The sequence below is a fragment of the Sinohyriopsis cumingii genome, chromosome 9 (genome assembly GCF_028554795.1).
Source record: "Sinohyriopsis cumingii isolate HCF-2022 chromosome 9, ASM2855479v2, whole genome shotgun sequence".
NCBI classification, from domain to species: domain Eukaryota; kingdom Metazoa; phylum Mollusca; class Bivalvia; order Unionida; family Unionidae; genus Sinohyriopsis; species Sinohyriopsis cumingii.
The window spans coordinates 48,691,883-48,800,508 of record NC_142969.1 but is presented as its reverse complement, the minus strand read 5'-3'; the positions used below and the strand labels follow the sequence as shown (position 1 = coordinate 48,800,508).

Sequence of the window (108,626 nt, the reverse complement as noted above, 5' to 3'; positions counted from 1 at the left end):
TTAAAGCAAAAAAGGACCTAAGAGTGAAAGAAAGAAAAACTTCGGTTCTCGTCCATGTTAGATAGTCATGATTTCCACTTTACCATGCAAACTTCAAAAATGGAAGGTTACATTTTCGGCGCATAATATTGTCCAACGACCACAGAGAAAAAAAATATGTTGGTAATTCTCCTGGAAAATCTAATAATTCACAGTGTGGCATAAAATAAAAGAGAGATCTTATGTCAAAGGCCTCAAAATCATTATTAATCCTTGTCCCTATATTAAGGGTGGACGTTCGATCGGTTTTTTACCGGACAGTCGGGTCTTCAGCTGGTCTTTTCCTTGCTTAAGATAATCGTTTTTGCGTTGGTGCAATGAAGAGCCCATATTTTTCAGTTCCATCGGTTGCCACCCTGTCTATAGCAGGTGTGTACAACCTTTTCAGACCAAGGGCCATATTGTATTTTCTAAGACCACTCGAGGGCCGCAAACACAAATTTCATTAATATAATTACTGTTCACGGGCCAGATTTATGTGTTGTTTTAATTTGCCATGAGGGCCAGACATAACACGTTCGCGGGCCGATGGTTGTGTACCCCTGATCTGTATAGTTTAGGAAAAGGTAGATGATCACGATGCTGCTTCATTTCTTGAGTTTGATAAGAGAAAGCAAACAGAAACTTCATTTTGTATGCTACGAATCATATTGGGGCACATTTGATTCTCTCAAAAGTATTACCTTCGTCACTGATCCCCTACTTATAGTACGGGATTGGATGTGGTTTTTTTTTAATGTTTCGGCAATTGTTGATGACAGACAAAGCAAGCAACTAGACTTTGGTGTTTTAGTGTCATTGCCGACAATGGGCCATATTTCACCTCCATGACAAGATATTGTAGTAGTAGTTGTTGTTGTTGTTGTATCTATATATCGATCAAGAACTCTGTGTCGACCGATACAGCTTTTAACTTCGACATTTCAACATAATATACAAAGTAGCCTTGTCCAGTCAAATATTGGATACAAATGGTGATCACAGTAAAATGTTCGATACAGAAGGTGGACGCATAGTTACAATACTCAAAACGTCTTAATTTTACTTAATTGCATTTTGAAGAAATATAATTCTAGCATGATGCTATAAAAAATACTAGCGTATGAATAACCCATAAATGACAACTGCACAAAATGAAGTACATTAATTGTCAATACGCCAGGGACACTCGTACATCTACGTTAGAAAAATATATGGACATGTAAGTTTTACGTTATCAGAAACAAGTCACACATTATAGAAGCACAAGTTAGTGTCAGTTGTCAGATTTTTCTTCACTGTACTTCTGCCGGTTTATGCAAAAATAACAAATGTACTATTCCTAAAAGTTTAGTGAATTCCTTGGTAATACAATAAAATTTCCTTAGAATTTTGTTCAAGCAAGCTGAACTGGAAGCAAAATACAGGAATAACTTCTTGAAAACAAATGCATTACAAACCGCGATGGGTAAGTTAAAACACACAAATCAAGATGTTATAGATACGCATTATATATCACTAAAACATAGATCCTCTTATCTATATAACATTAGAAACAACCCCAAGTATTTTGCAAAACTCTATATTGTGAATCAAATGTGTAAAATCCGACTAACATTTGTACTTACAGGTAAGTTGTACGGGTAATGCTTCAAGGTGGATTGTTTTCAAAAACTTCTATCATTACTTTCATTACTATATTTGAAACAGTGTATCGCCAGTAACTATTGTCTTGGTTTAAAGAGTACGAACGTAATAGAAAGCACAAATGTTATTGTTGGAAACTGCTTTTCACATGAATTAAAATTCTCTGTTTGTATGCCACAGAGAGACATTTTAGCCCCTTCTTATTTATAGTATTTTTTAGTGTCTTCATATTTCCAAGATGATATGGACACACTGAAGTACCAAACACTAGCCTTTCGAATGTGTGTGCCTCCTATTCAAGGTATTTACCTTACAGTCTCGACAGTATCAACTGACAGGCTGTTGACATTTGTAGCAATGGTATTGTGCATACTGTAGATAAGTCTCATACATATTGTATGCATACCATTATTATGACCTATGTTCTTGTAGGTTACTCGGTGCAAATTCAACTTCACTAGTTTTTTCCAGCTCAAATTCTTTTTCTCTCTCATTCAGTATATTTCCACATCATTTTTTTCCGTTATGTGGGAGAGTGAAATTTGAAAAGGAAAGCAAATCAGATGAGATTTCGATAAAGTTGTTGTAATCCATGTTTAATTAATCTTGGAGACTGTGATTATTATTTGTTCTCGCTATTTTCTGATTTCAATAATGATAAATAAGTGGAAATTCATAACCGATCTGGAATATATAGAAGCAATAGTCTACTGGTGAAACCATGTTTTTATATGTGTATTCATGCGCCATAGGCGGATCACAATTTTATATGCCAACAGTACTGGTATATCAAGTTGCTTTATGTCAACACTTTAAATGCCGTCCAATTTTTTAATCAATCTAGTGCGTCTATTAGTTAGATGTAAATTGTAAGCACCCATACTAGTTTCTTTGAGTTATGCAATATTATAAAAGGCATTAGCATTATACATGAAGTATTCATTTCAGCCACCGCTCGAAATATCGAGTATATGTCAAAACTTACAACATATGCGATGATCATCATAAACAAAAATATTATGTAATGACAATGTCCCTGGTTCTGTCTTTACTTTGTATTCATCGATATAACGTCTCATATCGTACGCCAAGTCGATCACCATTGTGGGCAACCAGCGAAATTACGCTACGCTTCTTTATCACTAGTAGCTGCCACTGTGGTTATTTCCTCTTTCCTCATGAATATGCACAATTCTGCTTAACCAGTCACTACAAGCGCGAATACATTTGTCACGCCGTTGAGACCCACCATGACCCTCTATGCACTAATTAGCCAGGATTGTGCAGATGTGGCCTTGCCATTAAACATACTTAGAAAATGTCTTATTTCCAAGTCACACGAAAAACGAAACGCAATGATATATATATATATATATATATATATATATATATATATATATATATATATATATATATATATATATATATATATATCTGTGTGTGTGTGTGTGTGTGTGTGAATGGAGAACCTAGTCCTGGAATTCCATGGTGGTGGGCGATACAGTTTCTACTCCATCCTTTCGCAGATGATTGGATCTAAGTGATCAGGGTAATCCTGAAATATATTGCGACGTCATGGACCTTGCTAGCACTCAACAATCCAAATAAAAAAACTAAAGATAGGCGTCTAGAGATAGTGATGTCCACTGCTTTCGTCTGATATTGCACCGGTAGATTTAGTTTAGCTCTGTCCAGTCAAAATCACTAGTAAAACGAACAACGTAGACTTAGATCTCCAGGCACATCATGCAACAACAAACATGTTTACAATATTAGCCGTTTGGTCAGGCGTTTTACGGTAACCAATACAGTATAACATGTATGATTCAATAAAGTGTTTATTTCCTGATTCTCTATGCATAAGGGTTTATACACCTTTGTATTGTCGAAACGTTAAACACGGATTCATGTCACTCATGTCCTATCCCATACAATGAGTAAGAAAGATAATATCGAAACAAAGCCTACATATTTTAATACTTTTATTACATATTGTGTACTTCCGCCACAAAAGTATGTTATTTCAGATTTGATGGTGAACTTTTATAAATGACTGTTCAAAGTATATCAAACTCACTCAAGACACTTCCGTCCGCTTGGTTTAGGTTTACAAATCATCAACTCTAGCTTCAATTTATGATTAAGGTTTTTATACAACTGTTTACGGATTTATTCATTTATACATAAAATTATTAATATTCTGATTTTCGTGTTTTAATATATTAATGGCATAATATTCGTTGCGGAAGTACTTTCACCATCGTTGTCTTGATTGTTGAATGCACTAAAATGCGTTTGTTTTCTTTTCGAATCTCTATTATACATACATACATACATACATACATACATACATACATACATACATACATTCTCCTTCTGGTTATATTTTTGAGCCTTATTTTTCATATCATCTTGTTTACCTGAAACATTTCTCATTATTGTGATAACATTTGGAGCAGAATCGTTTGTGTTGCTGTATTCAGTTTTTTATTTGGATTTATTCAAATTAATATTCGCTGGAATTACAAAGTGCTCAATAGTAATCTTGTCCAGAAACATTAACCTGGAACCATAGGGAACTCAGACAAGAACATTTCGGATTATATTATTTTGTTACATCAAAGGACTGCTTGCACATCATCACACTTCAGGCCACTGGTACATTTATATATTCATTACTATAGACATAGAAACACCTTCAGCGTTGGGTCTTATTTCGAACACAACTAGAATTTAATTAGAACTTTATTCATTAGGACAGGTGATATAACTGTTTGGATTATTTAGGATTTAACTCACAATAATGCGAGGTCTTTTTTTTCATTTTCACTTTGTTTTCTAGAAAACTAAAAAGTTTGTTGACATTAGCATAACTTACTTGTTTTCACTCTTTTATGTTACTTAGTTTAAGGCCATAGAGTAGTAACACTTTTTTAAAAAATAGCCTTGTACAAGTAAATTTCTAAATTGAAATCATTTTATTTTAGGGTCTCTAATGTTTGAAAATCCAGTTTTCTTATCTTCGGTTTAAAATATATAAAAACAAGCATTTGTCTCTCTTTGTGCGGATTTTGCTATTAAGATAGTTTTATTAAGAGTTTTATACATATCTTTTCCCCCTCCCCCATTGTATTTTGACAAAATCCTAATATGGGTTGTTATTCAAGCCTTGAGCTACATTCTAATATGAGTTTGTATAAATGCATTTTGATACAATCCTAATATTGATTGGTATACATGTATCTTGGTACAATCATCATATGGAATGGTATGCATGTATTTTGAAACAATCCTAATATGTGTTGGTATACATGTATTTTGATGCAGTCCTAATACGGGTTGGTTTTTATGCATTTTGATACAATCCTAATATGGGTTGGTGTATATGTATTTGATACAATCTTAATACGGGTTGGTATACATGCTTTTTGATACAATCTTAATATGGGTTGGTTTATATGCTTTTTGATACAATCCTAATATGGCTTGATTTTTATGCATTTTGATACAATCCTAATATGGGTTGGTATACATGTTTTTTGATACATTCTTAATATGGGTTGGTTTTGATGCATTTTGATACAATCCTAATATGGATTGGTACTCATGTATTTCGATACAATCCTAGTATGGGTTGGTATACGTGTGTTTTAATACAATCCAAATATGGGTTGGTATATATGTATTTTGATACAATCTAATATCGATTGGTATTCATGTATTTTGATACAAGCCTAATATGGGTTGGAATACATGTGTTTTGATGTAATCCAAATATGGGTTGGTATATATGCAATTTGATACAATCTAATATCGATTGGTATTCATGTATTTCGATACAATCCTAGTATGGGCTGGTATGCAAGCATTTCGAGACAATCCAAATATGGGTTGGTATATATGTATTTTGATACAATCAAATATCAATTGGTATTCATGTATTTTGATACAAGCCTAATATGAGTTGGTATATATGTATTTTGATACAATCCTAGAATGGGTTGGTATACATGCATTTTATACTTTCCTAATATTGATTGGTATACATGTGTTTTGATGTAATCCAAATATGGGTTGGTATATATGCATTTTGATACAATCTAATATCGATTGGTATTGATGTGTTTCGATACAATCCTAGTATGGGTTGGTATACAGGCATTTCGAGACAATCGTAATATGGGTTCTTATACATGCTTTATGATACAATCATAATATGGGTTGGTTTATATGCATTTTGATACAATCCTAATATGGGTTGGTATACATGTGTATTGATACAGTTTAATATCGATTGGTACTCGTGTATTTCGATACAATCCTAGTATGGGTTGGTATACATGTGTTTTGATACAATCCAAATATGGGTTGGTATATATGCATTTTGATACAATCCTAATATGGGTTGGTATACATGTGTATTGATACAGTTTAATATCGATTGGTACTCGTGTATTTCGATACAATCCTAGTATGGGTTGGTATACATGTGTTTTGATACAATCCAAATATGGGTTGGTATATATGTATTTGGATACAATCTAATATCAAGTGGTATTCATGTATTTTGATACAAGCCTAATATGAGCTGGTATATATGCATTTGGATACAATCATATATCAAGTGGTATTCATGTATTTTGATACAAGCCTAATATGAGTTGGTATATATGTATTTCGATACAATCCTAGTATGGGTTGGTATACATGTGTTTTGATACAATCCAAATATGGGTTGGTATATATGTATTTGGATACAATCCTAGTATGGGTTGGTATACATGTGTTTTGATACAATCCAAATATGGGTTGGTATATATGTATTTGGATACAATCTAATATCATGTGGTATTCATGTATTTTGATACAAGCCTAATATGAGTTGGTATATATGTATTTGGATACAATCTAATATCAAGTGGTATTCATGTATTTTGATACAAGCCTAATATGAGTTGGTATATGTGCATTTGATACAATCTAATATCGATTAGTATTCATGTATTTCGATACAATCCTAGTATGGGTTGGTATACAGGCATTTTTAGACAATCGTAATATGTGTTGTTATACATTCATTTTGATACAATATTAATATGGATTGGTATACATGCATTGTGATACATTACTAATATGAGGTGGTATACATCCATTTTGATACAATCTAATATTTATTGTTATACATGCATTTGATACAATCCTAATATTGGTTGGTATACCTGCATTTTGATACAATCCTAATATGGGTTTTTATATATGTACTGTGATACAATCCTAACTTGGGTTTGTATAGATGTATTTTGATACAATCCTAATATGGGTTGGTTTATATGTATTTTGATACAATCCTAACATTGGTTGGTATATATTTGTGAAGTATATGAACAGGAACGATTTACCTTTTTCTGGATCTCATTATGTTCATAATCCTATTACAAAAGCCATAGAAAAAGAAATGGATTTTGCATTTTAAAATTATATTTTGTTTAAAATATTTTTAATGGTTAACAGCATCAAAGACATCGCTTATAAACCTCAATCGTTTATTATACCAATATGTATAAACACCGTTTTATCTGCACACTTAATACTCTCATTTCCAAAATTGTCGGTTTCACAATTCTTCCTATTTATACAATTTTGTTTTTGCTTTCTTTTGTAGACCTTACTACAAGCATTTAATACGTCTCCCGAAAAAGAGTTAATGCGTTAATTCTTACGTTTATCAGGTGGTAGTCCATCCCAGGATATGCAGTATGTCTAATTTCCTACAGTCTCGTAGACAATTTAACCGGTCAATGTTAGTTCTTTAATTTTTCTTCTAATGAAGTAACATTTCAGTGCTTGAATGAAGTCGTCTTTAAATTCATCATATATCGTCCACCGTTTTCATATTCGATACAACTGTATCCCTAATTTGTCATTTTGCCTTGACAATTAATTTTAAAAATGATTTACTTAAATGTTTTAACGATGCTTATATAAATAATATTATAACTACCTTTACCAGCAATAAGTGGAAAGATAATATCTGAAAACAATATTTTAGTCAAAAGAAAACAAAGACTGCTAAAGAAAACTAATAAATAACCTTCTATAAATCATTGGTATTAGGAAGTTTTGCAACAACTGCTGTGTAATTTGCCAAAACAGTTGTCATTGTATATATTGTATGATTATCTTCAGAGATATACGAAACATAAAATTTATTTCATCCATTGCTCTCTTTTCCTTTGATTGTTTTGATATATATATCTTTCGTTTCCCCGATTTCAAACTTTATTTTTTTTTCTTCTAAGTCTTAAAAATGAAATTTCCTTACGCATTGGTTCATCCAAGTCATATTTTGTGTTATGTCGCACATATACCATTGTAATGTAGTCAGTGCGGTTGTTGCTGGACCCACAGCTACCCTTGTATGGAGAATATTTAACCATACAGTCGACAACTGGGAATTCATCTTCAAAGTAACACTGGGCCAAATTAAGAAACAAATACAATTTATTTTTATATCATAGCTGCTAAACAGGTTACTTTTCATAAAAATGAATTGAAATTAAATTGATAGTTTTTTTGCATAAATTTGCTTTAAACCGTTGCAATTATGTCAGATATGTAATATGAACTGTGCTCAATAATATAAAAGAAAAAAGTATGTGCGATCTGTTTATTCAAAATGATAAACGGTGCGGAACAAATAACAACAAATAGCAATGCTATATATTTTTTTCCAACATTATTCATCTAAAGGTATTTACATCAACTGAAGGAAACAGAATTTGCTGATACAAGCAAAACGCTTTCAAAACAAAGATTAGATCATTAATTATAAATTAACGTTGGATATACATAACAAACTTAATTGTTAAAATATTAGCCAAATCTCTGAAATATCTGCACTATTGTTATCAATTGAAATATGTTTAATAAATATTTAATCATCATTTATTTCTACACATAATACGTTTTATTATTAGACATAAATGTGACAGAAGCTGATGCTTAAAACATTCTAAAATTAATTACATTATAATAAGCAAGAAAAATTTCTTGATCATTTTTAAAATAAAGTATACCTGCAAATAAATAACAAAACAATAAATGAAAGATTTGGTTGATGCCAATATACATTTAATATTAAATGAAGGAACAAATTTATTGATTAAGTGGTAAACCATTCAATGTAGTCGTACCTGTGTTGGGAAATTGCAGAAAGCCACAACATTGCTTTCGATTTGTTAGAAATGAAATCCACAGTATGTTTTGTCATAATTTGATAAATATAGGTTACTGCATTTGTATGGGAAAATATGAACGAGTTTTTTGGGATGGAATACTGCACGACCTTGGGAGTGCAATATATCCATCCGACAAAACGAGTTCATATTTTCCCATACAAATGCAGTAACCTTTTTTTATATGCTCATTTTCTTATTCTACCTAAAACTTAATTATATAAACAAAATACACTACAAGAAACAACGTAAATGAATGTATGCCGTATTCCAAACTAAATACGCAAGCGCAGATTCATCATTACTCAACAACAACTTTATTAATGCGCACATAACTCCATCCAGATAAACTTAAACCTGTCGCACGCTAGACGTAAGTTTCGAAAGAAAATGGCGTTTTCGTCTACTTAAAATTGAACTTTGAAGTCATATTGTGTATGACTGCGCATTGCAACAAGCTTTCCATTTGATCTGGAATGAATAGATTTTGGTATTTTTGTCGATTCTACGAAATTTCGTGATTATGGACTGGATTCATCTGTGCAAATTGTACATGAAATACATCGGATTGAAGCAGCGCGGGATAGGCGTGTTTACATCTGCAAGTGTGTTTGTTCTGTCATTGACTATTTGAAATATGTGGGAAAAATATGAAGTGTTTTAATTGCAATGATAAAATATTTGAATTTAATGTATTTTTTTCATTTTGAGTGCAGTAAGGAGAATGTAATTGCACTTAGAATATACTTATATATTCGAAATTACAGTACAATTTCAAAATGTGTAATCAAGCTTGAGAACTGATGACATGGCTCATGTAATTCGGATTTGCAGAAGTAAGAAACTACGTTTTGAGGAAATTCAGGATGTAAAACTGTAAGTATATATTTTACCATTCTTATTACCAGCCAAAGGACACAGTTTATGCCTTTATAACTGGCATGTTATTTGTAGGTACCAAGCAATTTTATGAAATCTTGCGTCTATCGCCAAAATCCGAAACATTGTATCAAAAAATTTAAGGAACAATGTAGCAAAGCAGCTGGTATGTGGCAGTCCACGAAACATCTGCTTTAGTTCATTCAGAAACAAATTTAATCGACCAAAACGTAAAGCATTTGCTACAGGAGAGTACATGATTTGTTTACAAAGTAGTTCCTAATACACTATTGGGCACACGTGTCCTGCGAGTGGGTACAATATGAAGATGTGCATAGAATAAACATTAAAATATAACAAAGCATATATCACAAAGCTGATATAATAGCATAGAGATAATCAGGTTTAAAGAACCACGTGGTTATCACGAACTAGATTCTAGAAGAATGATGTTATTCGCTCTGCGGAATAACGCTCATATGTAATGTTGTTCCTTTGCTAAGTAAATGCATTCTGACATCGAAACAACGCAAAGCAATTTTGTTAACAGTCATTGAATATGTGTCATGGCTGACTGGTCTTAAAAATGTAATATATTGATAGATTGTATTGTGTTTCATTAGGCAACATTTTAACAATTTACTTGTTAAACTGTTTTCTTTCACTACTAGTGTTCCATTTAGAATCTTTCATTTCATGTTGTTTACATTTTAAATTGACATTACTTTGATCTAAATCAAGTTTATATTTTAAATTGACATTACTTTGATCTAAATCAAGTTTACATTTTAAATTGACATTACTTTGATCTAAATCAAGTCTATATTTTAAATTGACATTGCTTTGATCTGAATCAAGCACGTTCTGGCAGAGGACTTAATTTGTTAATTCATTATTTTATTAATCCTGGAGTCATTTTAAATAGTGTTGGAATTTTTAAAGAAACCTTGATTTGGTGGACAGTCACTAATGTGAAGCTATTGAATGGTATTTATCAGATCCTAATAACAAACATCAGTTTCAATATTTACTTTTGATCAATATGTCTCTCGTCAATAAGAACATTGTACATTCCTGTCATCAACTCCTTGCTATCCTCAGGGAACTTAAATCCAGCCTCGATAGGTTTTGATCATGTTATTGTTTTAAAAAAAGCCCGTCGTCAAGTATTATTTTTCTCTTAAGTGACGGATTCCTTGGCAAAGTATTAGTCGTTCATATATCTCGTAATCTGACAATATTTTTTCATATTTTCCTCATTTTCTTTTTTATTTAGTTACCAAACACAGCATCTTTCGTCCGCGTAAGAACAACAATGAAATATATACCATGTCAGTTCATATCTTTTAATATGCAAATAACAGTAAACATTTTTTAAATACTATTTTAAAACTTTTTCTATAAAATGTTGCATATAATATTTGACAAACCTTGTTCTCAAATTTGTTCTCAATCTTTACATACACTGTTTCCTACTTTATATTTTGGTCTGTGTAGTTGTTCAGCGTTACATAACTATACAAATTATAGCGACCTTTCTTAAATTCCTTGGTGAACCAAAAAGCGCACTAAAATGATGCAAGCTGTATATAATACGGACCAAGTTAAACTTCCCTTTGAACTGCCAATCTTCTTACCATCATCTTTCTGCTGGTAAATAGCCATTCTAGCCTTCAGGTTATCAAGACTCGGCATCATTTCGTGTCTAATGCCTACTGTTTTGGTGGCATCAACGTCGGCTGCAAAGGTGAAAAATTCAAACTGTATTGGGTTGAAGTAACCTATTGCAATAAAAACTCATAACTTGTATTCCCATTTCCTAGTCAGTCAAACGTCACTTATAGCTTTTGCGCTGCTTAACGTTAACCCAACCAGACAACCAGAGCAAAGAAATCATATGTGTGCGTGTTGTTGTATGTTTTTTTCTTTCTTCCTTGAAGCATAGAAAGGTCATTAAATATATGAATAGAGTGATGGTCAACATGATGTTAATACGTTCCTGCTGTCTGCATACCACGGTTGTGAAATTTCACCGCTCTGTTGACTTCCGGACTAGAATTTATCACTTTACATAAATTACACATGAAAAGAAGCTTGAATGCCTCCGTTAGTAGTAATATGAGTCACTTGGGACTCAGACAGGAATTAACATTACGAGATATGGTTAGATGAAAATGCCACTTGGGACTCACACAGGACATCATATGTTAAATCGTCCGTATGATAAACAATGAGGGGGAATGGAAACATAGCGCACACACGCACACACACACACTACAGCACTCGCTTTTTGATTACTATACAAACGTACAGCCTACATTCCACAACATATTTTTAATTACCATCCAAACTAACCACATATGCTATCTAGCAACCGCTCTTTGATAACTGTCCAAATACACATCGTAAACTCCAACCAAAAGAGCATAAAGTGTTTTATACAAATACACTAACAAACCATCATGTACACTCTCTTTTTTTTTCTTCTTCTTCGATCTTGGCTCACAACAGGCATACAAAACAAACAATATTACACATGAACGTATTTAATAGTTGACAAAGTTGTGAAGTTAAACTTGATTTTTGCCATTGATACACACTACGTTACTGAGTTGAAGAAAAGGCATAGTATTCAGACTCATTTTCCATATTGAAAACTTTGATTTTTAGTACAAGTGACACCTGTTCAGATCGATGTAATCTTCGGTTTTTTCCGTTGATTTCAAAATGAATGAGGGCTTTGGTAGTCCAAAGTCACACAGGATAAAATTCAATCCATTGGGATTCTTGTATTTTCATCATTGTGGGTGTTACGGCAAACGGATCAAGATCTGACTTAAAACAGTCAACAAATCCCGGTGATTTTTTGCTACTTTTTAAATTAGCAGTTAAAGACATCCAGTTCTCTCACAACACTTGTTCTTCTTTTCTTCTTATTGTTCTAAACGATGTTATGTGATCTGAAGTGATATCGAAGTCTTTGTATGTCGTGTCCTTGCTGCGGCATAAGGGAAGAGGTAACGCCTAGACAAGAAATAGGAATCAGATTAATAGGGATGTCTCAGTCACATAAAATATCTTTTGCAGAGTGAGAAAACTTCATAGTCTTCACTGCTCTCATGAACGCTTCCTGTGTCAATTATACACAAATTATTTTCCTTGCGTTAAAGCATCATCTCTTAAAGCATGGAACCCTCGAGTCATCGCCGGTTTTAAATTGGATTCTACCTACACAAAGCTGATTTTAACATATTTTCTTAAATAATTCCCCGTTACCTAACAACGCCTCTGTACACATGATATACCTGTTTGTAGAATTCGCTGTATAATAGTTTTAGAAGATGTATTTTCACCGTGACGTTACCTTTCGAGAATATAATGCTTTGCCTAAGATCTTATATGCTAATGTTAAAACTGTCAAAATACAACTTGTCGACAATAAGATAATGACGATGTACAAATTCACGGTGAACGTGATAAGTTTTTCCACTTTCAAGTAGTGATAGTATAATCCATTTTAAAATAAATGTCTCGGAGTAAAATGCTGCTGTGCATTATCCCACCACTTTGTACTCGACTACATCCCAGGACACAACAATAAATTTAGTCGTTCGTTCAATTCAACAGCATACTTGTAGAACTGATCGTTGTCGTAAACGTATTTCATATAAGCCAGAGAATTATATCCACCCAAAATAGAAAACAAGGTGGGATAAAAGAACCTGGGCATTATTATACAGTGAGAAATATTTAATTTAAAACCGTGAGCAATTTTTGCATGATTCCTCATGGACTTTGCCGAAAGGATCGTTGACAGTAGCTGCAATCGTTTTGACCAGATGATGATGATCAAATTAAGACCCAACAAGAACTCTCGTGGCATTGGAAGTCACTTATGAATTGGTGATGGGAGCATCGTCAATGAAAGGATCGTTTTTGTAGAACTGTTCTTAAACTTATTTATTTAGGATATCGACGATGAAAGTGTTTTGACCTTTCTTTGTCTTCGTGGCTTAGATAGGATGAATGATATCTACCAAAGTGACTTCCCAATGACCTTCTTGATCTAGTTGTATGGCTTGAGGTCATTTGACTGTGAAAAGATATAAAGTATATATTGAACTGTCACTGGGTAAGATGAAATAAAATTGGTTATTCATAGATCAATGTTTCTGGTTTCAGAGGAGTCACTATACGTCAAAGGAGAATGATTTCCCCCGAAAGAGGGTTGCTGCTGTTGTAACTAAGACATGCTCACGAGATGACTCGCGTTATCCGTAAGGCTACCGTTGGTATTGTTCATGCTACTGTCGCTTTTATATGTTAAGGATGGGCTGGGAAAAAGATAATCAGTACCAAAATTGTTCACAATTGTTTGTCACATTGTTGAAAATGAAATTGGCAATCACTGCTCCGATGATACAATAAACCACAAAGATCTGATGTGATTTGAGTTTTAAGAAAACCTTCTCCACTCAACACCCACAGGGTTCTTTACACGTCTTGGACAGTACAGTGATGTGATGGGTACTACTATTTCTTTAATGTCGGTGACTAGTGAAGTATCAGTCCAATAAGCTGAACTAGCTGAATATCATTTCTACTATACTTAAACTTCTTTAAGTCGACGTTTACCCACTTTATGTGTTCTTTGATCGAGATCGCTTCTTTATATCTCACTCGTTGTAACTCAGGCAAGTAAAATGTTTCTCTCAAACCTTCTCCGTTCATCTCTTCCAATGTATAGACAGGAGGATAATGTCCACGTACATGTGGCAAGCACTTGTTGTCCAGTTACTAAAATAACCTTTGTCAAAAGCTGATCTGGGTTGTCCGGGGGAAACCCAATCTTCACTCATTTAAAAGCACTTCTTTTTTTCTTTGGGATAGTAAGATACTATCCAAACAATAGATCACACGCTACCATTTTCTTTTTTAAGGTTGCCTTCACGGGTGTATATCAAATATTGTGACGGTATGATTGACTGTAAACGTTCACAAAGAATCATAACAGGTCGGTGTACTTGAGAGCTAGTTGATGTGCAAAATATGTCCACGTAAGTCCTTTTAAGGTTCTTGCAAAACGTTCCACACCACTGGCTTTCCTTTGAGAGTTTTCAGTAGTGAAAACATAAATGTACCATTTTGGTTCACTTTGTAAATAATAATAACAATAATGAGGACTTTGTATAGCGCCTAATCTTTAGAAGCTCTAAGCGCTTTACAACATTAGACAACACATATAACGATATGATTACACAAACAAACACCATGAAATTAGAAAAGGTAAAAAAAACAAGCTGAGAATATTTAAGATAGGAAACATTATTAGGTCTTTAAGTTTGTTCTTGCAGTCGAAATAAGTGAGTTTTGAGAGCACTCTTGAATGGGATCACTGTGTCTTTGTGTCTAAGTTCAGTGGGACATTCATTCCACGTTTCTGGGCCCTGGTATGCAAAAGAACGCTGTCCATATGACTTTGTTTTCATAGTGGGAATAATGAGTATACGATTGTCAGAAGACGAGCGTAAGTATCTTGCTGGTATATACACATGGGTGAGGTCGGATAGGTATGTTGGACTAGAGTCCGACAGTGAAATCTAGCACAGAGAACAAATTTTGTGTTTGATTCTGGATCGAATGGATAGCTAGTGTAGGGTACAGAGCAGCGGGGAGGTGTGCTCTGATCGTGGTACTCTAAGTATGATCCGAGCAGCTGTGTTTTGAACTTTTTGAAGTTTCTGGAGCAGATATTGAGATGAACCAGACAGAATTGAGTTACAATAGTCCAGTCTTGAAAGTACTAATGAACACACAAGTGTTTTAGTGCAATCAACTGAAAGATATTTGCGAATGGAGCTTATGCGTCTTAGCTCAAGATATGCAGCCTTGCATATGTTCATGACATGTTGGTGCAATGTGAGAGTACTGTCCAGAGTAACACCTAGGTTTCGTACTGATTGTGTGAATTTAATGTTGGTGTTGCTGATATTTATTGTTTGAGGTAAAGGATGTGAAAGAGAAAGTCTTTGTGTTGTGATCAGAATTGTCTCAGTTTTGTCATCATTCATCTGCAGCTTGTTACATGTCATCCATGATTTCACATCAGAAATGCACCTCTCTACACCTTGGATGGTAGCATCAACTTCAGTTGGGTGGCTAGATTTGTATATTTGGGTGTAATCAGCGTACAGTGGGTGAGACACTGGATGATGATCTATGACACTTGAGAGCGACTGAGTGTATAGAATGAAGAAAACAGGTCCAAGAACAGACCCCTGTGGAACACCACAACATAGATCAACTGGGCTGGAGTGTATTCCATTTGCAGATACAATTTGTGTCCTGTTGACCGAGTAGGACTTGAACCACCGTAAGGCTGTATCATGAATGCCAAATACATGCTGGAGACAGTGAAGTAATATATCATGATCTATTGTGTCAAATGCTGCAGACAAATCAAGAAGGGTGAGGACTGTAATCTTTCCGCCATCCAACGCAGAGAGAATGTCATTAACTACTTTTAGAAGAGCAGTTTCAGTACTGTGGCAAGGACGATATGCAGGTTGTACATTGCTAAAAAGACTGTTTGAATTCAGATGAGATGCAAGCTGGGATAGAACAACCTTTTCTAAGATTGTTTATATGAATGGGAGATTAGAAACTGGGCGGTAGTTCTTTAAATCGTTATGGTCTAGTGTTGGTTTCTTCCGCAGAGGCTTTACAATGGCAGTTTTGAAAAATGATGGGAATTCCTTGGATGAGAGAGAGGTATTAATAACATCAGTTAGTGAAGGCAATACTGGATCTAAGCACTCAAGCAGCAGTGATGTTGGAATTGGATCAAGTTCACATGACTTTGGTACACTCTTCATCAGGATTGTACGTACGAAATCCATAGAGACAGGTTCAAATGCTGCTAATCTTGGTTCATAAATAGTGTGTCTTTGTTTGTTTTATAATTGGAAAAGGTAGGTAGCGATCACTTTCTTTCAAAACCAGTTTTAAAGCTCTCAACATGCTTATGAAGTTTAAGGTAGTACCCACGCTGATTTTCAAAATAAGTTCATTACACAAACAAATAGTTTTAACCATTATTGTATGCTGCAAAGTTAGATTCATCAGTTAAATCAGCTTGCCATTGATGATCGATGCCGTCAACAGTTTTTGACATCTGGGTGATTTCTGTTGCATGGGTTTGTATAACATGTATGTTTCTTGTTCTTGTGCCTACTGTTGATTATTTCGCAAACGTACATTTTAAAATTTGATTTTAGTATCACGATAAAATGTGTGAAACCCTTAACCAGTGGCATGTAGTAAATGCTGGATAAAATTGTCTTCGTGATTTGGTGAACCATTTTTGTTGCTTTTTAATAAGAGACCCACTGTTCGAAACTATTTTTATATTCGTGTGTACTGTCTGTTTTGGACTAGGCATGATGTGTCCGAAAATATGTAAGAGTAGGTGCCAGATCTGGAGTGGTGACTGACAAATTGATGTCTTTAATCACTTCTATTTTCCATTCTTTCATTTTACTTTCCACAGAGGATGTCGTCATTATCTTTTTGTCACTTGTTTCTATTCATTTCTCGTTTGGGAGTCTAAGAGAAAGCTGCAGTCATACTAATATTGAAGTAGACGAAGTTTGTAAAAAATTTCGTGTGCCTTCTTCTCCTTCTACGATAGTGGCTGAGTTTCTTTTGGTGATTTTCGGTTTATATTTCATTATGGTCTTGAAACTTCTCAGAGCAGGTTTAGCTAATTCGTCTAAAACGTTCTAGTGCAATCGATGAGCATGTTTTAATACTGGACGCATCGTTACATTTTGTTACAACGGTTTTAATTTGCATAGTCAACCACTTATTGTATCGTAGCTTCAAAGTCACATCGTTTACAGTCACGTACATCTTACCAGTCGAAAATCGGTTGCTTTAACCAACTTTCCAAAGACACTTCTTGATAACTACGAAACATGAACAAAATTCGTCAGATGTCTTCTTCACGGAGGTACATAACTCGTCTTCATCCCTTTTCTCAACACTTTTAATACAATTTGTCTTTATCGCACAGATAAAGTTCTGGTGGTCATGTCTTTCCTTCATGTACTGTTCATAAATAATCCAGAATGAATTTGCGGGGAAATGAAATCCGAGAAAAGTATTCACTAACACAAACACACTACAAGTCGGCCAAAAGTCAAATAAATCGTAGGTGGAGACAGTTCTTCTAAAATGGTTTGGTAATCCTCTAAATGCTGAATATAGTCATTGAATTTCTTCCACATAAATTGTTGCAACACTGAGGACAAATGTCGCAGTATGATAAGCTTCCTATCCACGTTGGATTTTGTGGACGTGATAGTCTTTCCAAAGAGTCACTCTTTTAATACTGTGAAACTAGCAAAAGTTTAAAATCCGATAAATGACTCTGATTTTGCGTTTCATTTACATTTTGCCTATCTGAAAATGCATTCACCCAGCACCAATGGTAGATTCGTAGTCTAAACTAGTCATCCAAAGGAATGTCTTTCTACAAATGGTATATACTTGTAAAAAATGGAAGAGAAATGATTAGTCACCAACCCGAACACTACACGCTGTAAGTCTCGTCTTGAGATGGCACTTGTAAACGATTTTTGTTAGAGAATAAAACTACATCCGCTTGAATAAGAGCTTTTTAAATATTGCCACCTCTTAGGTAATCGTCGTAGCATCGTAATTGTTCTGACTCGTCGTTAATTGATGAAAGTCTTGACCATATGAACACTTTCAAAGTAACCATACTTATTATAGCATAGAGGTAACGTTATGTTACAAAGGATGTAGTTGTACTTTGAGTTTCTGTTTAATGAGTACAAGCTCTTTGTAAATGACTTATATTACCTCGGTAAAACAGCTACCAATCTTCCCTTCTATAGTATTTATGGGGATAACATCATGCCCCACCAAATGACGTTAGTTACAGCACGGAGGCCATCTGATATATTACAGGAAAGCTGTTGCTTTTTCCTACCATTCGTGAATGTTCACATCTCAAACGAAACGCGCTATTTGTTCTCTTCATTTTGAGTTGACAAATCCAGCTTTGGCCAACAATTTGGTACTAATTATTAAATCAACTTATTTAGGCCGTTGTGAACGTCCTGTGTATGGTGTCAAAGCCACTGTAAACATGTAATCGTCTTTGATTTGTACAGTTCGGTAAGATAGTGGCATCGAGAGGGGTTTGCGAATGCATGGATGAGATCCGTAGATAGGTACAAGCGCAAAATCACTTTTGTCAATTGAGGCTAAAGGACGTGTTGCATCACTTTCGCAAGAGAGATGTAAGGTACGCGAACGGCATCGCTGGTGATAGAGGAACGGCAAGCTCGTTCTGCATCGCTGATATCGCGGGTTACGGTTTCGTTCTTGGTGCAAAGTAAAGCATCGCACTCGAATTCATTATCGAACTTGAAGTTAGTAGTGGTCCCGTCACTCTGTTGCTTTGTCAAATTCGTCAGGATCGGTAAAAGAGTGCTGGTCTCAGAATTGAACTTGAAGTTCACAGTAGGGCCCTCATTCGATTATTTTGTCGAATTATTCATCATCGTTCTCGTTCAGTGTTAGTAATAGCAATGCAGCGTGTATATGGTAAAGTGTTCTGGCTTTGAAGCCGCACTTGTTTCCGGTACACAATTTGACATACCTTTTCTGAAAGGTCGACTGACGGATTAGGTGATTTTGTAAATTTATAATCTTTTGTGGCACTAATGTTTCCACGCGAAAATATTGATCTTGACTGAACTGTGAATCTTCTTTCAAGGCATCAAAGTTCACAACTTGATGGAAAGATAAGTGTGAATCATTTGACTTTGCACTTGGTATACACTTGTCCTTGTCGGTCTCGGCATTGGTATCTTCGGTCAAAACATTTTGAGGCGGTCGCCGCTTGCAAACTGACAAATAGTGTCTTCCGCATGTTTGTCGGTCCATACGCGTAAACGTTTAAACACGAATTCAATTTTGAACGGACATTGGCTGTTACGTACACTGCAATGATAACATTACCAAACTCGTCGCTTCTAAGTAATTTACAAAGATCAAATATTTACGGACAATCTCAACGTGTATCACAATTTTCCTTTATCGTCCACTGATTGAAAATATATACTTTAATATGCCAAATATTCAGTTTTACGCCAATTTTCCCGCCAACAATTTAACATGACTTATTAAACGATCGTCTTCATTCTTCATCACGTGTTCCAAAATGATGCCTGATAATGATCGTTGCCAGTTTTGAATGAATCTTTTGTCTTCTGGATTCAATAACAACACAGATAGCCGCTAGATTCTTGTGTCAGTTTGAGAAATTCACTGGCATAGCCGATGAAGATCCCTTTATTGGAGTTGTCGTCCTCACAGTGTTGTTCTGTGGTAAGAACGTGCTACATACCTTTAACAAGCGGTGTCTGCGATACAGAGCATGAAACAAGTCGACATTCACCCACGTTCCTGTCAAAGCACGTTCTGCAACCGTGTGCCATCAATGTTTTTCTTGACCACATATTTCATCATATTTACAGAACAAAGGAAACTTAATTTTTCCTTTGCAATGATGTGGTAAAAGAGAATGGTACAAGTCGTTTAGGGGTAAAAATAAAAATACTTGATCAACCCTTATGTTCCACGTCGATGTGTTCTTTCAACATTTCAGGGTAACCTGTAGGAATTTGGATTTATTTCCAGACCCAAGGATACAAAAAACAAAACACAAATCGATGTGTTTGATTTCCTTTTATTGAGATTCGTCCACGTCCTACAGCAATCGTGTCGCTTAGGATTGTCCTCAACTGTCGCGTCGATTCAAATGCTCGATACATACCATATTGTAACTTTCGATAATGCGCTTAAATTCTGTATCCGTTTTGAAGAGTGGATCATACTCGTGCTTTAAACTTTCTATCACTTTGTACCCTTGCCTTTCTAATATAATTAGGCATTCTACTTAAAGATATCGCCAATTATAATTCATGCAGTCGTTAAACTGTACTTCCAACTTTCATGCAGATGAGTTTGGCTCTGTTTATTATGACTATGGGACATACGGTGCAAAGTTCTGAATAACATTTCAAAAGAAATTGTGTCATTTCACGGGAAATTTGTGAGCCATTACTGAAGCATATCAATCCAAAAAATAATGAAATGGTCGTAATGGCATTACGAATGATCTTAATTATGATACACATGAACATATTTTCGGTCAGTAACCACTTGAGGGTATACTCTCAAATTATAATGACGAGAAAAGAAGTCTTGATGTTATTGCATTGTAGGAATGCCATTAACAGTCGCTTAGTGCTTCTTCTTTTCGTTGTTGTGGCATATTCGATTTCTGAATGCTTTTCCATGCTCTTTCCATCTTTCCATTCTGCGATATCATTCTTCTCCATATATGTTCGACCCACGACGATGGCATGGTCTAGCACATGTAATCCTGCTGTGCAAAAATTAGCCTCTCGCCCATTCTCGACATTTAGCATACAAATATAGCACCCAATACATAACCATATTTGCCTCATAATTCTTAATATAAACATAGGGCTTTCAATTCGACCCACTGTCACGTTAAGAGGAAAATTTGCTGATGTTTCATGTATACACATATTTGCTCATGGTTAATTCGTAAATAGAGCATCTGGAATAATGTCAATACGTATTATGTAAGAGTACGACTTTAGACCGATTTTATGCACAAAGAAACTGCTTGTCTGTTGTTTAACTATTACGCAACGACCCAACGAAACAAGAGACGGACAGATAAATACCAGAATCAACATTTAAGGGAACCACCCTCACTTAAGACTTTAATTTCATTTGATGATAGTAGTTGGCAACTATGAATAGGTGACTGTATTTGTTCGAAAGAAGCTGCGGTTCAGAAATTTGTAGACAAAATAGATAAATACATACGATATAAGTTATTAAAGTTTGATACCTTTCACCTTGAGTTATTTATACACCTACACCGTCGGGATCGCTGATTGGGGCTCAGAGCTCTTTCAATTGTAATTGTCCACCTCCTCCGGTGTTAGAAATAATACCATAGGAGGCACGTGTCACCTAAAAAAGCCCTATATAAACTAAAAATCGGTAGCAATGAAGAAAAAACAAATTAGGATGCTGATTCATTAAGTAAGGAACAGCGTAGCGAAACCTCAAATTAAGATAGTACAAATCAAACGACTACATCAAGCCACCCTCTTTGGTTCACGTTCACTAACAAGTACACATACTACACACAAAGAGTGAACTACCTACTAGGAAAATTCACAACTCACAAACATTAGAATCTGGTAAGCGCCAGCACATGTTTGGTGGAAAGATATGAATCGCCGCACACAGATAAGAAGCTTGGTATAGCTTTGAGAAAAAAAACGTAGCACGATGCCTGCTGATAGGCTGAAGCAGTTGGACAGTCCACTGGATGAGGAGAATGCAGACAGAAACGATGCAACCTGGACAGCCGTATATATGTTAAAGCATAGTGGACCATTACCAGAATCACAGACAAAGAAATGTGGAAAAAAATAATTTGTGGGGAGGGGCAAGGGTACGTGAATCGGATCTTATTCTACAGACCATCTGTGTGGCTAAGTCTGAGTAGAAGACTAGTGAATCGATGCCACATGTGTTAACTGGCTTCAATCAACAAACCCCAAAGCACTTTTAAGGGCCACACATATCACCTGAAAAGAGTAATACTAACCATTTTGTTGGATAGTATTTCGTGTGTTGGATTATAATCAAGACAGCGGGTGATGGGTTGTAGAGTTTGTGTATAATCAATATATGTAGAGTTTGTGTATAATCAATAGATCTAAAAGCGAGTGCTGCATAAAATATATGATGTGTCTGGATTGTAATAAAAAAGCGGGTGCTGGATTGTAGAGTGTGTGTTTTGACTGAGAACCAAAAACGGACGCTTGGTAGTATATGGGGTGTATTTAGACAATAATCAAAATGCGAGTGTTGCGTGTTTGATACTAATCAAGAAGCAGGTGCCGGATAGTGGGCCTGGGGGTAGTGGACGGTTTGCGATCCAGAAGTGGGTGCTAAATATTATATTTTGTGTGATGCACACTAATCAAAACGCGAGTGTTGGAATGTAAGCTGTATGTTTGAATAGTGATCCAAAAGTGGGTGCTGGATAATAAACCGAGTATTGGATTATATATAAAATAAATTAACTTTACTAGTCCTATTTGTCCCCATAAACAATTTTGTCCTACAAGTGCCGCAAATTGTTAACAGTACCATTTCCAATGGGGGATATGAAACCGTTTGACACCATAAATGCTTAGACTCGCGATATAGCTTAAACCTACATCGTAACGAGAATTTCCCGTTTGAGGTCACAAATTTTCGATCCTTTGAGGCTATAAGCGTTGGGGTTTGAATACCATTCCCATAATAAACCCATTGACCATTTTAACATCGATTTCGAGTTCGTACCTATAGTGGCGCTTATTGATGTTAATTCTAACAATATAACTTTATAATCCCAACTGAGACCAGCCATGTCAAGCAATAATATTATTAATCCCAATGTTAAACCTATGAACCATTTTAACATATGGTTTCCCAATTGAGCACCAAGTGGCATATCCATGTAAACCTATGGCGTAATGTTAATTCCTGACTGAGCACCAAGTGGCAGATATATGTAAGCATATGGTGTAATGTTAATTCGCGTTTGAGTGCCAGGTGGCACATATAACTACTGCTGTTTATCTATTCAGTCTGAAGTTTCCACTAATGTTTCACCAAATGATATAAAGTAGCAATTTCCTTTTGATGATGAGTATATATTATCAGCTCATGAACGTGCTTAGTGGTTTATGTTTTCTTAGTTACTGTGCCTTGCTGTAAGGTCTTGCACCACGTTAACTTCAGCCATTTCTGACAAATATTGGGTCCAGGTCAGTGGTGCAAGTAGATTTCAACATTTACATGTACGTACCGCCTCCGACCCAGTCTTTCCGGTAGGTCCGTACTGACAATATATTATTAAAGGTACAGCGTAGCCTACATAACCGTACCGAGTTACTTGACCACCGGTCGAGGTTATTATTTCCTGTGGTTTTCATTTCGTTTTCTTCTTCTTCTTCTTCTTCTTCTTATTATTATTATTATTATTATTAGCAGTAGTAGAAGTAGTAGTAGTAGTAGTAGTATGGAACTGAGCTTTTAGAAAATGATAGAAGAAAGTTGAATCATCATTAGAAACCTTACTCGCATCGCATATAACAGTATGATTCTCATCACATGACGTGGTGCCGAACTCAAATTTGTCATGGTCTAGCTTCACTATACCGATACATATTTCTGTCACCATTTGACCAGGACCTGTAAAAGATTCCACAAGAAATATTTCATAGAAATAGTCTTAATATTGCAAACTTTAAATATAGAATTTGCTAATTGAAACAGTAAAATCTGATTTATTTATTCATTTACTCATATACACGTTTCCATATCCGCATGCAGATATTAACATCGTTTTATAATATGAATTTCTGGGTTCCAAATACACGTTAAATAATATATGTATGTATGTATGTATGTATGTATGTATGTATGTATGTACGTGTGGGGGGTGGGTGGGTAGGTAGGTAGGTATCACAAATATTCAACCTAAGAAATGCCGCAAATATTCTGTTTAAATTTGAAACAAGTGTTAGGAACTTAATGCCTACTCAGTCTGTTTACAATGCGGACAGAATCATATTCTCCTATCCAGTATGTTCTGTTGACCGGAAGAAGCATGGGTAACACAAAGTTTTCCACCGTCAGGAGGGAGACTTTAGACAAGGAACATAGCTTCACTGCATCAGCGTATGGCAGCGTTTGATCTCTGGCATTAAACATTTCGGCTGGAAGAAATTAGGATAATATTGAAAGATTTTTGATGATCAAAACAGAGGGCATTTCGTTTCAAGAATTATACTGTCAGCATTACAATTGTGTCATGAGGATTGGATTATAAGGTTTAGAAACTTATCAAGAGTCCAGATGATAGTTCAGATAACATGGATATAAAGTTTAAGTAATTCCTGCCCCGTATTTATTTACAGCTTGTACTGTTCATACAAAGTTTTGTCTGCACTAGCATTTTCATTGTTATGCACACACTCTGCATGTTGACTAGAGGAAGAAGAATTTCAAGAAATACAAGTTAATGTCTTTAGCTTCATGATTTATTTCAATGTGCAAATAATTTGAGACAATCTGACTACTGGTAACATAGTTGCTGCCTCTAATGAAATAACATCGGGTCTTGTTTTCAAAAACAATTCTGAGATATTTTGTTTAGTTGTATACATGAAAGATCACACAGTAGTGTATGTTATGATTTCTTTTTTTTTTTTTACTTACAACCCAACGGGTTGAATCTAACAGACCAACACGATTTGCTTCGCCAGCAACTGAAGTCGTATGCACGGTTCTTACCATTGCCGTATGCACGGTTCTTACATTGCCGTATGCACGGTTCTTACCATTGCCGTATGCACGGTTCTTACATTGCCGTATGCACGGTTCTTACCATTGCCGCAAACGTATGCCAGATTTGTTGTCTTGTCTTCTCTCCTTACCGTAACATATCTACATTCCTTTTTTGTCTTTCTTACGTTTGTTGTATCTGCGGAAGAATGACGAAATAGTCCATTCCCTTCTTGTGCCAAGCGGAAAAGCATTTAAGAACTTTCATGAAATTACTAACAATAGAATATAACATAATGAACAAAGTGTTAGCGAGAATGTAATGTTCGCGAATTTAGCAAAGAAACATAATTTTTTCAAGTATTTACGTTGAAGTATATGACAGGACTTAGTACATGATGAGCTAATAGGGGATATTTCATGCCATCAACACGCATGATTTACTAAATTCATGATGAGCTAATAGGGGATATTTCATGCCATCAACATGCATGATTTACTAAATTCATGAGCTAATAGGGGATATTTCATGTCATCAACACACATGATTTACTAAATTCATGAGCTAATAGTGGAAATTACATGCCATCAACATGCATGATTTACTAAATTCATGAGCTAATAGTGGATATTTCCTGCCATCAGCATGCATGATTTACTAAATTTATGAGCTAATAGGGGATATTTCATGGTATCAACAAGCATGATTTACTAAATTCATGAGCTAATAGGGGATATTTCATGCCATCAACATGCATGATTTACTAAATTCATGATGAGCTAATAGGGGATATTTCATGCCATCAACACGCATGATTTACTAAATTCATGAGCTAATAGTGGATATTTCCTGCCATCAGCATGCATGATTTACTAAATTCATGAGCTAATAGGGGATATTTCATTCCATCAACATGCATGATTTACTAAATTCATGAGCTAATAGGGGGCGTATTAACCATTAAGCAGACTAAGCACGTGCTTAGGGCACCAGGGCCAAAGGGGGCACCACAAAAATGAGAAAAGGGTGAAAAGAAAAAAAAACGAATGAAGATTTGTAAAGAAAATTGATAAAACTAGTGCAAATTGATCATAATGTTGTTTCTTGATCATGGTGCACTCTAGGGTTATCTTCCCAGGTGTACGTGGAAAGGAGGGGGGCACCAACATTTGTCAGTGCTTAGGGCACCAGTGAGCCTTAATCCGCCCCTGACACGCATGATTTACTAAATTCCTGAGCTAAATGGGGATATTTCATGCCATCAACACGCATGATTTACTAAATTCCTGAGCTAATAGGGGATATTTCATGCCATCAACATGCATGATTGACTAAATTCATGATGAGCTAATAGGGGATATTTCATGCCATCAACATGCATGATTGACTAAATTCATGATGAGCTAATAGGGGATATTTCATGCCATCAACATGCATGATTTAATAAATTCATGATGAGCTAATAGGGGATATTGCATGCCATCAACATGCATGATTTACTAAATTCATGATGAGCTAATAGGGGATATTTCATGCCATCAACATGCATGATTTAATAAATTCATGATGAGCTAATAGGGGATATTGCATGCCATCAACATGCATGATTTACTAAATTCATGATGAGCTAAATGGGGATATTCCATGCAATCAACATGCATGATTTACTAAATCCATTAGCTAATAGGGGATATTTCATGCCATCAATATGGATGATTTACTAAATTCATGAGCTAAAAGGGTATATTTCATGCAATCAACATGCATGATTTACTAAATCCATTAGCTAATACGGGATATTTCATGCCATCAACATGCATGATTTACTAAATTCATGAGCTAATAGGGGATATTTCATGCCATCAACACTCATGATTTACTAAATGCAAGTAGATTAGGCGTCATAACTGTAAGCTTTGCAGCTTTTCATGACGTATCAAAGTCATGGGAAAAGGATTTTAAAAAATTCCTTAAAAAATTATTATTGATCACATTACATAACCCAGTTTCATTTGTGTCTTGGAAATATTTCATAGGTAATTAAATTAATTTACCAGTTGTAATAAACAATAAAATTTTGTGAGCGAAATATGTAATAAAATATGAAAGATAGTCTCTCATATCGTTGAAATATATAACAAGACTTAACTATTACAACAAAAAGGTTTAATTCTTCTACCTAGGAAAAGAAGAAACATGTTGTAAATGATGAGCTGATTTGAGTTCATTATAAATGAAAGCATGTAGTTCGGATTTCAAAAAATATAGTTCCAAAAAGAAAAGAAAACCCCCAAGCTAATAGAACAGAGTTGCTCAATACATTCTGCTTACATAGAAGAAGAAGAAGAAGAAAACAAACAAGGAAATGGACTTCAATTTACTCTTTTCTAAGCAGAACGTGTATTCCTTTCCATCAATCCAAGCAACCTCTCCAACATCTAAAGAACTTAGTGCGTGTTTAACTCGAATACCAGAGATAATGGTGTTTGACATGTTGGCACAGGCTGCTCGTGCTTCTCTCCATGACAACCGGTCAAGTCCTCGAACGTACAGTATATTGTTCCCTTTGTATAATAAAGCAACTATGTCATCAATTAAACAATAACAATGATGAAAATAAGGAATCGTAGTCATATTAATACTGCATGCATTCATCTTGACTTATTGTACAGGTAGAAATTTAGTATATATTTTACCTATTTTCGTAATCTATTAGCTTCTAGCCTATATATTTAATTACGATATATAGTTTCTACCGAACTCATTTTAACTCATATGGCCACAATGCAGATTATTAACCGCAGTGCGAACATACGCCTTTATACATAAAATACGGCACCGCTATCTAATACGTTTCAAAAACTAATATAACTGTAACACGATAGTGAATTTATTTTCGATGTTAGCCAAGATATACATTGTGTAGGCAGTGCAGTACAGTTGTTTACATGCTCCATGTAGTTATCTCTATTCTACAGAAACAAACACACCCGTGTGTGTGTGTGTGTATGTGTGTGTGTGTGTGTGCATACAAACAATACATACAATACACATGCATGGAACAGATACATACTGTCACTCAGTCAATCAGTCAGACTTACGCGAACACAAGAGGACCCCATAGCTACAGACAACACGAATACAGTCAACAGCACAGTATAAGCCTGCCATATTTTTAATAGTCGAGAATGGAAATGTTACATATTTATTTACAATCCAACACGCGCTACTGATTACTATATATTCACACACACGTACAATCCAGGGTCCACTTTTAGATTATTATCCAAACACACAGCCCTACAATCCAGCACCGAATTTGTTATTACTTTCCTAAACACACACCTACACTCCAACAAAAAGTGTAGGAAGTGTTCATAGACACAATACTATCCTCTCTCACACATACAAACACATAAGAGAGTAGGGTAAAGGAGTTTTAAGTCTTAGTTGTCAACAACATGCACGTACGCAAACATTTACACGCACAAAACATAAAACAAAGATATTTTTGTCAAATAAGATTAGTATCTCTCTTTTCTACTCATCTGGGTCGTTGGTGTTTGATAACCAAAGGCGGTTAATGTACGTGACATCACTTCTCTGGTATTCTTATTCTCGTACATCGTTACACGGCGGGCGTATAGAGTAAGGCACGCTTTGTTGAGGAACATTTTGAATACCATACACATGACTTCAACAGTGAAGATAATATATCGGGGTCCGCCTACTGTAGACAACCCGTGTACTCGCAGTGATAGTTCTATTATTAAGACTACTAATGCAGCTTTAACCAGTATTCTTACAAAAGAGGACGAATTCAGTTTAATGTGAGCTGAATTCATGTCGTCTCCTCGAGAATGTTTGCATGCGACGTAGTACTGCCTTCGCCTCTTTCTCCATCATTACCGTTGGTAGAAGATTTCAGAAAGAGAAATAAGACCGAATTTTAAAAAAAATCTTCCAGCGAGAAAAATAATTCGAAGTATTTTGTACAACAACAGCAAGAAGAAGAAGAAGAAGAAAACTTTGAATTGTGGTTGACAGAAGGGTTTGAAAACAAAACGATTTGCTACAAGCGAATTTGTCTGAGTTAAAGCATATGCGACAAAAATTTCAGACTTCCTTATCTAAATCCAAGAGAAAGAGACTTTCATGTGCCAAGATTTATAAATCTTTCATCACTGCATCCACTCTCATCGCCAATGAGATGCCAGCAGCAGTTACTACCACCACTATTAAAACAGTAATGGCAACATGAGGATTAATAGGACATAGGATTAGGAAAATGATGATGACGGTTCTTGTGATTCCAAAACAAGCCAACGGTCCTTTTCAGGGCTACCTATATATCTTAGAAAAGAAATACTATTCCGTGATTGCTAAACCAAGTAAAACATAAATACATTTCCTCTTGATTCAATGATGTGCGTGTGTGAACGTGTATAAGTAACTTACCCATAATAAAGAACAAACGAAGACAACGATACACTTAAATTTTCTTATCTTTAGCGTATTTTCTTTAAACGAGAATCAAATGAAATTTCATAGAACATCACAAATTCCAGTTTTTCTCTTTTTACGATATGTCTCTCTTGTGGATTTTCTTCACTGACATAAAAACAATCTTTTATCTAGCGCACAATGACATAAATCTGAAGCAGTTGTTCTCAAGATCGTGGGTTCCTCAATAGTATTTATTGAAAGTAATTAAATAGAAGGAAGTGTCGGAAGTGAAAAAGATAAAAGCAAACAAGTTATGCAAGCTCGTGAACGTAAGAATGAATTGTTCAGGATTCACAAAAATAAAAAATAAACATAAACCTGAACACAGAAGGCAGCTTAGAAAACGTTCGCAATAGTTTAAAAGTGCCAAAAAAAGAACTTTTTAAGAAAAAGAAAATGACAGTGAGTAAGCCAACAAGTTTTAAAATAACCAATAAAATTAAGTAGTACGTATGTGGAGTATTAGCCTTTGTTGTGTGAAGACAAAAAAAGAAAAAGAACACGTTTCTGGTTTTCAAAAGAGAGCAAGTTTTGCCCTAACAAAGTGGCTACAGTTCATGAGAACAGGGAAAATTTATTTGCAGAAATGTTATAGAACTTCTCCTCTTCAACTAAATAAATGGAATGTTGGACAAACAATATAATTTACATAATCTATCATGCTACATTGCATTCTGGATTTAGAGTTACAGCATAATGTTGAAGATGACAGTAAGATTTAAAATAGAATCACCATCGGCCATCAGTTTTGAATATAATTTTAAGTTAAATATTCCCATTTCTTTAATGATTTACCGTTGATTATCTGAATACACAAGGAATATAGCTAAAGAATAAATCGAATAAGTAGAGAGATTTTTGTTCACCTGAGGCCATATAGATTATTGGAATAAAATCACGAGCAAGTGAGACAATAAGGCTAGCAAATTCATAAAACGCAATGAACAAATACGTTGATGCTAACAGAGAAACAAAAACCTAAATCAGGATTTTAGAGTAGACGTTTCGGAAATTCTGGATTGGTAATAGTTTAAAAACAATTCTGTAATAAAATACTTCAGAGAAAACGTTACGTTTTGATTAGCGTTATATTAAAAATATAAATAATGTATGCAAAATATTCTGAAAGAAAATAATGTTGCACCCGAAGTTATGGTGTTAGGGGAACCTTCCTATGGTCGAAAGTAACAATATGGAAGTGTATTTACCTTATCGACTAAACAGCTCTTGTCATCATGTCAAGTGCGAGATTATTAAACGTACGATTGTATGTCTCATAGTGTGTAATTAACTGTATCTCTTGGTAATAAATAATTTCGTTTGACAACGTATATGTACATTTTAAACTTTAAATACACACATTTTTATACCTTTTCATGCTTTCTTTTCTTTGCCATCTGTACTGAACGAATATAGTTTGATTCTAAGTACACAAACTTCTTGCAGCGGTATGCGTCTAAGTATTCTGTAAATAGGTCAGGTATTTATTTTGTTTTAGTTTACCTGCGGGATGCTAAAAATATTTTCTTTTTTGTTCACTTACATGAAAATTTGAATATTTGTCTTTATGTCATCATATACATCATATATTTTATATTATTATATAACAAATCAGTATCCATCATTTTCAGTTTCATTTTATCACCGTATTAGTTTTTAAGCTGGTGGCACGATAAGTCATACATGTGCAACCTACTTGCTTCTAATACTATAAAGCCTGCATATTCTGGTTTTGTTGGTCATATTATTTGGTTTTTAATACTTGATCATACAATACATTTGATCAGTTATGGTTCTTTTTTCACAATAAATATATTTTTGTCTTATAAAGTATTGTTCGTGTTCCATTTGCTTTCCAAATACGCACTATTCATCAGTGTAAAGACATCGTTTTCAAAGTCATTCGATACATTTTGTCTCAAAGATGCATCCAATACAAACTATGATTTTAGCCATTGATATTGATCCAACAAAAGTACTATACGTATCTTTTCTAGTTGCACTACCAACTTAAAATACAAATTCAATTAGGTTATTGTATAATTTCATTATTAACGTAAAATAGAATTCCATTAGGTTAAGTGGATAACATATCTTTATTTTTTTACCGTGCACAATAATTGAGTTGCTGAAGGTTTTGTTTTCTTCAGCTATCATGTTCCTTTGTATTGGAGACAGCTCAGTAAGATCTGGAGCTAATATTTCAGATGCCAGTGGATAATCCTCGCAATGTTCACAAAGATATACTGAAATTTATAAATAAGCTTTCAAACATCAACTGAATTCAGTATCATCTTTCCAATAACGTTTTCTCTATTGGTTTTTATCTGCCATTTATTTGCCCATTTAAAGTTGCCTAGGGCATTAGGAGGCAGGTAGCCCGATAATAATATTATTATTTTAGAAAAGCGTTATAACGTTTGGAAAGAGATGGGTCAGCATCTCCATTCTTGCTCAGGATCCCATTATTATGATACTATTCATGAATTGATTTCCCTACATATGCGCAATATATTTCCATTTCTAACTCCTGATTCAATAAAGATAAACATATCATAATTGATTACTAGCTCTTGTCTGACACCAGTTCTTTTTAAACTAGCATCATAAAATAGTAGGAATCAAGTTATAAAGATTAACACATGCAAGTTTAAACTCTAAAAATATATAAATTACATTAGTCTGGCTTTCGTCGCATACGTAATGTATACGTCTCCTAGGGTTCTTAACCTAAAATATTTCATCATATCCTATTATTTATTAAAATTTCGCTTCGCTAATTGTAGATCCTGAAAGATTTGAACATTTTTTAAAAATATTTGGTTTTGTTTCTTTAAACCTATCAAAGAATCCATCTATTTATATCTCCTTTCTTAAGTATTTTGATTGAATTACTCCAAAATTACCTTTATTTAGGATTTATGCAAGTTGCTTTATATACTGACATATAAACAGAAAATTATCAAAAACTCTTAATAATTATTTTTTTCTTAAATCGTTCTCATCTATTATAGAATATTTTGAAAATGGAATTTAGTTTTCATCATTATTCGAATAATAACGACGTTACATTCACCATCATTCCTTGCAACATCTTAATGAATAAAAGTGGATCATATTCATACAGACAGTGAATAAAGTTATGTATATATTTTGCAATTAAAATTATAATCTTGTGTGTAGGTCCTCTTTATTCAGCTGTTACATCATCTTGATATTTTTCCATATATATTTTTTTACATTCCATGAACCTTTATTTTCCCCCGGTGGAACAATTATTAATTTAATTATGGTGTCTTTTTATTACTGATGTGTTAATATGATTTATTTCGCATTGTAAGTATTCATTCTTCATATATAGTTTTCCATTTTAGTTTTTCTTTTTCTACATTTTTTCTGTGTCTTCTCAGTAGACTAATGCATCTTATTTGCCTATAACTGACTTGGTATGCAGCATTTATGTTTGTTTCAAACTCTGTTCACAATATCAAAAGAAAGAATTTTACGCTTTAATTCTTATTGCTAAATATTCTGCAATACACATGTGATTATTAATAAACGTGTTACTCCTAAGAAACGTTTTTTCCGTTTCCCATATTCCAGCATGTAATTAAAATTAGTCAGAAGCAGACCACATAATTCAATCCAACTGCTTTCACCCTATTTCACTCAAATGTTAGATGAATTATAGATTGTATTTCTTGCCTAAATATGTTTTGTAAGAAGCTGTTTCTAAAACATTCACTGCGATATTTTTAGCAGAAGTTATTAGTTTTGTATCTTTTAATATGAATTTGACTATCTGCAGGAGTTATACTAAGAAAATAAATAGCCCACTCTTGAATATTTAACATTTGATAAGCATCAAAAAAATTTACTTCCGTTTCCATGTACAATTACAGTTGACAAACGTATTGTAATGGAATTGTGTATACTTAAAGGTCACCGGCAACCTATATTATACAAACGTGTGATATTATTATAGTTATAAACAAAACGCATTGGTTATGCATGCACACCATAAAAATCTTTAATTAGACTTAAAACGCAGCTTTATAAAATGAAAAAATTATTCGGCAATCTCCGTAAACAATCGGTAGTTTCCGCGTGCCAAAACCGGATATGACGTACATTTATCCCTTCTATTCAACCTAGCCATTCAAGGGCTTAATTTCCCCACTTAAATGTCTATGTGATAAAGCGTATGATCATGCTTTTGTTCAGCAAATATGGTGCACTGTGTTGCATACGGATGTAACCAAAAGAGTGATGATAGGAAAAAGCGTTATTTTGTTTTCCGAAAAACGTTGTTTACCAGAAAAAAAGTGTATTTAATATGTGGAATCGAATAGGGGAGGGATGGGAAAGTTGTATCATTTATGCTGGACATAGTGAATTTGGCCTAAAGACAATTTGGCCCAACTCGAAATACAATTCGGCCAAACTTAACAATAGTTTGTACGTTCTTTTTCTTCAACAAAAAAATAGATGCTATGTAAGATAGGTTTTAGGGAAGAAAAAAAAAATTTAAACAAACTATTTTGATACTCTTTGAAAGAAAATAATCATACTTCGATACGTACATATTTAGGAGAGAAAACACAAACTGACACATCTTGCTTGTTCTAATTAAAATATTTATATACATTTTTTATGCTAACAAATATATGCATCTGCACAACGACATTCTCAATTTAAGTCTTCCGGTCAAATTATCAATAATCATTTATAAAACAAAAATACGTAAAAGATAATATTCTACATAATACTTATACATTTTGCTAAGGGTAGTGTACATGAGATATTATAACAAATATACTTAATTTTAGGCTTCACATTGTAACACAGCTGCATACAATACATACTAGATTACACATGAGAGAGAGAGAGAGAGAGAGAGAGAGAATAATGTTGAGCATTTTGTCAGTATTTAGTTGCTGCAATCTGAAGCTCTTACCAGTTAATTTTATTGTTTGTTTTTAGTTTTCAGGTTGTCTTAATGTTTGCGCGCGTAAATTGAAAGTTTGTCATTACTGGTCAATATCGTCAATCATATTTTCTCAATTATTCCATAAAAATTCGAAAGGAAATAATTTTGTGTTTAATTTACACACACACACACACACACACACACACACACACACACACACTCACGGTACAAAATAAATTGATAAACATACACTTGCTTGAAAATAAAATGAAAGAAATTAACCTTGCATTGTTATCATATATTCCTTCTTTTTTCATCATGCGAAAATTATTTTTTTTTAAATATATATCCAAGAAATCCGTATATGTAGCGGATGCCGGCTTGCGTAAACATCCTTAGTGTAGTGTGTATCGCTTATGTAAAATAACAAATTCGCAAATGAGACGAAAATATCACCCGATTGCTTGAAGGCACCTGCCACTTACGCATGATAAGTTACTTATTGCAAACTGACCCAGACTGTATTGTATCCAGGTTAACTATAAGTCGGTATCTCGCAAATAAAAAAAAATCATTATTTTAAAATACATTCAATGTGAGTGCAAATGATAATCTTTTTGCTAGCATGGGTTACAAAAGTATTATTAAAGCAAGTTATTATTGTGTATAATATTTGCCCTTCAAACATCAATTATGATTACATATGGCAAACAAATAGAAGCCCGGATGATAAACACAACTGGCATGGAGCAATAAACTCATTGTTTAAACTTACCGACAGGATATCAAATACATAGGTTATTTTATTACAATGCAAACCAACCCCGGAAAATTGACTTTGGTATGTTTTTAGTGTTCCGATTTTTTCTTCTGAAGTCGGCCGACAAAAGGAAGTCAAGTTTGATTCCTTTGGATTCTTTAAGTGTGCCGATTTCTTTCATCATTTTTTTTTAAAAAGTCTGACGACACAGGGAAGCCAGCATTGATTCTTTTTTACCTGTATTAACAGGAATTTTCAAAATAAATTGAAACAATGGAACAGTTTTGAAAGCGACACAATCTAGTGCATCGTGCACGCATACCGATATAAGGCTGAACAGTAAATTAGTTTTCATTAGTTTCATCTAAAATATTCCCTATCCATAGTTTATAGTGTTTTATTTTTCGACAACAAGAAGCATGTACTTCGTCTTGTAGGGATAAATGAACGTCATTTCCGGTTGCATCCTCTATAAGTGGGAAATCGTAACTAAGGGGAAGGAACAGCGTTGTATACTTCTATTTCGAGTAATTGAATTATTATTTCTTCTTCACACTTGATAATTTTTTTGGTTTTTTTTGTGCGAGTATAACTATTTTTAATCATGCAATGCACATCTGATATAAATAGGAAATTGTTGGAGCATGGCCGGTGACCTTTTGATAAGCATCAAAAAAATTTACTTCCGTTTCCATGTACAATTATAGTTGACAAATGTATTGTAATACAATTGTGTATACTTAATGTTTATGCATATATCTGAACAAAAATATAGATAAGAGTTAGGCAGTAACGCCACAAAACAAAATGTTTTGTCAGGAAGCTGTCCACTTTACTAGTGTACAGCTGTCTGAATTTGCTTTGGCTCCCTGAATGTTTGAACTTGTATGTGTCTAGATGTGACCAACTGTCTGAATTTGCAGGGATGTCTGTGTTTGGCTGTCTGCGTTTGGACGTTCGGAGGTGTGACCATGAGAACGGATTTGGAGGTCTGATTTTAGGCATAGCGCTAAGAGCATGGATGCAGATTCCCAGACAAGGTGAGTTTTTTATTAACTGTGATGTTGTCGGTGCTCACGTTGGCTAGGAGGAAGATAGTCGTTGTCTTGTGCTGAAGGCCTTTGGGACCAACGGGTAAGCAACGAAAAATGGGGCTGCTCTTGAGGGTCCTTCGGCAGACTGGAAGAGTAGTCGGGCGATGCGTGGTGGCTCATTGACAATCCGACATAGTGGTGGGACTCGAGATACTTTGTGGTTGTCATTTGGACACCGCAAGTTATATATTCCGGTTTTTAATTTAGAAGTGAAAATCCTTAATGTATCAAGTATCATTATTTTGGGTTAATATCATATATATATATATATATATATATATATATATATATATATATATATATATATATATATATATATATATATATATATATATATATAATGCATTCCTGAGAATGACCCTATCCATATTGCTGTAGTTTTTTCAAGATTCATTTTTGTCCAGACATTTTATAGATCTTATTTAGTGTTTCAGTGCTTTTTTTTATTATTCCGACCCGTTTAAAAATATGTAATCAGAATACTGAATTATTTTAAATTCTTTTTTCTTAATCAATATTCCTTATATAATTTTATTTTTCAAAGCAGTTTTCATAAAATTAATTTCAGCACATAAAAGGAAAAGATGAAATTCGATCGCAGTGCGTGCAATCAAAATTTGAACGGCAAGTTCCTTGTTTCAAATAAAATGAAAATCCTATTGTTTTCGCAAATAAATCTACAATTTATGAAACAATTACGATCGATAAGAATAATGTGAAATATAACTGTCTTCAGTCTATTTGATATACAATGCAACGCCAATAATAGGGTATTCAAAAGAGAGAAAGGCCGCCACTGTTTTAAACATAAACCTATTTGGTCTGGTTTATCGCTGCATGTGCTAAAACCAAGTTTCTGTGTTACAGAACATGAACCCGTGCTGCAATTCATTATCTATGGAACTTAAAATAAAATCTGTCCTAATTATTTTTTTACCAAAGAAAACATGAAGATTCAACAGTAAAAGTACCCAATCCATGTAATGTTTCATACTCTGACCGCTTATGAGAGTTGTTCGTGAGATAGTTCACCTTCTTACCTCTTAGATATATTATCTAACTTGTATCGATTTCTTCCTATCATTATTTCAATCGGAATATCATCCAATTTTGGAATTTTGCTTTGTAATTGAACAACCATTTATTACACAACTTTTTCTCAATACAATTTTTTATAGTACTACATATTTCATAATTTTATTTCTGAATGTTTGGTCAAACAATTTTCTAAATTACGTCACAGCTATGCTACATTTTGCAACTACTTTTTCTCGAATGTCAAACACGAGTTCTACTTTGATGAATTTATGTAACAGCTTGGCTATTTCTCCGATATCTGCTTGTTTCCCATCAAAAGTTTCATTAATTTTCCAGTACAACAATTTTATCAAATTTACATCTTTTGATGGTTACCAACTGTTACAAGAATCGTCAAATTCTTTTCCATTTTAACAAATTAAACCAATAAAAAGGGTGCAAGGTCATGTTTGTTGGATAATTTTTTTCGAAAAATTAAAATGCCCACAACCAATGGTAATCATGCGTGATTCTTGAAAACGTTAAATATGGATTGAGTAGTCCACCTTGTTTTTTAAAAAAAAGTACAAATGGTGAATGGTCATATCTTAAAGGCTTTTTTAATATCAAAAGTAGTAATTCTAAACATTTTTTAAATACTATTTTAAAACTTTTTCTATAAAATGTTGCATATAATATTTGACAAACCTTGTTCTCAAATTTGTTCTCAATCTTTACATACACTGTTTCCTACTTTATATTTTGGTCTGTGTAGTTGTTCAGCGTTACATAACTATACAAATTATAGTGACCTTTCTTAAATTCCTTGGTGAACCAAAAAGCGCACTAAAATGATGCAAGCTGTATATAATACGGACCAAGTTAAACTTCCCTTTGAACTGCCAATCTTCTTACCATCATCTTTCTGCTGGTAAATAGCCATTCTAGCCTTCAGGTTATCAAGACTCGGCATCATTTGGTGTCTAATGCCTACTGTTTTGGCGGCATCAACGCCGGCTGCAAAGGTGAAAAATTCAAACTGTATTGGGTTGAAGTAACCTATTGCAATAAAAACTCATAACTTGTATTCCCATTTCCTAGTCAGTCAAACGTCACTTATAGCTTTTGCGCTGCTTAACGTTAACCCAACCAGACAACCAGAGCAAAGAAATCATATGTGTGCGTGTTGTTGTATGTTTTTTTCTTTCTTCCTTGAAGCATAGAAAGGTCATTAAATATATGAATAGAGTGATGGTCAACATGATGTTAATACGTTCCTGCTGTCTGCATACCACGGTTGTGAAATTTCACCGCTCTGTTGACTTCCGGACTAGAATTTATCACTTTACATAAATTACACACGAAAAGAAGCTTGAATGCCTCCGTTAGTAGTAATATGAGTCACTTGGGACTCAGACAGGAATTAACATTACGAGATATGGTTAGATGAAAATGCCACTTGGGATTCACACAGGACATCATATGTTAAATCGTCCGTATGATAAACAATGAGGGGGAATGGAAACATAGCGCACACACGCACACACACACACTACAGCACTCGCTTTTTGATTACTATCCAAACGTACAGCCTACATTCCACAACATATTTTTAATTACCATCCAAACTAACCACACATGCTATCTAGCAACCGCTCTTTGATAACTGTCCAAATACACATCGTAAACTCCAACCAAAAGAGCATAAAGTGTTTTATACAAATACACTAACAAACCATCATGTACACTCTCTTTTTTTTTCTTCTTCTTCGATCTTGGCTCACAACAGGCATACAAAACAAACAATATTACACATGAACGTATTTAATAGTTGACAAAGTTGTGAAGTCAAACTTGATTTTTGCCATTGATACACACTACGTTACTGAGTTGAAGAAAAGGCATAGTATTCAGACTCATTTTCCACATTGAAAACTTTGATTTTTAGTACAAGTGACACCTGTTCAGATCGATGTAATCTTCGGTTTTTTCCGTTGATTTCAAAATGAATAAGGGCTTAGGTAGTCCAAAGTCACACAGGATAAAATTCAATCCATTGGGTTTCTTGTATTTTCATCATTGTGGGTGGTACGGCAAACGGATCAAGATCTGACTTAAAACAGTCAACAAATCCCGGTGATTTTTTGCTACTTTTTAAATTAGCAGTTAAAGACATCCAGTTCTCTCACAACACTTGTTCTTCTTTTCTTCTTATTGTTCTAAACGATGTTATGTGATCTGAAATGATATCGAAGTCTTTGTATGTCGCGTCCTTGCTGCGGCATAAGGGAAGAGGTAACGCCTAGACAAGAAATAGGAATCAGATTAATAGGGATGTCTCAGTCACATAAAATATCTTTTGCAGAGTGAGAAAACCTCATAGTCTTCACTGCTCTCATGAACGCTTCCTGTGTCAATTATACACAAATTATTTTCCTTGCGTTAAAGCGTCATCTCTTAAAGCATGGAACCCTCGAGTCATCGCCGGTTTTAAATTGGATTCTACCTACACAAAGCTGATTTTAACATATTTTCTTAAATAATTCCCCGTTACCTAACAACGCCTCTGTACACATGATATACCTGTTCGTAGAATTCACTGTATAATAGTTTTAGAAGATGTATTTTCACCGTGACGTTACCTTTCGAGAATATAATGCTTTGCCTAAGATCTTATATGCTAATGTTAAAACTGTCAAAATACAACTTGTCGACAATAAGATAATGACGATGTACAAATTCACGGTGAACGTGATAAGTTTTTCCACTTTCAAGTAGTGATAGTATAATCCATTTTAAAATAAATGTCTCGGAGTAAAATGCTGCTGTGCATTATCCCACCACTTTGTACTCGACTACATCCCAGTACACAACAATAAATTTAGTCGTTCGTTCAATTCAACAGCATACTTGTAGAACTGATCGTTGTCGTAAACGTATTTCATATAAGCCAGAGAATTATATCCACCCAAAATAGAAAACAAGGTGGGATAAAAGAACCTGGGCATTATTATACAGTGAGAAATATTTAATTTAAAACCGTGAGCAATTTTTGCATGATTCCTCATGGACTTTGCCGAAAGGATCGTTGACAGTAGCTGCAATCGTTTTGACCAGATGATGATGATCAAATTAAGACCCAACAAGAACTCTCGTGGCATTGGAAGTCACTTATGAATTGGTGATGGGAGCATCGTCAATGAAAGGATCGTTTTTGTAGAACTGTTCTTAAACTTATTTATTTAGGATATCGACGATAAAAGTGTTTTGACCTTTCTTTGTCTTCGTGGCTTAGATAGGATGAATGATATCTACCAAAGTGACTTCCCAATGACCTTCTTGATCTAGTTGTATGGCTTGAGGTCATTTGACTGTGAAAAGATATAAAGTATATATTGAACTGTCACTCGGTAAGATGAAATAAAATTGGTTATTCATAGATCAATGTTTCTGGTTTCAGAGGAGTCACTATACGTCAAAGGAGAATGATTTCCCCCGAAAGAGGGTTGCTGCTGTTGTAACTAAGACATGCTCACGAGATGACTCGCGTTATCCGTAAGGCTACCGTTGGTATTGTTCATGCTACTGTCGCTTTTATATGTTAAGGATGGGCTGGGAAAAAAGATAATCAGTACCAAAATTGTTCACAATTGTTTGTCACATTGTTGAAAATGAAATTGGCAATCACTGCTCCGATGATACAATAAACCACAAAGATCTGATGTGATTTGAGTTTTAAGAAAACCTTCTCCACTCAACACCCACAGGGTTCTTTACACGTCTTGGACAGTACAGTGATGTGATGGGTACTACTATTTCTTTAATGTCGGTGACTAGTGAAGTATCAGTCCAATAAGCTGAACTAGCTGAATATCATTTCTACTATACTTAAACTTCTTGAAGTCGACGTTTACCCACTTTATGTGTTCTTTGATCGAGATCGCTTCTTTATATCTCACTCGTTGTAACTCAGGCAAGTAAAATGTTTCTCTCAAACCTTCTCCGTTCATCTCTTCCAATGTATAGACAGGAGGATAATGTCCACGTACATGTGGCAAGCACTTGTTGTCCAGTTACTAAAATAACCTTTGTCAAAAGCTGATCTGGGTTGTCCGGGGGAAACCCAATCTTCACTCATTTAAAAGCACTTCTTTTTTTCTTTGGGATAGTAAGATACTATCCAAACAATAGATCACACGCTACCATTTTCTTTTTTAGGGTTGCCTTCACGGGTGTATATCAAATATTGTGACGGTATGATTGACTGTAAACGTTCACAAAGAATCATAACAGGTCGGTGTACTTGAGAGCTAGTTGATGTGCAAAATATGTCCACGTAAGTCCTTTTAAGGTTCTTGCAAAACGTTCCACACCACTGGCTTTCCTTTGAGAGTTTTCAGTAGTGAAAACATAAATGTACCATTTTGGTTCACTTTGTAAATAATAATAACAATAATGAGGACTTTGTATAGCGCCTAATCTTTAGAAGCTCTAAGCGCTTTACAACATTAGACAACACATATAAGATAAAAAAAAAAACATATAACGATATGATTACACAAACAAACACCATGAAATTAGAAAAGGTAAAAAAACAGGCTGAGAATATTTAAGGACTCACGGTACTAATTCCACTCCAATGGTAAACATATGGAAACACTATCATATTCAAAATTCAATAACTTAAAATTTATGGGTGCTGATAATGACACCTATAATTTTTCGTGCACATCTAACCTTGGTGCAAGCTTATGTGTGGAGAACACCATATGACCCGCGGCAATTTGTTTACATACATGTGCATGAAATACGTGTTATTGATTCTGCACCAAATGAATCAGGTGCTACTTTCAGTATTGAGTACTCCTGAGTCAAGCCTGTAAAAATGCTAAAATTGCATCAGTAGAAATTTGTCAATATTTTTTTTACATTACATATAGGATAAGCTCTCAAAAGATATTTTTCCTAAAATTTTAATTTTCATTATTAACCAATTATGGACCACCAAACCTGTAAATACTCTATTATTTCTTCACCCATTTCTAGACTGGTTCACAGTTCTTCCGTATAATTAGTACCGTGTGTCCTATAACCAGATTTAATTTTTTTTGAAAAAGTTGTATTTTACTCCTTGATATTAGAGCATAATTGTAAGAAAGAATTGGCCATGCTTGTGCATGGATAATAGTGCAATAGCATTATATGTGATACCAATATCTATAGTTAAATTGCATCCGCATTACATGTTGCTGTGTTGTATTGTACTTATTAATGGCTTATTCTTGTTATTAAAATAATTGTTTTCTGCCTTTGTATCTTCATGTTATCTTTCTATGGCATGCATGCTACACAAAAGAAACACAAGCATGCTGACATCAGCAAGTATGACATCACAGGGTATCAAATTACATGACGCATTGTATTTTCATCTCTCACTGGCTATAAGACAAGTTTTAAACGTTTTAAATTTCAAAATTGCATTTCTTTTCTTGCTGACTCTCAAAGAAATAAGATACAGTGCATTCCTATTCACATCAATCAAACAAAACAAATAAGTGTGCTACATGACAGGTCAAAATGATAAGAGGCCATTGCCCTTTTGTGACTAAAACAAATACACACACCCATGAAGCATCAAGAGATGCTGATATTCCAAACTTATTTAAACTATCATCACATGTGATTCATGACCCCCAAATGTTAATAAAAAGGTATAAAAGCCAAGGAAGAGTTCCATAAGCTTTATTAAACTGAATAATTAAATAACATAGTGCTACTTTTTAGTATAAAACTATAGGGAAGGGTGAATAAGCAAAGAATAGACAGAGTAACTTCTTCAAGCCTGGTAATGTTCCCCACAACAAGGGGTGGGGTGGGGGAATGTGTATCAACCCAAATAACACATCAACATGAGGTATGTTACATAAGGACATCAAGAGACAAATTTGAAAAAGCTATCCAAAGTTCCTATAATGCTGACATTGATGTTGGAGACAGAAAGTGTATGCACAAACTGTTATGACTCAAGCTATTAAGTATGCTGGAGGTGGAGAAATGTGTGAAAAACTTTGCTATGCCAAGACAAGTTCATGTCTCTATGCAATATGCAGACACTGATAAAAATTGTCACTAAATACACTACATGTTAAATTTAAGTAATAGAATTGATTGCATATTGAAGTTGTCTAATACATAAATATATACCTACATTTACCCAAAGCTCATAAAAAGTTAAGAAAAAGTCTCAAAATCATTACTGTGGCTACTTTCCACTATAAGCAGTGTTAAATTACTTACTTTTTAATATAAAGCTGAAAAAATGCATACATTATTGAACAAAAGAGAAACAAAGCAAACATTGCAATCACTCAATTACAGTCAAAGGGGAGGTAATACACCTTGATTTGGCAAACCAAATAGCAAGCTCTAATTTACAGCTAAATGATTCCTTACTATTACTTGATGGTAAGAACAGAGCAATGTAGGTTTTATAAATAGCTTTTGTTTCAAATATGAAACCATATTTCTGACATGAAGCTTGTTTTCATTTATTCACAACAACATATATGGTGAACAAAACACATATCGCTTAGTGCACGCAGTAATCAAATGTTGAGATTTGGAATAATGTGTTCAGAGACCACAAGTTGCAACACCCTGAGTATGAAGGTTTTCTATCATGGGACTTGGTACATGAAGAAAAAAGAGATCTGGTTTGGTTATACATCAAGAATGTTTCAACTGTATGAAGAGAGGTTGGGGAAGAAAAACTGCCTGTGTAAAGAATGCAATACAGATAGGACTTTTGCAGACTTATATTGCGACTGAAGGGTTGAAAACTATTATTTTAAGTGAAAATATCCCTCCCTGTTCCCTCAACAAAAGGAATGCAGAAAAGTTCCAATACTGTTTGCCCAAAAATGTAATGTACCAATATGAGAAACATGCTGAACATAGAATAGGTGTCAAGGAGTTTAATTCTAGGATAAGAAATAAGACCGGTATAATTGATATTCAATGTGACTCGACATATAATAATTCAATTTACAGGTTGAAGCAATGCAGCATGTGCAGTTTTGTGCACAGTCCTTATTTTTACAATGTTCTCTGCTTTGATCTGCTGAGTGTGTCTCTAAAGTTAAATGATCAGTACTGATACATAAGTGATTGTGAAATAAGTGGCTTACATATAAAATCTCCCCCACCCCCACCCCCTTTTGGGGAATTGTTGCATGTGTTAAATGGTATTTAACCATATAGGCCAATCTATGGGTACCATCATATGAAATTCTGCCATCAGGCCATACTATGCTCTTTTCCCTATGGCCTGAGCTATCTGCTTCCACTCTCCAGTGTATAAAACCATCCCCATCTGTCTTTTGTATAGAATTTTTCTCCAAAATCACATGCAAACCATGATAAAAAGATTCCATTATGATTGTCATATGTAAAAACCACCAAATTGATACCCTGTATGCACGTGGTAACCATGGAAACAACAAACTCCTATTATGGTATAGGTCGCATATAGGACTCACGGTACTAATTCCACTCCAATGGTAAACATATGGAAACACTATCATATTCAAAATTCAATAACTTAAAATTTATGGGTGCTGATAATGACACCTATAATTTTTCGTGCACATCTAACCTTGGTGCAAGCTTATGTGTGGAGAACACCATATGACCCGCGGCAATTTGTTTACATACATGTGCATGAAACACGTGTTATTGATTCTGCACCAAATGAATCAGGTGCTACTTTCAGTATTGAGTACTCCTGAGTCAAGCCTGTAAAAATGCTAAAATTGCATCAGTAGAAATTTGTCAATATTTTTTTTACATTACATATAGGATAAGCTCTCAAAAGATATTTTTCCTAAAATTTTAATTTTCATTATTAACCAATTATGGACCACCAAACCTGTAAATACTCTATTATTTCCTCACCCATTTCTAGACTGGTTCACAGTTCTTCCGTATAATTAGTACCGTGTGTCCTTAAGATAGGAAACATTATTAGGTCTTTAAGTTTGTTCTTGCAGTCGAAATAAGTGAGTTTTGAGAGCACTCTTGAATGGGATGACTGTGTCTTTGTGTCTAAGTTCAGTGGGACATTCATTCCACGTTGCTGGGCCCAGGTATGCAAAAGAACGCTGTCCATATGACTTTGTTTTCATAGTGGGAATAATGAGTATACGATTGTCAGAAGAGGAGCGTAAGTATCTTGCTGGTATATACACATGGGTGAGGTCGGATAGGTATGTTGGACTAGAGTCCGACAGTGAAATCTAGCACAGAGAACAAATTTTGTGTTTGATTCTGGATCGAATGGATAGCTAGTGTAGGGTACAGAGCAGCGGGGAGGTGTGCTCTGATCGTGGTGCTCTAAGTATGATCCGAGCAGCTGTGTTTTGAACTTTTTGAAGTTTCTGGAGCAGATATTGAGATGAACCAGACAGAATTGAGTTACAATAGTCCACTCTTGAAAGTACTAATGAACACACAAGTGTTTTAGTGCAATCAACAGAAAGATATTTGCGAATGGAGCTTATGCGTCTTAGCTCAAGATATGCAGCCTTGCATATGTTCATGACATGTTGGTGCAATGTGAGAGTACTGTCCAGAGTAACACCTAGGTTTCGTACTGATTGTGTGAATTTAATGTTGGTGTTGCTGATATTTATTGTTTGAGGTAAAGGATGTGAAAGAGAAAGTCTTTGTGTTGTGATCAGAATTGTCTCAGTTTTGTCATCATTCATCTGCAGCTTGTTACATGTCATCCATGATTTCACATCAGAAATGCACCTCTCTACACCTTGGATGGTAGCATCAACTTCAGTTGGGTGGCTAGATTTGTATATTTGGGTGTAATCAGCGTACAGTGGGTGAGACACTGGATGATGATCTATGACACTTGAGAGCGACTGAGTGTATAGAATGAAGAAAACAGGTCCAAGAACAGACCCCTGTGGAACACCACAACATAGATCAACTGGGCTGGAGTGTATTCCATTTGCAGATACAATTTGTGTCCTGTTGACCAAGTAGGACTTGAGCCACCGTAAGGCTGTATCATGAATGCCAAATACATGCTGGAGACAGTGAAGTAATATATCATGATCTATTGTGTCAAATGCTGCAGACAAATCAAGAAGGGTGAGGACTGTAATCTTTCCGCTATCCAACGCAGAGAGAATGTCATTAACTACTTTTAGAAGAGCAGTTTCAGTACTGTGGCAAGGACGATATGCAGGTTGTACATTGCTAAAAAGACTGTTTGAATTCAGATGAGATGCAAGCTGGGATAGAACAACCTTTTCTAAGATTGTTTATATGAATGGGAGATTAGAAACTGGGCGGTAGTTCTTTAAATCGTTATGGTCTAGTGTTGGTTTCTTCCGCAGAGGCTTTACAATGGCAGTTTTGAAAAATGATGGGAATTCCTTGGATGAGAGAGAGGTATTAATAACATCAGTTAGTGAAGGCAATACTGGATCTAAGCACTCAAGCAGCAGTGATGTTGGAATTGGATCAAGTTCACATGACTTTGGTACACTCTTCATCAGGATTGTACGTACGAAATCCATAGAGACAGGTTCAAATGCTGCTAATCTTGGTTCATAAATAGTGTGTCTTTGTTTGTTTTATAATTGGAAAAGGTAGGTAGCGATCACTTTCTTTCAAAACCAGTTTTAAAGCTCTCAACATGCTTATGAAGTTTAAGGTAGTACCCAGGCTGATTTTCAAAATAAGTTCATTACACAAACAAATAGTTTTAACCATTATTGTATGCTGCAAAGTTAGATTCATCAGTTAAATCAGCTTGCCATTGATGATCGATGCCGTCAACAGTTTTTGACATCTGGGTGATTTCTGTTGCATGGGTTTGTATAACATGTATGTTTCTTGTTCTTGTGCCTACTGTTGATTATTTCGCAAACGTACATTTTAAAATTTGATTTTAGTATCACGATAAAATGTGTGAAACCCTTAACCAGTGGCATGTAGTAAATGCTGGATAAAATTGTCTTCGTGATTTGGTGAACCATTTTTGTTGCTGTTTAATAAGAGACCCACTGTTCGAAACTATTTTTATATTCGTGTGTACTGTCTGTTTTGGACTAGGCATGATGTGTCCGAAAATATGTAAGAGTAGGTGCCAGATCTGGAGTGGTGACTGACAAATTGATGTCTTTAATCACTTCTATTTTCCATTCTTTCATTTTACTTTCCACAGAGGATGTCGTCATTATCTTTTTGTCACTTGTTTCTATTCATTTCTCGTTTGGGAGTCTAAGAGAAAGCTGCAATCATGCTAATATTGAAGTAGACGAAGTTTGTAAAAAATTTCGTGTGCCTTCTTCTCCTTCTACGATAATGGCTGTGTTTCTTTTTGTGATTTTCGGTTTATATTTCATTATGGTCTTGAAACTTCTCAGAGCAGGTTTAGCTAATTCGTCTAAAACGTTCTAGTGCAATCGATGAGTATGTTTTAATACTGGACGCATCGTTACATTTTGTTACAACGGTTTTAATTTGCATAGTCAACCACTTATTGTATCGTAGCTTCAAAGTCACATCGTTTACAGTCACGTACATCTTACCAGTCGAAAATCGGTTGCTTTAACCAACTTTCCAAAGACACTTCTTGATAACTATGAAACATGAACAAAATTCGTCAGATGTCTTCTTCACGGAGGTACATAACTCGTCTTCATCCCTATTCTCAACACTTTTAATACAATTTGTCTTTATCGCACAGATAAAGTTCTGGTGGTCATGTCTTTCCTTCATGTACTGTTCATAAATAATCCAGAATGAATTTGCGGGGAAATGAAATCCGAGAAAAGTATTCACTAACACAAACACACTACAAGTCGGCCAAAAGTCAAATAAATCGTAGGTGGAGACAGTTCTTCTAAAATGGTTTGGTAATCCTCTAAATGCTGAATATAGTCATTGAATTTCTTCCACATAAATTGTTGCAACACTGAGGACATATGTCGCAGTATGATAAGCTTCCTATCCACGTTGGATTTTGTGGACGTGACAGTCTTTCCAAAGAGTCACTCTTTTAATACTGTGAAACTAGCAAAAGTTTAAAACCCGATAAATGACTCTGATTTTGCGTTTCATTTACATTTTGCCTATCTGAAAATGCATTCACCCAGCACCAGTGGTAGATTCGTAGTCTAAACTAGTCATCCAAAGGAATGTCTTTCTACAAATGGTATATACTTGTAAAAAATGGAAGAGAAATGATTAGTCACCAACCCGAACACTACACGCTGTAAGTCTCGTCTTGAGATGGCACTTGTAAACGATTTTTGTTAGAGAATAAAACTACATCCGCTTGAATAAGAGCTTTTTAAATATTGCCACCTCTTAGGTAATCGTCGTAGCATCGTAATTGTTCTGACTCGTCGTTAATTGATGAAAGTCTTGACCATATGAACACTTTCAAAGTAACCATACTTATTATAGCATAGAGGTAACGTTATGTTACAAAGGATGTAGTTGTACTTTGAGTTTCTGTTTAATGAGTACAAGCTCTTTGTAAATGACTTATATTACCTCGGGAAAACAGCTACCAATCTTCCCTTCTATAGTATTTATGGGGATAACATCATGCCCCACCAAATGACGTTAGTTACAGCACGGAGGCCATCTGATATATTACAGGAAAGCTGTTGCTTTTTCCTACCATTCGTGAATGTTCACATCTCAAACGAAACGCGCTATTTGTTCTCTTCATTTTGAGTTGACAAATCCAGCTTTGGCCAACAATTTGGTACTAGTTATTAAATCAACTTATTTAGGCCGTTGTGAACGTCCTGTGTATGGTGTCAAAGCCACTGTAAACATGTAATCGTCTTTGATTTGTACAGTTCGGTGAGATAGTGGCATCGAGAGGGGTTTGCGAATGCATGGATGAGATCCGTAGATAGGTACAAGCGCAAAATCACTTTTGTCAATTGAGGCTAAAGGACGTGTTGCATCACTTTCGCAAGAGAGATGTAAGGTACGCGAACGGCATCGCTGGTGATAGAGGAACGGCAAGCTCGTTCTGCATCGCTGATATCGCGGGTTACGGTTTCGTTCTTGGTGCAAAGTAAAGCATCGCACTCGAATTCATTATCGAACTTGAAGTTAGTAGTGGTCCCGTCACTCTGTTGCTTTGTCAAATTCGTCAGGATCGGTAAAAGAGTGCTGGTCTCAGAATTGAACTTGAAGTTCACAGTAGGGCCCTCATTCGATTATTTTGTCGAATTATTCATCATCGTTCTCGGTCAGTGTTAGTAATAGCAATGCAGCGTGTATATGGTAAAGTGTTCTGGCTTTGAAGCCGCACTTGTTTCCGGTACACAATTTGACATACCTTTTCTGAAAGGTCGACTGACGGATTAGGTGATTTTGTAAATTTATAATCTTTTGTGGCACTAATGTTTCCACGCGAAAATATTGATCTTGACTGAACTGTGAATCTTCTTTCAAGGCATCAAAGTTCACAACTTGATGGAAAGATAAGTGTGAATCATTTGACTTTGCACTTGGTATACACTTGTCCTTGTCGGTCTCGGCATTGGTATCTTCGGTCAAAACATTTTGAGGCGGTCGCCGCTTGCAAACTGACAAATAGTGTCTTCCGCATGTTTGTCGGTCCATACGCGTAAACGTTTAAACACGAATTCAATTTTGAACGGACATTGGCTGTTACGTACACTGCAATGATAACATTACCAAACTCGTCGCTTCTAAGTAATTTACAAAGATCAAATATTTACGGACAATCTCAACGTGTATCACAATTTTCCTTTATCGTCCACTGATTGAAAATATATACTTTAATATGCCAAATATTCAGTTTTACGCCAATTTTCCCGCCAACAATTTAACATGACTTATTAAACGATCGTCTTCATTCTTCATCACGTGTTCCAAAATGATGCCTGATAATGATCGTTGCCAGTTTTGAATGAATCTTTTGTCTTCTGGAATCAATAACAACACAGATAGCCGCTAGATTCTTGTGTCAGTTTGAGAAATTCACTGGCATAGCCGATGAAGATCCCTTTATTGGAGTTGTCGTCCTCACAGTGTTGTTCTGTGGTAAGAACGTGCTACATACCTTTAACAAGCGGTGTCTGCGATACAGAGCACGAAACAAGTCGACATTCACCCACGTTCCTGTCAAAGCACGTTCTGCAACCGTGTGCCATCAATGTTTTTCTTGACCACATATTTCATCATATTTACAGAACAAAGGAAACTTAATTTTTCCTTTGCAATGATGTGGTAAAAGAGAATGGTATAAGTCGTTTAGGGGTAAAAATAAAAATACTTGATCAACCCTTATGTTCCACGTCGATGTGTTCTTTCAACATTTCAGGGTAACCTGTAGGAATTTGGATCTATTTGCAGACCCAAGGATACAAAAAACAAAACACAAATCGATGTGTTTGATTTCCTTTTATTGAGATTCGTCCACGTCCTACAGCAATCGTGTCGCTTAGGATTGTCCTCAACTGTCGCGTCGATTCAAATGCTCGATACATACCATATTGTAACTTTCGATAATGCGCTTAAATTCTGTATCCGTTTTGAAGATTGGATCATACTCGTGCTTTAAACTTTCTATCACTTTGTACCCTTGCCTTTCTAATATAATTAGGCATTCTACTTAAAGATATCGCCAATTATAATTCATGCAGTCGTTAAACTGTACTTCCAACTTTCATGCAGATGAGTTTGGCTCTGTTTATTATGACTATGGGACATACGGTGCAAAGTTCTGAATAACATTTCAAAAGAAATTGTGTCATTTCACGGGAAATTTGTGAGCCATTACTGAAGCATATCAATCCAAAAAATAATGAAATGGTCGTAATGGCATTACGAATGATCTTAATTATGATACACATGAACATATTTTCGGTCAGTAACCACTTGAGGGTATACTCTCAAATTATAATGACGAGAAAAGAAGTCTTGATGTTATTGCATTGTAGGAATGCCATTAACAGTCGCTTAGTGCTTCTTTTCGTTGTTGTGGCATATTCGATTTCTGAATGCTTTTCCATGCTCTTTCCATCTTTCCATTCTGCGATATCATTCTTCTCCATATATGTTCGACCCACGACGATGGCATGGTCTAGCACATGTAATCCTGCTGTGCAAAAATTAGCCTCTCGCCCATTCTCGACATTTAGCATACAAATATAGCACCCAATACATAACCATATTTGCCTCATAATTCTTAATATAAACATAGGGCTTTCAATTCGACCCACTGTCACGTTAAGAGGAAAATTTGCTGATGCTTCATGTATACACATATTTGCTCATAGTTAATTCGTAAATAGAGCATCTGGAATAATGTCAATACGTATTATGTAAGAGTACGACTTTAGACCGATTTTATGCACAAAGAAACTGCTTGTCTGTTGTTTAACTATTATGCAACGACCCGTTCGTGGTTTACTTCAAAAGGAATTATTCGACCAGGTAGAGACGCCTTCGTTTGTTTTGCACTCAGTCAGTGATGTCACGATCGGCTTGGAGCATGTTCGGGTTTTAGTAAACGGAAACCCGAAAGCCACAGATAAGTTATAAATTGACCCAGGTCAGTTTTCAAAGAAACCAGACCGTATCCAATTAGAACCGAAGGATTCAAATCTAGGGCGGAGTCTCAATAAGCAATTTTTTTTCGGACTAAGTCCATTTTTCCGTTAGCACAAGTTTGAATGCCGCTTGAGGCGGATCACAAAGAAACTGGAAGACATTAGACTGTACTCCGAGTGCTAAATTTGTACACATGTTAAAAGGCTGGATGGAATTCTAGTGAAATTCTAAGTTTGGGATTGCGAAGAAATGCTTCCTGAGGAAACTTTCCGAGTGGGTGTAGGGTCGACACCCAAGGATTGGAGAGAGGGAATACACGTGGAGAGCACGTGGGAGGTCTTTTGTGACGTAAGGAGCTTGTGGGGTGGCGCAGTGTGATGGAGACGTGGAAGAGAGTACCGAAAATGTCGGACGGACAGATCCGGAAGTGCCAAGAGAACACGTAGTCAAGGGTACCGAAAGTACCAAAAAAGAAACAAGAGACGGACAGATAAATACCAGAATCAACATTTAAGGGAACCACCCTCACTTAAGACTTTAATTTCATTTGATGATAGTAGTTGGCAACTATGAATAGGTGACTGAATTTGTTCGAAAGAAACTGCGGTTGAGAAATTTGTAGACAAAATAGATAAATACATACGATATAAGTTATTAAAGTTTGATACCTTTCACCTTGAGTTATTTATACACCTACACCGTCGGGATCGCTGATTGGGGGCTCAGAGCTCTTTCAATTGTAATTGTCCACCTCCTCCGGTGTTAGAAATAATACCATAGGAGGCACGTGTCACCTAAAAAAGCCCTATATAAACTAAAAATCGGTAGCAATGAAGAAAAAACAAATTAGGATGCTGATTCATTAAGTAAGGAACAGCGTAGCGAAACCTCAAATTAAGATAGTACAAATCAAACGACTACATCAAGCCACCCTCTTTGGTTCACGTTCACTAACAAGTACACATACTACACACAAAGAGTGAACTACCTACTAGGAAAATTCACAACTCACAAACATTAGAATCTGGTAAGCGCCAGCACATGTTTGGTGGAAGGATATGAATCTCCGCACACAGATAAGAAGCTTGGTATAGCTTTGAGAAAAAAAACGTAGCACGATGCCTGCTGATAGGCTGAAGCAGTTGGACAGTCCACTGGATGAGGAGAATGCAGACAGAAACGATGCAACCTGGACAGCCGTATATATGTTAAAGCATAGTGGACCATTACCAGAATCACAGACAAAGAAATGTGGAAAAAAATAATTTGTGGGGAGGGGCAAGGGTACGTGAATCGGATCTTATTCTACAGACCATCTGTGTGGCTAAGTCTGAGTAGAAGACTAGTGAATCGATGCCACATGTGTTAACCGGCTTCAGTCAACAAACCCCAAAGCACTTTTAAGGGCCACACATATCACCTGAAAAGAGTAATACTAACCATTTTGTTGGATAGTATTTCGTGTGTTGGATTATAATCAAGACAGCGGGTGTTGGGTTGTAGAGTTTGTGTATAATCAATATATGTAGAGTTTGTGTATAATCAATAGATCCGAAAGCGAGTGCTGCATAAAATATATGATGTGTCTGGATTGTAATAAAAAAGCGGGTGCTGGATTGTAGAGTGTGTGTTTTGACTGAGAACCAAAAACGGACGCTTGGTAGTATATGGGGTGTATTTAGACAATAATCAAAATGCGAGTGTTGCGTGTTTGATACTAATCAAGAAGCAGGTGCCGGATAGTGGGCCTGGGGGTAGTGGACGGTTTGCGATCCAGAAGTGGGTGCTAAATATTATATTTTGTGTGATGCACACTAATCAAAACGCGAGTGTTGGAATGTAAGCTGTATGTTTGAATAGTGATCCAAAAGTTGGTGCTGGATAATAAACCGAGTATTGGATTATATATAAAATAAATTAACTTTACTAGTCCTATTTGTCCCCATAAACAATTTTGTCCTACAAGTGCCGCAAATTGTTAACAGTACCATTTCCAATGGGGGATATGAAACCGTTTGACACCATAAATGCTTAGACTCGCGATATAGCTTAAACCTACATCGTAACGAGAATTTCCCGTTTGAGGCCACAAATTTTCGATCCTTTGAGGCTATAAGCGTTGGGGTTTGAATACCATTCCCATAATAAACCCATTGACCATTTTAACATCGATTTCGAGTTCGTACCTATAGTGGCGCTTATTGATGTTAATTCTAACAATATAACTTTATAATCCCAACTGAGACCAGCCATGTCAAGCAATAATATTATTAATCCCAATGTTAAACCTATGAACCATTTTAACATATGGTTTCCCAATTGAGCACCAAGTGGCATATCCATGTAAACCTATGGCGTAATGTTAATTCCTGACTGAGCACCAAGTGGCAGATATATGTAAGCATATGGTGTAATGTTAATTCGCGTTTGAGTGCCAGGTGGCACATATAACTACTGCTGTTTATCTATTCAGTCTGAAGTTTCCACTAATGTTTCACCAAATGATATAAAGTAGCAATTTCCTTTTGATGATGAGTATATATTATCAGCTCATGAACGTGCTTAGTGGTTTATGTTTTCTTAGTTACTGTGCCTTGCTGTAAGGTCTGGGTAATTCTTGCACCACGTTAGCTTCAGCCATTTCTGACAAATATTGGGTCCAGGTCAGTGGTGCAAGTAGATTTCAACACTTACATGTACGTACCGCCTCCGACCCAGTCTTTCCGGTAGGTCCGTACTGACAACATATTATTAAAGGTACAGCGTAGCCTACATAACCGTACCGAGTTACTTGACCACCAGTCGAGGTTATTATTTCCTGTGGTTTTCATTTCGTTTTCTTCTTCTTCTTCTTCTTCTTCTTCTTATTATTATTATTATTATTATTATTAGCAGTAGTAGAAGTAGTAGTAGTAGTAGTAGTATGGAACTGAGCTTTTAGAAAATGATAGAAGAAAGTTGAATCATCATTAGAAACCTTACTCGCATCGCATATAACAGTATGATTCTCATCACATGACGTGGTGCCGAACTCAAATTTGTCATGGTCTAGCTTCACTATACCGATACATATTTCTGTCACCATTTGACCAGGACCTGTAAAAGATTCCACAAGAAATATTTCATAGAAATAGTCTTAATATTGCAAACTTTAAATATAGAATTTGCTAATTGAAACAGTAAAATCTGATTTATTTATTCATTTACTCATTTCACACGTTTCCATATCCGCATGCAGATATTAACATCGTTTTATAATATGAATTTCTGGGTTCCAAATACACGTTAAATAATATATGTATGTATGTATGTATGTATGTATGTACGTGTGGGGGGTGGGTGGGTAGGTAGGTAGGTATCACAAATATTCAACCTAAGAAATGCCGCAAATATTCTGTTTAAATTTGAAACAAGTGTTAGGAACTTAATGCCTACTCAGTCTGTTTACAATGCGGACAGAATCATATTCTCCTATCCAGTATGTTCTGTTGACCGGAAGAAGCATGGGTAACACAAAGTTTTCCACCGTCAGGAGGGAGACTTTAGACAAGGAACATAGCTTCACTGCATCAGCGTATGGCAGCGTTTGATCTCTGGCATTAAACATTTCGGCTGGAAGAAATTAGGATAATATTGAAAGATTTTTGATGATCAAAACAGAGGGCATTTCGTTTCAAGAATTATACTGTCAGCATTACAATTGTGTCATGAGGATTGGATTATAAGGTTTAGAAACTTATCAAGAGTCCAGATGATAGTTCAGATAACATGGATATAAAGTTTAAGTAATTCCTGCCCCGTATTTATTTACAGCTTGTACTGTTCATACAAAGTTTTGTCTGCACTAGCATTTTCATTGTTATGCACACACTCTGCATGTTGACTAGAGGAAGAAGAATTTCAAGAAATACAAGTTAATGTCTTTAGCTTCATGATTTATTTCAATGTGCAAATAATTTGAGACAATCTGACTACTGGTAACATAGTTGCTGCCTCTAATGAAATAACATCGGGTCTTGTTTTCAAAAACAATTCTGAGATATTTTGTTTAGTTGTATACATGAAAGATCACACAGTAGTGTATGTTATGATTTCTTTTTTTTTTTTTTACTTACAACCCAACGGGTTGAATCTAACAGACCAACACGATTTGCTTCGCCAGCAACTGAAGTCGTATGCACGGTTCTTACCATTGCCGTATGCACGGTTCTTACATTGCCGTATGCACGGTTCTTACCATTGCCGCAAACGTATGCCAGATTTGTTGTCTTGTCTTCTCTCCTTACCGTAACATATCTACATTCCTTTTTTGTCTTTCTTACGTTTGTTGTATCTGCGGAAGAATGACGAAATAGTCCATTCCCTTCTTGTGCCAAGCGGAAAAGCATTTAAGAACTTTCATGAAATTACTAACAATAGAATATAACATAATGAACAAACTGTTAGCGAGAATGTAATGTTCGCGAATTTAGCAAAGAAACATAATTTTTTCAAGTATTTACGTTGAAGTATATGACAGGACTTAGTACATGATGAGCTAATAGGGGATATTTCATGCCATCAACACGCATGATTTACTAAATTCATGATGAGCTAATAGGGGATATTTCATGCCATCAACATGCATGATTTACTAAATTCATGAGCTAATAGGGGATATTTCATGTCATCAACACACATGATTTACTAAATTCATGAGCTAATAGTGGAAATTACATGCCATCAACATGCATGATTTACTAAATTCATGAGCTAATAGTGGATATTTCCTGCCATCAGCATGCATGATTTACTAAATTTATGAGCTAATAGGGGATATTTCATGGTACCAACAAGCATGATTTACTAAATTCATGAGCTAATAGGGGATATGTCATGCCATCAACATGCATGATTTACTAAATTCATGATGAACTAATAGGGGATATTTCATGCCATCAACACGCATGATTTACTAAATTCATGAGCTAATAGTGGATATTTCCTGCCATCAGCATGCATGATTTACTAAATTCATGAGCTAATAGGGGATATTTCATGCCATCAACATGCATGATTTACTAAATTCATGAGCTAATAGGGGGCGTATTAACCATTAAGCAGACTAAGCACGTGCTTAGGGCACCAGGGCCAAAGGGGGCACCACAAAAATGAGAAAAGGGTGAAAAGAAAAAAAACGAATGAAGATTTGTAAAGAAAATTGATAAAACTAGTGCAAATTGATCATAATGTTGTTTCTTGATCATGGTGCACTCTAGGGTTATCTTTCCAGGTGTACGTGGAAAGGAGGGGGGCACCAACATTTGTCAGCGATTAGGGCACCAATGAGCCTTAATCCGCCCCTGACACGCATGATTTACTAAATTCCTGAGCTAAATGGGGATATTTCATGCCATCAACACGCATGATTTACTAAATTCATGAGCTAATAGGGGATATTTCATGCCATCAACATGCATGATTGACTAAATTCATGATGAGCTAATAGGGGATATTTCATGCCATCAACATGCATGATTGACTAAATTCATGATGAGCTAATAGGGGATATTTCATGCCATCAACATGCATGATTGACTAAATTCATGATGAGCTAATAGGGAATATTTCATGCCATCAACATGCATGATTTAATAAATTCATGATGAGCTAATAGGGGATATTGCATGCCATCAACATGCATGATTTACTAAATTCATGATGAGCTAAATGGGGATATTCCATGCAATCAACATGCATGATTTACTAAATCCATTAGCTAATAGGGGATATTTCATGCCATCAATATGGATGATTTACTAAATTCATGAGCTAAAAGGGTATATTTCATGCAATCAACATGCATGATTTACTAAATCCATTAGCTAATGCGGGATATTTCATGCCATCAACATGCATGATTTACTAAATTCATGAGCTAATAGGGGATATTTCATGCCATCAGCACGAATGATTTACTAAATGCATGTAGATTAGGCGTCATAACTGTAAGCTTTGCAGCTTTTCATGACGTATCAAAGTCATGGGAAAAGGATTTTAAAAAATTCCATAAAAAATTATTATTGATCACATTACATAACCCAGTTTCATTTGTGTCTTGGAAATATTTCATAGGTAATTAAATTAATTTACCAGTTGTAATAAACAATAAAATTTTGTGAGCGAAATATGTAATAAAATATGAAAGATAGTCTCTCATATCGTTGAAATATATAACAAGACTTAACTATTACAACAAAAAGGTTTAATTCTTCTACCTAGGAAAAGAAGAAACATGTTGTAAATGATGAGCTGATTTGAGTTCATTATAAATGAAAGCATGTAGTTCGGATTTCAAAAAATATAGTTCCAAAAAGAAAAGAAAAACCCCCAAGCTAATAGAACAGAGTTGCTCAATACATTCTGCTTACATAGAAGAAGAAGAAGAAGAAGAAGAAGAAGAAGAAGAAAACAAACAAGGAAATGGACTTCAATTTACTCTTTTCTAAGCAGAACGTGTATTCCTTTCCATCAATCCAAGCAACCTCTCCAACATCTAAAGAACTTAGTGCGTGTTTAACTCGAATACCAGAGATAATGGTGTTTGACATGTTGGCACAGGCTGCTCGTGCTTCTCTCCATGACAACCGGTCAAGTCCTCGAACGTACAGTATATTGTTCCCTTTGTATAATAAAGCAACTATGTCATCAATTAAACAATAACAATGATGAAAATAAGGAATCGTAGTCATATTAATACTGCATGCATTCATCTTGACTTATTGTACAGGTAGAAATTTAGTATATGTTTTACCTATTTTCGTAATCTATTAGCTTCTAGCCTATATATTTAATTACAATATATAGTTTCTACCGAACTCATTTTAACTCATATGGCCACAATGCAGATTATTAACCGCAGTGCGAACATACGCCTTTATACATAAAATACGGCACCGCTATCTAATACGTTTCAAAAACTAATATAACTGTAACACGATAGTGAATTTATTTTCGATGTTAGCCAAGATATACATTGTGTAGGCAGTGCAGTACAGTTGTTTACATGCTCCATGTAGTTATCTCTATTCTACAGAAACAAACACACCCGTGTGTGTGTGTGTGTGTGTGTGTGTGTGTGTGTGTGTGTGCATACAAACAATACATACAATACACATGCATGGAACAGATACATATTGTCACTCAGTCAATCAGTCAGACTTACGCGAACACAAGAGGACGCCATAGCTACAGACAACACGAATACAGTCAACAGTACAGTATAAGCCTGCCATATTTTTAATAGTCGAGAATGGAAATGTTACATATTTATTTACAATCCAACACGCGCTATTGATTACTGTATATTCACACACACACGTACAATCCAGGGTCCACTTTTAGATTATTATCCAAACACACACCCCTACAATCCAGCACCGAATTTGTTATTACTTTCCTAAACACACACCTACACTCCAACTATAAGTGTAGGAAGTGTTTATAGACACAATACTATACTCTCTCACACATACAAACACATAAGAGAGTAGGGTAAAGGAGTTTTAAGTCTTAGTCGTCAACAACATGCACGTACACAAACATTTACACGCACAAAACATAAAACAAAGATATTTTTGTCAAATAAGATTAGTATCTCTCTTTTCTACTCATCCGGGTCGTTGGTGTTTGATAACCAAAGGCGGTTAATGTACGTGACATCACTTCTCTGGTATTCTTATTCTCGTACATCGTCACACGGCGGGTGTATAGAGTAAGGCACGCTTTGTTGCGGAACATTTTGAATACCATACAATGAAGATAATATATCTGGGTCCGCCTACTGTAGATAACCCGTGTACTCGCAGTGATAGTACTATTATTAAGACTACTAATGCAGCTTTAACCAGTATTCTTACAAAAGAGGACGAATTCAGTGTAATGTGAGCTGAATTCATGTCGTCTCCTTGAGAATGTTTGCATGCGACGTAGTACTGCCTTCGCCTCTTTCTCCATCATTACCATTGGTAGAAGATTTCAGAAAGAGAAATAAGACCGAATTTTAAACAAATCTTCCAGCGAGAAAAATAATCCGAAGTATTTGTACAACAACAGCAAGAAGAAGAAGAAGAAGAAAACTTTGAATTGTGGTTGACAGAAGGGTTTGAAAACAAAACGATTTGCTACAAGCGAATTTGTCTGAGTTAAAGCATATGCGACAAAAATTTCAGACTTCCTTATCTAAATCCAAGAGAAAGAGACTTTCATGTGCCAAGATTTATAAATCTTTCATCACTGCATCCACTCTCATCGCCAATGAGATGCCAGCAGCAGTTACTACCACCACTATTAAAACAGTAATGGCAACATGAGGATTAATAGGACATAGGATTAGGAAAATGATGATGACGGTTTTTGTGATTCCAAAACAAGCCAACGGTCCTTTTCAGGGCTACCTATATATCTTAGAAAAAAAATACTATTCCGTGATTGCTAAACCAAGTAAAACATAAATACATTTCCTCTTGATTCAATGATGTGCGTGTGTGAGCGTGTATAAGTAACTTACCCATAATAAAGAACAAACGAAGACAACGATACACTTAAATTTTCTTATCTTAGCGTATTTTCTTTAAACGAGAATCAAATGAAATTTCATAGAACATCACAAATTCCAGTTTTTCTCTTTTTACGATATGTCTCTCTTGTGGATTTTCTTCACTGACATGAAAGCAATCTTTTATCTAGCGCACAATGACATAAATCTGAAGCAGTTATTCTCAAGATCGTGGGTTCCTCAATAGTATTTATTGAAAGTAATTAAATAGAAGAAAGTGTCGGAAGTGAAAAAGATAAAAGCAAACAAGTTATGCAAGCTCGTGAACGTAAGAATGAATTGTTCAGGATTCACAAAAATAAAAAATAAACATAAACCTGAACACAGAAGGCAGCTTAGAAAACGTTCGCAATAGTTTAAAAGTGCCAAAAAAAGAACAGTTTAAGAAAAAGAAAATGCGGTGAGTAAGCCAACAAGTTTTAAAATAACCAATGAAATTAAGTAGTACGTATGTGGAGTATTAGCCTTTGTTGTGTGAAGACATAAAAAGAAAAAGAACACGTTTCTGGTTTTCAAAAGAGAGCAAGTTTTGCCCTAACAAAGTGGCTACAGTTCATGAAAACAGGGAAAATTCATTTGCAGAAATGTTATAGAACTTCTCCTCTTCAACTAAATAAATGGAATGTTGGACAAACAATATAATTTACATAATCTATCATGCTACATTGCATTCTGGATTTAGAGTTACATCATAATGTTGAAGATGACAGTAAGTTTTAAAATAGAATCACCATCGGCCATCAGTTTTGAATATAATTTTAAGTTAAATATTCCCATTTCTTTAATGATTTACCGTTGATTATCTGATTACACAAGGAATATAGCTAAAGAATAAATCGAATAAGTAGAGAGATTTTTGTTCACCTGAGGCCATATAGATTATTGGAATAAAATCACGAGCAAGTGAGACAATAAGGCTAGCAAATTCATAAAACACAATGAACAAATACGTTGATGCTAACAGAGAAAGAAAAACCTAAATCAGGATTTTAGAGTAGACGTTTCGGAAATTCTGGATTGGTAATAGTTTAAAAACAATTCTGTAATAAAATACTAGTAGTGAAGTGGGATACTTTACGGACAATGGAAATTCCAGTCAAAACACCCCTGGGACACTTTACGGACAATGGAAATTTAACATGGCGAAAAATCGTGGGAACATATACGGACAAGGGGAATTAACATGGGAATAAATCGTGGGACACTTTACGGACAAGGGGAATTTAACATGGGAATAAATCGTGGGACAATCTACGGACAAGGGGAATTTAACATGGGATTTTTTTTTTAAAAAAAATTTTTTAAAAAGGGGTAGGCAATTCAAAGACTATCTCTTTTCGAGAAATATGGCTGGCCCTGAAAAGGGCCTTTGGGTTTTCTTCTTCTAATTTCTTCTTTTCCTCCACCAAGTTCTTATTTTATCTCCTACACTCTTCTTCTCTTTCTTTTTTTTCTTCTCCTCTTCTTTCTTCTCTTCCTCCTCTTCTTTCTTCTTCTTTTCATTTTCTTCTTCTTTTTCAATTTTTTCGTTCCAATTGCGTATTCTTATTCTTTCCTCTTCATCCTCCTTCTCCTCCTTGATCTCTTTCATGACACCACTAATTTTGTCCTTTGCTTTCCTTAAGTTATTAATTTCCATCTTCACACGATGGGGACTATAGGAATAATGGTCTTCAACCAGTCTTAATAGCATCTGTTCCATTATTCCTAAGTTGTCTAAAACGTCTTGCAAGGTTTGTAATTTGTCCATTTGGTTTGACGCCATCTTCTTTGTATTCTTTGCAGAATGGTTTGAACAACTAATACTGTGGGTTCTTATACGAAAAGCGCGAACGTGAAGGAAAACATCCCCCTAAAACATAAAATGGATCTTACCTAGATGATGACCAAACATCGCGCGGACGTGAAGGAAAACATCCCCCTACTTTCTCATTTCATATAATATAACCCTAACTATACTCTCCACATTTGCTAAAAAACCCATAATCTACTATTCACACTAACATACCTGAGCTCTTACAAACACACAAACACATACACTTCCACTATTAATGAAGAGTTAGTGTTTATTTTCACACTACTCTACCTACTCACATTGGCAAATTAATAGTTATTTCTTTTCTAGACTATTGGGTAGCCCTGAAAAGGGCTGTTTTTTTTAAACTCCAGATGCACCTATCTAATGGTTGCACCTTCCTGGCCTGGCGCCGCACACGCATCTTCTTCCCCAGTCTTCTTTCACCTTTCTTCTGGGGAGCGCAGAGGGAGGATGATTCGCTTCAGCACCCCAATCCTCTGTTTCAGGAATATTAAACGACATCATCTCTTCTCTTTTCTTTTCCTCCTCTTCCCTCTGTCTTCTCTCCTCTTCTTCCTTCTTTATTCTTGCTTCTTCTACGATAGCCTCCGCTGATAGTTCGTTTACTATCCGCCTGGCATATTCCAGGTGCATCTGGAGTTCTAACAGTTTCACTATTCTGCTAGTCATTCTTCTGGCTGTGTTGATCAATCAACAAGGGTAGCTGGACTGCCGAACGAGTTTCAATTTATACTGAAAGCGCGTACGTGAAGGAAAACATCCCCCTAAAAACATAAAATTCATCTTACCTAGATCATGACCAAAAAAAACAACAACAACGCGCGGACCTAAAAGAAACACTCGCTCACTTTTTTATGCTACCCATCACTTCAATAGACTATCCACATACTCAAAGCAATCCAATCTAACCCCAAATATACACCTCAAGCAGCCAAAAAAAAACAAACAAACATCATTTTAATCTACTATCCACACCAACCTACTTTATCACTTACAAACACAAACACACCAACACATACCCTCAAAATTTTTAAGAAAGAGTTAGTGTTTATTTTCACACTACTCTACCTACACACATTGGCAAATGGATCATTACTTCTTTTCTAGAGTATTGGGGTAGCCCTGAAAAGGGCTGTTTTTTTGTTGTTTTTTTTTTGCTATGGCATTCTTTTTTAGTTTCTAAGAATGCGATGTCCTCTGAGGATAGACTTTCTGGCGATAGGTCTGCTTCTTCGGAAAGAGAAGAAGAACTCTTTGGTGTCGATACGACAATCGACAAAGCCTCTGTCAGCTTCAGGTTGTTGCTGCTGTTGCTGTTGTTGCTGCTGTTGCTGCTGTCTCTGAAGTCTGTACGTCTCCGTCCATTCTTCTTTTTCCCTGTTCACTTCTTCTCTGAAGAGCTCTTCTATCAGGTCTTCAGTGATTTTTAACATTCTCACATTCTCTATTTCTTCTGGCTTCGGTATCAGACTGTGTCTGACCCTATGCAAATTCACGTAGGCTTCGTTGAGCTTAGCTAGTTTGGAGCACATCTTCTTAGGAGGATGAGTCGACAATGGATGGCTAGACTGGAAACAACCCCGGTTATTATAGTGAAAGCGCGGACGTGAAGGAAAACATCCCCACACGATTTTCGATTCGCAACGTTCAGTGATTGTCATGAGAGGGATAGTAAGAAATGAAAGAGCATCAATTCAACATTCTTATAGCTAAACAAAAGACAAAGGCATTTTTTCAAAACACAACATTTTTTATTCAAAAATCACTTAACACTAAACAACAACTCTAAAATTTTTAACAATAATCCAACACTATAACATCAAATAATTTTTTCAAATCACAAACTTTTTTTCTCAATGGACAATCTACTTTAAACAGGGCTGACAACGTTGTGAATGAAATTGTGATTTCCACTGTTGGAAATCATTAGGCCATTGATGGACACTACGTTTCCTAGCTTGAGACAAAAGATAAGCATAATGGTCACAAAACCATCGATCTACTTTCACATCGTTTCTAGCAGAAGAACGAGGATCAAAATGAGTCACTAAATGTTCTAAGGAATAGCCCAGGCTGCGATGATGCAGAAAATACACACAGTACTGTCCACACACCAAGGAATCTGTGCCTTGTAATTTCACGTTATTGAATCGGGTGGTTTGAGCATTTCTTCTCATAAAGTCGATGATATCGTCTTCCAAAGGGGGCAATCCGTACGAATCGAAATATTCCACACATCCTTCTTGAGGAAAGTAGACGGCTACCCAGTGGGTTCCTGGGAGATGACTTTCGTCCGTGTTGATCACGTAAGCTTGATGGTCTTTAGGTTTGCGATGAGGGAGTTCATCTTTAGCACAGACGACAGGATTCCAAGAAGCCGTATACGAACTATGGTTCAAAAGGTAATAAAGTTCCCAGGTATCCATTGATTTGTGTTTTTTTCTTCTTCACAGGTAATAATAAGTCGTCAATTCGATCCTGACTTTTTGCTTGAAAATGTCTGACGAATAAACGGTTATTCGTTCTGTTTCCTCACTCTGATTCAGGAGAGCTTCGATACGATGGATCTCTTGAGTGGTTAATGGTGGACAAGAATGTTCACGCAAGTCTTTATACCACTGGTGCAACACGTCTTTGTTTGAGATGAGACTCCAAGCTTCGTCCAGATACTCGTCCAATTTTTCTTCTTGACTCAACATCAGGCATTTATCGTGTTGAATTTGACTGGGATGATCGTTTTGACATCCATAACAATTTTTCTTGATCAATTCCGTCATTTTGTCGACCAAGTGTTTGGCAAAACAGGAGACTAAATGGGCTTCTTGTTCTGGCCATCTCGACTTCATCATGACAATTTCTTCGTCTTTGTCTTGGGATTCTCCTTCCACGGTCTCCTCACATTTCATGTCCAAAGTTTCTTCACTAGGTAAAGAGGGATAACAGTCTTCCATGGCTTCTAGTAATCTAGAATGACTTCTCTCAAACTGTTGATTTCTATCGTATTGTCAAATTCTGCATACAGGATCACGTTCAACGTTGGATCAGCAGGGTCTCGATTTGCAAACTGAATTTCCACACGAATCTGGCCAGATTTTATAGGGTGGAAATGTCCCTCGTCGCTGCCTTGGTCTGGAGTGAAATCGAAAGCCCACAAAGCGTAGCCTCCTGCATAATCCTCGTACGTAATACCGTGACTGGTATTGGTTCCTAACTGTCCGGTGGCTTCGTACAGGGACAAGTACGATCTCAAGTAATTGTTCTGGGCAAAGTTAGGCTCAAAGGGTCGTGTACACAAGGTCTTGCCGTCGCGACTGACTTCGATTTTGGACACGCTAGAGTGTCGAAACTCAAAAGGATTTTCGTTGTGAAGTCCATTGAAAGCTGAATTCCTGACGATACCAACGATCAAACGCTTGGGTAACTGTCCTTGGAACAGATGATCTTCGATCATGGATCGCTGTCCAACAGGAATGGTGAACGTTTTCACTTCCACACGTCGTATGGGATACTTGGCGGTCGTTCTGCTCAACGTCTGACTGATGTCGTTTCCCACTTTAGGTAACACTTCCACACGGCGTACGTAAAGTCTGGCTTCTTGGATAACAGTTTTGTATTCGTTGGCATGGGCCATCAAATGGAAAGCGGCAGTGCTACGATTCAGTCTCAGGCGAATATCAACTCCGTTCAGTAAATACTTTTCTTGTAACCACATGTCCAAATGCAAACGATCCATCAGTTCTAAACTACGTCCTTGCAAAATTTTAGTTCTACGTGTGTTAAACCCCACATTGTGAGGATTGTCATCTTCTGTCAGGGCTGTGTCGCTAAACGTGCCTGCACCTGCCGTGTCAGGTTTCCATACCACGCAAGCATCCAGATGAGTATTCTTGGCTTCTTTTCCGTACGTCAAGAGATTTTCCAAGTAGGCACGATATGGGTAAGTATCCATGCTGCTGCTGACCAGTTTGTTATTCAAGTACAAGTCCACTTCGCTGAACAAGGAATGCATGAAATTGTTGACGGGCGCTACCCTATCATTGGCTCCAGGATTGGTGTTGTCAGTTTTGATCACTTTGACTTTCAAATACAGGTAACTGCTATTCAGATCGATGTAATCTTCGGGTTGTCCTTTGATTTCGAACTCGATGGGAGCGGAATCCGTCAAAGAGGAGACGGGATGAAATTCCACCCACTGGGATTCTTGCATCGTCATCATGGTGGGGGGCATGGCAAACATATCCAGTTCCGTCTTGGAACAAGCACATGACTCTCGGTGCATCATTTTTTCTGTGTCTCAATAATCGAAAACGTCTAAGTCTCGAACGGTTCTTCTTTTCTTGGCTTTTCTAGCTTGAAGTCTGGTGAAAGGGTGTTTTCTTCGTCGTCTCTTTCTGCCTTGTCCTTGCTGAATGCCTGACTCGGTAGCGTGCAGGGCATTTATAGGTGTGTCTCGTCGGCCTAAAATGTCTTTACCCGCTTGCAGCAGGACATTTTTGCCTGCCCTCATGAAGGCTTCTTTAGGGTTTTGTTTGTCGATGATGACATTTTGGAGAAATTCTTTGCCTTGCGTCAGTGCCGCATCTTTCAAGGCGTGCAATCCGCGTGTCACCATCGGTTTCAACACCGGGGCCACCGAACGAAAGGCCGATTTTAACATGTCTCCTAAACCGTGTCCTCGCTGTCGTGCAACCCCTTGGTACACTGGATACATGACTTACTTACGAATCGTGAGAGAACCGTTTTCGAAAATGGAGTTTCACCGTGACTTTTCCTTTGGTAAATGGAATATTTTGTCCCAGATCTCCTTTTATAGTAATGTTGACCGTGTCCAAATACGACTTGCTGACTGGCAAATAGTGAGGATGGACAAATTCGCGGTGGACGTGGTAAGTGTTTCCACCTTCCTCGTCAGCGTTCGCGGCAGAATCCACTTTGAAAGGAATGACACGCAGTAACGGTACGGTGGTGTGTCCCACCACGTTATACTCCACCACATCGGAGTACACGAACATCAAATTCAGTCCTTGGTTCAGTTCTACTGGGGTACGAAATAACTTGCTAAAAGACTCGTTGTTGTAAACAATGGGTAATTCGTTGTTCTTGAGTATGCTCATTCTCAGATTCATGTCTCCGCCCAACATGTCAAACAATTCAGGACAAAATAAAATGGACATGATTTTACTCCGCTCAAATTTCATCGAGAAGCGACGAGCTACTTTGTGGTACTCCATGGTGACACCTTTGTTGACATGCTCCAAAGCTTCCCCAAACACGCCATTAAACTTGGCAGCTATGATGTTGACCAAATGTTGACCACTGAAATAATAACCTGGAGGAATGAAAAAGTGGTAGGTCCACTTTTGAGTTTTCTCATTATAGGTTTTATTGTCATATATGACTTTCTTATTCAACTCCTGTTGCAATGACTCGTCATGAACTTCCACATGAAAAAAATTTTGATTGGGAAGGACATTGAGGACTTGGGTCGGGTGAATGATTTCCACTAAAGCCACTTCCCAATGGGCTTCGTGATCTAAGGGGATGGCCTGAGGTAATTTGGCCGTGTAACAGCACAACGTGTTGTGGGGAAACACCTCCATGGAACTGTCACTGGGTAAGGTTAAGTAAAATTGGTTTTGGTGACTCATAATTCCAGAGTTCTGTGGCTGTCCGAGGGGTTACTGGACGTCAGAGGCGTGTCTCCGTCCAAAATGGGGTTCTGGTTGTAGTTGTTGGAGTGGTGACTGACACTGGCACTGGACACAAGGTTCCCGGGGTTCCCGTTCGAGGAGAATTTCAGGGAGGGATTGGGAAGCAGGTAACCGATGCAACTGCTCAATAAAATGGTCCACAATTGTTTGTCTCCTTGTTGCAAACTCAAATTGGCAATGGCTGCCCCGATGACACAATACACCACGAAGATTTGGCAGAAAAAGACGATTTGCGTTTTAGGCACACGTTCTCCACACCACACCCACAAGGGTTGTTTTTGTAAATCTTGCACAGAAGAACTGGCTGAAGAAGGAGTGGTCGACGTAGCTGCGTCTGCTGTGTGAAAGGGCATGATGGTCACTTCTTCTTTTTATAGTCGATGACTTGCGAAGCGTCGATCCAAGAATCGAAACTGGGTGGATATCCTTTCCAACGTACTTTGACTTCTTTGACACGTCGTTTGCCCACTTTACGGGTTCTGCGTTCGAGAATGCTTTCGATGTCGTACACGTCGTCTTCTTTTTTGGTGACACGTTGTAACTCGGGCAAATAAAACGTTCCTTTGAGTACTTCTCCGTTCATGTCTTCCAATTTATAGACGGTAGGATGACGGCCATGCACTCGTCCAGTAACGCGAAACAGTTCGGTCGTCCAGTTAGGTAAGTAACCTTTGTCGAAAGTGCGTTTGGTTTTGCCAATGCGCACCCAATCTCCTACGGCCAACTCTCCACTTTTCTTGGGGACAGCCCTCGTCGGGGACGTACCGAACAGGCGCTCAAACACCAGCACTTCGTTGTCGGGAGTCACGTCTTGCGGAGCACGTCCGATGCTTCGATGGTAAGATTGGTTGTACGCTTGCACCAGGTGCGGTAAGATGTCGATGTACTTCAGAGTGTGGTGATGCGTAAAATATTTCCACATGCGTTCTTTCAAAGTGCGTTGAAAACGTTCCACGATGCTGGCTTTGGTTTCGGGATTCTCGGTGGTAAAAAAATGAATGTCACGTTTCTTTAATTCTTTTTGGAAAGCTTGGTTCAGAAATTCGGTGCCTTTGTCCGTTTGCCATCGAAGAGGGTGACGACCGCTTTGTTTCAGCACCCGTTGCAGGGCTCGCACTAACTCGCTGCTCGATTTGGAAGTCAAGGGCACAACCCAGGCAAATTTGGAAAAGACGTCGATGACACAAAACAAATATTTGTAGCCGCGATTGTAGCTGGCCAAATGAGAGACATCGGCTAAATCGGCTTGCCATTGATGATCGATGCCTTCCACTTGGGTGCGACTTCTGGCAAACTTACGTCGAATGGGTTTGTGTAAAGTGTAGGTAGCTTGTTCTTGTAACCATCGTTGCACTTGAGGTAAACGGAGACTTTTCAGTCGAGTTTTGGCAGCACGATACAATTTTTGAACTCCTGCGTAACCTGCAGGATGGGAGGGATCGTAGTAAATGCTGGCTAAGACTTTTTCCATTTTTTGTGTTTGTGTGTTAATAAGGCACCCACTCTTGGAAGAGGCTACTCTTTTTCTCTTGGGGTATTTTCTTGGATTGCAAGGCTTTGCGTGTGCGACCGGCAATAGGTGTCGAAGAGGAGAAGGATGTCTGAGCGGGGGATATCGGTTCTTGTTTCACTTCTGTCTTCACTTCTGTCTTCACTTTCTTTTTCTCTTGTGAGGAAGAAGGGGTGGCCATCATCTTTTTAATCCATCCAATTCTGGAGGTAGGTGGTGTTGTTAACTTGCGTACTTTTTCTGGTGGAGTTTGAAACCCTTCCTCTTCTTCTCCTATTTCTGTCTTGGTCACGGGTACTGGTGGTACTGGTACTGGTGATGGTGCTGGACTTTTCATCAAGGTCTTAAAATCTTTCAAAGTGGGTAGAGCTGTTTCGTCTAAAGCTTTCTGGTGAAAGAGTTGCAGTCGTTGCAAGAGTTGACCGTACTTTTGCGATTTTTCTGTTTCGGACAAATCTTGGCGATCCATCAAGGACTGCAGTTCGTGTTGTAACTGGGACATCTCGCTCAAATTGGGATTGGGAGGTAAATGCGGGGTGCGTTGTTCTTGCCAACGATGGTATTCCATCCATCGTTTGTAAGGCACTAAAGCTAGTTTTCGTCCTTCCATGGGGTTGTCAGGGGTCGATTCTGAGATTTTGGGACTTCCGAGGGCCTTTTTATCTTGCTCCCATCAGTCCTCCCAACATGGTTCCCAAGACTCCTTTCAGTATGCGGCCTAACAAGAGGGGCAAAATGCCTCCACGTTGCACTAACATCTTCTTTTTTTGACGAATGGGAATTTTCTTTCGAACCATTTGGCGAAGAACGTGACGATGTTTGCTTAAGCATTGTTTCTGGTGTTTGGACAAAGGGATCGTGCCTTTCAAAACGTTCAAACAACATTCGCACACGGTATCGATGACCTCTTTGGAGGCCGTTTGAATGAGTTTTTTTCGTAGGGGTGGAGAAGCTTTGGACAGGACAGATAACAGGTCCCCATGTTTGGCTAAACGTGGTGGCAGTCCTTTCCTTTTCTTTCCTTGGGGTTTTCTGGAGGGTGACATCTTTGAGTCTTTAGGAGCACCTAAAAACACTGATACTCTACTCGGTCACAAGCCTTTTTTATACTGGAACGCGTCGCCACTGATTGTCTTTACGGCGTATCAGTTTGAGGACAGGCATGACACGTCGTGCAGGGGTACGTAACGGACTAAATCGAGCCAGTTCTTGCTTGGACAAATCCAGTAAACTTTGTAACATGCCCGATCTTTCATGGACTTTGATTTTGGGAGAAGGTACTTTGTGAGCAGCAGCCACTACCGCTAAATTGGAAGGTCCTGCCACTGGGGAAGTTCTTTTGGGGGTCATCAACGGAGAAGTTCTTGGTGTAATCAACGTCTCCAAGTACTCTTCAGTTCCTGGTGACATCAACGGAGAAGTGGACAAACGTGAGGCTGCCGGAGACGCAGTCACCGCTGTGGCAGGTCGTGGTTTGCGAGTGTAAGGTTGCGTCCTGGCCGAAGTGCCTCTCTTGCGACTAGTTTTCTTCTGTGGACTTTTCTTTTTCTGGGGACTTTTTCTCTGTTTCTTTTTCTGGGGGCTTCTTTTCTTTTTCCGGGGTGGTGGTGTCTGGTAAGAGGAGGGTCCTGCCACTGGAGAAGTTATTCTTCTTGGGGACCTGGTCTTTTTCTTTTTCTTCTTGGGGCTTCGTTGGACTTTTGTCTTGGGGATAACTTTGGGGGCATTAGGATCCCATCTTAAGAGTGAGCGAATGATGACCCCTCCTAGAGTACCGCTCCCTCCAGGTTTCAAAATGATTTGTTTTTTGGTTTGAGTGTCGATGCGGGGATCGGCCAGTTGGACCAAAGCGACTTTGTTTCGATCGAAAAAGCGTTTGGTTTGATGAGGAATCTGAATGATTCCTTGGAGTAATTGACGTGCCGTCACCGTGAACCATCGTAAGACTTCTTTGAGACTAGCTTCTAAGACACGGGCTCGTGTTTGTGGATCTTTTTCTCGGCTGATGCCATACAAGGCACGAATCAATTTGACGGGAAGATGCGACTGAAGGGACGTCATGTTCACACTGTGTGAGACAGACGAAAAAGGGTCTGAGGTTTTTATAGATTTTTTTCATGGGGAGTGAAATGAAGTCGAGGACGGAGACGTGTACAGGACAGGCCCTCCGTCTTGGCACCAGTGGTGAAACAAGTGGGTACGAAATCGCAAATCCTCGGGGGTCGTAGGTTTCAAATCGACGAGTAAATAGGCGTGTGGAGTTTGAGTGGCATCGTCGTACGCCTGAGTCAGCCAAGGCGTTCCTAACTGTTTGGCTAAGACTTGCACTTGCGATTTATCTCGAGGGCTTTTAAACAAGACCACGTAATGCGCATTGAGACTGATGGTGCGATGGGCTTTACTTTGTTGAAACAAATTTTGGGTGATGTAAACGACACTGACATTACGGTGATGCCCTTTGCGCGTGAACCACAATTTAATTTCTTCTTCGTCTTCTCCTAACATGTCGTCGAAAATGACCAAATGGGTTAGACGGGAGTCAGAGACGATGCCATCGTCTTCTTTAGGAATGCCTTCCACAAACACGATGGAATCGCGTTGACTTTCTCGCAAGAGGTTGTACGCCGATTGCCACTCTTTGTAACACCACACGATCCGTTGAGGGGGCCGATCGATCAAATGATGTTTATGTTCGATCAAACGTTTGACGAATTCGGTTTTGCCTGAACCGCTAGGTCCAGCAATGAGCATGTTAAAGGGATGGCGAAGATACAAAGCCTCCCAACTGGCACGATCTAAGTGTTCGTCGATGACTTTGACAGTAGAGGAAGAGGGAGCAGAGACAGCAGAGGTAGCCATGGTATAAGAAATGTCACTTGTGACACGAAAAAACAAACAAGACAAGAGTTTATATACTTTTTCAGAACACGTTTATTGAATGTTTCAAATATGAACACGAAAGACAAAAATACATACAACCCAAATAGTGATGTACAGGAATATAAAACACAGCAAAGCGATCAAAGTGGAATATAAACAAGTGTCTGTACAACATGTTTTGGTTAACCAAGATGTCCTAGGGACAGTGTGTAATGTTCTTACAGTCTCTACATGAGGTATTGTCACACAAGTGTCCTCCCGGAATGACCTTTCAGGCATGTCCATGACAGTCCTGTCCTGAAGCGAGTGATTATTCTCGGTGACGGGTTCTTCTGGCACCGTCACTAACACGGGTTGAAAAGTAACTTTTTTCCTTGAACAACTCTTGTGCATACTGGGCCACTTCTTGGGTCCAAGCCTCAAAACCCCCCTTTTTCCAATCACGAACATCTGTCCAATGAGGATGTAAGTCACAAGCTACACACACATCGTCATACACGTCTTGGGTCGCTAAAAGTTGACGAATCTTTTTTTCCTGTTGAGGTCGAGAAGTATCCAGATGAAAACGCAAGGCTTTGAACAAAAGGAGTTTTTCGTGACCATTTAAGGCCATGGAGGTGGTAAGTACTGATCGTAAAGAGTCCACAAAGAATCGGCTGGTAAACGAAATCCCAGAAAACAAGTCACTAAGACACACACCACTTGTCGTCCAAAATTGAATGGATACAGTTCTTGTAATAATTGATGGTAATGATCCACGGTTTGAATATGGTCATTGAGTTCCTTCCACGGAATCTGTTGGATGACATGTGACATAAACCGTGGCATGGCAGCCTGTTTTTATATTCTCTTTTTTTCGGATGCAATAGACGTACTTTCTAGCCAGAGATCTTCGTTCTCCAGTAGGGAATCTAAATCTTGCATACTGTAACCGAAACGTCAGAGTTCGTTTAGGTGTTTCCTCTTCCTCTAAGTAGATTCCACGTAAAATATGTTGGTAATCCTTTAACTTGTCTTCCTCAATGCATTGCACTAGGTGAATCTCGAAGTAACCATAATCATGAACATGTCGATCATTAGCGACCTCAAAGTTTTGAACAATGTCTGACCATTGAAAGAATTTCTGACGAATCAGTTCTCTTATACCCTTCAGGTACCAGTGGTTAAAGATCTGGTGACGTATCGGATGCAATTGTTCTTTACGTTTCACTTGTATTTTGACCAGCTCTCGGTAAATGCGTTCTCTCAACTCCACAGGCAAAGCACGAATGTTCTCTTGTAAAGTATCCATGAATAGGTCATACTAAATCCTCTTTGGTCTGACACAAGAAATGTACTCTTTGCACAAACATGGTTTCACTTCAGTGTCGAATTTAAATCGTTGAGTCACTAATCTACACATTACAATTCGTTCAGAAGTTTCCTCTTTCACCAAGTTGACATTGTGTTCAAGATGTTGGTAATTCGTTAACTCTTCCTCTGGAATTCGATGCAGTACGTTTACAATGTAGTAGATAGAATCGTCAATACCAAACCATTCCTTTTTATAACCAGGAGGTCGTTGATCAATGTCTGTCCAATGGAACACTTTCAACTCAATCAGTCCTTGTATAGCCTTCAGGTACCAGTGGTTCAAACACCGGTGACGTAACGGATGCAATTGTTCTTTACGTTTCACTTGTATTTTGACCAGCTCTCGGTAAATGCGTTCTCTCAACTCCACAGGCAAAGCACGAATGTTCTCTTGTAAAGTATCCATGAACAGATTATTATGGTAAGAAATTACTTCAATGTCTCGGTCCCACTAAAGGTAAGTAATGACAATTCGGTGACCATCGAGCATGTTCAACGTAGGCCGAATCTTGCGGTTCCCAGTGGTGAAGTGACACACTGCAACTGAAGCACTTGACTTTATCTCCTTCGCCCAAGTAGAAAAATCCGGCTCTGGCTAATTCTTCGGGGGTCGGTCCTCCCAGATACTTTGGCCATTTTCCTTTGAACGATTGAAGACGATTTTCAAAGTCGCAGTATTCCGACGAACGCACAGGAAACGAATATTCGTCTTTCACAGGTTCGTTTCGATGAGGGTTGAGTGAAATGGGTAGGAGTTTGCTCAGGGCTGGATGACATCCGTAGGGAGGTAAACGTGAAGGTCGACATTCCCCTTTAAAACGAAACCCAGTAAAATGTCCAAGAGGACGAGCAGCATCGCTTTCGCATCCCACAGGTTTGACACGCACAGCATCACTTTCCATGATAGGGGTAGGGGCACTAAAGTTCCCATGATGCTTTACGGCATCGCTCAGGTCACAAGGTACAGCATCGTATCCATCGCAAGGCTCACAATCGCACTCGTCTGCAAACTCCGTTACGCAATTACAATGGTAACCACATGGACAATCGCAGTTTCCTTCCGGACATTTTCCGTCGCAATGTCTGGGTCTTATCCATCCAGTATTAGTCACACTAGAGAAAGATACAGCTTTTTTACAATCCCCAAACTGGAACGATGTCTCTTTCAAAGTATTCATCTTGTTCGCTCGGTCTTGGTAGTCACAATGAACTATCGATCTTGACCATAGCCCCCTTTTTATACTAGTCTCAATGCAGTCTCCAGCTTGTACATCTTTCCTTTTTTACGTTTTTTATGTCTTGTTTCGGAAGGTACCGTCTCTAAGGTACTGTCAACATTGTACCGTAGTGTAATGGGTGGAAAGGCCATAGAAAGGTAAGGGCAGTGAGGAGACCATCGAGTATGTTCCAGAATAGCTGAATCTTTATAGATACATAGATCCATTCGTAACTTCAGTCCGCAAGCGAAACACTGTACCTCGTATCCCAATCCTGACTCAGGTCCCAAGTAGACAAATCCTGTTCTAGCTAAAACATGCGAAGAAGGTAATCCTTCCCTATCCGTAGGCCATTTCTGAAACGTGTCCAATCGACGGGCACAATCACAATAGTCAGGTAAGAAGACTGGAAAATGGTAGGGTTTGAACTTGGAGTTCTCATCGGGTTTCTCACTCGATTCTTGCTGTGGCGAAGTCATCTTTCTGGTGGGTGGCTATCCCCTTACAACCAATGTTTTATACCAACGTGTCCATACGGTAAGGTGAAATGATTGGGAAGTCGAACTCGCTTCTGGTACACGATTTGATAGACTTTTTCCAAAGGTCGACTGACGATGTGGTGAGTGGGTAAACGTACAATCTTGTTCGGTTGGTGAGTGGTCACTTTAAAGTTTCCATCCTCTCCCGATTGCAAGGCTTCTTTCAATACCCCAAAGTTGACCACTCGACTGGTACGATAATTCAGAGTCAGTCCTTTCACTTTGCACGTCGTGTGCACTTCTCCTTGTTTGTCCCGGTATTCGTAGCCGTAATTTTTGGGACCGCCACTGACGAAACTTAGAATCTTGTCGTCGGGATGTTCGTCTGTCCAGGCTCCTAAACGGTCTCCTTCGATGTTAGGGTGATGTTGAATCGGGTGATGGATGTAAATGCAACTGTCCGTGTCAAAGTACAGGACACGTTCTTCTAACAGTTCTAAAGCTTCGTACAATTTTAAGCGAGCATGGGCTGTCACGTAAGCCGCAATGATGACATTTCCAAAAGGGTCGTCTTGCACAAAGTCCAGATCTTCTTCGTAATTGACCAAGATCAAATTCTCTCGAACGACGTCCACGTGTTTCATGTATTTGGTTTTGTCGTGAATCATCTGGAAGTAGCGGGAAGGTTCTGTCAAATATTCCGTCTTGGGTAAACACGGTCGTTGTGCCATTTTACCCCACAAGCAATTTAACATCACTTTGGCAAACGACCGCCTGCCTTCGTTTTTCTCGATGTGGTCTAAAGTGATGCCTTCTTGTTCATAGTATTTCTCTTTGAATTGTATTTGGTCTTCGGGAGTGTGACACCAGGAAGGATAGCCGCTGGCTTCTTGCTTCAGTTTCAAAAAGGCATCCACGTAGTCTGCGAAAATGCCTTTCTGACTGGGATCACCCTTGCGATACTGTTGTGTCTTGGGAAAGTGGCAAATTTCGTACACTTCTAACAGTTGGTATCCCATGTCCAGAGCTTTGAACAATTCTACGCTGACCCAGGTTCCCGTCAAGGCCCGTTCTTCCTGGCTGTGCTTACAAGGCTGATCTTGGTTGCACGTTTCGGCACAAGTACGGCACAAGGGAAACATCAATTTGCCTTGACAATGGTGAGGTAAGACGGGATGGTATAGGTTCGTGGGAGGCAAAACTTTACACTTGATCAAGCCTTCGTATTGTCGAATGTTTTTCAGGTCGATGTGTTCCGTCAGCAATTGCGGGTGCCCTACAGGAAAGCGACAATATTTGCACACGTAGGGATACAGCGAACACACGTCCAAGTATTTGATTTCTTCTCCTTTCTCTTCGTCGGCTTGGTACAGCAAACAGGTGGCATTGGTCCTTCCTCCGTACAAACTATCCCTCGGGTTCAGCGGGTCCATGAACTGGTAACTTTCCACGAGGCGTTTAAACTCGGGATCGGTTTTCATACGGTGATCGTACTCGTGTTCCCACATTTCCACCACTTGGTATCCTTGCTGTTCTAACTTTAGGCGTCGCTGACAAGTGTCCTGGTACAAGTCTTCCATGGTTCGTTGCAAAAACTGATTTTTAGTGCCACGGTCAGGGTAACAAACAGGACATCCGTGAAATAAGCAACCGTTAAACTCGTACACGATCTTGGGGTTTTCTAAGTCCCAGCCATCGACCGAATACGTTCCGATGGTCTTTTCGCCTCCTCCGTTGCGGGCATGCTGAATCCACTTGTCTTCCTTGTCGCACAAGTAATGTAACCAACGTAGGGCTTTGACCGAGTATTGACGTTTGACAAAGTGGGTCGTTTGAGGGCTGATGACAGCCACGGTGTTTTCAGGCATGAATCGTTGTCGATACACTAGGGAACACGCTTTGGCAATGGTGCAAGCTTCTTTCAAAGGATCCACCCCTCCGTGTTCCATGAACAGTTCTCGAAATTTTCCACAGCAACGCCGTAAAATGTCCACGTCGGAACGACAATACTTTAGCATTTCTTCCTGAAAGTCGAAAGGGTCCGAGGCGTGAGCCTGGTACCAAGCGTAGAAAGCTTCTCGTTGTTCGGTACGCATGTTGTCGGGGTCGTAATAGTGAGCCTCAGGCAAATGGGGTAGAACGGCGTGTTGATTGGCTTCCGTATTGAAAAAGTGTGGAAAGTACCCTTTAGCGATTTCTGTCATTCCAAACGTTTTAGGCATTCGACTCAAAGGCATGGCCAAGTAACTCATCGAATCTTTAAACTGTACTTGTCCCACTTGCATGAAAATGATTTTGGCTCCGTTCAAAGTCACTTTAGGACGCTCGGTGCCTTGTTCCGTATAGTATCTGAGAAGAAACTGTCCATCGTATCCGGAAAAATTGTGAGCCATCACCGTGGCATGACGATGACAATCTCCGTAACGTTCGATGTCCTCTTGGCTCCACGTCTTGTCGACGGGGTCTAAGACCCATTGGGCAAAATCGGCTAACGTGTTCGGTCCCCGAAAGATTTTTTCACGTCCTCCGGGAATCTTGCTGCAGTGAGAGCAATGACTGAAGATAGGTTCTTGAATGCACTTCTCGCACGCTCGATGAGCCACGCAGAAATTAGGAATGTGAATGCCAGTTTCTTGCATGCATTCGAAATCGAAAAAGATGAAATTGCCTTTCTTCTTGTGACCGTCCTCTTTCTCTGGTGGGGGTTGGTATTTTTGCACGTAACATTCGTGTTCCAAGTCCACGATGTGGTGACAAATGTGACATTTTTTCTTTCCTCGACATACGTGTGCCTTGGCATTGTTGGTAAGTATGCCTTGTCCACACGTAGAGCACAATCTCAGGAGTTGACAAGCACATTTCTTCTGTGAACCTTGTGTTTTCAAATGTTGTTGGTAACAGGTAGGGCTGACAAACGTGCGCAGACAAGTGGAACAAGGCACTGGTTCTTCGCTCAGACAGGGTGGAGAGGCCAAACATCCTGAGCATTTCCATCCACAATGTTTGTGTTGCTCTCGATTATTATAACCATAGTCACATTTCTCACAGTAATAACCGTATCCCAGGAATCCGGTGATACTGGTAATGGTATCGAAATGGTCATCGTGATGATAGACATGAATGTATTTTCCGTCCTTAAAATCTTGGCCTCGAAACAACAGAGGTCCGCGCATTTCTTGAGGGTGCACTTTCAAGGTGTAGCGTGGAGCTAGGGCATCTTGCAATTTTTGCATCTCAGGAATGCCACAGGGTGTGTCTTTGGGCAATCCGGCTTGTTGTAACAGGAGTTCTGCTTCGTTTCGTTGTTTGGCTCGGTCGGAACGTTGAATAGTGTCCCAGGTTCTTTTCCATTCTACCGTGTCGTTCTTGTTGGCATAGGTTCGTCCCACCACGATGGCACGGGCTAAACACATCTGGTCATGAGGGTTGTTAATTCGGACGAGACTCTTTTTGGTGTTGCGAAGGTCGTCCACCAATAACATCTTTTTGCGTCCTGTCCCTTGAGGAGGAGAAACGTGGGTCATGTCCAGTGTGGCTTTTCCATCGGTGATGTCAAACTGGTCATTAGATTGTTGTACGTGTTGAATCTTGTCCATGACTTTGGAAGCGGTCAATTCTGCCGGGGTGCTAAACTCGATCCAAACAGGGGATTTCAAACCGTCGTGTTGTATGGAAAGTCTCAAGCGATCGTCTTCTTTGGGTTGACATTGTTGCTTGAGTGCAGTGAGCAAAGAATCCCACACCTCGGTGATGAACACTTCTGCTTTCTCTAACGGCACTTCAGCCTTGAAATCTTTAAACTTCACTGTGTATTTGTAAGCCGTGGTTCTAAATTTTCTAGAGGAGCGCTTTTCCGTCTCTCGAATGGAATAGTACTTTTCAGGGTTGACTAAGGGTGGTGAACTTGGTTTAGAGGGTTTGGATTCTGGTTCACTCATGTCCTCTTCAAAATCACTGGCATGAATTTGTGCCAAGATTTCAGCCCTGGTACGAGGCGATAGATCACGTTTCTGCCTCTTACTTTCTTCTTCTTTCTTCTCGAATGAATTAGATCGTTTCATCTTGAAAGCAAAAAGTCAAATGACTTAAGTTCAAACACCATAAACTACTTTATAGTCATAGCAGACCAGCGTATATAAAAGGGTGTGTGTCTTGTCCTTTCACTATTCATTTCACTCTCAAGCCGAGCACAACGATGGAAGAGACTAACCAGATGGAACGTTTCGTCAGAGCTTTGCGAGGGGTCATTAGAAAATTCTCTTCAGACCAGCCTACGGACTACTCTCCTTCCTTTAGAGATAAAAGTCAAGATACTTGCTATATCTGTCAGAAGAAAGGGCATTGGTCTTCAGAGTGTCCAGACCGTCAAAAAAGAAAAAAAACAGGGGATAAAAAAGACAAAAGTCAAGATACCTGTTATTATTGTCAAGAAAAAGGACATTGGTCTCCAGATTGCCCAAAAAAGAAACAAGAGGAGTCAGAAGAAAAGAGGAATTCTTCAGAAGAAGAGAGGGGTTCTTCAGAGGAAGAGAGGGATTCTTCTGAGGAAGAAAGCAGACAGGTGAAGAAAAAGAAACAGGAGAAGAAAAGAAGAAGGGAAGAAAGTGAGGAGGAAGAAGAGGAAAAGAGTGTGACAGTGAAGAAATTCAAAAAACAGAGAGACTAAACAAGGAGAAAAGAAGAAATCAATGAACTTTTTATTAGAGTGTTGTGTTGTGAATTGTGAATTGGATTGTAAAAAATGGAGAAAAGAATAAATGAATGATATAAGGTAAGAGTCTTTGAGTTTTGATTTTAAAATAAGAAGCTACACTCACGCACTCATACACAGACACGTACTATAAGGGTAAAATGGGTGGGTTTTCTTTGAGTTATTGGCAAATTGAAATTGTATTTCTTTTCGAGAAATGTGGGTGGCCCTGAAAAGGGCCTTTTTTTCTTTATGGTGCAGGGGTGAGTTTAAGCAATCAATTTTAACTGCCTTAAGCCTTTGCCACGGCCAAGGCCTACTTCTGGACTGCGTAATGATGATAATGATTGGGTTGAAATCACTAAGGGTGGTACGGTAGGCTTAGTCACAGGGTTGACATGTTTGGCTCGGGAAGGTCGTATTCTCTTCGGTCGTGATAAAGAAGTCTGATACATTTGTTTCAGACTTCTTAACTCCGCTAAAATGTCCAACAGTACCGTGACCGTTTGATTTTCACCCTCTTGTTTCTTTGCTGCTACTTCTTCTTGCTGTTGTTTTTTTCTTACCTCTTCTTCTTGTTGCTGTTGCTGTAGGAGAAAAGCCTGTTCCGCTTCCTTTTGTCGTTGTATAAATTTCTCCAATTCTTCTTTCTGTCTCTGTCTAAAATTCTCCACTTGCGGTAATGAAGAAGGTAACGAAGGTTCCGGAACAAATTCTTGCGAGGAGAGAAAATCCACAAAATCCCAATTCACCTCTTCTGAAAGTAAGTCCGGGTTCCCTTGGGCGGTCTCCCCTGCTGGTGCACCCCACTGGATCGTTTTCTGAGTTTCCGTCATGTTGAATCACTGTCGCATAGATTGACTGCACACAAGCGCTAGCGAATCTATATTGACTACGTGACGTCACAGACTGCTCTCTTCGGATTGGATGTGGGCTGACTGAATTCTGTAACGCGTGTTCGGATTGGTGAATGAACTCAATCCGTTTCAATCCTTTCTGTCCCTATAAATAAGCGCAGTTCACTGCATTGATTCACCTATTCTCGGAGCCTCAACATGTGGACCGACGTTGAATCTTCAACCCTTGTGTCAACGATGATGTTCAGGACGGACATGCTCATGTATGTTCGATCCAAGTGGACCGTTGTCTACAGGACCAACAGCAGCCTGTGGATAAGAAGAGTCTATATAGAGAGACAAGGTTGCCTCAAGAGGACTCTGATGTATGGCCCTGCTGTAAGACGAAGTTTGAGGAAAAGAAGATGTCGCAAATGCCCTTTATGTTAAGGGAATATTAACATAAACCAAAGGCCCTTTTCAGGGCCCCCATATTTCTCGAAAAGAGATAGTCTTTGAATTGCCTACCCCTTTTTTAAAAAAATTTTTTTTAAAAAAAATCCCATGTTAAATTCCCCTTGTCCGTAGATTGTCCCACGATTTATTCCCATGTTAAATTCCCCTTGTCCGTAAAGTGTCCCACGATTTATTCCCATGTTAATTCCCCTTGTCCGTATATGTTCCCACGATTTTTCGCCATGTTAAATTTCCATTGTCCGTAAAGTGTCCCAGGGGTGTTTTGACTGGAATTTCCATTGTCCGTAAAGTATCCCACTTCACTACTAATACTTCAGAGAAAACGTTACGTTTTGATTAGCGTTATATTAAAAATATAAATAATGTATGCAAAATATTCTGAAAGAAATAATGTTGCACCTGAAGTTATGGTGTTAGGGGAACCTCCCTATGGTCGAAAGTAACAATATGGAAGTGTATTTACCTTATCGACTAAACAGCTCTTGTCATCATGTCAAGTGCGAGATTATTAAACGTACGATTGTATGTCTCATAGTGTGTAATTAACTGTATCTCTTGGTAATAAATAATTTCGTTTGACAACGTATATGTACATTTTAAACTTTAAATACACACATTTTTATACCTTTTCATGCTTTCTTTTCTTTGCCATCTGTACTGAACGAATATAGTTTGATTCTAAGTACACAAACTTCTTGCAGCGGTATGCGTCTAAGTATTCTGTAAATAGGTCAGGTATTTATTTTGTTTTAGTTTACCTGCGGGATGCTAAAAATATTTTCTTTTTTGTTCACTTACATGAAAATTTGAATATTTGTCTTTATGTCATCATATACATCATATATTTTATATTATTATATAACAAATCAGTATCCATCATTTTCAGTTTCATTTTATCACCGTATTAGTTTTTAAGGTGGTGGTACGATAAGTCATACATGTGCAACCTACTTGCTTCTAATACTATAAAGCCTGCATATTCTGGTTTTGTTGGTCATATTATTTGGTTTTTAATACTTGATCATACAATACATTTGATCAGTTATGGTTCTTTTTTCACAATAAATATATTTTTGTCTTATAAAGTATTGTTCGTGTTCCATTGGCTTTCCAAATATGCACTATTCATCAGTGTAAAGACATCGTTTTCAAAGTCATTCGTTACATTTTGTCTCAAAGATGCATCCAATACAAACTATGATTTTAGCCACTGATATTGATCCAACAAAAGTACTATACGTATCTTTTCTAGTTGCACTACTAACTTAAAATACAAATTCAATTAGGTTATTGTATAAATTCATTATTAACGTAAAATACGAATTCCATTAGGTTAAGTGGATAACATATCTTTCTTTTTTTTACCGTGCACAATAATTGAGTTGCTGAAGGTTTTGTTTTCTTCAGCTATTATGTTCCTTTGTATTGGAGACAGCTCAGTAAGATCTGGAGCTAATATTTCAGATGCCAGTGGATAATCCTCGCAATGTTCACAAAGATATACTGAAATTTATAAATAAGCTTTCAAACATCAACTGAATTCAGTATTATCTTTCCAATAACGTTTTCTCTATTGGTTTTTATCTGCCATTTATTTGCCCATTTAAAGTTGCCTAGGGCATTAGCAGGCAGGTAACCCGATAATAATATTATTATTTTAGAAAAGCATTATAACGTTTGGAAAGAGATGGGTCAGCATCTCCATTCTTGCTCAAGATCCCATTATTATCATACTATTCATGAATTGATTTCCCTACATTTGCGCAATAAGTTTCCACCTCTAACTCCTGATTCAATAAAGATAAACATATCATAATTGGTTACTAGCTCTTGTCTGACACCAGTTCTTTTTAAACTAGCATCATAAAATAGTAGGAATCAAGTTATAAAGATTAACACATGCAAGTTTAAACTCTAAAAATATATAAATTACATTAGTCTGGCTTTCGTCGCATACGTAATGTATACGTCTCCTAGGGTTCTTAACCTAAAATATTTCATCATATCCTATTATTTATTAAAATTTCGCTTCACTAATTGTAGATCCTGAAAGATTTGAACATTTTTTAAAAATATTTGGTTTTGTTTCTTTAAACCTATCAAAGAATCCATCTATTTATATCTCCTTTCTTAAGTATTTTGATTGAATTACTCCAAAATTACCTTTATTTAGGATTTATGCAAGTTGCTTTATATACTGACATATAAACAGAAAATTATCAAAAACTCTTAATAATTATTTTTTCTTAAATCGTTCTCATCTATTATAGAATATTTTGAAAATGGAATTTAGTTTTCGTCATTATTCGAATAATAACGACGTTACATTCACCATCATTCTTTGCAACATCTTAATGAATAAAAGTGGATCATATTCATACAGACAGTGAATAAAGTTATGTATATATTTTGTAATTAAAATTATAATCTTGTGTGTAGGTCCTCTTTATTCAGCTGTTACATCATCTTGATATTTTTCCATATATATTTTTTTACATTCCATGAACCTTTATTTCCCCCGGTGGAACAATTATTAATTTAATTATGGTATATTTTATTACTGATGTGTTAATATGATTTATTTTGCATTGTAAGTATTCATTCTTCATATATAGTTTTCCATTTTAGTTTTTCTTTTTCTACATTTTTTCTGTGTCTTCTCAATAGACTAATGCATCTTATTTGCCTATAACTGACTTGGTATGCAGCATTTATGTTTGTTTCAAGTTCTGTTCACAATATCAAAAGAAAAAATTTTACGCTTTAATCCTTATTGCTAAATATTCTGCAATACACATGTGATTATTAATAAACGTGTTACTCCTAAGAAACGTTTTTTCCGTTTCCCATATTCCAGCTTGTAATTTAAAATTAGTCAGAAGCAGACCACATAATTCAATCCAACTGCTTTCACCCTATTTCACTCAAATGTTAGATGAATTATAGATTGTATTTCTTGCCTAAATATGTTTTGTAAGAAGCTGTTTGTAAAACACGCACTGCGATATTTTTAGCAGAAGTTATTAGTTTTGTATCTTTTAATATGAATTTGACTATCTGCAGGAGTTATACTAAGAAAATAAATAGCCCACTCTTGAATATTTAACATTAGATAAGCATCAAAAAAATTTACTTCCGTTTCCATGTACAATTACAGTTGACAAACGTATTGTAATGGAATTGTGTATACTTAAAGGTCACCGGCAACCTATATTGTACAAACGTGTGATATTATTATAGTTATAAACAAAACGCATTGGTTATGCATGCACACCATAAAAGTCTTTAATTAGACTTAAAACGCAGCTTTATAAAATGAAAAAATTATTCGGCAATCTCCGTAAACAATCGGTAGTTTCCGCGTGCCAAAACCGGATATGACGTACATTTATCCCTTCTATTCAACCTAGCCATTCAAGGGCTTAATTTCCCCACTTAAATGTCTATGTGATATAGCGTACGATCATGCTTTTGTTCAGCAAATATGGTGCACTGTGTTGCATACGGATGTAACCAAAAGAGTGATGATAGGAAAAAGCGTTCTTTCGTTTTCCGAAAAACGTTGTTTACCAGAAAAAAAAGTGTATTTAATATGTGGGATCGAATAGGGGAGGGATGGGAAAGCTGTATCATTTATGCTGGACATAGTGAATTTGGCCTAAAGACAATTTGGCCCAACTCGAAATACAATTCGGCCAAACTTAACAATAGTTTGTACGTTCTTTTTCTTCAACAAAAAAATAGATGCTATGTAAGATAGGTTTTAGGGAAGAAAAAAAAATTTAAACAAACTATTTTGATATTCTTTGAAAGAAAATAATCATACTTCGTAACGTACATATTTATGAGAGAAAACACAAACTGACACATCTTGCTTGTTCTAATTAAAATATTTATATACATTTTTTATGCTAACAAATATATGCATCTGCACAACGACATTCTCAATTTAAGTCTTCAGGTCAAATTATCAATAATCATTTATAAAACAAAAATACGTAAAAGATAATATTCTACATAATACTTATACATTTTGCTAAGGGTAGTGTACATGAGATATTATAACAAATATACTTAATTTTAGGCTTCACATTGTAACACAGCTGCATACAATACATACTAGATTACACATGAGAGAGAGAGAGAGAGAGAGAGAGAATAATGTTGAGCATTTTGTCGGTATTTAGTTGCTGCAATCTAAAGCTCTTACCAGTTAATTTTATTGTTTGTTTTTAGTTTTCAGGTTGTCTTAATGTTTGCGCGCGTAAATTGAAAGTTTGTCATCACTGGTCAATATCGTCAATCATATTTTCTCAATTATTCCATAAAAATTCGAAAGGAAATAATTTTGTGTTTAATTTGTGCCCCCACCCTACACACACACACACACTCACGGTACAAAATAAATTGATAAACATACACTTGCTTGAAAATAAAATGAAAGAAATTAACCATGCATTGTTATCATATATTCCTTCTTTTTTCATCATGCGAAAATTATTTCTTTTTAAATATATATCCAAGAAATCCGTATATGTAGCGGATGCCGGCTTGCGTAAACATCCTTAGTGTAGTGTGTATCGCTTATGTCAAATAACAAATTCGCAAATGAGATGAAAATATCACCCGATTGCTTGAAGGCACCTGCCACTTACGCATGATATGTTACTTATTGCAAACTGACCCAGATTGTATTGTATCCAGGTTAACTATAAGTCGGTATCTCGCAAATAAAAAAAAATCATTATTTTAAAATACATTCAATGTGAGTGCAAATGATAATCTTTTTGCTAGCATGGGTTACAAAAGTATTATTAAAGCAAGTTATTATTGTGTATAATATTTGCCCTTCAAACATCAATTATGATTACATATGGCAAACAAATAGAAGCCCGGATGATAAACACAACTGGCATGGAGCAATAAACTCATTGTTTAAACTTACCGACAGGATATCAAATACATAGGTTATTTTATTACAATGCAAACCAACCCCGGAAAATTGACTTTGGTATGTTTTTAGTGTTCCGATTTTTTCTTCTGAAGTCGGCCGACAAAAGGAAGTCAAGTTTGATTCCTTTGGATTCTTTAAGTGTGCCGATTTCTTTCAACATTTTTTTTTAAAAAGTCTGACGACACAGGGAAGTCAGCATTGATTCTTTTTTACCTGTATTAACATGAATTTTCAAAATAAATTGAAACAATGGAACAGTTTTGAAAGCGACACAATCTAGTGCATCGTGCACGCATACCGATATAAGGCTGAACAGTAAATTAGTTTTCATTAGTTTCATCTAAAATATTCCCTATCCATAGTTTATAGTGTTTTATTTTTCGACAACAAGAAGCATGTACTTCGTCTTGTAGGGATAAATGAACGTCATTTCTGGTTGCATCCTCTATAAGTGGGAAATCGTAACTAAGGGGAAGTAACAGCGTTGTATACTTCTATTTCGAGTAATTGAATTATTATTTCTTCTTCACACTTGATAATTTTTTGGGGTTTTTTTGTGCGAGTATAACTATTTTTAATCATGCAATGCACATCTGATATAAATAGGAAATTGTTGGAGTATGGCCGGTGACCTTTTGATAAGCATCAAAACAATTTACTTCCGTTTCCATGTACAATTACAGTTGACAAATGTATTGTAATACAATTGTGTATACTTAATGTTTATGCATATATCTGAACAAAAATATAGATAAGAGTTAGACAGTAACGCCACAAACAAAATGTTTTGTCAGGAAGCTGTCCACTTTACTAGTGTACAGCTGTCTGAATTTGCTTTGGCTCCCTGAATGTTTGAACTTGTATGTGTCTAGATGTGACCAACTGTCAGAATTTGCAGGGATGTCTGTGTTTGGCTGTCTGCGTTTGGACGTTCGGAGGTGTGACCATGAGAACGGATTTGGAGGTCTGATTTTAGGCATAGCGCTAAGAGCATGGATGCAGATTCCCAGACAAGGTGAGTTTTTTATTAACTGTGATGTTGTCGGTGCTCACGTTGGCTAGGAGGAAGATAGTCGTTGTCTTGTGCTGAAGGCCTTTGGGACCAACGGGTAAGCAACGAAAAATGGGGCTGCTCTTGAGGGTCCTTCGGCAGACTGGAAGAGTCGGGCGATGCGTGGTGGCTCATTGACAATCCGACATAGTGGTGGGACTCGAGATACTTTGTGGTTGTCATTTGGACACCGCAAGTTATATATTCCGGTTTTTAATTTAGAAGTGAAAATCCTTAATGTATCAAGTATCATTATTTTGGGTTAATATCATATATATATATATATATATATATATATATATATATATATATATATATATATATATATATATATATATATATATATATATATATATATATATAGATAGATAGATAGATAGATAGATAGATATATATATATATATATATATATATATATATATATATATATATATATATATATATATATATATATATATATATAATGCAATCCTGAGAATGACCCTATCCATATTGCTGTAGTTTTTTCAAGATTCATTTTTGTCCAGACATTTTATAGATCTTATTAAGTGTTTCAATGCTTTCTTTTATTATTCCGACCCGTTTAAAAATGTGTAATCAGATTACTGAATTATTTTAAATTCTTTTTTCTTAATCAATATTCCTTATATAATTTTATTTTTCAAAGCAGTTTTCATAAAATTAATTTCAGCACATAAAAGGAAAAGATGAAATTCGATCGCAGTGCCTGCAATCAAAATTTGAATGGCAAGTTCCTTGTTTCAAATAAAATAAAAATCCTATTGTTTTCGCAAATAAATCTACAATTTATGAAACAATTACGATCGATAAGAATAATGTGAAATATAACTGTCTTCAGTCTATTTGATATACAATGCAACGCCAATAATAGGGTATTCAAAAGAGAGAAAGGCCGCCACTGTTTTAAACATAAACCTATTTGGTCTGGTTTATCGCTGCATGTGCTAAAACCAAGTTTCTGTGTTACAGAACATGAACCCGTCCTGCAATTCATTATCTATGGAACTTAAAATAAAATCTGTCCTAATTATTTTTTTACCAAAGAAAACATGAAGATTCAACAGTAAACGTACCCAATCCATGTAATGTTTCATACTCTGACCGCTTATGAGAGTTGTTCGTGAGATAGTTCACCTTCTTACCTCTTAGATATATTATCTAATTTGTATCGATTTCTTCCTATCATTATTTCAATCGGAATATCATCCAATTTTGGAATTTTGCTTTGTAATTGAACAACCATTTATTACACAACTTTTTGTCAATACAACTTTTTATAGTACTACATCTTTCATATTTTATTTCTGAATGTTTGGTCAAACAATTTTCTAAATTACGTCAGAGCTATGCTACATTTTGCAACTACTTTTTCTCGAATGTCAAACACGAGTTCTACTTTGATGAATTTATGTAACAGCTTGGCTATTTCTCCGATATCTGCTTGTTTCCCATCAAAAGTTTCATGAACTTTCCAGTACAACAATTTTATCAAATTTACATCTTTTGATGGTTACCAACTGTTACAAGAATCGTCAAATTCTTTTCCATTTTAACAAATTAAACCAATAAAAAGGGTGCAAGGTCATGTTTGTTGGATAATTTTTTTCGAAAAATTAAAATGCCCACAACCAATGGTAATCATGCGTGATTCTTGAAAACGTTAAATATGGATTGAGTAGTCCACCTTGTTTTTTAAAAAAAAGTACAAATGGTGAATGGTCATATCTTAAAGGCTTTTTTAATATCAAAAGTAGTAATTGTGCTCCTAAGCAAATGATTTATTAATAAGATTTAAACCCGTTTATAGTGATTTAACGCATTCTATCTACTCAAATGAATGCCGTTCATAATGGCTGGTAACTGTAGATGATGTAGATAACTCAAGTTATTGTGCAGAAGCCATTCGTTTTCTTTCAGTCTCAGTAACCTTGCCATCAGACCTTTTCAAACAGAATTCGACAAGGTTCTTCCTTGTTATAACTGCAAGCTCTCTACGTGGTCCGGTAACTTTCGATCGTAGAGAATTAGAATCATTGTACGAGGATGCGGATTCTTCTTTCATTCACAATGATCTTGACCTCAGACCTTTAGACTCAAAAATCGACACTATTTATTTCTTGTTCCAAGAACAGCTATGCATAGGATTAATAACTGTCGATGCTGGATAACTCGAGTAATAAAATTGGTGAAAGAGGACAGCACCATGACATAATAATCGCATATAAAGATGGAAAGACATAAACACAGACATAGGGTGAGATGAAAAGCCTTGCTTACCAGCTATTTTTTCCGAATACATCACGGCCTCTCGAAAATGAAGGAAAACTGTAACCATTGCAATTAGCATTGTAAAGTCAACAACGTCACAAACATACTCCCTGATAGATATAATTTATCTATTACGAAGACAGTATTACAATACTTTGCATCCACTGTCTCGGAAACACTCATAACAAAGCAAATAACAATATAGAGAACCGAAAGTGATGATATCCTTTTGTACTGAAACCTTTCTCGATGTATCGATAATTACATCATGTGACACGTGGCTAAGCAGACACAACCACTGTTCTTTAAGGCCGTAAATACTGAAGAAAACAAACTGGGATGGGTGGGAGTGGATCCATTTTATTCCCTAAGGATGTGATAAGCGATGCCATTGATGGATGGGGAGCCCTTGAGTGTTATATGGACTCGTGTGTAGCAGACACACTCGCATGACGACCTAGCAATTAATTCTCATCTATCTTGAGTGTATATAACACCGACTCATTTGCATCACTTTTTGGTGATGTATGCTTAATCGTGATGGAATATGGCTTGATGTGTGCAGGTAAGGCGATGGGTGCCATTTACCTGCGGACATGGGTTAGAATCTCCGTAGATAACGAATGAAAATTTCTCTAACCTGTATGATAGTATTATTTGTATTAAATATTCATTCTGCGTATCTCCTATAGAATCCAAGGGTAGCACTTTCCATTCTTCTGGCGTATATTTATAATTCTATCTCTCTCTCGATATATATATATATATATATATATATATATATATATATATATATATATATATATATATATAGGTCATTAAAAGATTGCCGATTTATCACATGGTCTATATGTATGTTATATGTAACAGTGTCTCTACTTCATTTCCAAGCAGTAAACAAACATTCGTGTCCAGTTTTCCAGTTTTATTCAAACACTCATTAGTAGTAAGGATTTTCTACAGAATTCGTACCTGAAGACATCGAAGCTTTAAACGTTGCCATTTTGAAAGGAAAAAGTGAACGTTTCACAATCAGTGACACACATAGTGTCAAACTTGTTCCCATCTAACCCCGAATGACACGTGTCACATATTGTCAATTATCTTGAAAATATATTTTACATCCGTTCTTCTCTTGCTATATAATCTGCCGTATTAGTTTCATAAGTCTGTTGCAACTTTACAAGAATTCTAATATTCTTCTTTGCCAATCTTGAATAGCATTTATTATATTAGTACAGTCGGGAAATTTAATTTTTAAGAAAAGAAATATTTTTAAAATGTTTAAAATCAAGTCATCTCCCATCCCTTTCAATTACTAAGTCATTTCTAAATGTGACATCCTTACATAAATATTTATTGTAATGAATACTTTCATCTCTAACGTTTACGTGAGAATTAAGCCACAGATTATAGTGTAATTTATGGTTTTCGTGTACTACATCAAACTTTTGCTTCGGTTCTTAATAGCACAAAACCTATCTCACCGAAATACATTTAAATGTGAAGCAAGTCCTAAAAGTGCAATGATGATAATATTTAATAGATTTAACCAATCAATCCATGTTCAATAATGTAACAATTACCTGACTATATATGTAAACTGCAATGATCTTGTGGGAAGATTAAAGTTTACCATTTTTAATCCTCTATCTCAACAGTCTTTATTAATAAATCTATCGTTTTTATTTCACCTCTTGAAATGTTCTCAAACAGTTTTCGCATAGTTTTTAATTCATCTGTGAATTTCGTAGATGGGATGGGTAGTGCAAAAAATAAATGATTTATTAACATCAATAAAGATATTATGTAGTATACTAGAGAAAAGTGGACGGTGTTCTGACTGAAATTGAGTTTTCTTTGTAATACCAGATCGAGGCTTTCCGAAAATTTGTAAAACCGATCTGACTGGTTGATGAGCTGGAATAATGTAGTACGTCATTGTGACGATGAGATGTATAGCTTAAATATGGACAGTTCCAATGGCTAATTTAGAAACGCCTCCAGTATCGACGTCTGTATACACTGTGGTGTTTAATTACATCCTTCTAAGTTTACAATAAAATTCTGAACTTGAACGATTTCAGAAAACATGTCTAAATAAAGGCTGAATCAGTGATAAACGTCTTCGCAAGTTTCGCTACTACTGATTTTAACTAAAGCGTCTTTTATCGGTAAAAGCGAGATTTAAGCATTTGACCAGACCTTTGTATCGTGGTAATCTCATGAAGCCACGAGAGAATATTACGGAATGAGACTACAGAGTGAAGTTGTTGTTGTTGTTGTTGTTATTGTGGGGTTTTAACGCCATTTTTCAGCACACGATAGGCTATATATGGCGGTCAGTATTAATGGTGGAGGAAGAACCCGGGAAAAACCCAGAAAGAACCAACAGCCCACGAGAAGCTACTGGCAAGCTTTCTCACATACCCACATTGGCCGAATCCGAGACTCGAACCCATGCAGACAGAGGTGAGATGGCAGTGATCCGTAACGGAGAGCCCTTTAGACCACTCGGCCACTCGGGGCCCCCAAAGTGAAGTGAAATGACTTTGAAATGCATAGTTTTATTATCGGTGTACGATACGCCATTACGATATTATCATATATAGAACGAAAGGCAAATAATGTACGGTTAAATAGTTCAATTATAACAATGCATTATTAATCCGTTACGCCGAGCTCGAAAACTGGAATGAGACACGAAGCATCGAGCATGATCCGTTCATACCAATGTGAGAAGATATCGCTTTCCCGATCAGCGTACTATACTAAATATGCTTTTGTTATCTATCTTTTCTTGGTTTTGAAACAAAAGGCACTTATTTCAAGTACTTTTACTGGACTTCTTTTTATGGCGTCAAAAGGTTCATACTAGACAACAGGGCGTAGCATAACGCCTATGGATGTAATATCCTATTTCTTAATCAACAACATATATCTACTGGCCTAGGACATATTGTACTTACAATGGATTTACTCAGAGCCGATTTCAGTAATTTGATAACTCTTTCGTTAGGGATAATTTGGCTGACATGTTTGCCACTAACGTTCTAATTCATTACTTTTGTACATGGAAATATTTCTTTCATTTCAGTATTCAAATTGTACGCAGACAATGTGGAACTCAAAATTCGGTTGACGATCTCCACGTGAAAACTGGTGGGTAGCACAGCATCCTTTCAACGTTCATGAAAATACTGGTTGACGTTTGCTACCACAGGAATATCTAAACAATGCATAATTGTTTGAAAAATACTGCTGTTCCAAGCCTTTACATTGTTATTCGTCTAGTACATTCGGAGTGGGGGATATTCAGTTCACATCATAAAGTAGTTCCAGTTTTTCAGAGTGTAAGGATACAACACCAGCAAATGCTAGCAGTTGATAAAGATGTTCGTATCAGATTGCCAGAAGCTGATTAGCTGGATCTTTTGCATCGCTGACAGGTATCTAATGATACAAAAGCTTGTAGTAGTAGCAGTAGTAACAGTCAATATGCTGTAATAACTTAGTACTACAAGTATTTTTATTATTCCTGAAAGAAGAGGCTTCAGTCTAAGTCCATTTTACTCCAAAACCTCTTTTGCACGACGTAATCGACAACATTTCCAGAACGCTGTTAAACACGACAGGCAGGAACTTGGCGGAACTGAGTTTTCCCGTATTTCCGAAAAGCGACGGTCACTATGACTATTATCACAGCCAAAAGAAGGACGCCACCAATGGATGAGCCAATCAATACAGGCATAAGATTCGTGTTGGCTGAAAATCACAAGATGTTACATATAAATATCAACAGTATGAGCTAATGGCAACAATTCTGGTTTATCAAGGTCTGCAACTTAGTTTATAGATAATATCAACATTGAGTGCTTGTGTTTCAGATTACAACTCGCTGAACCGAGGTAGTGTGACTTCACTTTTTATTAGATCAGTAATATCTGCAGCAAGGCATTCATTTATCGATGCCCAGCAGTAGAACTGCAATTTCATTTAGTAAACTTTTTAATCACATTTGTTTTCTTCTTAATATGAAACACAGTATTTGGCTAAACCAGAAACTATTCGTTTAAGTGTTCGGAGATGCTCGAAAAATGTGTCCTATAACTTCTGTGCTTACAAACATAATATTAACCTAATTTTACGGTATCCATTTTGCGTACCGTAAACAATCGTAACAAATATAATATGCAATAATTATATAAGAGTAATCGGCCATACTACCTAAAATAGCAACTGGAGACACCGTACAAAAATCTTTTGCGCGACTTAAATTGCAACAGCAAGAATTTATGTTGTGATTCTTGAACCGAAGTATTGAGAAATCCTTCGAGTCGGTCAAAGGGAAATAATTCATGCATAAGAAAATATCCATCGACGGCTGAAGATTTGACACCTTAAAAATTATAGCTTGATGAAAAAGTGATCCAGCAAATGTCTTCTTAATGATTAACTAACTCAATGACTGACTGATTGACTGATTCATAATTAATGGCACATCAGCACGTGAACAGCTATTTGGTTGCAAGGAAATGGAGTACAATGCCTTGCAAGAAAACTCACCACTTGAGCCCAATAGTGTTGGTTTTGGCAAGATTCGAAACCGCAACCCACTTTGTTGTAGTTTTGAGGCATAATAACAGTTATCCTTTATAGTCTAAAAGAAACTGTCAATAGAGTATATAAAATACTTGCAGGATACATATTCCCTTGTACGAATCCTAACTTTGAAATGATACTGACTCGTTGAATGAATTAGCAATACATCAGCACATGCTAAATTCCAAGTTATTATTATTATTATTATTATATATATATATATATATATATATATATATATATATATATATATATATATATATATATATATATATGCATGCGTAACACGTTATACATGGACAATGGAATTGTTTACACTACCATTAGAATGCAACCCCGAATTAGAAAGACTTACTACTTTTTTCCACCCGTTTTTGCAATTTAAGTGATCTACCTTAGCGACTACATATACTACATATAACATGTAATCAGAATGAAAAAATCCCTACGAATTTTCCTCCTTTTCACACACTCAGTACTTAATATATTTCTTTTATGTTATTAAAGGACCATTTATGTTGTGTTATAGCTCTTCCAGCTATGGTCTCCATACGTTCAACCTATACAGAACAAAATGCAGACAGACAACAATTTTGGTGATTATAATCTATAAAGCTAATGGTACTGTATGTTTTACCGTCATCGCCATCGGACTGTGTATCTTCTGCTGCACTTCGTAATACTAATATCTCCCTATTTAACTCTTCAAGGGTTGACAACATTTTCACCTTACGTGTTAATGTTTCAGCTGTATCAAGCTTACCTGCATAGAAAAAGGATTCTTTATTATGTCAAATATTAATTATCTAATATATGAACATGTTGATGTGTTAAATTCAACGGGGGGGGGGGGTCCAAAATATTTTTGTTTTATTTTATCATTCGCAAAAAGTGTAGGTTTTGCTAAATCAGCAATAAAAATGCCCCGTATATCAATTTCTTTGTGTATTATTTCAAAGAAGTGCGTTTCTGTGCAACGTTATCATTATAGTCTTTTCTTTGCATGCCTTAGTTTCATTGTCGACAAAACTATGTTCAGTGAGTACACCAACATTTTAAAGTAAATATATGTGAGCCAACCGTGACCTGTTTAAGAATGTGCGCGAATCAACAGTATCGTGTTAAAGAGTGAGAAGTCATCATCATAAAATAAAGTTTTCCTAACGGTGCAGAACAGGCGCCTAAATAAACTAAATTTCAAGTGATTTCCAGCAGAACATATCACCATAAATTAAGTAGTCATTTTATAACAGTGATCTTACAATGATATTAGTAATAACAACGTTAATAGTTTCTTCAATTATTTTGCCTTCCGTACGTGATAAAATTTATTTCATCTTCAACCTGTATTGATTACCACCATATAAATATGATGCATGTTATAATGCTGCCATGTTATTGGTGCAGGTACTAAGTCACAACACGTCATGCAAATACACAGAAAGGTACGAAATATCAAAGGTGTAACGATAATAAATAATTACCTGAAATATACCGCCAGAATGTTGTTCGAGTAGCGAAAATTTTGGCAGAATTGTAATTTTACTAATGTCATATTTTGACAGTGTACATATGCCTCAAGCTGCATGGCAACATTGTAATAACAGCATCGCGCATGGTATAAATTGATTTAGGAACTGAGCAACGAGATAAAACTACAAAAGAATCTAAATAGCTCGAACAAACAAATAAACCTATCTGATAAATTCATTTCAAGGGATCAGTATTACGACTGAGTGAAGTTTAATATAATTTTCAATTTATTTTTTCTGGCAGGATGGAGGTGGTATTCAAAAATACGTTCCAGCTGTACGGAGTTTTCAAGCCATTTGCATTCGAGCCAACCGGACTTTATATTTTGCATCATCCAATGACGTCAAGATGTATTGTTTTATTGCATGTAATAATTTGTCTCGAGGAAAGCAATTGCAAAAAAATGATATATCTAAATTACTTATCACAGGAAATGAAATACTATAGATTAGAAGAACTTACTCATTTCGCAGAGAACAGTATGCTTGACGTTACATGCCGTGGTGCAAATATTAAACCTTTCATCTGATAGCTTTATAACTCCAAGACACGCTTCATTCACCCTTTGATTTGGTTCTGAAAAAAGTTTGATCAGACAAAATAACTTATAAGGCCATGTTCTTCAACAGCAAATTAAACTCTTACTGAATACGTTTTAAATAAACGTGAAGGTTGAGTATGGCTATCTGCATCTCGTCATTTAATTACTCAATACAGTCAATGTATTACTATATCATAAAAAAGAACACAGATTCAACATGGAACAATTATGTAAACGACAATTAATAAATCAATCGATCCTTCAATCAATCTATATTTTCTCCATAAAGAGAGTTTAATTTCCAAATATAAAAGGAACAGAACAAAAAGAAAGACATTTAACTATATGAATTGAAAATTACGGTGAACATTACTCAGTGGTATTGATTCTTCCGATGTAGATGAAGATGGAACAAGTTAGATATACAAGTGCGATATCAACAATTAGAAAGTCCATACAAACATACATATTGACACATAATTTGTGTACATGTATCTTACGGAAATTTATAATTGCAGTTCCGGTCATTTAATGAAGGCTTTGTTTTGAAAATAAAGTCTTATTGGTTCAAACGTTTTCGTACCAGCCGACCTGAAAAGTTTTGCTTTTGACAAGACATTTAGTCATCAGACTAAGAAATTTACTCGTGATACATGGACGAGAAACTGGAATGAACAATGAACAAATTGTACAACGCAAGTTACGTGAAAGTAAACAGCCAAAATAGAACAATTTTTGTCGAGGCCACAGTTTCGCTAAACTAGTATTCCCAGATTAGTTCTAATTGGGATATACAGTATAACTTTCTTGTCGCATTGAAGCGAACTGATATTTACAATACGGAAAGTCAAACATTGGCATAGGTACCCACGGTCGCTCATTTGGAAGAGCCTCGGACTCGTAATGCATGGGTCGCGGGTTTGATACAGGTTTGCGTAGGTCGGCTTTCTCAATGCGTCCTTGGAAATGGCACTTAGCTTCCATTTTCTCGGCATGATATAGTAAATAATTTACTATTATTGCCGTCAAAACAAACCAGAACAAAAAGCAAACGCTGTCATAACAGTATAAAAGACCTAAATCGAAAGTGGACACTACTATATGTCACGGAAGTCTGAAATAAATCTTTAAAAATGCACAGTTTAGGGATTCTCATATATTCAAAAAGTATCGGTGTATGTATGTATGGATGGATGGATGTGGGATTGAATAAAAGGATATTCCCTAGCATACTGCAGTTTCCTGGTATTTGTTCGTCTATGTTTTGAATTTTGTAACATAATGAAAACATACCACTTTTAGAAAGGAATAATTATGTACCGGAATGATTCTGTACCAGACAGTCTGAATATAACTTACAAACTTTCTAAACATTTCTGAGGTAGGCACGTTCCGATATTATGTGACAAATTCTAGCCCTCTCTTCCCTGTAGGGACAGTCGATGATTCCAGTACCTTAACTTTCCAGTTCTGGACTCTCCGTTTCTTAACTTCTGTGAACAGTTAACTATATACTAGAGTCTTAGGTTTTAGAACAATATGGCAACGGATATCCATTTTCACTATCCTATAACTCACTACTCTGCTTGAGAAATCTGGCAACTTGAAAACTATATCATTTGGTATTTTTCCCTTGTTCCTCAACGTTTATTCGGTCTGTCCACCATTCGTTTGACCGTGAGGACAGTCAAGCAAATAATTAGGCGTGAAGACAGGTCCTCGAGTTGGATACGTTTTAGCATAATGCACAAATGCATCCAATCAAGTCTGCTTAAACGTATACGTGTAAAATTTACCAAAGTTGCCCAAATGTTACGTGTTTTGTATGTATGTATGTATGTATGTATGTATATATGTATGTATGAATGCATATATCTATGCATGGATGGATGTATGTATCCATATGTATGGATGGATGGATGGATGGATGGATGGATGGATGTATGTATGTATGTATGTATGTATGCATGCATCTATGTATGTATGCATTATGTATGTATGCATACATGTATATATGTGTGTGTGTGTGGGTGTGGGTGTGGGTGTGTGTGTGTTCCTTTATAAAGTAATAGTTTTTTATTTATTTATTTATTTATTTATTTATTTATGTATTATATTTTTTATTTCTTTATTATTTAAGTTATCAACATGATGAATTGGTCAATGGGCTATTTGATCGGTGTCAATACAAGAAGACGGCCGATCCTACTTATCGTACAAATAAGAGACTACATTTTATCTAAGATGTAAGGTACCAATAATAATCCTTAGGCCTCATATTTAGGTAGGAATACGTTGTGTGACACATTGTGGACAAAAAATGCACATTTAAACATAGTACGGGGAAAAAAAATCCATAACATTTTATTTTTTAATAAAAGTATTTTAATTATCAGCAAAGAAGAGACAAACAAGTTTTTCGGTGGCAAGGCCGATAATCTAATTTTCTGACGCCATCAAGCAACCGAAAGATGATAATTTAAGGAGCGTTGCTGTTAAATTACCCATGGAATGGTACGTCTTCCTGCCGAGCATATTCAAAATAGAAATGATGGAAATATTTTTTTTTTACATAAATTAATATATTTGATATTGTTTATAGTTTTGCTACATACAATATACAAGAGTTTTACTTCAAAATGTGAGACAGTATTTTAGTCTTTCAATAAACCCTTGATATATGAGATTCAATCAACTACGACGCCATGACACATGTAAGATGTTACCCATAATAGTCTGTGGGTTGTATTTGTGTACTCTCTTCACTTAGATGACTAATCCGTAGCTATAAAAATTAAAACATCGGAGTCTAATTTGTATAGACACTGCCTGTATATCCACTGTTGACGAAATGCATGACAGGGTTGATTATATAATAAAACGGAGATTAAAAAGGAAGTGATGACTCCATTGAGTTGAACATACAAGTCAGCCTAACTTGGTTGGGCCCGTAAACCAACCCTATAGGCGCGTTGCATGTTAAAAATAACTAGATCAGATGGGGTGGGGGGAGATAACGCCACTGTAATTCACTCAAATCACCAGTTGATAATACAAACAACACTTGCGATCGTCAAGCTGGTATAAAGTGCCTTACCTAATGATTTTGAAGGTTTTAATGCAGTTAAGAAAATGTAAAAAGAAATTGTGACACGAAATATTCCTGCAGAATAAACTCATACAATATGTAACGTATCATTTTACCTAAACATCTAACATATCCTTTCACCTAATAATCTGTGTTGAAACTTTCATAATCTGTTCAAAAGCATCGGCAACGGATATGTTATCTTGTACTTTCTATTAGCATATGGGGAAAAAAACGAGTTATCCTATTGTTTTCGCTGGAGATAAAAACAGGAAAATGAAAAAAACCCTGATGAAGTCAAACTTTCTTCGACAAATCACGTGGTCAGTGAAAACAGCTTTTAACATTAAAAAACAAGAGCCCAGTCGGATAAAGATAATTACATGTATGGCAATTCATGTATTAATTAGTACAGCATAAAGATAATTACATGTATGGCAAATCAAGTATTAATCAATAAAGCGTAAAGATAATTACATGTATGGCAATTCATGCATTAATCAATACAGCGTTCTGGCATGAAACTATCCCTACGCCGACCAGCTTTGCGGACAAGAATGTACGTTAATAGTCTGACAAAGCAATTCTTATCATCTGGCCCCATTACGTATTTTAGTGTGATGACTTGCTAAAGCTAATCTAAGTCTTAGTTATAATTAAAAATCCTTTTAAAAATATGTGTTAAACAAGTGTTTTGCAAAACATAAAAGTGACCATGCTCATTCAACACTTCGGTTCTCAACTCTTCAGTTTCGACGGTGCGTGTGATTTTACCTCATGGTCAAGCTCTTCAATTTCGGAGGTCTAAATTTTGCATGTTGTCCGCGATCCGATAATGCCTAAATGGTGTGTGTCTGTCTATATGTATGCATGTCTGTCTGCGTGCGTGCGTACGTGCGTGTGGGTGTGATTTGGATTTTTAACATGGCTTTGACAATTTTAATCATATCGTTATGTATGCAGTGTGGTATTTTCTAGTGATGCCTAGCACTGGAGCATCATGCTGCAGACAAGTAGAATCTTGTCCCACCTAGTCACATTATTCTGACACCAGCCGACCAGTCCTGACACTAACCTCTTAATGCTGAGCGCCAATCGAGGCAGCTGCTAGTGCCATTTTTATATGTCTTTGGTTTGACTCGACCGGAGTTCGAAATCGCGACCCCCGTAATCAAGTCTAACGTTCTAAACACTTAGGAAAGCCTCTATAGTCGTGATCGGTTTTGAAAACTACCAGAACCTAAGAAGTTTGCAGTCTGCGATTGCTACCGTCTTTGCTAACTCAAAACGCAACAAAAGACACCCTTATATTCAGCACAGCACAATATTTACTAAAATGTGGGGGAATTGGATTTGCTTTATTGGGGGGAGGGGGTACACTTTGTTTGACACGGTTAAGTTAACTTCTCAAAACTCTACACATACTCGACCAATCATAATTCATGTGTAGCATATACCACCTACACCTAATGATTCTGGTCAAAGAACATGAGTTTAGGCAAGGTCAGCTACAAAATACAATACCCTTAGCATATAATAATTTAATTTAAAAACAACTTAAAAACAAGCAACTAAATGAACATGGCAGTATGACATGCTATTCTGACACTAGTATGACATGCAATAAATAATGGTATAACATGCTATTTTGACACTAGTGTGACATACAATAAACGTTGGTATGACATGTTATTCTGAAACTGAAATAATAAGGTCACATTATTAAGATTAGCAACTATATTATAATTTAAGTTTAAAAAAAGAAAGCTATATAGATATGAAACTTACTGAGGCTGTCAATAATGGATTTTCTATCAAATCTGTCTATCCAACTTGTCTTGTTGCCGGGAAGAATCAGTGGCAGGGTAAAGCTGTTCACAAGTTGAAGAACACGCTTGGTTTTCAAACACCTCTGGACTGCATCATAGAAAGGTAGTTTATCCTCAGTTGTTTCAAACTGGTCATCTGAGATAAGACCATAAATTATCTCCCAATTCAAGTAAAAGGTAACAAAACTCTTGAACTGTTCAATTGTTCACATCTTTAACAAACCAATAAAAACATCTTATGTGCATCCACTTTTTAGCATGAGTACATTACAAGTACCAATATCAATGTCTTCTTTAATTCATTCACCCTCCCACATGGACACTGTCTTATTTTGGGTTATATCAGTCAAAATTAAAATTTGCTCTGACCTGTGAAAAGAAGTCATTAATCTGACCCCAAAAAAGAAAATGCAAAATAATGTAAAAAAAATGAAAATGATGGCTTTTAAATAAGCACTTGCCTCTGTGTCTCTGTGACCTAAGCAATCTCACAAAAGAGGCAACAAAAAGGGACTTTACAGCAAAAATAATATATATATATATATATGCCTACAGAAGCATACAGTCAGTGCAAAACTAGTCACACGATTCATCAGCATTAGTGTCGTTTTTTATTTCACTTATATATATATTTTACAAATGTATATTTAATTTTATTGTGTTAATGATCATTTTGAGAGTAGCAGTTTAGGCCTACCTGACTAATGTCTTTTCCTTTGTAAACAATATACTACACAGCCTATTGTTCTGAATGATTGTAAGTTATATTTTAAGATAATTATCACCAGTAGGTAAACAAGTTTAGATGGCATTTTGACCTTGAAAGTTTCTAGAAGTGATCATGTTTATGAATTTAATGGGAATATGACCCTAATTCTGATTCTGTTATTGTGTCTTCATTTTTTAAATAATGGTAGTGATAAACATAATTACTCATTCCATATCTTAATATCAGTCGAAGTGCAATAAACTTTAGTTGTGTTTAGTTACAATTTGAGATGATTCGTTTATTTAAATTATTCATTGGAATTACAAGTGATCATTAACATTAGGACAAAACCTTGGAAATATTGTGAAGTCATCCATGGACATTTTGGATTATATCATTTTTATATATCAAGACTGTTGGTGGCATGTTAGCATACTCCAGACATACTGGTAAAATTGCACATTCAATACCTGGGATTCATTCAGAACACCACTGGAATTCTTTTGGAATACTCTATATCTTTTTACTTGTGATAGATTTAAGACTATCTGGGATATAATTCACAATACTGTAAGTTCCTTTTAAATTTTCACTTTGTATTCTTGGGAAATAAATTATTTGTTGGCTTTTACAAAACTTGTTGGTTTTGGCTGTTTCTGTTACTTAGTTTAAAACCAAAGAGCCGTTTACATACGTATGTACGTACGTACGTACATACAAACATACACACGTACATACATACATACATACATACATACATACATACATACATACATAACATACATGCATGCATGCATGCACGCACGCTTACACACACACGCACGCACTCACACACACACACACACACACACACACACACACATATAGATACATACATACATACATAGAGAAAAGTTTAAATCGTCGAGGACAGATAGAGAAAGAAATAGCAAGTAGGTAGGTAGGCAGGTGGGTAAGTAGGTAGATAGATAGATGGAGACAGAAAGTTATTGGCTCATACCTTTACTACAAATGTACGTTTGATTGCTTCTCTTATCCTCTTGTGCAACTGTGATATATATGCATTCTTCAACTCTGCTATTTTCTGCTGGAATGTAAAGAAATATGTTTGGCTGCAGTGACGTCCATTAATATGGAAGCAAAGATCAGATAGACGTTATGTACTATCCATTTACAAAATTATGGCGAGGTTAACAGATAAACTGATAATTCATATAATGTTTACCTCCTCAAATGGATGCATGAAACTCATTAAAATATATATTTTAGCCAGGCTGATTAATTAGTTTGTACATTGTTAGTAGTTATGTATGTGGATAGTTAAATAAAATAGTAATCTAAATTCAAAACCTGGTAAAACCTGTATATTCCAATACCTACTGTTAGGGGATAACTATGTTCTACTCTTAGATATGCTGAACTCTCTCTCTCTCTCTCTCTCTCTCTCTCTGTATAAATTTGGTTTCTACTGCGGAGCACATAAAACGTAAGATCTGAAAATGTTGACCTCTGACATACAAATCAGCAAACCTAAGAACAGTTGTTATCAGTTATTGCTGTCCCCCGAGAGCAGGCGAATTTTTGTAACAAGTCTGAAAGTTACTTAAGGACGATTTAAAAAATCATTCATGATTAAACTGTTCAAAAGAAAGCTCCGTCATAAAAAAATACTTAGTACATATCATTAAAAAATAACAATCGTCATATCTGAAAAATATTTTTAATGACATATCGTCACAATTTAATATGTTGTTTTAAAGTAATAATTTTCCCTGCTCAGTGTAACTGTAGTCTATATTTAGTCATTACAACACTTTGTTGCAGACGAGTTAATACTTTGCATCAATTTTATTTTGTCCTTATGTATATTCATTTTTTTAATTGCTTGTCCAGAAGAAAAAAAGAAATCTGAATGATCTGTTGCAAAGAGACAGCCATTACATCATGGTGGCGTAAAATGCCCCGACTGTTACTGTGGATTTTCAATCTCATCATCCTATCTTTAGAAGCCCCTGTGGGTTTTTTTCTTCCCAAAGCCGAATAACGTCTCTGATATACAACCGGAACACGCTCTGGTTATTAAAAAAAGCATTTAAGGGATTCCGAGTGTGAAAATTTGCTTAAAAATTAAATGTACTAAAATGTAATTCATACCCTTGCTCGGGTAACAAAAGGAGTACTCCTTTGCATTTATCCAAGCGAATTCTCCGACACTGAGGGAGTTAAATGCATGTACATCCCTGACGCTTGTGAGAAGACGGTGTGATGCGTTGGCACAAAATTCTTGTGCCATCAACCATGACATCTGTTTTTGTGCTCTGATAGAAAATGTATTGTTTCCTGTGCAGAAAAAAGAAATGGTAAAGCAACAATCACTCATGAAATGCAAAGTACACAATTCAAACACTAAACGACTGCTAGAATTAGTACAGGACTCCTGGTGCAATAAAAACAGGATGTGTGTGCGTGTGTGTGTGTGTGTGTGTGTGCGTGCGTGCGTGTGTGTGTGTGTGTGTTGGCCACTCAAGTGTTTCTATTTTTGTATTTCTTTTTCGCGAGGCTCGAGATTAGATCCCCATCTTTGATAGCCAAATGTTTTCTATTCACTTTGCTTCCACATCAACAGTTGGTATATTTTAAGCAATTTCAAATTATTTAATGCAGTTAAAAAAAAACTGACCCATAATATCCATTGTTATATGTAAATGGCGAGATCGGAATAAACATAGCAGTCTCCGTACACAAAGACACGTGGCGCACGTAAGTTTCTCCACTTTAAACATTTAAACAACTTTTAATTCCTAGTCAGGCCCTGTGAATATCATGGGAAATCAATTTACTGAATACCTAGCAGGTCACTGGTTAATTGCTTTCAATAGCTAATAGCAGGTATCCTTCTTAATCCTCAATTGGGCACTTGCTCAAAATACTGTTTCAACTTGCTATACATACCAAGGGATTATGCGAAACGAACTGGATCGACGCCCCTTGGATTTTATATACTCCTTGTTGATGTTATTTTCACATCGTCTTCATCGGAAAAATAATGTCCGTACATCCACTATAATCACGTGTTCGTACCATTGTTACTCAAAGGAAATATCGCTACCAAATTAGATACATTTACTGATTAATTTATAAATAAATAAATAGATGTGGATAGAGGGATAGATATATGAATTAGACGATCGATTAGAGGGGGATAAATCTATATGTTATCTGTAACAAGGAAGATCTTGATGTTACTAGGTGTGTATGCATGTATCGAAGCTGATCTTTATATTATTTAGTACGTACGCATGTGTATTGGCAGATCTTTGTGTTATTTAGCGCGTATGCATATATCTAAGCAAAATCTAATGCACAAGGCATTACACAACTAAAAAGAATAAAACAGTGTTTGTGGTTGTGTTTATTTTATGTTTAACATAGCTTTAACAACCTAAGTTATATCGATACTATGTCTACAGTGTGGCAGTACATAGTGATGTATATTGTCTAGCACTGGTGAATCATGCTGCAGCTCTGTGGCATTATGTCCAATAGTCACATTATATAAGGGTTCTGCCTTTGGAATCTCCACCGTAAGCTCCGATTTTATAATTCCAAACCCAAAAAGTTTATGATGTTATCATCACATCCATAATATTAAAAAAAGAATTAAAACATAATTATTTCAACCATATGCTACGGCATAACCAAATGAATCCTAATAAACATAGAATTATTCATCTATGCTTTCATAATGAAGGATTTCTATCCTCATTTGACAAACATCAAGTGCTAAGGCACAATCAATTAAAACTAAAACAACAGAATACTTTTCCACCACTGTGTGTGGAAAAATTTTTTTTTTCTTCAACCCTTTATATGCTAAGGCATATACAGACGCACCATATACACTCAAAAAACAAGAATACAAACTCAAACATTTATCATTCTTGGGATACATTAGATAGAAACAAAACTTGTAAATTTGAAATATTTATGCTGTCCGACATCAAACAAACACACAAGACACATCTCTCAATAAAAATGGAAAATACATCACAAAAACGGACATATGACTCTGGCAAAGTCACTTCAAAACAATAATATAAAACACAAGGGTAAGGGAAGGAAATTAGCCCAGGACTAAATAGCCTTTGGGGTAATAGTAAAACCCTAAAATCCGAAGCTAAATTGGTAGAAATCAGGCCCACTGCCAGCCCGGACAAAGGGAAGAAAGTATGCCAATAATGCTTCCTTATGGGATAAATGAAAAAACTCTAAGAACTCGATGGATAAAAAAGAAATCAACCCTGCAAAATTCTATATCGCATTATTGTTTTCTGAACAATAACACTTACAGACCTCCAAGGGAGACAGGAGAAACGCAAAACCAAAACACACTTTTAGAAAAACAGGGTGTCACTCTAAAGTTCTAACCAGCTATATATGCAGGGATGGAGCTTAAAAGTGTCAACAACAACAACAACAACAACAAAAATAGTCACATTATCCCGATACCAGGCTGACTAGTCCTTGCACTGACCTCAAATGCTGAGCGCCAAGCGAGGCAGCTGCTAGTACCATATTTTAAGTCTCTGGTATGACTCGGCCGGGGTTCGAACCCGCGAACTCCCACATCCGATGCTTTGTTGTTGCTGTTGCTATTGTTGTAGGGTTTAACGTCATTGTTCAGCACAAAATAGGCTATACATGGAGGCCAGTATAAATGGTGGAGGAAGAACCCTGGGAAAACCCCGGAAAGAACCAGATACCCATAAGAAGCTACTGGCAAGCTTTCTGACATACCCACATTAACCGAATTCGAGACTAGAACCCAGGCAGACAGAGGTGAGATGGCAGTGATCCCTAACGGTAAGTGCTTTAGACAACTCGAGCCACAGGAGTGGTCTAGGAAAAACAATTCTGAAAGCAGTATGTAAGTAAATTTTCTAACAAAAGGAAACAAATCAGATATTTGAGAAGGCCATATCGGTAGGTAGGTAGGTAGGTAGGTAGGTAGCTTGCTAGATAGATAGATAGATAGATAGATAGATAGATAGATATTCAACTTACCAGTCATCCTGGAAGAACTGATAAGTGCTAGCTGCATTTGAAGGAACACAAATATCAATCCAACACCACATTGTACTGTCATTTTACGTATCTTTCGTACGTCAGTTTTATATCCTTTACACCTAAAAAAACAAAATAATAACAATAGATGGTCGTTAAAAAAATGATATTTCCTTTAATAAATAAACAAACCCGTATGCATATAAGCCACGAAAAGAATAGTTGGTCTCATTTCGACATAAAATTTGCATCAAATATAAGATAAGTGGATATAACATATTATGATATATCCGCGTAAGGGACGGCAGCCTACGCTAAGTAAAACCGGAATCAATATGATACCGAATCCGGGATGAGTTGTACGCTAATGTCATTTATTGTCAATTGTTGACTTAACCAACAAAACTAAGACATACATGTACTCGCCATCCCGAATCTCACAGCATACCTAAATCCGCGACATTCGAAATTATTGAGCAGTTGTACTTTCGCTTCTGCTGCTACATCAGTCAGGTGATTTCGATTACCTATCATAGTGTTTCTGCATAGCAGAAAATTAGACTCCGGTTCAGATTGGTAAGAAAAATTAAATGAAAATTGTATGCGTTTCCAACCTGAAAGCTTTGTCTTCCTTTCAATGAAACCTACACAAAATCTCCCAGAATATTCACAATAATATTCCTCCATAAGTGCCTCACTATCTGATCGTCTGTTTCCAGTGATTGCGTCGTCTGTACTCCGGTCCTATGATTTATATACAATTTGATAACTACTTATCTAAATGTACAGGAGATATTATGAGTCAGACATTTATTTGATACTACTAAATAGGTCCAAACTATATTTAATGGTGTCAATTTCAGACTTGAATGGTTAATGATGATGAATCAATGCGTGCCATCAAAGTGTGTGTGTGTGTATATATATATATATATATATATATATATATATATATATATATATATATATATAGCTACATACTTATCACTGTCTTTATGTCTGTGCAATCAACACATTCTTTAAAAATTGTATATTTCCCCTGTATGTCTGTGTAATCGTGCTGGATCAAGTCGATCTCCGTTTAATGATACATGACCAAAAACGTATTTTCTGCAATCGATATAGACTAAAAGTATGTCAATCTTCAACATTTATAACATTTATAAATCTGACTACCACATTCACCCATATACA

At 36.5% G+C, this 108,626-nt stretch overlaps 2 protein-coding genes across 2 annotated transcripts; both read right to left on the bottom strand.

The window, feature by feature from the left end:
• Positions 1 to 8,318: 8,318 nt before the first annotated feature.
• On the bottom strand, positions 8,319 to 90,844 carry LOC149791771 (uncharacterized). Its single transcript, XM_089970274.1, has 11 exons — positions 90,076 to 90,844; positions 58,683 to 58,865; positions 56,442 to 56,537; positions 55,640 to 55,816; positions 55,187 to 55,300; positions 38,492 to 38,593; positions 27,651 to 27,833; positions 25,372 to 25,467; positions 24,524 to 24,700; positions 24,060 to 24,173; positions 8,319 to 11,518 (listed from the first exon to the last, which is right to left on the bottom strand). Exons 1-11 carry the CDS (start codon positions 90,143 to 90,145, stop codon positions 11,319 to 11,321), a joined length of 1,512 nt encoding a protein of 503 aa, XP_089826400.1. The 5' UTR covers positions 90,146 to 90,844; the 3' UTR covers positions 8,319 to 11,318.
• Positions 90,845 to 90,976: 132 nt separating this feature from the next.
• LOC149791770 (uncharacterized) lies at positions 90,977 to 107,950 on the bottom strand. Its single transcript, XM_089970275.1, has 8 exons — positions 107,881 to 107,950; positions 107,433 to 107,554; positions 104,523 to 104,708; positions 103,369 to 103,455; positions 101,619 to 101,795; positions 96,664 to 96,777; positions 95,306 to 95,431; positions 90,977 to 93,831 (listed from the first exon to the last, which is right to left on the bottom strand). Exons 2-8 carry the CDS (start codon positions 107,512 to 107,514, stop codon positions 93,689 to 93,691), a joined length of 915 nt encoding a protein of 304 aa, XP_089826401.1. The 5' UTR covers positions 107,515 to 107,554; positions 107,881 to 107,950; the 3' UTR covers positions 90,977 to 93,688.
• Positions 107,951 to 108,626: the final 676 nt, after the last annotated feature.

Excerpts from the sequence above, each read along its gene's own strand:
- LOC149791771 (XM_089970274.1), bottom strand. The coding sequence starts at position 90,145 with ATGCTAATTGCAATGGTTACAGTTTTCCTTCATTTTCGAGAGGCCGTG. Across the intron at positions 55,301-55,639 it reads CCGCATTGTAAACAGACTGA|GTCCTGGTCAAATGGTGACA; the intron begins GTAGGCATTAAG and ends AATCTTTTACAG. Across the intron at positions 25,468-27,650 it reads CACGTTCTGCTTAGAAAAGA|ATACAACAAACGTAAGAAAG; the intron begins GTAAATTGAAGT and ends ATTCTTCCGCAG.
- LOC149791770 (XM_089970275.1), bottom strand. The coding sequence starts at position 107,514 with ATGACAGTACAATGTGGTGTTGGATTGATATTTGTGTTCCTTCAAATG. Across the intron at positions 96,778-101,618 it reads ATCCATTATTGACAGCCTCA|AACCAAATCAAAGGGTGAAT; the intron begins GTAAGTTTCATA and ends AACTTTTTTCAG. Across the intron at positions 93,832-95,305 it reads ACAGTCCGATGGCGATGACG|CCAACACGAATCTTATGCCT; the intron begins GTAAAACATACA and ends TGTGATTTTCAG.